At 37.5% G+C, this 144,179-nt stretch overlaps 3 long non-coding RNA genes and 1 pseudogene across 4 annotated transcripts, besides 5 other annotated features; 2 read left to right on the forward strand and 2 right to left on the reverse strand.

Moving 5' to 3' along the window:
- Window positions 1-36,852: 36,852 nt before the first annotated feature.
- Window positions 36,853-61,626, reverse strand: LINC00977 (long intergenic non-protein coding RNA 977). The gene is made up of 3 exons (NR_033916.1): window positions 61,563-61,626; window positions 43,607-43,755; window positions 36,853-37,792 (listed from the first exon to the last, which is right to left on the reverse strand). It is a non-coding gene; the product is annotated as a long intergenic non-protein coding RNA 977 (long non-coding RNA).
- LOC124902022 (uncharacterized) lies at window positions 57,871-62,855 on the forward strand. Of its 2 annotated transcripts, XR_007061110.1 has the most exons (4): window positions 57,871-57,964; window positions 61,373-61,496; window positions 61,593-61,881; window positions 62,677-62,855. It is a non-coding gene; the product is annotated as an uncharacterized LOC124902022 (long non-coding RNA). The 2 variants fall into 2 exon arrangements; XR_007061109.1 differs by having other exon boundaries at window positions 61,373-62,855.
- A 16,633-nt stretch (window positions 62,856-79,488) lies between these two features.
- Window positions 79,489-91,281, reverse strand: LOC124902024 (uncharacterized). The gene is made up of 2 exons (XR_007061112.1): window positions 88,166-91,281; window positions 79,489-86,652 (listed from the first exon to the last, which is right to left on the reverse strand). It is a non-coding gene; the product is annotated as an uncharacterized LOC124902024 (long non-coding RNA).
- Window positions 82,774-82,833: an enhancer, noted in NCBI's record as "active region_27963". NCBI's record gives its function as "activates an Ori minimal core promoter by ATAC-STARR-seq in GM12878 lymphoblastoid cells {active_cell/tissue: GM12878}" and the evidence as "EXISTENCE:reporter gene assay evidence [ECO:0000049][PMID:35858748]".
- On the forward strand, window positions 111,369-111,661 carry RN7SKP206 (RN7SK pseudogene 206; annotated as a pseudogene).
- Window positions 122,846-123,346: an enhancer, noted in NCBI's record as "H3K27ac hESC enhancer chr8:130314706-130315206 (GRCh37/hg19 assembly coordinates)". NCBI's record gives its function as "activates a minimal SCP1, AML or CMV promoter by ChIP-STARR-seq in primed H9 embryonic stem cells {active_cell/tissue: H9 hESC(primed)}" and the evidence as "EXISTENCE:reporter gene assay evidence [ECO:0000049][PMID:30033119]".
- Window positions 123,347-123,847: an enhancer, noted in NCBI's record as "H3K27ac hESC enhancer chr8:130315207-130315707 (GRCh37/hg19 assembly coordinates)". NCBI's record gives its function as "activates a minimal SCP1, AML or CMV promoter by ChIP-STARR-seq in primed H9 embryonic stem cells {active_cell/tissue: H9 hESC(primed)}" and the evidence as "EXISTENCE:reporter gene assay evidence [ECO:0000049][PMID:30033119]".
- Window positions 123,907-123,966: a silencer, noted in NCBI's record as "silent region_19538". NCBI's record gives its function as "represses an Ori minimal core promoter by ATAC-STARR-seq in GM12878 lymphoblastoid cells {active_cell/tissue: GM12878}" and the evidence as "EXISTENCE:reporter gene assay evidence [ECO:0000049][PMID:35858748]".
- Window positions 124,077-124,136: an enhancer, noted in NCBI's record as "active region_27964". NCBI's record gives its function as "activates an Ori minimal core promoter by ATAC-STARR-seq in GM12878 lymphoblastoid cells {active_cell/tissue: GM12878}" and the evidence as "EXISTENCE:reporter gene assay evidence [ECO:0000049][PMID:35858748]".

Genomic DNA, 144,179 nt, shown 5'->3' on the forward strand with positions numbered 1-144,179 from the left:
GAAACCATATTTTCCCTCTTTTCAAATGGAACCCCTCAGGTCCCCAACATTCCTAACACTGAGGGATGAGTTTGTACTTGACAAATGACTGCCTGGATGAGAGGCCCCCATTCATTACCCATAGCCTCAAGAATGGGCCCTGGTGAAAAGTGCTTAGAAACAGTTTGTGCGGAAGCAGGGCCCTTCTGATTCCATTTATCAGTGGTATCTTTTGAAGTGGCTTCCTTCAACCTTGGCAGAAGCTCAGAGTGCCACCAGCGTAGGAAGAACTGCCACCCACAGGCTCCATGAGGCTTCTCAAGGCGTGGGGTAGGTGGAGGGGGCACCTCACAGCTGGAGTGGGGCTTTGCTGAAGACGAGACTTAACCAAGGAAAAAGAGAATAGAGACCCACTGACTCATGGCTTTGGCCACTTCCAAGTTATTAGGAATTTCCTGGACCAGGGATTGCACACAGAGTTTTTCCTTCTGGGATAAGATAAGTCACTGGGGCCTTTTTCTTAAACAGGAAGGGAGAAAGAGATTCACTGCCACGATGTTTTAGGGACATTATCAATACAAGCTTTGTGTATTTACCATTAACCCCTTCAGATCCATTTTCACCCTTCTTCACCCAACTGTGCTGCCCATGAACCTGACATTTTAGAGGCCGTATCTGTGAGCCCTTGCCACTGGGCTGCCAGTTAGCTTTGGCCAGTTGGAGGCATTTAGTAAGAGATAGGAAGAGCTGGAAAAGAGTAAGGTCACAGTACTTATTCCTGCAGCCCACTTTCTGCCAGCTCACCATGGGTCTATTGAGTGCCTGTCCAGTGGTCAAGTCACTAACAAGCAGTTCTCTCCATAGGACAACCCTTTCCTCTAAGTCTAAGAGTGGCAGTCAGAGTGGCAGGATGGGCACATGGCCGATGCTAGGCCAATCAGATTTTTTTCCTCAGGAATTTGAATCTTAAACTAAGTGAGACAGAACTGAAGAAGTCAGAGCCTGTTGACACCTGTGTTGGAGCCTTGAATTAAACAATGTTCAGTGTCTCCTAATAGATTCCCAGGGCTACCTTGGTTTCCTTGGTTCTATTGGTTTTATTTTGTTTTGTTTTGAGACAAAGTTTTGCTTTTGTTGCCCAGGCTGGAGTGCAATGTCACGATCTTGGCTCACTGCAACTTCCACCTCCCAGGTTCAAGCAATTCTCCTGCCTCAGCCTCCCGAGTAGCTGGAACCACAAGCGCCCACCAACACGCCCGGCTAATTTTTTGTATGTTTAGTAGAGACGGGGTTTCACCAGATTGGCCAGGCTGGACTTGAACTCCTGACCTTGTGATCCACCCACCTCGGCCTCCCAAAGTGCTGGGTTTACAGGCCTGAGCCACCATGCCCAGCCTGTTCTATTCTTTTTCAAGTTGTGGTTCTTCGGTGATTCCTTTAACTTGAATGTGATTCATGCACATTCAAGTAAAAAGGAAGCTATAACTGAAGAAACTGAAGCTCAGAGCATTGTAGTAACTTGTCCAAGGCCACACAGCTAGTAAGTTAAAAAACGTGAGATTCAAATTCAGGTTCATTTCCAAAACACCACACTGCTTAGATGGAGGCAGGTTTTAGTAGTTTGTAACTTGTATAAAGAGAATTGAGGAAGGCAATCTAATTGTTAAAAGCTGAGTTGGGCAAGTGGATGACATATGCCTAGTACCTGGACAAAGGGAATACAGCATAGAGAGAAATTTAGAACCAATAAAATTATATTTTATACATTATGTGGCCTCCAGAAGATCAACCAGTGATCAACCTATAAAACTATGGTCGTTTGCAGCGGACTTTTTATTTTGATTGTTAATTCTCTTTCTCCTTTTTCATTGCTTGCTCTCTCTTCTGAAAGACTACAGGAAAAAAAGAAAAGCTGGTATTTATACCTTACTGACAATGGGATTTTATTGCATATGGTATCTCAATTTTTACAATTATCCTGTGCAGAGACTATTTTCATGCCATTTCTCAGGGACAGGAAATTAAGGGCTTCATTTTCCAGGGTCTTACGCCGTAATTGTGAAAAAACAAGCTCAGGACTCAGAATTTTGTCCATCAGCTCTTTCTCTATTGCACCGATATTTCTCAAAAAGGATGCTCCTGGCATCAGGGATGTGTTCATGGGACGATTCTTTACATTATAGGTTGTTCATCATCCTTTGCTCCTTCTTCCTTTATTCTAGTGGTACTATCCTCAAATCCTTGAGATAATCACAAAATTATTACCCCTGGTTGAGAACCTCAACACCACACATACCTATTAATATATTTCTTCTATCCCTTTCTCTCCTTGAATCCCTACATCCATCCTTTTGGCTTTCTAAACATATTGGGAAATATCTTTGTTGCTGTTTTTGAGAGGTAATAGATGGTGACAGCTAGCAGAGGATTGGGTATGTGGTCCTATATGAGGAAATCCTGGTACCTGAAGATGCAAAGTCTTCTAACCTCTGCTAGCTGCCTTGTGAGACGTCAGTGATAAGGAGTCATAATTCTAGAGGCCTAATTGGCACCTGGGACTTACCATAGAATGCTCTAATTTGTTTGAAATTTAAATGTATATGTTGATAGCATCATATAATTTAAGAGTTTAGTTAGTAAACAGATATTTATTGAGCATATAATATATACCTAGCATTGTCCTAGTTACTGTGAATACAGTGGTGTCTTGGTTCATTCAGGCTGCTACAACAAGAATATCATAGACTGGGTAATTTGTGAAAAACAAAAATTTATTTCTCACAGTTCTGGTGGCTGGAAAGTCCAAAATCAAGGCACCAGGAGATTCAGTGTCCTGTGAGGGGTGTGTCTGCTACATGGATGGTACCTTCTTGCTACATCCACACATGGTAGATTATTATATTATTTACAAAATAATAAACATGGTACTATGATTTAAAAATAACTGGCAGATTTTAACAAATGGTGCTGAGACAACTGGATATCCATATTCAAAAGAGTAAAGCCAGACCTCTACTTCACACCATATACAGAAATTAGCTCAAAATGATAAGACACCTAAATTTTAAAAGCTGAAACAATAAAACTCTTGGAAGAACACATAAAAGAAAATCTTTTGGACTTTGGGTTAGGAAATGGTTTCTTATATATGACATCAAAAGCACAAGCAAGCAAAAAATGATTAATTGGGCTTCATCCAAGGTAAAAGCATCTGCACCTCAAAGTAGACCATGAAGAAAGTGAAAAGAGAAGCCACAGAATGGGAAAGAATACTTGGAAAACATGTACCTGTTAACGGACTTGTATCCAGAATACATAAAGAGCTGTTACGTGTAGGTCATATTTTACTTGCTTCAATTTGTATTTCTTCCCTCTCTAAGAGTTTACAGTGCACGATCTTGGCTCACTGTAACATCCACCTCCTGGGTTCAAGTAATTCTTGTGCCTCAGCCTCCCTAGTAGCTAGGATTACAGGCACGTACCACCAGGCCAGGCTAATTTTTGTAGAGATGAGATTTCACTATGTCGTCCAGGCTGATCTCAAACTCCTGAGCTCAAGTGATCCACCTGCCTCAGCTTCCCAAAGTGCTGAGATGACAGGCGTGAGCCACCATGCCCAGGCTGAGAGCCACTTTTAAAGGCCAGGCAGTGGGTCATGCATGTAATCCCAGAACCTTGGGAGGCCAAAGTGAGTGGATTGCTTGAGCCCAGGAATACAAGACCAGCCTGGGCAACATGACAAAACATCATCTCTACAAAAAATACAAAAATTAGAGGGCATAGTGGCATGTGCCTGTAGTCCTAGCTACTTGGGAGGCTGAGGTGGGAGGGTGGCTTGAGCTTCCTTCAGGAGGCAGAGGTTGCAGTGAGCTGAAATCATGCACTGTACACCAGCCTGGGCGACAGAGCCAGACCCTGTCTCAAAAAAATAGAATAAATAAAATAAAATAATAAAATAGGCAGATAATTTAAATAAGCATTTCTCCAAAGAAGATATACAAATGACCAGTAAGTGTAACATATGAAAAGATAGTTAACAATATTATCGATTAGGAAAATACAAATCAAAACTATTATGAAATACTTCCTCACACCTAGTAAGATGATGATAATTTTGACCCAGCAATCCCATTACTGGGTATATACCCAAAGGATTATAAATCATGCTGCTATAAAGACACATGCACACATATGTTTATTGCGGCACTATTCACAATAGCAAAGACTTGGAACCAACCTAAATGTCCAACAATGATAGACTGGATTAAGAAAATGTGGCACATATACACCATGGAATACTATGCAGCCATAAAAAATGATGAGTTCATGTCCTTTGTAGAGACATGGATGAAGCTGGAAACCATCATTTTCAGCAAACTATCGCAAGGACAAAAAACCAAACACCGCACGTTCTCAATCATAGGTGGGAATTGAACAATGAGAACACATAGACACAGGAAGGGGAACACCACACACCGGGGCCTGTTGTAGGGTGGGGGGACGGGGGAGGGATGGCATTAGGAGATATACCTAATGTTAAATAACGAGTTAATGGGTACAGCACACCAACATGGCACATGTATACATATGCAACCAACCTGCATGTTGTGCACATGTACCCTAAAACTTAAAGTATAATAAAAAAAAAATAAAATAAAATAATAAAAAATGGAAAACAGGGCTGGGCATGGTGGCTCAAGCCTGTAATTCCAGCACTTTGGGAGGCAGAGGCGGGCAGATGCCTGAGCTCAGGAGTTTGAGACTACCTGGCCAACATAGCGAAACCCTGTCTCTACTAAAAATACAAAAATTAGCCTGGTGTGGTAGTGGGAGCCTGTAATCCCAGCTACATGGGAGGCTGAGGCAGGAGAATTGCTTGAACTCAGAAGGTGGAGGTTGCAGTGAGCTGAGATTGTGCCACTGTACTCCAGCCTGGGTGACAGAGCCAGACTTTGTCTCAAAAAAAAAAAAAAAAAAAACCGGTAAGTGTTGGTGAAGATGTAGAGAAATTGGACCTGTCATACAGTGCTGCAGAAATGTAAAATGGTGTAACTACCTTGAAAAAGAGTTTGGAGAGTCCTCACAAAGTTAAACATAGAATTACCCTATGACCTAGAAACTCCACTCCTAGCCATATACCCCAAAATGAAAACATATTCCCACACCAAAATTATACACAAACTCTCATAGCATCATTATTCACAATAGCCAAAAGTCCAACAAATGAACTGATGAGCAAATTACGGTATGCACATACAATGAAGTATTATTCAGCCACAGAAAATAATAGAACTGACACATGCCACAACTTTGATGAATTTTGAAAACATTATGTTAAGTGAAGGAAGCTAGTCACAAAATACAATATATCATATGATTCCATTTATATGACATACCCAGAATAGGCAACTCCATAGAGACAGAAGGTAGATTGGTGGTTGCCAGGCACTGGGGAAAGGGGAATAGTAAATGAGCTAATTGATATGGGGCTTCTGAAAATGTTCTAAACTTCAATAAGATTGATAGTTGCACAACTCTTTGAATACACTAAAAAGTACTGGAGGATACATTTTAAAGGGTAAATTTTATGGAAGATCAATTGTATCTCAGCAAATGCTGTTACAAAATAAATAGTTGGTGGGTGCATAGATTAGCCCAGTCTCTATCATCGCCGCCATGATGCTAAACGATATATGTGATTGGAGAGTTTAGTAATGAAAATCGTTTGCATTTTAAATGTGCATGTAGGGATGTGAATGTTTTTTAGAAAATCTGAAGCAAAAGCCCTAGAATACAGAATGGAATGGTTGAGGAGAAGCTCTGGAGCCAGAGAGCTTGGATTCATATCATAACATCACCACTTTCTAACTACACAATCTCAGACAATTTATTTAACCTTGTCAGATTCCAGGTTCCTTATCAGTAAACAGAGTAAGATCGCGCTTACCTTGTATGTGTGCACATGTGCGTGTGCGTGTACCTGGTACCGGAAGATGCGGTATTAAATGTGTGTATTAAATGAAACAATGCTCACATTGTTCTGTTTACGTTAGCAGCTATTATTGTTTTCATGGTCATTGTTACTTTCACAACAGCCTCTGGACTTAGCCTGAGTCATGGAGGGGTGACCAGAGGCAAAGGCCTCTCTCCCTTCCTGTTTCCATTTGACAGATTGCTGGTCTCTGCTACTTAATTTGCTCTCTGAATTCCAGTTTCTGGAACTAGCTCCTCATCCCTGCACCTCTCCTCCCAAGTCACCAGGGATCGCTTTGCTTTGGGGATGAACCTGCATAGAAAGAAGGAAGGATGAGACCAACTAAGTCTCATTTCCACCCCCATGTTCTCTTTCTCTCCTCTGTTCCCAAAGATAGGTCTCATCATAAGTATTGCAAGAATCTGCTTTATCTCCCATGTAACCTTCCAGGATATGTCAAGATATATCTTTCTGGTAAATATCTGACCTACACCAAACCATGTGATGATTCCGTTGTAACAGTTCTGTCCTACTCTGGGAAGAATGAAGCCCTGGATGAGGAGGGAAATGCAGCAGTGTGAGGATCATCCTTGAGATCCTGGAAAGATGAATGAGTACTAACTGTGTCTCAGAAATGGTCACACCACCCACCACCAGTGCTTTGTGCCCAGACCCTTGAGTCACCGGCCACCCTTGCTGCTCATCACCCCTTCCCTGTGGGAGCTGGTTACCAAGCTGCAAAAGCACCCCTCCAATGAAGGGGTTCCCTCTGGTTGGGGGGCTGGAGAGAAGGGTAAGTGGGTAGTCCCCCTCCTGTCTCTAGTCTCTGAGATCATTTCCTATAATATGAATGTGAAACTTTTGTTCATTGAGCACTTAAGAATGAGCAAATCACAGACAAACAGACAAATGTCTATATAAGGGAAGCCTGTATCTGAGACATGGGTAAAAAGGCTGCTCATGAAAATCTGGGGTGATTTCTCCAAAGAGACAGCAGCAAATCTGCTAGGACAGCCCCCTTCCCACTGCTGAGAATTAGCATTCCCATTTGGCCTCCCATATGTCAGACATTTTCGATGAATAAACTAATTTAACCTAGGCAGCCTGAACCCCACACTGTGTCAAAATTATTTCCACCTCACATACATTTTAATTAACATGGAGCTGCCCGGAAAGTATTTAAGGAAGGATGTAGGGACTTGGCAGAAATATTACTTGGCTGGGAAGAAGGAATGGGATTTACAAACTGTTTTTGAGGGTACAGCCTCTTAGTAGATCATGACTGTAAGCACACAGCCTGGCAGGTTTCATAGGCAAGGCTTACTGTTAGATGGGCAAACATTTCTTGAACACCTTCACTATGCCACATTCTAGAAACGCCTCACTGAACAGGCCCCATTTGCCTTGTTCTTGGCCCTCAATGCATCAGTCTTCAAGGCAAGGAGTCCTAAATTCATTGCTTTGTTTGCCATGCTGAGACCTCACAGAGCCCAGAATGACCCTTGCCCTATCTGTTATCACATCTCTCGTTATCCATCATACACATCTAGCAGAAAAGGAGGGGATTAGGGAACGCATGATGGTGATATGACAAAGCCACAAGAGCCTGTAAGACCCTGAAGATAATTCAGAGACTGTAATGTGATAAAGAAAAAAAATCAAACACAATTTTAGAGAGAGAGCGAGGGGGAGAGAGAGAGCGTATTAAAGAATGGCTTTAGAGAGGGTTTTTTTCATTGGGAAAACTTATAAAGAAGGATTTGGCAAGCAGGCATTGATGCTTCTTTTTCCTACATCTGTTTTCTTCCCTCGGCTTCCTGACGTTAGCCCTGCGATTGCTCCACATAATGCCTAGACCCGAGTTAGAGAGCCCAGTATGTAAAGAAAACACACCAAGCAGGATATTAGCCAAAGATGCTGGCAGGATCAGAGAGCCCAGCCTTTAGAGAGTATAGGCCCACATTCTGTAGCCAAAGAAGTTAACTTCATCACCCAGCATGTGCAAAGTCCATAGACGTATATTTTCAGAACAGGACCTCCTTGTTGAAACAGTTCCTCAATTTAAAACCAATTAGCTATTGTTTCTAAGAGCTCCCCCCTGTGAAATGGTAATCATGTATTGAGCACCTGGAATTTTGCAGGATTCTCTACATACCTTATTTAATGTAACTGTCACAGCACACCTGAAAGGGTGGTGTTAGAAAACTTCTTTACTGATGAAGCAATTAAGGTTCCAAGAAACTATGGAAACTGCCCCAAGCCAGACAGCTGAGAAGTAAAGCCATAATTCAACTCAAGTGTGTAATGTAAAAACCCTGGCTTTTTCTTAGAAAATCCACTCTTTCTCTCATGATTATTAAAACACAATTCATAATTCTACACAATAAAAGCTGAAAAAAAGCTTCTATGCTTACCCTGCACCATAAAAGGGGGATATAGTCAACAGTATTAGCTGTATGTCTTTTAGATAGATCGATTGATCTATAGGTAGATGTTTAGATAGACAGAATGAGAGATGATAGAATTTTTGCATTTTTAAGTTATTTTAAGAATTTTTCATACAAATACATAATACATTATTCATAGAAAGAATAGAAAATGTATATTTTTTAGAGAAGAGGAAATACCATAAAAAAAGAGCAAAGGAAACAACCCTATCAGCGTTGGCGAGCGCATCTTTCCCTCCCATCTCACTCATCGGTGTTTCTGTAAGTGGAATTTCTGGATGAGAGGACGTGGATGTTCTGAGCCTTTCTGATACCTATCACCAAACCGCCTTCAGAAAACATCACAGAAATATGAACTCTAATGTTGATTTTTAGCTCGGTTTTCACTTAATTTGCATTTTGATCACTAGACAGTATGAATGCTTTATCTGATTCTTGTGGTTTTTTGTATTATTTATGTATTTATTTAACTTTCTTTGGATATGTTTTTCTACTGATTTGTAAGTATACTTCATATACGCAGGATATGATTTTTCTGACCCAGCTGCTGCTATTTACCATTTGCCACAAAGTAATATGAGGAGCAAAAATGCCATTTTTAATATTTACATATTAATGCCATTTTTAATACTTAGTATCTTAAGTACGTTTACCTTTAATATTATTTAAGCCTTTATCATTTCATTATTTTTTGCTTAAACATTTGATATACCTGAAATGTATTTTGGTATATGATAGCTGTGCTCCAATATTTGCCCCAGTTGCTGGTTTTGAAATATGTTGTCACTGTGAATAGGAGATGTAGAAGAGAAAATGGGATATGTAAACCTTCTCAGGAAATTTACTAATGTTCAGGGAGATAATAAAACTATAAAATAGTGTATTTTCATAATTATAGTAATTGTGAAATATTCACAAAGGTCAAATGAATACAGCAACTTTGGGGGAGAGTGAGATTTTTCAGAGAATGAGTAGAATCTGGCAAAGGGCAGTGAAGAAAGGGCATGTCAGACAGAATCCCACAGGCAGTGGCAGGACAGAGAAGCCCACGGAGACCACATTGAGTTGTGGTGTTGAGTTGAACAGGAGTAGAAAATGAGGCTAACCAAAGGTTATGTAATCCAGGTGGTGAGCAACTAATCTAGTTTCTTTTTACAGCTGTAATCAGTTTGCAACAAAATTTGACTGTGTTTTAAAAGATAATATTAGATTAGTCCAAACATTGTTCTAAACCAGGGAAAACTAAAAGGAGAGTCAAGTCTAAACTAGGTGCCAAAAATGTGTATAATTCATTCCTATTTTCATTTGCTCATTCATTCATCAATTCCATCAGTGTTTAAGCCACTAAACATTTTTATTCTTTCATTGAACAACTATTTTCTGAGTCTGTGTGATGTGCCAGGCATTTTGCAAAGGGATATAAAGACAAACTTGATCTCTGTCCTGGGGGACACTCATAGAATAAAGAGGGAGACAAAAGCATAACACCGGTCAACTGGCTGAGTGCTCTGCTCTCCTGGAGTGTAAATCGGGTTGTGAGAGCACAAGAAGAAAACGGGAGATTTGGGCTTCTCCAGAAAGTCAGTGGCATTGAACTGATCTCTGGAGCTCGAGTAGTAGTTTATCAGTTTGAGAAGATGGATGAACAAGGTGTGGAATATAAGGACAAGATGGTCTCATGAAGCCATAGGGGGATTGGTATGTATTGGGGTGATCACCAGGGAAGCCCCCATTCTATATCCCTTTCCCCTCAAAGTTGTCCCTTTACTATAGCCATTCAGTCCACTTTTATCCCTTGTTCTTTATCAACAAATGCTTGGAGCCACTGATCAGACAGTTGGAAATCCATCAGCTGGATATCCCCCAGGCATCTATGCTATAAGGAACCTAATCATGATAGATGACATGTATTGAACACTTATTATATGCCAGACACTGTTACAACCATTTCTACTCATTATATCTACATAACACCTCCTTACTTTGCAGCTGAGGAAACTGAGGCCCAGAGCTGTTAAAGGAATTGCCCAAAACACCTGGGTACCAAACAATGAGACTACTATATAGTAATTCAAACTCATGCATCCAGGCCCCAGAGCCTCTGCTATTGAATCTTCAATCCCATCTTGCCTTCAGGTTGCTGGAATTAGGAAGAGAAATTGCAACTCTTGACTCCAGTACCTTAACATGGACAGTCATTCTCCTACAGCACCCACATTAACTTGGTAGAGAATACAGAAACATGAAAACAATCACAGAACAATTAACAGCCCAATTTTCTAGTTTTTAAAGTAAACACCATGCAGAGGTTCAGACAAAGAAGTTACCATTTTAATATTTTTCTTTCCGGTCAAATAGGCTGTGAGTTTATAGTTAGTTAAATAATATATCATCCTGTTGATTGGGTTGATTTTTCCACTGCACTTACTTCAAAATGAGTAAGCAGGATTTTATCTAAGATGCAGAATAAAATTATTTCACTTTTAGTAAAGCTTCCATAATTATTACTTAAGTAAAATTGCATAGTTTAGATGAGACCTCAGAGGTTGTTTAAGGCATCTCCTCATTATGGAGCTGGGGAAGTAGAGGGTGCCCAGCAGGTGTATCAGTGAGACAGATCCAACCTTCCCAGCGTCCTCCTCCACAGTCATTCCCACAGCACTCATAATTCAGTTAAGTGCAGTGTCTGTCTGTTGGATCATTGCTACAAAGATCCTTGCCTAGAACATGATCAGTTTGACCCCACCTAGATAAAAGTATTATAAGGGTAAGCAACGAGAAATAGAATCAGAATGGTCTGTGGTACTCCTGATTATGAGGATGGCCTAACACTGACTCTCCCATGTGGGGGTCAGTTATTTAACCTCTGCATGATTTCACGTCACCATATAGAGCTGAATTCCTAAATCAGTGGCTGGTGGACTCTAACCAGCCCTATAATGTGTTTTGCTTAGCTGTCAACATTTTGAATGAATGAATGAATGATGAATGAACAAAATAAATTCAGAGATTTCTGTACAACTTTATCTTTTTCAAATTCATGCTAAAAACTAGAAGACCTAGCAATAGTCCACATTCCTGCATGGCAAGTATTTACTGCAGCTGACTTGAAGTTACACAATTAGTTGGGACATGTTCTTTCCCCAGGAGTGTGGCCTGTTTCATTCAAGTTATCTGTCTGGCCTCAGCTGGGAGCTGGGATTTGTTTTTTGAACACTAGTTAAGAGCATTGGGAAGAAGGATACCTAATTTTCACACACTCTACAACAGTTTTTAATGGCCATATACTAAATTATAATTTAATTGAAGCTAATGATGGAACTATGCTTAATTCGTGCAGCAACTGTTGAACATCCAGCATGTATGTTTGTTTCTATTCATGATTCTGTTTTGTCTTTTATTTTCAAACATAAGTCAATACCCTTCAAAAAGGTTTCTGTATCAATCAGTGAGATTAATGCAAGCAATTGTATATGAACTATCTAGTTCCCTGAGGTGAAATTCAAATACTCCTGCAAAGGCCAAAGAATGCTCATGTTTCCTAATGTTAATAATCAGAAAAGCAACCAATAACTAACTGATTAACAATGCAACTGGAAGAGCTTCCAGATTTAAGGCAGATCCAACATAATTAAATGTTTTCCTGAGCTGGAGAAAAACAAACATATGACTTGTTAAATTAAGTTTATAGTTAGGATATTCGTATCATTTGTGTATTTTTGAAGCCAAGCTCCTTTTAATTAAACATAATAAACAGTTCAAGAAAAATTTACATGAAAATTTTATCACATGTTTTGCCACCTGGCAAAATCTTATCATTTGTCAAAGTCCACATCAAGCAGCTTCTGTGAAGTCTTTAAACAAAACTCCAGCTCTCCCTGGAGCTCCCTGTGATGATCTCAATCTTTGTCTGTTTTATTTATTTCACTAAATTATGATTCCTAGTTACATGCCAGTCTTTTGGTCGAAATTATGAGCTATTTGCTAACAGAGACTCAGTCTTTTTTTTTCTTTTTTTGATTTTACACACTCAGCATAATGTCTAATGAAAACAAATTAATACTGTTGAAAGAGTAGGTAGATGAATAAAGAAGTGAATAGATGTTCAATAATTAAGCATTAGACAGGCTTTGGGAGGCAACTCTGCTATGAAAGTAGCAATCGGTGTAGTCAGAATACTTAGAAATGAATTCTGAGTCCGCTACCTATAGCTTTAAGTTATTGAGCCAGGAATTTTACAGATGGACACCCATATTTCCCAATCTAGTTGTATAATAGGACTTCTGTGAACAACTAATGACATATTGCTTGTAACAGCAACTTGAAATTTTACAGTGCTTATCTAACATATGGATTTGTTGACATCAATACTACCATCATTTTCAGAAGCTGGTAACAATCACTTGCATTTTTTGACAGTTTTTTGGCTAAAACTTGCAAATATGGTCAATAACTTTCTTGTTTTTATATTTGCCAGTTGGGGCCATCTCAGCAGAGACATTCCTTAGTATCAATCTTATTTCTATAGGTATTATTTTGAAAAAACAAGATGGTGGTTCATGTTTCAGCTCCATATACTTGAAATTCGATTTTTGGTGGGAGTTGGGGATGGATACAAAAAATTTCCAAGGCCATAAGAAGAAATTTACGCGAGGGCTTCCAAATAAAGAATACAAAATAAATATAAGCAAATTTTCACCATTTATAACGGGAAAGGTAGAGGATAGATGTTGGGGCAAGAATGATTTGCTAAAATAATCCCTGTCTACCCAGATAAAGCAAGTGAATTTGGAGCCTCAATATTCTTATGTGTAAATTGGGAATGATGATAAATAGGTTTCAGGTATTGGGGATTAAATGAAACAACCTATCAAGAGCATCTGGCACATTCCTTTTGGAGGGAAATGTTCAGTCTTCCTGTGTATACTGAAAACAGAGTGCTAGTTTGGCAGTCCCTGTTTAGCCTAAGGGAAGATTTAATGTTGCTTTTCATATGGAACCCAGTCCCAGCAGTCTTCAAGGGAAGTTATTGCATCTGGCCCCAGAAGCAGGGCTGACATTTTCGACAGGGCCTTAAGTTAGGCCTTCCCTGGGGTGTTGTAACTGAGACAAGTTGGGGCAGGTGGCAGTAATTGGCATCTCATCCACTCAGGGATTGGATATAACACGGATTACCATGGAATTCCTTTTTTTTTTTTTTTAAGAGAGACTTCTATGAATCTTACCAGTTCAAAACCCTTTGATAATTATTTCTATCATCAATTACACAACTGAAAGTTGAAAGGAAAGTCTGTATTTTCTTAGGAATGAGCAGATTTTATCCCATTGTTCCCAAAGAGAGTAGGGTGGTATTTGTAGCTACCGCTTAGCTATCATCATTTTATTGGTCAGACTTACAAATTAGGGCTTGGATTCCTATTGTATCACTCTACTGCATTTCCTGACACACTTCTCAGAGTAATCTCTGCAACTCTGGGTTCCCTGAATACACCATGCCCCTTCACATTTCATGTCTTGTGTCTTGCAGTTACTTTAAGAAAAAAAAAAGTAAATAAAAAAGAACTCGATTCCCTTTTCTTGCTTCTATAATGTCACAAATCTTTAGGAGACAACAAAGCTTAAAGGGATGACTGTGGAGTTTAATAAAAGTCAGGATGTGGCTGGAATCCTGGGACCACCACTTACTAAGCGTGGAACCTAAAACACATTCTTTGTCCTTTTTATTCTTAGTTTGGTTATGCACAATGTGGAAGTGATATCTATTGTGCAGAGTTAAAATGAGGGTTTAAGATAATGTATATAAATGGCAATGTAGAGTGTGGCAGAAGTAACCATGATGTAATTAGTCCTTTGCAGACTAGCTCTGCTCTCTGCATTGAGACTAATGCCAGCACATTGTTGCATTAAAAAGAATGAGAGAGAGAAAGAGAGAGAGAGAAAGGAAGGATAGATTCCAAAAGCAATGATTGAAAATGTGGAATCTGCTGACGGTTTCATAGGGAGACAGAGATATGATTACCTTGTTAAGCATCATTTACCTTCAACAAAGGCTACTTTGCACTTCTGTCTATCTAAAAGCCCAATTATATTTTGAGTAGGAAAAAAAGAGGACATAACATTTATAAAGAAAAAAGATCAAAAGAATAACAGTTATTTTTAAAGGTCTGTCTCCAAAGGCTTAGGTTGAGAATTTGTGTTGAGTAATGTAAACAGCTGTGTACATACCTGTAACTCTACTTCTTGGGATGATGTCAAAACAATTTCTTCTTACTCACAGGAGCTATGAAACTGACTTCTTAGGTGGTTGACACCTGTAAACCCAGCACTTTGGGAGGCCAAGACAGGCAGATCACTTGAGGTCAGGAGTTTGAGACCAGCCTGGTCAACATGGTAAAACCCCATCTCTACTAAAAATACAAAAATTAGCCAGGTGTGGTGGTACACACCTATAGTTCCAGCTACCCGGGAGGCTGAGGCAGGAGAATCTCTTGAACCCAGGAGGTGGAGGTTGCAGTGAGCTGAGATTGCAATACTGTACTCAAGCCTAGGTGACAGAGTGAGACTCCATCTAAAAAAGAAAAAAGAAGGAAAGAAACCTACTTCTTAAACTGTTTTCCTCTTCTCACCTTATCTTATAAATCATTGATTTAAATAACTATTTAAGAAATTCCTCTGTTTCAAGTAAAAGTAATCAAAGAAGATGAGATAATGAGATAGAAGTAGTCACTCCTGTCATGTAGATTAAATTTATATACATGTGGTGAAAGAAATGCACAAAGGAAATATATATGATGCTATGGAAAATAATAGGTACATCTATTTGAGATTGGGGTGTGGGCATAGGAAAAGCCTGTGAGAATGACTGCATTTCTTGGAAATAGAGAACTGACTTTCTAGTAGGGCAAAATGAATCTTTCTTGCGTGCCTTTTTTCCTTCCTCCCTTCTTTCCTTTCTTCCTTTCTTCCTTCCTTCTTCTCTCTTTTTAGTTAAAAGGGAGAACTACTCCTTTGAAAGGAATCCTAGACAATAAGGCTTCACATACTACTGCCCATCAGTAGAGTCCAGAAATTATAAAATAATAACCCTACCAAAATTGGGTTTGTCTCAGCCATCCTCAGAGAGTAGAGAATAAATATTCAGATCTGGAAACTACAGTCGATTTTGTTGTTGTCAAGAAGATAGAGAATATATATTTATTATCAGTTCCTAAAAGATCAGTAAAAGTCCTTTTTCTAAATTATTAATTATAATAATCATAGTAACAATGATGATGATGACAGGCTATTAACCATGTGCCAGTTCCTGCTTCAGGCATATCCTTTGTCTAATGTCATTTAATGCTGATAATAGTCTGCTTTATTCACCTCAGTACCCAAAGGGCTTTGTCTAAAGAGGCATGAAAAACTGAATCGGTTCTTGTAGGTCCAACTCTCGGAGAAGCCACATGAGAAGCAGAAGCAGACAAGGAGGAGAGCATTGCAGTGTCAGGTGAGGGTATAGGAAAGAGGGTTTAAGCTGCTCCATGTACAGTCAGGCAAGATGTCAAAAAGTGATTTTAATTCCAGGACAAATATCAATGTATTTGTTTAATCTTTCCTTCAACACAACATGTTTTGACATCAAGCACATGTCAATGATGATATATCAATAAGAATAATTGCAATTCTCATTTATAGTACTATGTTATGGCTATGGATATGGGCTCTGGAACTCAGAGAGGAAGATCTAGTCTGTGGTCATCTAGTGATGCTTTCATGGACCTGAGATTGGGAAAGAGTAGCCTGTATACCAGGTACTCACCAATCTTTTGCTTTCCACATAAGAAATGTGAGGCCTTACAAGGGAGAATAATTTGCTCTAAGTCCCATGGTAAGCTACTGGCAAAGTCGCAATCCACATCAAGTTGCTGAACACCTGGGCTACTGCATTTTCAGTGTGCTAAATGACCCTATGTCAGAGATCAGATTGACATTTGGGCCACCTGCTCCTTCAAAGGTTGAAACTGGGTTCAATCTGACTGATAATAACTTGAGAAAGACACCTGGAAAACTCACTCACAATGTGACAAATACAACCAGGCAAGAGAGTGTGGATGACTCAATGTCCACACACTCCACTCTTTGAAACCATGTCAGAGCCTAGGCTCACCCCATAAAAAGAACAGTATTTTTCCTGTGTGCAACTCCCTGACAGGCCCTGGTGTGTGATGCCCCCCTCCCCACGTCCATGTGTTCTCATTGTTCGACTCCCACTTTGAGAACATGGTTTTCTGTTCTTGTGTTAGTTTGCTGAGAATGATGGTTTCCAGCTTCATCTGTGTCCCTGCAAAGGATATGAACTCATCCTTTTTTATGACTGCATAGTATTCCATGGCATATATATGCCACATTTTCTTTATCCAGTCTATCATTGATGGGCATTTGGGTTGGTTCCAAGTCTTTGCTTTTGTGAACAGTGCCACAATAAACATACACATGCATGTGTCTTTATAGTAGAATGATTTATAATCCCTTGGGTATGTAACCATGGCATGTGTATACCTATGTAACAAACCTGCACATTCTGCACATGTATCCCAGAACTTCAAGTACAATTAAAAAAAAAAAGAAACTGAGGTCAGGCTACTTCTCAAGGGTCCTTTTCTCCCTCATGTATGAACCTTCAAATTAAGCCACTTTTGCCTGCAAATGCCCACAAAGAGAATGGACGGCTATTTTGATTTATTTCTATGAAGCACAGGGTTAATGAATTGTGTACTTCCTATCATTTTTAAAGTTATTTTATGAAGGCAAAAGGATAGAAGACTCTGGGATAGTTTCTCAAAAACTACAAGCAAATAGTTGAAGTGTCACCCAGCAGAGTACAAAACAGAGAGCACTTAATCAAGCATCTACATAGCTGGGTTTTATTCCTGGCCTGAGTGTGACCTTGGGCAAGAAACTTGGACCCTAGAGGCTTCGGTTTCCCCATCTATAAAAAGATAAGCTCTGATGTCTCTTGTTTTTCTGCCTTTTCACAACTTTAAAATTAAGAATATACATAAAATAGACAAAGTTATGGTAAAGCACAGCAGCAAGCGTCATCTCTGGACTGGAGATCCAGGGCTCATAGCATGAGACTATAGAGTCAATGAATACACAGGGGTCTTTATATTCCAGTCCACTGCCAAAGGAACATTGAGGGGAAATTCCGGTCTCATTCCCAGGCTTTTTTTCCTATGAATCCTCATCCAATTTAAGCACATAATATTGCATATTCCGTATCTAACTTTTCCCACCAAAATAGAACACATTTGCACTTCCAGAAACTTTTCAGAAGAAACTGCTTAAAACCCACAAATTTATAAATTAAAAGTACAGACTGTGATTTGTATCATTTTTACAGAGAAAAAAACATGTGAGTAGTCTAAATAAAACATCGTGTCAGAAGCAGAATATATTATTTGGCAACACGAATGTTCCCAGTACTTGGTGAAACTAATGTTCAAGATGCAGTGAGCTCAAGGAATGAAAATGACTATATCTATGGAATATAGAATTTTAAAAAGAGCTCTTTTACAGGCTTCATCTCATTCTCCAGCATCTTTTAGTTTTTAAATTATCATGAAGCAAAATTAACTTTTATGCAAATACAGTTTTATGCAGTTTAAAACATTGTATAGATTCATCTAATCATCACTTTCAATTTACACAGGGAACCATGTAATCTACCTCAAAAACTCATTCAGGATATGCCTTTTAGCTACCCCGTTGCCCCACACCCCAACCTTTAGCAACCAACTGATGTGTTCTCTGTGAATATTTTTTTTCTTTGTGAGACATAGTCTCTAACATATTCATCATCTAATATGTTGTGAAACAAAAAATGGCCTCTTTCACTCACCTGTGGGATTCATTCAGGATATTCATCTATTGATATTGCATTCTTTGTTACTGGTGAGTAGTATTCCAATATGCCACAGTTTGTTTATCTATTCATCTATTGAAGAGCATTTGGGTTGTTTACAGTTTTGGCTGATCATGAATGCAGATGTAATAAGCATTCATGAATACAATTTTGTGTGGACACAGGTTTTCATGGTTCTCGGGTAAATACTTAGGTGTGGGTCATACTGTAAGTGCATGTTTAACTTTGTAATAAACTGTCAAACTGTTTTCCTGAGTCACTGTACTAGTCACAGACATCTTTGCATGAATGCATACATGAAGTTGATACATAATTTTCTTAACTAACTTCACCCTCTTCTACACCTATTGTACCTTATTACCCAGCCACATCAAGGGAATTTCACACCCCAGAGTCCACCAAGGTCTTTCTCACTTTTAGTCTAATTTTTCTTCCTGAATTGCCCAATCGTTTTGGAAAACTTAGTATTTTAAAAACATAGTTGAAAGAAAAACTCTTTAGCTCTTCCTTGACCTTCCATTCAAGCAGAATAGTTCTTGCATTGTTTCCTAATCATGCTTCTTCCACCAAATCCTGACTATTGACAAGGCAGGAGCAAAGAACTTCTTGATATTCTGCCTTCATCCATTTATTTATTTATTCACACATTTAACAAATATTTATTGAGTATCTATTATGGTTCCAGGGATTGCATCGGTTTCCAGGTTAAAGCCTAGCCTAGTTTCTGGCACAATTGAGAAGCAGTTAGGACATAGAGAGCATAACTGACATGGCCAAGGTTAAATATACTTGAAAAATAAAGACTAGATCTATCAATTGTTCCTTCGGCTGTCTCTTAATTAAACCATACCTCACCCCAGTGGCAATTACATTATTCTAAAACTGTGGAGGGAAAGGACTGTTTCATTAATTTTTGTACCACATGAGCTGACATAAGGATGCCCAGTAAATATTTGTTAGTGGAGACTGTATTTTACAGTGGTAGCTTTTCCATTTGATACAAAACTGAGTTGTTTTTAAAAATATTCCATTGGACAATAAATGTTTTGTGTTTATATTGAAAGACCTAGTCCTACAAAAATTATATCTTATAATAATAAGATATTCTTTTTTATTTTATTTTCTTTTTTACTGTAAAGTAAACCCTCTCATTTCATATTTTGTGTAGTAAGCATATTTTCTCTTTGGCTGCTCATTTTCTTTGACATCCGAGATTTGCTTAAATAATTGGCCTGCAACAGCAGTTTGTAATGCCTTTGGTAGTGCCTAGACAACAAGGCATTGTGGTAATTCAGTGGCTTTGTTGAAATAGCTGCTCAGTTTAATAAATACCTATTAAACCTGTTGTTTAACTAATGCACCATTTATTCATCAAACACCCATTGATAGCCAGTATCACACAAGGTGCTGGGACTGCGCAGATGAATAACACATTGTCCTGAACATTCCAAATAAGAAAAGGACACTGTGCAATCTAGTCCAGGAAGGATGGGGACAAATGGTTACTAAAGAATGCATTCCGTGGAGATTTGAAGATTACCACCTACTTCTATATCCTTGGCTGCTTATTCTTTTGTTTCAAGTTCAACAATGCAAATCCCTCAGGGTTTCTTATAGACTTATAATGAAGGATGTTGGATTTAGCCAACATTCCCACATTTCTCAGATACTCTCTGCATCCAAGTGTGATTAATACTCTTCTGAAGCTCTCCTAAAATGAAGTTAACATAAGCAAGAATGTATTAAAGCAGCATATATTTAAATCCTTTACATTATAAATTGGCATCATCAGAAACCTGGAATATTAGACATTCTTTTTGTTCCTTATGTTAGTTAAACCTAAGTAACTGTATATAGTAGGCCAATATACTTAACAACAACACAGTTACTATCTCCACATAAAGCTCATAGCCTAAAGTGGAAAAAAAAAAAGGACAGGAAAACATGTGGCTATACTATGAGAATATGAAAGAAGGAGGCATTAGCTTTGTTTGGACAAAGGGAGTCAGGTGACTTCTTAGAGGAAAAGACACTTAAATGAATCCTGAAGAATTAAGCACTCATCAAATAGACAAGGGACCAAAAGTATTTATAGAGGAAAGTCAAGGAGTTAGAAAGCACATGACATTTTAAGGAAACTAAGTGTTTAATAATGCCTTGATGAGCTGGTAGAATCTATTACTAGTAGAATATATAGGATCTTTATTTTTTACATTGGTGCATTTCAAGCACCTTAATGAGTTCCTGACCCATAGTAGGTGCTCAATAAATATTTGTTAAATGAGAAGCAAGAGATGTTGTTGGTAAGAAGGAGGAAAATAAGGAAGAAGCAAGGTTGGAACCAGAGATCAGCAAGGGAAACAGGTTCCAGGATAGGGTTTTGTGGTCATCACTGGGGGGGTCATTAGATCTACGAGACTAGGATTCAGGGAGACATTGAGTGCATTCATTTCCCCATCTCCTTGCACACAACTTCATATCTAGGGCCTAGTCTCAGGTCTGACACGTAGTAAGAACTCAATCATTATTTGCTGAATGCAAACATAAAGCTTTTTCTCCCAAAATATTCTGGACACTTCTGCTTCACTTAACCTGAGAATAGGGACAAAGGTGAGGGAAGGAAGCTCCAAACTGGCTAATTTGTTTATTCCATAGTTTTAATTTTTCTTTCCCCTTCTGGAGAAAGTTCAAAAAGAAGTAGAAGCAAATCTTGCTGGCCTGGGGTAAGCTAATTCTGGGGCTGCATCCCTTGGTGGTTTCAATATCTTAGAGGAAAGAATGTTGCGCACTAAACTTTGGAAATATTAGTTCCAGAATTGCTGCTTAGGTATTTTTACCCTCCTATTTTTATTAGGAGGGTAAGGGAAGTGCTTGAGCCAGCTCATATTGAAATTTTTCCAACTACAAATTTTGCTGGCCACTAGTTAAATATAGTCATCCTTGAAATCAGCCATAATGAGAGTATTTACACAAAAAGATCAGCAATTGCTACAAAGCAGCGTTGCTTGTGTTTTTGTTTTCTGAGAGCCAGTTTACATCACTGAGTGCAAAATTGACTGGAAACTGAATTGTCATAGATAACATACTGTTTTCTGTTTGAGGGTAGCTTTTCTGCATAAGACATGAAAAGAAGTGTTGACAAACATAAAAATTTCCCCTAATCATTCCTTGGTTTCACTATCTCACTTCGTTGACCAGTTGAACCACTGGAACTCAATTGGCAACTGAGTACTGTTCTTCCCACAGAAGGAGATGCCAAGGTCCTATAGTAGGTTCCTCAGATCTTCATTGTGTATGATTGAGTTGTAACACACAAGGTATGATATTATGGAGAAAAATGTCCCAGGATCAATTGATCCATGCCTGTAAACTTATGAAAATATTGCTATATCAACCAAAATTTGTATTCCTTTATGAATGAGTTATGTTTTACATTATAAATTGTGGGCCTTTACAACGTTCAGTTCTAGAGGATCCGAAGGATGGTTGTTGCATGCCTTCCCAACTCTCACAATTCTTGTCTTAATCAGATAAGCCTTTCTAGCAATTATAAAAAGCCGTTTACCTGTAGCAGAAGTTTGGGAAACTGTTCTATGCTCCCAAATCTGCCTTGTGACTTGAGCAACGACCAGACCTCCTGGATCTTTTCATGTTGCCATAACCCCCTTTCATGCTCAGCCATAGTTCCCCAAAACTTTACAGTCATCTCATGTTGCATTTTTCGGCTCATCACCAGATAAAGGAGAGAAAAGAACAGTCAGCTGCAAAGTGTGGCTTACTTGGAGGAATCTTGCAGGGGAATTTGCCTTTGACTCTGTAAAAGCAAAGGACCCATATGAATGTTTGTTACATGACCTTATATTTGGCTGTGCATTGAGACTCAAGCCACAGACTTGCCAATATGAAGTCAATTCATCTTGGATTTAGACCTGAATGGACTCTGCCATGTCTAACCTCTGAGATCTTAGCCAAGCTATTCAACGTTTCTCACTCTCAGTGCCCTCATCTGGAAAATGGAGATAAGAACAAAAGCAGCATAGGCTTACTAGTCCTTCCTCAACTAAATGGTGTATGTGGCAAAAGAGAGGAGCTTCATAAATGTTTTTTGTTTTACTTTATTATTTTTAATATCATAAAACTTTAGCTCAAGGCTACTTTATGCCACATATGGTTTGCTTTGTAGATTATAGTGTAGAATATCATAATCATTTATATAGCAATTGTTGCAATGTCTGTGTGACAGTGAAGGCGAACAATACAATTATATAAACACTAATAAAAACAAACACTTACATAAACTCAACAGGACTTGCCAAGCCCCGGGAGATGTTCTTAATGCTTCACACGTATGAACTCATTTAATGAACAAAGTAACCCTATGAAGTAGGAACTATATCATTTTCATTTTACAGATCAAAGGAAATGAGGCAAAGAGAGTTTAACTCACCCAAGGTCACCCAGCTATGAAGTACAGAGCCAAGATTTAAACCCAGGGAGTTTGTTCCCTGAAACACTAAACTATCTCATCCTTTACACTGAAGAAGGCATTTTATATGTATTACCTCACTGACTTCACAATAACCCTGAGAAATAAGCTGCTCTAGAAATTCTCTGGCATTCTTCCCTTGGGCTCCAGCCTGGTTTGCTCTCTCTGAATCTTAGCCTCAGCTATGCCCATGGCTCACAGCATTCGATCTTGCTGCCTTGAAGCTGAAGACTGCACTTCCTGGCTGATTCACTCTCTAGAGCTGTGTAACTCATGGCCATTCCAGAGACAATAGCCCCTGCTGGCATCCATGAGGCTGACAGCCTGGGATTTTAATCAAGGCTCTTTTGGTTGCAAGTAAAAGAAAAAAAAATAACTACACAAATGAGTTTAAGGAGGAAGAGTTGGAAAGGTGGAGTTTATTCAAAGAAAACACAGATATTCCCTAGAACCCAAAGGAAATACAGTCAGAAGAGGTTAAAAGCTGGAAACAGAAACCGGTAGAAGAAAAAAAAATTGAGCCCCAAACTTTCTCAGTCCCTCACTCTAGGATATCATGCTCCACCCCAAAGTTTGTTTAAATGCCTCCTTTATGCTTTTCTTTCTACACACTTGTTTTCTCTCCTTCTCTAGGTACAAAAAATGGCCATCCTCTAATTCCAAAATTCACATGCCTCTCATTTGTAACCAGCAGAATCTAACATCTTTGAATTCCAATTCGAATCCTGAATTGGAAGAATATGGTTGGCCCTTTTAGGGGGTCATGTATCCACTCTTGTTTCTATAAGCCATATGGGAGGCCACTACTGGGGGAATAGGGTCACAGTAAAATTATTGTGGCCAAGGCCCACATCATAGGAAGATAGCAGCTATCCAAAAAAAGGGCCCGGCTTATTGGATGGGCAGAAACCCCAGGAAAAATCTATTCTATGTAAGGTATCCTCTTGCATTAAGAACTTTGCCATCCCTCAGTGCCATCCTTCTCTTTGCCATTAAGTTTCTGATTACTATGTTATTCACCCGATTCCTGCAAATAGCTTTTTATCGTAGTAATGAAATATCTTCTCCAGCATAAAATTCTCTGTCAGAACATAGTTCCATGTGATTACAGCTCAATGTGGGTGGTATAACCTAATGTACACTGTAATAGATGGAGAATATTCTCAAAACTATGAAATATGTTTTTCAAGATGTCAAAATGAAGGAGTTTAAAATGCTCTCCTGTTTTAAAATTTAGGGTGTTTTTCAAGTGTACATTTACTTATCACATGGAATCTTTGTCACTCTGAAAAAACCTCTGAAAATTATAGCTTTAAATCAGAACACTTATTGTTCAGCAACATTCTCTGTTTATAGAAATACTGCTGAGAACAGGAGACGACTGTTTTTCCTGCTCAAAACTAGAGACTCTCTGCCAGGTATTTTTTTTTTTTAATATTAGCTATACTCAAAAACTGCATATTTAAACACAATATTTTTTTCTTAAGACAATATCAGGATTATTTCATGAACCCTGAATAATAGTCTAAGACTAAATGTAAAACTTGGGCTTCTATTCTGTTCATCTCTCTGATGGGCTTAACAAATCCAGGTATCAGAAAATCCAGCTCTTCTCTTCCTTACTGAGACCAAAAGCAAGTGATTTAATCTCTCTGAGCCTCACTTTCTCCCTTTTTAAATAAGAATAACTCTCCCTACCTTTTAGGATTCTCATGTAAGGCTCTTAACAGAGTCCCTGTAGTAAAGCAGATGCTCAATAAATGTTTATCCGTTTCTTTATTTATCCAACCATTTCTCTTTCTGGCATAGAGCCCATTCTATTTTACACTGGTCCATCTCATGAGAGGAGTCAGTAACACCTCACTAACCTGGTATTTACATGACAATTTTGTTAACTGGCTTTGTATTCAGATATCTGCCATGTGCCAGGTAACATTGTAGAAAAGAGGGCACAATTAAATTCTTCGTATCTTTTCTGGCCTATGAGTATTTCCAGTAGGAAACTGCTCCTATATATGTATGTGAGCAAACAAAAGACGCACATTACAGCAACAAAAGGATTTTAGGTTGTATGAGAGATCATGCGGGCAAACTGCCCATGCTTCCCCACTCAGCTTCTACACTACCCACTCACAGGCCACTGAGTCACCATCTCATAAGCCTATGTCTATGTGGCACCCAGAATACAAATAATTGATTTTTTGTGTTACTTTAAATTTCTTTGACTATTATTAAGTCTTCTCAATTTTTATAGGTTCATTTGCTCTATTTTATTTTTCTAACTACTAGGTCGTGTCTTTTACAATATGTCTATTATATTGTTGGCTGATTATTTTCCCTTAGTTAATTAGTAAGAGATCATTATATATTTATGATATTATTTGTCTGCCAAATATGTTGCAAATACCTTTCCCAGTTTGTTGTTTTATTCCTTTATTTTCCCTTTTTAACCAAATAGTAATAAAATTTTAGATATTTAAAACTATCCATAGTTAACTTTATTTTTTTTCTATTCATTTTGTTTTTAGAAAATTGTGATACCTAAACAACTATCCCAAATTTCTGTAGAGTAGCTTAAGATAGAAGAATTTATTGAATGAAATAGAAGTAAGCAAATTTGGGTCAATATGCAAGATTCAACCCAAATGAGGTCCAGAAGCAGAGAATCCGTCCCAAATTGTAAGTTTGGATTTAATAATGAACAGGACTCTGAGGCCGTTTAACACTCTGCTCTTTCCAATATGCCATACATAGCCTTTCAAGTGAACAGAACTCAGATGTGGAAAGGCAGGAACCCTTTACACGGACTGGAACAAATTGTGAAGGCTTAACTGGAGCAAGAATATATGCCAGAAGGGGTAGATTCATGGCCCCGAGCTGCCAACCTAGGACAATTTTAATATCCCTTGTCCAGAGAATGGACCAGCTTTGATTTCCTAATCCTTCTTGTGCCCATAGTAATATTACAGTAATGCGGCCAGTGAAAATCCATGTAGCCATTCCAGAATGTACCAACCATGGGGAAGGAAGTACCTCACATGTTTTGAACACCTGTTACAGGACAGGTATCGTACATGTCTTATCTTTAATTTTCACAGTAACACTTTGTGATAGGAATTGTTATTCTTATTTCACAGATGAAGAAACTGAGGCTCAGTGAAATTAACTCTTTTACTCAATGTTAAACAGCAAACAACTTATAGGGACAGAACTGGAACCCAGGCCTCTCTAATGAACATCAGCTTTTATTTATGTTAACATAAAACTTCTTGTGGCCAAGTTTCCATAAAAAGTTGAACCCTTTTTAGTCAAAACATACCTTCCTCGGTCTGGTGATGGGTATTATCTCTTTACTCTAAAATTCATGGCTTTCTTTCACTTGAAAAATCTAAGCATATTTGCAGCCAAGGCATCTATCTGTCAGATTGCTGTGGGAAGTCCCAGTGCTGGCTAAAATGGGCTACAGCCTTTTGAGCTGAGCTAAAAATAAGAGTCAAACTCCTTGAGGGACTTTATCTCCCACTCTTATTTCATTAATGGAAAACACTGTATTGCCCTTTCCCTGACCTCTTTTGCAAAAGAAGAAAGTGCTTCTCTATACCAAGACTCCCAAGCGTAAAAGAGAACTAATGAAATCATATGGTCCAAACCCCTGCATCAAGGCAATATGGTACATCCTTTTCAGAAAAGATGATTCCATCATTTGCTATGGAATTCAATTCACTTTCAGACACTTGGACATAATCCAAGAGACAAGAAGGAAACATTAAGAGGTCTTAAGCAGTAGATGGCATGGTTTTGTTTTAGATAAACCAATGTGAGATAATGTAGATGATGAAATTGAGTGTCCAAGTTTGGAAAAGTAAGGAGACATTTGTAGAAGCTCAAAAGATGATAAGAATCTAAATTGCAGCCTGCTGGTTGTAGTAGAAATAAAGAACAGGGACATACTCAGAGAATCACACGTAATTTAATTGCTAGGAATAAAGGTGAACAAACTGATAGCATCATAACAAAATAACGAAAGCCAACATTTATCATATGCCTACCATGTTCCAGACCAAAACTCACTACTCTGTTAGCATGGTAATATTTTATGCTCTCAACCAGACCTAGGTAGGTTATATTATCTTGTTTATATTATGTAATAAAAAAGCAAAGTGTATAGGAGTTAATTTTATTCCCCAAGACAGCTAAGAAACACCTAAGAAAAACTAGGATTTGACTCCACATCCATTTGGTTGAAGTGTAGGAAACTGGCTATGGATAAGGAGCATAACTAAGAACAGAAGAGGAAAAACTGGTTTTGAAGGAAAGTATCGAGTTCAGTTAACTAATTTTGGGATTGTCAGAGGAGGTGTCATCAGGTATCCAGAAATGTCTGAGAAGAATTGAGAAGCCAACATAAATGGTGATGGGGAAGCATGAGAGAGGATGATATGAATACATGAGAGATGCAGAGTGAGATGAGTGGAGGACTGAGATGGAATCCTGGAGAAAAACTGGGTTCAAAGGGTGAAATATGGAGACAATATTAAAAAAAAAGAAGGAAGAAACATCTAGAGCATAATAACAATAGCCAATATGTATTGATCACACACTAAGTATAAGCACTATTCTAAATGCATTACATGAGTAATATAATTCTCACAATTCAAGTGATAGGTACTATTATCATCAACCTTTTCCAAAGGAGAGAGTTAGAACATAAGGTTGTTACGTAACTTAGCCAAGGTCGTACAGTTAGGGAGTAAGAAGCCAGGATTTGTACCCAGAGAGTTTAGGACCAGAGCACATGTTTTATTTTTTTTTCCTAAAAACTTTTTAATTGAAGTATAACCTGTATACAAAAAGCTCACACAGGATAAACACACAACACAATTTTTCACAGAATGACACGTTTATATAACCACCATCAATTGGGTCAAGAAACAGAATACTGCCAGCGGTACAGAAGCCCCTTCCTAACCCACCCTGAATCGCTATTCCTTCCTCCCCTCCAAGTAGAACAATGATATGACATCTAACTCCATAGATCAGTTTTGATTATCTTTGAGCTTTATATAAATTAAATTTTGCAGTTTGTATCTTCTTTATCTAGCTTCATATTCCATGTTCTTTTCTAAGTTTATCCATGTTGTTGCTTTAGCTATTATGCCTACATTCCGTCACTGTGCAGTTCAATTTTGTGAACATACCAAAATGTATACATCTATCCTACTAATGATGGAAATTTGCATTTTTCCCATTTTTGACCTAATACAAATAGTTCAGCTATAAACATACTTCTATCTTTTGTTTCATATGTGCACACATTTCTATTGAGTATATAACTAGGGGTAAAATGACTAGATCATTAGATAGGTTCAACTTTACCAGATAATGTTAAATAGATTGTTTTTAATCTCATAAAGTTACACATATACACTTATAAATAATATATCTAATAAAGTATTTATATCCATAATATATAGAAAATTCTCACAACTCAAAAATAATGCAATTTTAAAAGAGTAAAATATGCAAATAGACATTTCACTAAAGATTATATACAAATGGACAATAAGCACATGAAAAGATGCTGAAGATCATTAGTCAACAGAAAATGAAAATTAAAACCACAGTAAAATAACCCTACATATCCACTAGAGTGGCTATAATCAAAAGGCTGACAATATCAAGTGTTGGCAAGAAAGTGGAGAAATTGAAGCCCTCACACATTATTAGTGGGAATGCAAAATGATATAGCCTCTTTAGATGACAATTCAGCAGTTTCTTAAAAATGATAAATTTAAAATGCATTTAATTGTATACTTTAAAAGGATGACTTTATATTATATGAATCATAGCTCAATAATCCTATTTAAAATTTACCAGATAACCCAGAAATTCTATTCATAGGTATTTACCCAATGGAAGTAAAAGCCCATATCCTTTCAAAGATTTGTACACAAACGTTTATAACAGCATTATCCATAGTAGCTCCAAACTAAAAACAATATAAATGTCTATCAACTGGTGACTGAATAAAAAAATGTAACATAACATACAATGAAAGCTTATTCAGCAATAAAAAGGAATAACTCATGTAATATGGATGTACCTCAAAAAACACCATGATAAGTAAATGAAACCAGATATACAAAACTATATACGTGTGATTCCATTTACACGAAATGCCCATGAAAGACAAATCCGTAGAGATGGAAAGTGAACAAATATGTGGTTTAGGGTCTCACTAGGGATTACCTACCTATAAGAGCACCAGGGAACTTTTTGGATAATGGAACTATTCTAAAACCCGACGTGGTCATGGTTGTATTAGTCTATAATTTTACAAAATATCATTGAATTAGACACTCACAATGGGTACATTTTATTAGTTATAAGTTATACCTCAATAAAACAAAGTAAAATAAAAAGTTATCTTCTTCACAAAGACATCTGGACCTTCAAACCCTATTGTTCCCCACAAACATGTCAAAATCAGTAGTTATCCATCAGCATTTCTATGGTTTATTAGCCCATTCCCTCAATTAGGATATAAGTATAGTAAAGTCATGAACTTCTCTTAACTATGTGTTTCATTTTAATGTCTTTTTATGAACATGCATCTTCCTACAGTCTATAAGTGCTTTCAGGATAGTACAGGCATCCCAAGTATCTAACACAATGCCTGAAAGCATACACTTGCTCACTGAATCTTTATTGAAGAATGAGTGTACTGAATTCATAAATATATTGGCACATAAGAAAAACAGAAATTTGTTATTAAATATCCATATGACCTATCATAAATTAATAATGTGTTTTCATTAACTTTTATGATTTGATTTTAGAGCAGTTCCCTGAGGTATGAGACAAGATGATAGACAGATAGATAGATAGGTAGATAGATAGATAGATAGATAGATGATAGATAGATAGATAGATAGATAGATAGATAGATAGATAGACAGATAGATATGCTTTTTACAGGTCTAAGAAAAAAATTTACAAAGCTAGGCATAAAGTTCAGAACTGCAGCTCCCGTTACTTATTCTGCCATACTGGAGTAAATTAAATCATGTCATTCAGGTGGAAAAGAAGTACGTTCCTTAAAAATGAATATATTTGGAGGAGCTTTGGACAACCATTAAGTACATTTGTTGGACACTTTGTCAATGCAGTGTACCAAATATCATGTCTAATGTTACTTCTTTCATTTGACAAGAGGAACATGTGACTCCTCTTGCTGGTCTCTCGTGTGCCTGATAGAAATCAAGATATTTAATCTCTCCTGTCCCATATCTCCCACTCCACCATCAAAACCTATACTGAGACACAACCACACATATACCCACAAATTCACAGTGCACAATCATGAATTCACATTTTTCACATATTTATACACACTTTTATGCTACCCACAACACACCCATCAATATTCATATAAGTACAAGAACACTCATTGCACAGCTCACATCATATGAAATGCAAAAGATGTCTTCTATGTTACTGCAGTACACAACCTGTGGCATCTAACTTGGCAAGCTTGCTTACTCACCCATTCAGAAATTCACAAATCTAGGAGTCTTCTTTCTCTCTAATGCTGCCTTTCCCCAAGTATAACAAAATGATTTTTTTAAAAAAAAGAGTAAAGTGAGAGGAATTTTTGAGAAGTGAGATAGTGACCTGAACACGTGAAATCAGAAAGAGATATCAATAAGATAAATTGCTCACACCTTGCTGCCTAAGACCATATTCAGATGGAGATAAATGGATATTGTCGACCTTACCAGGCAGGCAGCAATTATGACTATTTTATCCTCAGAAAATATAAAAATTGGATGAAGACAAAGCTAAGAACATGGGCATGCAAATCAAAGCCATAATTTCACAGTTTTCTAGTTGCCCCTATAGTCCTGACAATGTAAATATTTTTATTTTCATTTATGATTAAATATGAAAAGCTGTAGCAAACATTTTGAGTTATAGACTATGTTAGAATTCATTTATAAGTCATAAAGGTCATTAATCTTAACCTTTATCTGTAGCTTGACTTCTAAAAATAGTTCTGTTAGGGTGAAGTTAAGGATCCCAGAATCAGAATGCGGATTTAATAGCCATGTGATGTTAGATAAGTTCCTTAGTGTCTTTTGCCTTAGTTTTTTAAATCTATACCTGAGAATATACTATTATGTATTCATTATTTATAACACAAGAAAATATATATTACTTATGAATGCATCCGTTGGTTGAGGATTATGGTGGTAATAATGAAGGTTATAACAAGTAAATGTTTAAATGTTAGCTCCAGCCTGGGCAACATAGAGAGATCCTGTCCCTATTAAAAAAAAAAAAAATTACCTGGATATAGTGGCACATGCCTGTAGTCCCATCTAACTTGTGGGGCTGGGCTGAGGTGGAAGGATTGCTTGAGTGTAGGGGTTGAGGCTGCAGTGAGTTGTGATCACGCCACTGCACTCCAGCCTGGGTGGCAGAGTGACATCTTGTCTCCAAAAAATAAATAGATAAATGTTAGCTCTCTCTCCCTAGCCAGGCCATATTTAAAGCATTACTAAATCTCACTTTACAAAGATCCTCTGTACCTGTTACCCCATGCACACCTCACTTCTAGCCATAAACATTGTCATTGCATCAAGACTGTACTTCATGACACCAATGTTCTGTTGGCCATCCTGCCCCGAAATTTCTGCCCCCTAAATCATTCATGCAATTCCCATTCATCCAAAACCTGAACATAATCCAACCTTTCACACAGAGATACAAAAGATTACAAGAGGGAGCATTTGTGAAAATTGTTTTACACTCCCCACCTAGTTTAAACAGTTACTTTAAAAACTAATTTCAAGCTTACCTCAGTAACTCTGTTTGTGATTTACACAAGTGATTTCATGGCATACTCGTAATAGTCCTGTGACACAGGTAGTGATATCCCTATTTTACGGAAAATGGAATTGAGCCTGCAAGAGATTAACCTGCCCAAGTTTGTGCACCTGGTAAGGGCTAGCACTTGACTTTGAATCATAAATGGTTTAAATCTCAAGCTTATGCTCTTCTCTGCAGTCTGCTGCTGGCTGACAGGTGTCGAAAGGCAGCGACTGGCACAATACCTCCAAAACATTTCATGAAATAATGAATATGAACAAGTTAATAAGTTAAAGTGCACTGAACATCATCTCAGGAAGCAGATAATATCGTGGTGCTGTAGAGGTTTGCCAACCACACAACACACAATTTTTAGGGAAGGTCAGAAGTTAAATAATTTGTTGAGATTTATTAATCTAAGAACGGTTCAGTTCAAGGTGCACATATGAAGGAATTACTATTTACCAGATACCACATAGGTAACAGGGCTATAATAAGGCCCTTGAGGATCTCATCGTCTAGTTTTTCAAAGCATTTGTTATAATTTGCAAAGAGAAAACTTGCATAAGGCTTACAAAGTAAGGGCAAAACCTGATTCCCAAAAGAGGTATTACAGAATGATACATAATGCAGAATTAGACAAAGTTCCATTCTGGAGCTATTTTTGCATATATTCCTTTTGTGTAATCTTTTGGAGAGGGAAGAGAGCCGTGTTTTGAAGCTCACAAGGGCATCTGCAGGCCACTGTTCATCAATGTCCTTAGCTTCCACATGACTACCAAAAGGCAACTGATCAAGAGGAGATACCAGGAAAGGTTTTCTAGTTTCTAACTTAACATCTCCAAAATGGCAATGTTCATTTTTCACAGTGATGTCATTACTTGACACAATTTCTAAAATAGATCTAAGATTCTCTTTCCTGCTACTGACCTAGGAGAGGAATGGTGTTCCAAAAATATGTCAACCAAGAACATCTTCCTGAACTAAAGGTTTGAATTGGGAGGCACTATGGGGATTTGGGAGTAGGGAGGCTGTAGACATTTTGGGGGTCAATTATACTTTTGGATGTCATTTGTAAAATAAACACACAGAATCAGAAAAGCCAGAGGTGAAAGGATGTGTTGTGAGGATGTGTTTGTTTCGTTTTGTTTTTGTTGTCAGAGGGCTCATGATAGAGAGTTGGAAGAGGTGAAGAGAAACCCTTTCAATGATCTTCACTGATGTTTGCAAATGAGAAACTGAGACCCAGGGGGTGATGAGATTTTCCCAGCCAGCATTAGAAATCCAGAACAAGAAGCCTGGTCTCCCGTCTTTTCCTCCAGCAAGCTGTCTTGTCAATGCAGTGCTTTGGGAACTTGCTCATCTCTCACACCATCCCTCAGACCATTCTTTCTCAAAGCTTCTATGGCTTTGGGATGTGTGTGTTGGGAAGAGGGGGTGAGGGGAAGGGATCCTTCCTAAAGCTATGATGGTCATGGGAAAGTAAGCAAACTGTAGTATTTTCCTTGATTGTGTTTGCTTGCATGTAGATATGGTATGGACTTCTTGTGAAAAAAATTATAAAATTCATGAAAATATAAAGAAAAAATGAGTCACTCCCACAATTCCACTATTCTGAGATAGTTACCACTTTAATATATTTCATTCCAGCCTTTCATTGCACCTTCTACATGGTTTATTTTATATTGAATACACAATTGTTTCCTGTGCCTCTTACTTAATATTATATCATAGATAATCCCCCTTATCATCAAAAATCTTCCTATGCATAAATTTGAGTGGCAACACGATATTTCATTACAAATATATACCACAATTTATTTAAAAACTTCAATTATGTTGGACTTTGAGTTTTTTCTAATGACTAATTTGTGTAATAAAATGGCAGTGAAAATCTTGATGCCTACGTTTCAGCCTGCATTTCTAAATGCCTCCTCAGATTGATTACTAGAAGTGAGACTCTTATGTCAAATAGTAGATATGAACATTCTTAAGGTTCTTGGTAACTTTTTAGGGAGAGCTTGCAAATTTATACTCCTTTTAGAATTCTCTGTGAATAGGAATTCTAATTATTTTTCTTCATTCTCTTTCATCTTTTCCTAACCCCAACTTCTGCAATACAAGTTCCAAAGCAACTGGGTAGCCTATACAAACCAGCTTGGTGCAATTGTGTAAAATAATAATTAAACACTTCACTTAAGTAAACATTCTCTTTTTTCCTGACTATGCAATGGGAAAGAACAGTCACATGCTCTAACTCTGAGCTGTACAATGTAACAGCCACTAGCCATCCCAAACTGAGATGTGCTGTAAGTATAAAATACACACACCAATTGCATGTTCTCAGTTATTTATGAGATCTAAAAATCAAAACAATTGAGCTCATGGACATAGAGAATAGAAGGATGCTTACCAGAGGCTAAGAAGTGTTGTGGGGGGCTGGAAGTGAGATGAGGATGGTTAATGGGTTAAACAAATAGAAAGAATGAATAAGACCTACTATTTGATAGCACAACAGGGTGACGTAATCAATAATAACTTAATTGTACCTTTTAAAGTAACTTAAAGAGTATAATTGGATTGTTTGTAAATCAAAGAATAAGTGCTGGAGGGGATGGATACCCCATTCTTCATTATGTACTTAGTTCACATTGCATGCCTGTAACAAAATATTTCATGTACCCCATAAATATATACATCCACTATGTACCCACAAAAATTAAAAATAAAGTTTAAAAATTAAGTAAAATACAGACCAGAGTTTGAAGACCTAGTACCAAAAATGAGAATTAAAATATTTCATTAATATTTTTATATTTATTGGCCGGGTGCGGTGGCTCATGCCTGTAATCCCAGCACTTGGGGAGGCCAAGGTGGGAAGATCACGACGTCAGGAGATTGAGACCACCCTGGCTAACATGGTGAAACCCCGTCTCTACAAAAATATTTAAAAAAAAAAAAATTAGCTGGGGATGGTGGCACATGCCTGTAATCCCAGCTACTTGGGAGGCTGAGGCAGGAGAATCACTTGAACCTGGGAGGCAGAGGTTGCAGTGAGCTGAGATCACACCACTACACTCCAGCCTGGGTGACAGAGTGATACTCCATCTCAAAAACAAAATAAAATAACATTAAAACAAAATAAAATATTTTTATATTGGTTACATGTTGAAATGATTTTTCAATGTATTGGATTGAGTAAAATATATTAATTTTGTCTGTTTTTTTACTTTTTAAATTGTGGTTTCTAGAAAATTCATATATATATATATATACATGGCTCTCATATAACTATTGGATAAGGGCTGCTCTAGGAAATCCTCAGATTTATCCATGGATGTCTGTGGCTAATAACTTAATTCTGTTTTGCCTTAATGGCTTTTATGAATTCAGGAAACCAGCAATATGGAGCCAGTGTTTCCTACTTTCTTTTCTATTCCTTGTAGAATTAAATTTTGTCTCTGTGATCTTTCTTAGTTTCCTTCTGTTCCTCATGCCAGCCTATATGCTTTAAGCTAAACTGTTACCATGAGAATTCACCCAGTAAGTCATTTTCCTTCCCTCATTCTTTCAATCAATTAAAAAACATTGATTGTTCACTTATAATATAACCACAGTACTTTCTCAGCCTGGGAATACAAAGATTACTAACACATAATCCTTGCCATTGTGAAGCAAATAGTCTCATGAGGGAGACCAACCTCAAAATAATTAGGGAGTAGTGAAATCATTTCCAAAGTAGAGGTAGATTGAAAATGCTGTGGAAGGACAAGAGAAAGGAGAGGTCAACTCTCCCTAGGACTTGGGTAGGGGTGAAAGGAGGGATGAGAGGTGTCACCCAGATGACCTGGACCTTGAATGGAATCTTAGAAGTTGGAGTTTGCCCAAGGAGAAAGAATGCCTTGGGATAGCCAGCAATGTGTGAAGGAGACCAGTTGAGAATCCACTGCTAAAGAATAATGAGGTTGAGGGCAAGGAGTGAACTGTTGTTAACATTGAGACCATGTTACAAAATACGCCATGCTCTAATATTTGGTCTGTGTTACCTGTAGAGTATATGAGAAACTGTTCATTAGAGCATTCTTATATTCAGATATGAGATTTAGAAAGATTCCTCTTGCAGCATAAACTAGAGGGTAGAAATACAGGTCATGGGGAGAGAAGCTTAAGCAGGATATTAATCTTCTTGCCTGGAAGGTTTCAAAAATGCCTTATGATTCTTCATGATTCAGTTCAAATATCACTTCTAGGAAAACTTACCTGGCGAATCTTATCAGAGTTGGTAATCCCTTCTTTGTTCTTGACCCACATTCTATTCTCTGTAACTGTTCTTAACAGGAGGCATCACACTGTACACCTATATGCACAGTCCCCAGCAGTCTCTCGGTTCTTCAGGAAATTACCATCTGGAAGAATGCTTGCTTAATTGTCTCTTCTTCTGAGAGGGCTTCTCTGACCACCCTTTCTTTTTTTTATTTTATTTTATTTTTTGATGACTTTATTTATTTATTTATTTTTTATTTTTTTTGAGATGCAGTCTCACTCTGTCACCCAGGCTGATGTGCAGTGGCGCGATCTCAGCTCATTCCGCCTCCTGGGTTCACGCTATTCTCCTGCCTCAGCTTCCCGAGTAGTTGGGACTTCAGGCACCCACCACCACGCCCAGCTAATTTTTAGGCACCTGCCACCACACCTGGCTAATTTTTTTGTATTTTTAGTAGGGACGAGGTTTCACCGTGTTTGCCAGGATGGTCTCGATCTCCTGACCTTGTGATCCGCCCGCCTCAGCCTCCCAAAGTGCTGGGATTACAGGCGTGAGCCACCGTGCCCGGCCTAGACTTTATTTTTTTGAGCAGTTTTAGATTCACAGCAAAATTGAGAGGAAGGTCCCAAGATACCCCATCTTCCTCCTATCTTTTCATTTTTATTCTTTATTATTACACATTTTTGGTTTCCTGCAAAGCACTTATCACAACTCATAATTTTACATTTTACATAACTTACATTTGTATGTTTACATTTGTATTGTCTGTTATCTCCACTATCCTAAAAGATTCCCATAGAAGAAACATGCCTGTTACATTCACCAATAAACACACAATGTTAACACTTAATAGCACTTCAATAAACAATGTGTCAAATGAACAAATGAATGAGTAAATGGACAAAATGCGTCCTAAACCATGAGTGCTTAATAAATGTTTATTTAATGAACAAATTAGTTAATGAACAAATGAATGAATGATCTATTCCAATAAATATATGCTCCTAGACTGCTACTGACATTTTATTCCACTTAGGGTCTGCCACATTGGCTCTCCAACAGCCGGTACTATAATCCATGCTAAGTAATAATTACAAATTAGGAGTAATATATTGGTAGTGTTGGCAGAAATCCCCAAGTGATTCATTCTGCCAGATATGTTAAAATTATAGTTTAGTCATTGAATACTGAAGGTGATAAGTACAGTCATTTTTACAAGTTGTTCTGGATCCATGGACGAAGATAGGCATGTACACAAACGGCACTAAACTATGAGGCAGTGAGGTAGCACAGGGTTACGGGGGACACTGTGGAGGGACTTCTAAACTCAGTGTTTGTGATCAGGGAAGGCTGATTCCTGATCAGATTCTTAAGGAGTGAGTTATTCTGTGAGGTGACTGGTGGTGGTTGTATCAGGCAAGCAGAGGTAAAAGTGTAGACATCTGGAGGAACAGAAAAACAGAATCAACAGCTTCATGGATGAATATCCATTCAAAAGGAAACTCCAGCCTCTTGGCTTCTTCACCTTTTCTGTTTCTCCTTTCTTTAGTTTAAGAATACTTTCAAGCAAAAAGATAAAAAACATAAGAAATACCACTTTCAAATGAAAAGGCTTCTCAGTTTCATGTTAGGTGAGTTTCAGGCAATTCAAGAAAAGATTAGGAAATGGCATGCTGGCCTCTTTCTCATGGCTGTATTCCACAGAATGAAAGCAAGCCCAGTATTTCTGAGTAATTAGGTCAGCCTCACTCCCAGAGGATTAATTCAACTCCCAACAGATTATGGTAGCCACCTTTCATTTCCACAGACAGACTCCATCAGCACGGTGATTTCAATTAGAGAAGTGAAGCTCAATTGACTTATCCTAGACACAAGGAGACATAGCAGACAGATAACAAGCTGGATTACATAAGCATTAATCTTATGGTCATGGCATCAGAAAGATTTTTAAATGGATTACCTCTCTCCCATAGGAATAACAGAGAAGATTTTTTTCTCTCCTATTGCAATAAGTCTAATCTTCTCACAGGTGATGGGTTGATACATAAATTGAGAGTGAAGTCAAGACCTACTCACTTTCTGAGAGGTATTAAGCTCCTGGCTTTGGACCTGTACCTGCTAAAGACCACAGTGTTGGTCCTCACAAATTGCTAGATAAAAAGAAAACCTCAGATAAATTGTCTGGATGTCCATCCAGAAAACACCAGTGAGGCAGATAGGTTGAAAACTTGGTTATATAGACAAGGTGGAGACAACCTCATGCTAACAGTTAATAGCCAATGGCCTTAATGAATGAAGTGAAAACACGAATATTCAGAAGAGACTGCTTTCAGTCTCTTCTGTGTCTCATCTTCTCATGCCCCTTTTCCTTTCTTGTCTCTGTTTGGTGGTGTGATTTACCCTTCCTATCATGCTGTGCTTGGGTTGAATGACTTGCATGATCCACCTTTCCATGAATGATGCAGAAATCCATAAGATCCTTCATCAAGCACCTTCCTAAGACCCCACAATCCAAATCTCAGGTACAGGTTAGATCTCAATGTCTGCCCAGGCCTATAATACCATCATTCAAGTTTCAACCTCCTAGTTCCCAGGTGAAGAAGAAATAGGGAAAGAATGTCAAAGACCATGGAAAAACTAAACATCCACTGAATTTTTAAAAGCTCTAATTCCATCAAGGTGATATGGGAGTAAGGGAGAGGGTAAGTGCTGAGTAGAGACAGGTGGTGTCCCTAGCGAGGGCTCCACCCTCGGGCCTGTGCCAATGGACCTAGGTGAAGACAGTCACTCCTGTTTTCATACCCAAATGTTGCATGTTCCAAGACCACCCTGGCCCGCCACACCCTCCATTTTGTGCCTATAAAAACCTCAAGACCATAGCAGGCACAGACACACAAGTAGATGGACGTCGAAAGGAACACACCAGCAGGCAGGCCATTGACATTGAAATGATGCAGCTGCCAAGGGAAATTTGGCCTAGGGTGGTCAGAGGAGAGCCCAGCCATTGAGTGGTGTGACTCCAGGGGAAGACCATCTTCCCACTCCATTCCCCTTTTGGCTCCCCATCCATCTGCTGAAGGTTACTTCCACCATTCAGTAAAACCTTGCATTCATTCTCCAAGCCCGAGTGTGATCCGATTTTTCTGTTACACTAAGGCAAGAACCCCGGGATACAGAAAGGCCTCTGTCCTTTGAGCTGATTAACGTCTAATTGAGCTGATTAACACAAGCTGCCTATGGATGGCTAAACTGAAAGAGCACACTGTAACACATGCCCAGTGGGGCTTTGGGAGCTGTAAACACTCAAACCTAGACACTGCCGTGGTGTTGGAGCAACGACCTGCCCATCTGCATGCTCACTTAGGGGTATGAGCAGTGGGGCACTGAAGAAGCGAGCCACACCCTCATCACATGCCTTGCGAGGGGGATAAGGGAACTTTTCCTGTTTCAAGAGGACTCAGACAACAGAGTGAAAAAGCAATCTACAGAATAGGAAAAAACATTTCAAATTCTGTATATGATAGGAAGTTATTGTCCAGAATATATAAAGACCTTCTAAAACTCAACAACAACAAAAGCAAATAACCCAATTAAAAAATGAGCAAAGGATTTAAATAAATCTTTCTCCAAAAAAGATATATAGTCAACAAGCACTTGAAAAGATGTTCAACATCACTAATTACTGGGGAAATGCAAATCAAAACAACAATAAGATACCACCTGACATGCATTAGAATGAATACTATTAAAAGAAAGAGAAAGGAAGAAAGGAGGAAGAAGAAGAAAGGGAGGGAGGGAAGGAGACAGAGAAAGAAAGAAGATAACAAATGTCAGCAAGGATGGAGAGAAATTGCAACCCTTGCATACTGTTCATGGACATGTAAAATAGTGCAATCACTTCCCTATGGAGAACAGTATGGAAGTTCCTCTAAACATTGAAAACAGAATTACCATATAGTACAGCAATTCCACTTCTTGGTATAAACCCTAAATAATTGAAAGCGGGGTTTTAAAGAGATATTTACCTATTTATGTTCACAGCAGCATTATTTACAATATCCAAAAAAAGGAAGTAAATCAAGTGTTCATTAACATACGAATGAAGAAACAAATGTGGTTCTATACATATAATAGAATATTATTTAACCATAAAAAGGAAGGAAATCCTGACATAAGTTACAATATTATACTAAGTAAAGAAAAACTAGCCATGACCGGGTGTGGTGGCTCATGCCTGTAATCCCAGCACTTTGGGAGGCTGAGGCAGGCGGATCACCTGAGGTCGGGAGTTCCAGACCAGCCTGACCAACATGTAGAAACCCCGTCTCTACTAAAAATACAAAACTAGCCAGGCGTGGTGGCACATGCCTGTAATCCCAGCTACTCGGGAGGCTGAGGCAGGAGAATCGCTTGAACCCGGGAGGCAGAGGTTGTGATGAGCCGAGATTGCACCATTGCACTCCAGCCTCGGCAACAAGAGTGAAACTCCATCTCAAAAAAAATAAAAAATAAAATAAAATAAAAACTAGCCACAAAACATATATATAATATGATTTCACTTATCTGAGGTACCGAGAGTAGTTAAATTTACAGAGCTAGAAAATAGAAAGGTGGTTGCCAGGCACTGGGGCAGGAGGGAAGGGAGAGTTGTTGTATAATGGGTATAGAGTTTCGGTTTGCAAGAAGAAAAGACTTTTGGAGATTAGCTGTACAACAATGTGAATATGCTTAACAATACTGAGATGTACCCTTAAAATGTTAACATGGTAAATTCTACATTATATGCATTTTACCATAATTAATTTTTAAAAAGGTTTCAGCCCATGTGCTTTTAGTGGGGGTCCTATCACCACTAAGTGGACAAAAATTGATCTTGAGGGAAAGAGATTAAAAAAATTGTATCGTCTTCGGTGGGAAGCACAGATAAACATAAAGTTAGATAAATAAAAAGCATATCTGCAGTGTTCAAGTTCTGTGGGGGTGCAGTGATTATGGGGTAAAAAGCATCTAAAAAGCCTCTTTATGGGATCAGTCATGAAAAGCTATGGAGAACTCCTGCTCTAAATTATATCTGGGTTTTAGTTTTCAATTTTCAAACACCTGCAAGAGGTCTTTTCTGCCCATCTCAGACACAACTTGCACTTGACCAAAGTCAGAATTCTCTTCTGTCACCACCATTTGTTGAGCACCAAGCCTGTTTAAAATTGCATGCCAAGGCCAGGTGCCGTGGCTCACGTCTATAAACCCAGCACTTTGGGAGGCCAAGGTGGGCAGATCATTTGAAGTCAGGAGTTCAAGACCAGCCTGGCCAACATAATGAAACCCCATCTCTAGTAAAAATACAAAAATTAGCCTGGCATGGTGGCATGCACCTGTGGTCCCAGCTACTCGGGAGGCTGAGGCAGGAGAATCACTTGAACCCAGGAGATGGAGGTTGCAGCAAGCCAAGATCGCGCCATTACACTCCAGCCTGGATGACAGAGTGAGACTTTGTCTCAAAAAAAAGAAAAAAAAAATGCATCCCAAACACTGGATTGTGCTGTGGGAAAACAGACCTTAAATAATAAGAAAGTGGTCGTATCAATTCCCTACTAAATCAAACCTTCAATGGCTCCCTAACACAATATAAAACTATAAAACCCAACCACCATGACCTGGCAGGCAAGTCCGTAAATCATCTACCCTCATCTAATTAAACTAACTTCTCCTCAGTTGTAGTTAATCTCCCATCCACCCAGAAGCTACTGGGAACTTTGCACCCCCTATTACCTGTGATTACAAATCCCTACCTTCCCATGTCTGACTCTTTAACAGGTGACTATCATTGAAAGCTCTTATAAATCAACTCAATATTTCTAACTCCTCAGGAAAGCAAAGTCGTCATTCCTTCCTCTGTTGTCCCAAGCCACTGTATAAATACATTCATTAGATGTGGTGCATCTTTTTTAAATCACTCTGTTAATTACGTGCTTTCCTTTGAAGAATTATTTCACTATCCTTTAACTTCCATTGTTCAGCATAAAATTTTTAAGAGTCATCCATGTTTTTGTGTATATTAGTTGTTCGATATTTTTTATTTTTGAGTAATATCTCATTGTATGAATGTATCATAATTTGTTATCCATTTATCCATTTATAAACAATGGGGTTGTTTCCAGTTTTTGGCTATTCATCATAAAGCTGCACAAATCTCATAATGAAAAAAAATTATGTGCTTTCCTGTCCTATAAATCCAGGACTCCCTTAGGGCATAGAATATGTGCCTATCACAAGCATTGCATATGACATACAGATTGCTAAATGGATAAATTAATACATGAGTAAAATTAATCAAGTAGGGAGTTATTTTTTAATTAAGAGGACTTTGGGAGACTTTACGGGGGGAGTTAGTATTTGGATTTGGGTGTAAAACTGTCTCTACTTCCAAAATACCCTACTAAAATGACTTTAAAACCCCTTCTGGATTATCAAATACTTTAAAACTTAGAGTAAGAATCAGAAATTACAGACATCTTCAGCAAAACAGGGAAGAAAATCACCTCTTCTTTATACCCAGAAGAAACTGACATTAATAATTTAGACATGTTTTCTTTCAGACTTGTGCTAAGCATTTTTCTCTATATAACTGAGATAATATAATTTTATAATCTACCTTCCTCATTTAATAAGTATTTTTATTATCATTAATAAACATTACAAATATAATTGTTAATAATTACATTCTGTTTCTTCTCATGAGCATATATAATAATTTACACATTCATTTTCATAGTACTGGATTTTTAGGTGGTTTCCAGTTTCCTACTCTCATAAATAATGCACATATTTTTTCATAAATATTTATTCTCATTTGTGATTATTTCCTTTGGATGCATTCCTAGAAATAGAAATAGTGAGTCAAATGGTATTAGAATATGAAGGCTTTTGAGAAATAATGTGCAAGTACTTTATAGAAAGCTTGTAGAAATGTATACTGTCACCAGCAATGTGAAAGGTTAGCTTTACCATATGAGCCAGCAATCACACTCCTAGGTATTTATCCAACTGGCTCAAAAACTTATGTCCACAGAAAAATATACATATAAATGTTATGACGGTCTTATTTATAACATCCAAGAACTAAAAGCAGCAAAGAGGTCTTTCAATAGATGAATGGTTAAACAAACTGCAGTACATTTATATAATGAAACATTATTCAGGGGTAAAACTAAATAAGCTATTTAACCACAAAAAAAGATGTGGACAAAACTTAAATACAAATTGCTAAGTTACAAACAAAAGGCAATCTAAAAAGGCTACATTCTGCGTGGTTCAAATGTATGGATTTCTGGAAAAGGTAAAACTATAGAAACAATAAAAAGGGCAGTTGTTGCCAAGGGAGGCCCGAATAGGTAAAGCATGGAAGATTTTGTAGGGTAGTAAAACTATTTTTTATGATACAGTAATGGTGGATACATGACACCATGTATTTGGCAAAATCCACAGAACCTTATGGCACAAAGAGTAAACCTTTAGGCATGCAAATTTTAAAAATTATTTACAGGTTCCAGACACTCCAATGGAATGCAGCTGTGACAAAAGATTCTGTTTCATACATTACAAATGTAATCATTACAAATGTAACCATTTATCAGTAAAAGTGGATAGGTATCATAGCTGGCCAATCAACAGTACTTACCTTAACACAGTAGGTGAGAAAAAGGGAGCAGGCCAGGGTGGGTCCTGGATTTCTGGCTTTTCATACATTTCAAATGTATGAAACAAATCAGTTTTAAGTGGTGGGTGGAGGAAAATGCTGACCCAAATAACTTTGGAAACAAGTAGATGCTGTAGAAAGGCAAAATAAATTGTACTTAAGTACTGTGCTCTAGCTGATAAAGTTGCTTCCCACAGAGATGCAGGTTAACAATTCTGTTATTATGAAACATTGCAGATGCTCCTAGACTTACAGTGGGGTTACTCCTGGATAAACCCAGTGTCAGTTGAAAACACCGTAAGTTGAAGATACTTTTAATACACCTACTGCTAGCCCAAGAGAAGATCAAAATTCAAAATTTGAAGTATAGTTTCTACTGAATTCATTGCTTTTTCACCATGATAAAGTTGAAAAATCATAAGTTGAAGTATTGTAAGTCAGGGACTGTCTGTATACTGAAATTGAACAATTAAGTAAATAGATCTCAAAGGTAAGAGTCAGGTTTCTTGCTGTTGGACCAGGAGTTTACATATAAGCAAGGGGAGGAAGCTAGAATGAGCCAGAATGATGACAAATAAAGAATTTCATTAAGATTGAAACATAAAAGAAAAAGTTGTAATGATAAGATCATGTATACAGTTTAATACCATATTGATATATTTTAATACACAGAATATCAAATGCTATTTATAAATACATGTATGTGTAATAAATATTTTTAAAAACATAAAATAGAAGAATGTACAACAACTGCATGGCTTCTTATCTCTAATGAAGGAAGGAAGAGGGTAAAGGAAACAGATACATACTAAATGGGATTTCAACTATGTTTATGTTTTATTTTATTTTATTTTTTTTGAGATGGAGTCTCCCTCTGTCACCCAGGCTGGAGTGCAGTGGCGCAATCTCTGTCTCTGATGAAGGAAGAAAGAGGGTAAAGGAAACAGATAAATACTAAATGGAATTTCAACTATGTTTATGTTGTATTTTATTTATGTATGTATTTATGTATGTATGTATTCATTTATTTATTTATTTTGAAATGGAGGGAATCTCGCTCTGTCGCCCAGGCTGGAGTGTAGCGGTGCCATCTCAGCTCACTGCAAGCTCTGCCTCCCAAGTTCAGGCCATTCTCCCGCCTCAGCCTCCCAAGTAGCTGGGACTACAGGCGCCTGCCACCACGTCTGGCTAATTTTTTGTATTTTTAGTAGAGACGGGGCTTCATCATGTTGGCCAGGACGGTTAGCCAGGATGGTCAATCTCCTGACCTCCTGATCCACCTGCCTTGGCCTCCCAGAGTGCTGGGATTACAGGTGTGAGCCACCGCACCCGGCCTATGTTTTATTTTTAACAAAGTTTGAAGTATGTATAAAAGATGTTAAGTTTTGTTAATAATAGGGCGGGGAGTATAGCGATGTTTTTATGTTACACTATAATTTTATGTATTTTTGAAATTTTTATAATTAAAAAAGTAATTTTCATAATCAAAGTGATTAAGGTACTTACACGAGGGTAATTCAGCATTTATCAGTAAAGGACAGGTAGCATAGCTGTCCGATCAACAGTACTTACTTAACACAGCGGGTAAGAAAGAAGGATCAGTGCAGGTTGGGTCCTGAATTTCTGTCTTAGGCAGCTGTGTAGAAACAGGTACCATTCACTGAGATAGGACTGGATGAGGTAGAATGAGTTTGGGGCGAGAGAGGAACTCCTATAATACTGGGCATAATTCAAGGCTCACCACCAACACTTAGTAAATATTCTCTTTACTGATTTAAAAAGAAATCCTTGGGGAGTAAGCACAAAGACATTATATCCCCAAAACCTCATTCTCCTTCTTTTAGGTATTTGGGGTATAATGAGTCCTATATACTCATCACAGGCCAAATGAACTAGGCAAGTGAAAATAGGGGAAGCATTTCCACATCATCTAATTACAGATATTATTAGACAAAAGGTTCCAAGTGAATCCTATTCTGACTTTAAAAACATTCTGGAGGAAAGAGCTCTTACATCTCAAATGGCAGAATATGGCTCCCCTTTTTTAAAAAAAAAATCAATAGATTCTCTTGAGAAAACAGTAAATTACTTCCTTTTTAGAATTTCATCACTAGCTTTCCCTCTATACAGACACAGTCTATAAAATCAGCCAAAATGATCTTGTTGAAAAGAAAGAAACAATAACATAAACCAATAGCCTGTCTTGTACCTGAAATGCCTAGATATTTTCTGTTTATTGTTAGAAGTCCTTTCAAATCTAGCTCAGCTCCCATAGAGTCCTGGTGACCACTTGACCACTCTGTGGCCTCACCTTGTTTCTCCTCGACCAGATGCCAAACAGAAATAATCACATTTATCACAATAGCTTGTGGTTATTTGTTTTCACGCCTGCTTTTATGAATCATTAGGCTACTTGGGAACAAGAAATATTAAGAAGTTAGTCAGGCAGCCTCTTGGGATATGTAATCTATAAGGTATAGTGAAACCTAGAGCAAACCGGAAATATCGCACTCATTGGATTATATTTATTCACACTAATCTTACACAGCTAGAAAATGGAAACTGGCCCTACTGCTTTGCAAGGAGATAGCATACCCGAGTGAAAGGTTAAAACATTCCTCACCAGCCTTACTCTCTGTCTGTTAGACTTTTTTGCTGCAGGCATGTATAAATTATAGCATGCAGTCTTGGCTTCACCATTATTATGGGGTGGCCAACTGAGCACTATCTGGCATCAGCAAAATCAGCTACATCCCCAGACCAAATAGTGCATGACTTAGTTCTATTGACTATAATTTGTGTCTTTATTAACATATCTAACATTTAAACTCTTCAATATGACCACAATAAGGTAGGCTAATTTGGAAAATTATAATTTTAAAACAATTTCTAATGAGTAAAATATTTTATGGAACATGTAATGAGTCCTATCTATTACACATAGAAGCTTTATCTATAGAAAGTTTCTACCCACCCTGCTAAATAAATATTTTTTAAAATGAAGAATATTTTTTGAAGGAGATCCAAGTTCTCAATCTGGTCATATCGGTCATCATGTGTGTAATCCCAACCCTTTTCCCTAACGCTGAACACAGTGTCTGACACTTAGAAGGTGTCCAACAGGTTTTTGATGCATGAATTAGTTAATTAAACAATCCATATTCAATATCTGTTTACCCTTCAGTGTTAGAAAATCCACTAGCTCCTGTGATAACCCATTTTATTGTAGTGTAACTGTAACAGGGAAAAAATTTAACTAAATATCTAATGATCTTCTTGAATCTCCCAATCGCTGAATTTTCTTCAGTCATAGTGAGCTAACTTCATGAATAGATATCTCTATAGATAAAGGACAGAACTCAATAATGAGTCCTAACTCACAGAAAAAACAAAGACCCTTCCATTTGAATTGTGAAGACTTAGGTGATCTTTCTCATTGCCTTGACTTTCACACCACATTTTTGGTGTCAAGAGAAAGGAAAAGCAGCAGATGTTTTCCATACCTTCTATTTGATAGAGATGAAGACTTTCTTAAAAAATTGTGGAAGGAGAACACTAAATCCAAACTTCTCTTACTCCAAATAGAATGAGGAAGAGAAAGGACACTAACATTGATGGAAAACCTATTACCTGCCAACTGTTTTACCCACATCATCTCACTGGATCCTAACGCCCACTCTCTGAGCCATATGCTATTTACCGTTTTTTAAGGTAAGGCATCAAGACTCAGAGAAATTAACTAATTTGTTTAAAGCCACACAAAGCGAGAGTTGGGTACCCAGACTTTGTCTACGGGTATACCCAGTACATTGTCCATCCTATGATAATTGTCTGGGTTCAATGTAATTCACATCACTGTGTATCCTTCAAACTGACAGTCAATTTGCCCACCCATCCCTACACCCTGAGAAGAAAGAAAAGAGGGACTTTTAACATTATTTCCATAATGATATTCTAAAGTGAGAAGAATTAAAGAAAAAAAACTATCAACAGACTTCATGGAGATTATCAAACTCTAAATCTGTGCCAGGTGATAAACGGTAGTGGTGGTTTTCAATCTCGACATGTCTTTAGGATACACAGTTTCAACAATCTCTTATTTAAAGGGGCTTACTGTAGTGGTGATTATCAGGAAAAGGGAGCACCAAGGGCTTGGAGTGGGCTTAGTTTTTAAAAAAAATTTGATAGTTTAGATATGCCTCCCTAGAGAGCATACCTCTTTAGAACTTTGAGAATCATTGGAAGGAAGCTAAAAAGTTGGTCTTTTATTTTGTTTGTTTTCTCTAGAAAGAAAGATCAACCAGGCAAAGTCATGTCAGAGATGTCAAATGAATGGCTTATTTTTAAACTTATTGTGTTTCCTATATCCACAAGGCTCATTGCAAGTCACTGGTCAGAAGCATCAACACCACCTGGTAGCTTGTTAGAAATGCCGAGTCCCAGGTTCCACCCCAGTCCTATTGGTTCAGAATTTGCATTGTAGCAAGATCCGCAGGTGATTCTTATGCATCTCAGCTTTGAGGAGCACTGATTTACACCACTTCTAAACACTCTCCCCTTTTCTCCGCATTAGTCTAACTACCCCTCAAATGGCTTCCCTTAACAACTCATAAGTCCTTTATCATAGCAGTTATGGCATTGTCTTGAAATTGATTGTCTGAAGGTCTATCTTTTATGCCTGAATGTAAACTCTTCAAGACAAGGTCAGTGCCTTCCATGTTCCCCACTATATTGTTGGAACCTAACAGTTGCCTGAAACAGAGAGAGTTTTCAGCAAATATGTAGGAATCCCACAAGATTGTGATCTTTATAAGATCAAGAACTACAAGTTAGTAATAACTTAATTGTACATTTTAAAATAACTGAAAGAGTGCAATTGGATAAATGCTTGAGGGGATGGACATCCCATTCTCCATGAAGTGCTTATTTTTGTTTTTGTTTTTGTTTTTGTTTTTTTGAGATGGAGTCTCACTCTGTCGCCCAGGCTGGAGTGCAGTGGCCTCACTGCAAGCCCCGCCTCCCGGGTTCATGCCATTCTCCTGCCTTAGCCTCCCGAGTAGCTGGGAATACAGGCGCCCGCCTCCATGCCCAGCTAATCTTTTGTATTTTTAGTAGAGGCAAGGTTTCACTGTGTTAGCCAGGATGGTCTTGATCTCCTGACCTCGTGATCCGCCCATCTCGGCCTCCCAAAGTGCTGGGATTACAGGCATGAGCCACCGCACCTGGCCCATGATGTGTTTATTTCATATTGCATGCCTGTATCAAAACATCTCATGTATCCCATAAATAAAACCTACCGTGTACCTACAAAAAATAAAAATGAAAATAATTTTTAAAAGAATCACATATGGGTACTTTTGCATCTTTAAAATGTAGAAAGGCCCTGGCATAAAATAAATACTCAATTTGTGTTGAATTCCTTAATTTATGCCTGATTCATACAAGAAAATGGAAAGGACTAAAAACATAGTTATTTTGCCAAATGTCATTTTTGTCAAGACTCCTTGATATCTGCTGGTCCTAATTCTTGCATTAATTCCCTTCTGTTTTCAAATCACATTGTTTATTAATTATACGAAGTAAAAACTTGAATAGTTATTTTCAGTTTGTAAAATAACCTTATCTTCACAATATCATCAATTCTTGGATCACTAAGAAATTATCTCTTTGATAGTTAAACTATCAAGTTCAACTAAGTCTTTGAGAGCTAATGAGTCAGCTTCAAAGAGGTTATGTGATTTTCCCAACGTCACAGTGCTGATAGGTGGCAAGGTCAAGAAGTGATATCAGATCTTCTGACCCCATGTTCTTTCCCTCTATACCACACTGAGCACTGTAATCAGAGGGCATCTGAGATTTCAGGAAAGTTACTCAGAGATCTGCTGGCACTCGGTTTTAGTATTTCATTCAACTAAGTATAGTAATTATTTTTCAGACAAATTTGTCATTCTGGTTTTGTAGTGTCTTCTGTGTTGATGCATGCATTTATTTATTCATCAATTTATTCCACAACTTTTTCTTGATTTTTTTTGAACAGTGTCAGCCCACTAGTGGTCACACACTATTTGTCTAGTTGAACTGATTAGCTTTTTTTGATAAATATTGACAATTCAGGTCTCTGAGATCTACTGGTAAAATAACCACATTTCCAGATGAAAATTATAAAGTCATCGAGCATTAGAGCTGGCAGATGCCTTTAGAGATTATCTCCTCCAACCTCCATTTCTGCCAGATAAAAAGGCTGAGAGCCAACGAGGGAGAGTGATATGCCTGAGTTCACATTACAAAATGTTTATCTAGCTCTTCCTGTGAGAACCTGAATTATCTGCTGTATATGTTTGCACTGATCACAAGGCAGGTAGTTGCCAGATCCCCATTTGGCTTGGGCATAGAACCAAATAATTTAAAAATACCCCCAAAGCCCTATATAATAGTTAGATGCCTTCTAAAGCCTGCAGCTGACAATGTACTCATATTGCTGATCCTAAGAGAAATTTGTAATGACTGAGAGGGATTGATTGCCACCTGTAAATATTCAGAACACATACTCATCAAGGTCTGAACAAGAACATATGTGAATAATTAACAAGATAGTGATTTGTAGTATCATGGCAATAGATAACCTGGTTCCTAAAGAGAGGTTAACCGAAGTTGCTTTTCCTTTTACAAGGCAACCATAAAGTAGATTCTTACGTTTGTTATCTCTTTTGTGGTATAGTTTTGGAAGTTGAATCCTCAAGAAACAATTTTTCTTCCAAAGTAAACATTGATTCTTACTAGACACTGTATTTAACATGGTACATTCTAAGCTTTGAAAGAAAGAGACACAGGTATAATTATGTAGTTTCTTCACTAATCTCTGTCACTAATCTTGTTCCTTTCTTTCTTTCCCCACAGCAGATCTAAGAAAAAGTAACCCCAGATCTTTCTGTAGTTTGATTGAGTATTAAAACATCAGGGTTATTTACAGTTTAGCTCTGTGATTTCATTTGACATCTCTATTTTATTCGTCCATCTGTAGGCTGTGATCTATGTCTTTACCAAAAGGCAGCAAACAAGAAGAATCAAAAGGAAGAAAGGGTCTTAGTATCCTCCCTTGGGTTATTTTCCCTAAAAACAAAAATTCTCTCCACCTCTTCTACCTAACACAGAGAGCATCTGAGAAACATAATCACATTGTTTCATGTGAAACTTATAAAGATACGGTCCAATAGCATCTCTTGCTCTCTTTTTCTCCCTCCCCAAAGAAAACAAAATCACTTTTTCCCCTTAAATGAAAGCTGTCACTTTGAAAAACCTTTTGAAACTGTCTACTTCTAAAACTAAACATATGTCTATGCTACGACCCTGCAATTCCATTCCTCAGCATAGGTAAATGAGCGTATTTGCCTACCAAAATTTGTATTGTTCTAAGTTCTTTAGAGAAACAAACCAATATAATATTTTATCTGTAAGTGTATAAATGTATGTACATACGTATGTAATATGCATGTATGTATGTACATGATTTACTATAAGGCATTGGCTCACACAGTATGGAGGCTGAGAAGCCACAAAATCTGCAGTTGGCAAGTTGGAGACCCAGGAGAGTAAATGCTGTAGCTTCAGTCCAAGTCCAAAGCCCTAAGAATCAGGAAAGCCAGTGGTGTAAATTCCAGTTGCAGTCACAGACTTGGAAGTAAGATGGTGACAAGGAGGTCAGGGGAAGAGGCATGTAGATGGACCTCTCTGAATTGCAAGAAAATGAAGATGTTTATGTCCCATATGAGTGCTCACCAAACAGTGACCTAGGCAGAGAAAGATGTTAATAATCAAATGAACAGGATGTTCATAGTTCTGTAGATACTAGTGAGCTTCTTTCCCCAGCCACTTTGTCATTGCCTAATGGGCTCATGACAAACTGGCCATGGTGGCAGAAGTGGAGGATAAGCATGGGCTCAGCAACATGGACTTCTACTCAGTAAGGTCAGTCTCGCTATGGCCACTGCTGAGTGCTCAATCTTCCAGCAACAGAGACTAACACAGGATCCCTAATATGGCACATTTCCTTGGGGTAGGTTAATTTCATTGGAGTGCTTCCATCATAAAAGGGGCAATATTTTGTTCTTACTGGAATAGACATTTACTATGAATAGAGATTTGCTTTCCTTACACATAATGCTTCTGCCAAAACTACCATCCATGGAATGCCTTACCTACATTCATTATTACACACAGCACTACTTCTGATCAAGGAACTCACTTCATGGGCAAAGATGTTTGGCAATAGGACCACGCTAATAGGATTCACTAGTCTTATCTTGTTCCCCACCATCTTAAAGTAGGCAGTTTGATAGAAATTGAAATGTCTTTTAAAGACTCAGTTACAACACCAGTAGCAGGCCAAAAAACCTGTGTCTCAAAAGGAGAGTAATCATCTGTGAAGGATGGCAGGGATCTGTTCTGTAATCCCAAGGACTTGTGCTGCAATCCAACTATAGGGGTATGCCAAAGACTGCAAACAGCATCCCTATATAGCACTGACACTTTAAGAATCATATCTTCTAGCTCATATGGCCCAGGTGGCAGAGCAGTTTGCACAGCAGCCTGGACCTGTTGCAGAGCCTTCTTTCATTTTGAACCCCACTCAAAGTATAAGAATTTCAAAACATTTTATTTATAGTAACTAAAAACTAGAACAATCCAAATGTCTATCTATAGTAGAATGGATAAATGAGTTGCAGCAAATTCATAAAATGGAATACTATGCAACAATAAAACAGAACATTTACTACAAACAATATTACCATTGGGTTTCACAGGCAAAGCAATGAATGAGAGAAAGAAGATACCTACAAGAAAGGACACACTATTTTTGTATACTTAAATTACATAAAAGTCAAGAACTAAATTGTGGTGATAGTAGTCAGAATATTGCTTACCTGATTTCAGGGAGGTTGGAACAGGTATGGACGTAGGAAGTGAAATGAAGGCCCCCTCTTTGGTATTGAAAATATTGCAAAATCCCTTCATGATAAAAACCCTCAATGAACTAGGCATTGAGGGAACATACCTCAAAACAATAAGAGCTATTTATGACAAAACCACAGCCAACATCATACTGAATGGGGAAAAGTTGACAGCATTCCCCCTAATAGCTGGAACAAGGCAAGGATGCCCGCTCTCACCACTCCTATTCAACACAGTACTGGAAGTTCTAGTCAGAGCAATCAGTCAAGTGAAAGAAACAGAAGTCATCCAAATTGGAAAAGAAGTAAAATTGTCTTACTCACTGATGACATGACTATATACCTAGAAAACTCTAGAGATTCCTCCAAAGGATTCCTAGACCTGATAAATGACTTCGGTAGTTTCAAGATACAAAATGAATGCACAAAAATCAGTAACACTTCTATACACCAATAATGCTCAAGCTGAGAACCAAATCAGGAACTCAATCTCATTTACAATAGCCACAAAAAAAGCCATCAAATATCTAGGAATACATTTAATCAAGGAGGTTAAAGACCTCTGCAAGGAGAATTACAAAACACTGATGAAAGAAATCATAGATGAACCAAATGAAAAAACATCCCATACTCATGGATAGAAAGAATAAATATCATTAAAATAACTCTATTTCCCAAAGTAATCAATAGATTCAATGCAATTCCTATGAAATTACCAATGTCATTTTTTCACAGAATTAGGGGAAAAAAACCCTAAAATTTATATAGGGCCCAACCAAAAAAAAAAGCCTAAATAGCCAAAGCAATCCTGAGAATAAAGAACAAAGTCAGAGGCATTACATTACCTGACTTCAAACTAAGCTACAAGGTTTTAGTAACCAAAACAGCATGGTACTAGTATAAAAACAGACAGAAAGAGATCAAAGGTACAGAAAAGAGAACCCAGAAATAAAGCCACAAATCTACAATTATTTGATCTTCAACAAAGTCAACAAAAATAAACAATAGGGAAAAAGAGATTTTAATCAATAAAGGGTGCTGGAAAAACTAGCAAACTGTAGGCAGAAGAATAAAACTGGACCCCTATCTCTCACATTATTAAAAAAAAGCCCTCAAGATTGATTAATGACATAAATGTAAGGTGTAAACTTATAAAATTCCAAGAAGAAAACCTAGGAAAAACATTTATGGACATTTGCCTAGGGAAAGAATTTATGACCAGGTTCTCAAAAGCAATCACAACAAAAACAAAATAGATAAATGGGACTTAATTGATCTAAAAACCTTCCACACAGCAAAAGGAATAATCAACAGGTTAAACACAGCCTACAGAATGGGAGGAAATACTTGCAAACTATGCATCTGACAGAGGACTAATATCCAGAATCTATTAGAAATAAATAAATCAACAAGCAATAAACCAAATAACCCCATTAAAAAGTGAGCAAAGGACATGAACAAACACTTCTAAAAAGAAAACATTCAAGTGGCCAACAAACATATGAAAAAATGTACATCACCAATCATCAGAGAAATCCAAATTAAAACCACAATGTGATACCATCTCACACAAGTCAGAATGGCTATTACTAAAAAGTCAAAAAATAACAGATGTTGGCAAGGATATGGAGAAAATGGAATTCTTATAGACTGTTTGTGGGAATGTAAATTAGTTCAGCCACTGTAGAAAACGGTATGGAGATTTCTCAAAGAACTAAAACTACAACTACAATTTGACCCAGCAATCCCAGTACTGGATATATACTCAAAGGAAAATAAATTATTTTATCAGAAAGATACCTGCACTGTGAGTTTACTGCAGCACTATTCACAACAGCAAAATCATGGAATCAACCTAAGTGTCCATCAATGGTTGATTGGATTTTAAAAACTGTGGTATATATACACCATGGAATACTATGCGGCCATAAAATGAGTGAAATCATGTCCTTCATAGCAATGCAGATGGAGCTGGAGGCCATTAACCTAAGTGAAACAACTCAGAAACAGAAAATCAAATACCTCATGTTTTCACTAAGTAGAAGCCAAACAATAAGTACACATGGGCATAATAATGGAAAGAGACCCTGAGGACTCCAAAAGGGGAGAGAGTGGGAAGGAGATGAAGGTTGAAAAACTACGTATTCGGTACTATGTTTAGTATTTGGTTACAAGTTAACTAGAAATCCAATCCTCAACATGAAGGAATATACCTATGTAACAACATGCATGTATACCCACTGAATCTAAAGTTTAAAAAGAAAGAGAATATTCCATACATAAAATCTATTAATTTTTACGTTTAAGACTTGTGTATATAACTACACCTCAATAAACATTTTGTTTAAATGATAATTGACTCCTTCCTCCCCACAGCTGGGAATTGCTGGAATTATGAATATTTCTAGTCTTGTGTTCTTTCTCTGAGCAGCCATACCCTATGGGTTATCCACATTTTTTTTTTCATAAGGGAATTCCTCTTAGGAAAGCATGTATTTCAGCCACAACAAAATATTTCAAAATAAAAATTTAAACACACACACAAAACAAAACATTTTAACAAACAATCATTTTCATTATGTATGCAAATTCAGGGCAGATGTGTTCAGAGAAATAACTTAAATCCACCCACCACTAGACAAAAAGAAAAACTGAATAAGCATTTCCAAAATATTGTAATGATTTCCCCCCGCCTCCTAGTCAAGACTGGCAACAGAATTGTAGAAACACCATGAGAAAGGTCTCTCTGAATGTGTGTGACTAGAATTCTCAGATGGTGCTAGGTGATGGGAAATTTGATTTGACTTCAAATCCTCAGCTTTGAAGTCGAGCAGCGACCTTTAAGGGAAAAAGTGAAGTCCACTTTGGAATGACCCATTATATTCTTACTTATTTACATGCATTATCTCACTGAACACCTTTAAGATCAGTAACATCAGAAAATTTTACTTAGAGAACTTAAGCAACTTCTCCCCCAACATTATAGACCTGTTTGGTTGGGAACCCTGACTGGAGTCCTCATTGTCTAACCTCCAGCTTCTGTGATATGGCACTTCCAGTCTGACTGTTGGCTTTCTTAGTGTTGCTTCTAGACTGAAATATCTAGGAATGGACTTATAGATTGCTTAGATTAGTCACGGTAGGTTTTCCTCCATAAAGGACATAGTATCTTCCTGTTTTATTCTCTTGATGAAAAATTTATTATCTACTCTGTAACAAATCAAATAGAATTAAAACTAATATTTATATAATTCACATGACTGTCATATTATTTATAACACAGTTCCAATTTGTTCCTCTTTTACAGAACTTTGGTGATGAGAGAATGGGCATGATGCCCAACTTCAATGCCATGTAGTGCTCTTAGGTACTTATTCAAGGTTCACTGGGGTAACTACTACGGTAACTCACTATGGTAACTACTATGGTAGTTCACCTCTAATTTCAACCAACAGCTTATTCCTAATTCCAAACTGGCTCTGCTCCTGACCTTGAAACCTAGTAGAACTAGGTTCTGGAAATCAGTAATACCCCTTTTCCCTCTCAAGACTCCACTCATCAGCCATCATGGCCATGTTTTTTTATGCAGAGCCTCCCAAGGTGATCTATAGGTATTACAATTTGGGGAAAATATGTTGTATCGAAAGCCTGTGAGAGCAATGTCTGAATGAATTAAAAAATTGCTAACCTTGCCAGGCTTTTCTTGGTTCTCCATCAGTCTTTCTCAAGTAATTTGTGGAACACTAGTTACCCGAACATATCTGAGGCTGTCTAATCAGGTTCTCTTGTTTCATAAGCTGTTTGCAATTTGGGATGCTTCTTCAGGGAAACAGTCAGAGCAGGGCATCACAGTTCCCAAGGTTACAAAAGGCTAGCCATGATGGGCACTCAAGAGGTGCTTGTTTCCTTTATCTTTCCAAATAAAGAATCATGAAACTCTTTAGAAATCTAATTACATTAACTACAGCCCTAGTTTATATAGTAGAATAGCTATAGATAACTTGGACACATTTTATATCAATAAAACTTATCTTCTAATAAATAATGTAAGTAGTAATTGAGGGCTCAGGCTATTAAAGAGGAAAGGGAAGGGATTGGGCTCATAATAGAAACTTCTGCTTTCTCAGAAATAACAAGGACAAGCTTTGACCATTCCTCCATCTCAGATATGGTTTGGCTGTGTCCCCACCCAAATTCCATCTTGAATTGTAGTTCCCATAATCCCCACTTGTCATGGGAGGGACTTGGTGGGAGGTAATTGAATCATGGGGGTGGTTTCCTCTATGCTGTTATTGTAATAGTGAGTGAGTTCTCACAAGATCTGATGGTTTTATAAGAGGCGTTCCCCTTCTGCTTGGCATTCTCTCTCCTGCCGCCCTATAAAGAAGGGCATGTTTGTTTCCCCTTCTGCCATGATTGTAAGTTTCCTGAGGCTTCTAGCCCTGCAGACCTGCACATCAATCAAACTTCTTTCCTTTATAAATTACTCAGCCTTGGGTATTTCTTCATAGCATCATGGGAACAGACTAATACAACCTCTCACTCATGCCTCTGCTGAGGAAAGTTTTGTCTGATTAATGGATGAGGGGAACAAGTTAGTCAACCTCTGTGACTCATTACCTGGACCATGGATCATGCTTTTTTCTCTGTTCCTGCTGCACTGTGACAAGGTCAGTAGTGTAGAGATTTTCTGCTCTGTGATGGGGGGCAAAGTTTGTTTAGAAGGAAGCACTGAGAGCCCATTTGGTGTTGAGCCTAAGTCATATGTCCCAATGTACATTTGTCAGCAATAAGCCTTATTTTTTAAAATACTTTTTGTGTACAGGTATATGTCACATATATTTCAGGCATCCAACATGTTCAGATAATTCTAAAGAATACCATAAAGAAAAATTCCCCTGTCACTAGGCTTAAGAGCTAACACTAGCAATACAATTGATATTATTTGTATATATCTTTTTGTTCCCATTCTTCTCTCACACATTTCCTAGCCCAGAGAGAACCACCATTGAACTTTGTGTTTATCATTTTACTGAATGTTTTCATACTAACATGAAAGTATTGTTTAACAATATCTAGGATTTTTGCATATTTATAAACTTTAAATGTGAAGAGTATCATATTAACATTCTTATAAAAAGTTTATTGTACTCAATATTATGTTGTAAGGATTTATTCATATTGATAGATGTATTGCTAGCTCATTCACCTTATTGTAGCACTCCCACAGACTAATATGCTGCATATATATGATGATAAATATTTAAATCGTCTCTCATTTTTCACTATTACAGATAATACTGCGATGAATATTTTGTGACGTATTTCCATATCCACATATATGACAGCTTCTCTAGGTTGTGTGTCTCAGAAGAGAAATAATGTATCATAGGTAAGTGTATTTTTATTGTTAGTATATATTGCTAAAGCTGATATTTGCATCCCTAATTCTTCATTGTTTTCTCAGTTATTGCCAATCCCACAGAAAGGAAGAGATAATCAATGCTTCCTCTTTCCTCTACCTAAGGTCAGCTTTCTTTCTTCCTTTTCTATCTCATAAATGCTTAATCATTCTCTAAGACTCATCCAACTTCCTCTCTTCTGTGAAAACTCCTCCTAACCCCACAGAGGTAAAGTGACCACTCCCTCCTTTGAGCTTTCACAGATGGCTCTTCTGCATAGGACTTGTAGATTACTGAATCCTACAGAAATTACTTTGCCTATATATCTATGTACAAAATTCACAAATTTCATAATGTTCAGAAGAGAAACCAAGGAGGAGACTCCAAAAGACAACACTACAGTGACATTATATCCTTTAATCAGTTCTTAATCATCCACCAATTAGAAAGGTTACCCAATAATAGAATCCTTGGCATTGCCTTTGATCCATATTAGCCTCTCTCATCTAGGACAGTTGGGCTCTTTATAGAAGATGAGGTGAAAAACTTTATTGACTACATCTACACCTGCAAACACACAGGTGATTCATAGTCCCTACCCACATTCCTCTTGCTGTCTACTTGACCATATGAGGCACACGTGTGAAACTATTATAATGAGAAAAATCCATGTGTAGAATGACAAAATTCTGAGGCTTTTATAGCTATTAATAACAGGGGCTCATGGGTGATAGCAACAAAATTTCAATTTGATAAATAAGAAACTATCTTTTGAAGTATTGCTTCACCTCATGTTACAAAGCCAAATGGCAAAGTCAGAGTTCATGATAACTCATTTTCTTTAATTCAGCATATATTTATAGAACACTCAACTATACCACAGTTCTATGTATGTGATAATTAAGACAAACCTGAGGAGTTCAATTTAATTAAAATTATTTTCTTATACATCTCTGTGAGTATGGTCATATTAGGTATATCACAGAGTGTGCCAAAGGCATTATAATTGCTACAGTTTTCAAAAACCTTGTTTCATTTGGTAACATTAAAATGGAAAAATTGTGACATTTGAGTATATAACAGGATGTAAACTTGGAAGGTTTTATTAAAGCAGCAAGATGAAATAGATAAAAAGTTCCAAGGTGGGGTGCTATGTCACCTGCAGAAATTTCAAAGTAAGTTTGAGAGTCATATGGATCTAAAACCCACAGAGATGTTAAAAGGGTGATGAAAGAATAGAGATTAGAAAGAATGTTTTTCTGGAGAATGTTTGTTTTTAAAAAGCTGTGCTCTGATGCCATCTCTCTCTCCCCTACTCCCGCCTTATTTTACTGTAAGATTAAAGAGAGTTTCTCTGGCTGAAGAGAATGTTTTGTGCATTCTGGAGAGAATATGGGGAAATGCTGTGGCCTGATGAGTAACATATGCCTGGAGAATATTCAGGTATGGTAGAAGGTGAAATGGCCTGCTATCACAGGATGGGAATAGGGGTCTGGAAAATCACTGCACCTCCCTCAGTGTGCACTGCAGTCTTCTCATATTGAATTTCACTGGAAAGATCAGTCATTTAAATACAGATCTGCCAAATAGGGCTTCTGCCACAGGGCAAAGACATCCATTGAGCATATATTGAGTAGACTGCCAGAAATATGAGTTTACTGTGGATCAGGATTACACTGACAAAAAGTCAAGACACTTCCCACATCCATGACATCCTGCTAAAAGAAATTCAGTTGAGGAGGCTCTAAAGATCCCACAGAAATATTCATTAGAGAAAGAGTTAGCTGAACTCATTGGCCAGGCTCAAATAAGAAGCATTTCACAACTGGCCAAATCAGAATTCTCACATCTATCCAAATTCTCTTCCTGCATTCAGCCCAGGACAGGCTGTCAATTCAAGCTTAAGAAAATAGGTGAACATGCAATAAAGAAGGGAAGGAAGGTGAGTGGAAAGAAGGGACTAATCATACCCCATCCTCCCAAACATAGACTGGCCTACTTAGGTTGCCTAACTTAATAAATGGGTTAGGGGAAGATGTCTAATCTTTGAATGAAGACTAAAATATTAATTTCTAGATTACCATGTTGAATTTGACATTTACTGGACATTTCTGACTCATCTGATTTTGATATACAGAGTGATTGGATAATTTTCTATCATCTATTATCTATTATCTAAGAATGTCCAAAAATTGATGCAATCTGCCGACATTTTCAACCAGTGGCCTCGATAACTGAGTAACTAAATAACAAAGTTAAAGTTGAAGATCAAAGTGAAGCTGTGTTTTGATGCCACTTTATGATTCATGATTGTTCAACACACCAGTTACAAATTTTACCAGTGACAGGTACTTTAAATGAGCTCATTTAATGTTTAAGATGGTCCTGAAAGTTTGATATTAATATAATCACCTTTAAGAAATGATTCAGAAAAGTTGAGTAATTAACCTAATTAAATGCAATACTCCATGAGTAACTAGAACTCTTCTTCTCACGAAAAAACTAGAGCATCTGTATAGCTCTAAAAGCCATTTGCCTTCTGCTGGGTCCTGGTGTCAGATAATGATACAGCAGAATGAAATAAACTAAGTATCGCAACATTTTATAGGTGCAACCTGAATGAAATGTCTCATATGAATATCAAATCCAAAAGATAAAACATGTCCTCTCCAAAAAAAATCTTGGAAAGACATGTACATCTTAACTAAAATCACCTGAAAAGGCACCAGAAAGAAATTGCATTTGTGATGGCAAAATGTCTTAAAATTTTCTTCTCTTTTTTCTAGCTTATTATACAATCAGCTACCTTCAATCTCTCATCTTTGCTCTCAATATATCCAAAACTCTCTTCCCAAATTCAGGGAGTCTACTGAGTTTTCTCTCTAAATTCCTTCACTAGCCTATCAGGTCTGTGATTTCCACCAAGGACAAGTTCTTCACCCTGCATAATAACAATAAAGCAAACACTTTGCCCTTACCCACATCATCACAATCAAAATGCTGAGAAGGGTAAAAGGTGACAGTAAAGAGAGAAAGGCCATTAATATTATATGTTAGTACATTCTATCGCTACCACATATGAGTTCATAGAATGGGAACTTCTATTTGCACTTCAGTAATTGAACGACTTCAAGCAAGAATAGCAATTATATATCAAGACTTAAAGTAGAGGATGAGCTTGGACGTGCATTATATTAGCATATCAATATTTTGCCTACTCTCCTAGTCCAGATGCTAAAAAGTTGAAAGGATGGTGAAGCCAAATCTAAGATCCTCATTTGGAAGACATTTTCTCCTACCTTTCAAAGGTAGTTCCTGAGGAGAGCAGCCATCCCCAAGTATAAGCTCTATGAGACCTATAATCAGTTTCTCTCTAATTGAGCATTTTCTTTCCTTAGATTTTGGAAGAAGCACGAAAATGATTTACTGATTTAGGAACTGGGTGGAGTAGACCACAAAAAGACAAATCAAAAACATCTGGAATGAACTAGTTGAGAGAGAAAAAGAGAGAGCAAGAAAAAAGTAAGGCTTTCAAATGAAACAAAGTACAGATGATTTGGCCAAATTTAAGCCAAGCCAAACACTCACATTGAACATTGCACTTGGGTGTGTTTCAAGAGCAGGAGCCGGCAAGAGGGAGCCTCAGCCAACACTACATCAGAGGCACATTGTGGATGGAGGAAATGAGTTTAGTCAAGCCAGCTGTGACTTCAAAGGGGCTGCTCTCCCAGAGAACAGTGAGAAAGGGTTCCCCCTTCAGTGAAGACTGCAAAGTTCAGCCAGCGCCAACCCAAAGGGAATGGACTCCAGGAAGGGGCAAATTACATTCAACATACAAGAAAGAATATTTTCCTTCATGAAGTGGCTGTGACAGTCTGAAGAGGAAGGAAAATGACAAAAAAGAAAGGTGAGAAGAAAATATTCTGATGCCCCTTTGGGGACTGTAGTCCTGTGTGCATACTTATAAAATGGGGTATTTGTATACACATTTGTACTTGCATAAGGTTGCTTTTAATCTAAGACACCTCCAAGCATGAATCATGTTTCCAAACATGTGGGAGGAGAGAACATAGGATTCTTCCCTGCTGACTGCCATAGTTTCTTTCCCTCTTTGTGCTTCTAGAAAACTACACATTTCTTTCAAATTACTTACTTCACACAAATTTACTGAGGAACAATAGGGTGGACCCTGCATATTCGAAGACAAGATCGTCTGTGTTCCAGTTCAAAAGAAGAAGCTAGACACATAAACTGAAGATTATGGTATTGAGTGATAAGCCTTGGAGCAGGAATCCCAAAGTGTGATCACATGACCAGCAGCAGCAACATCACCTGGGAACTTGTTAGAAATGCAAATTTGCAGGCCCTAATCCAAATCTACTGAATAAGAAAGTTGAGGTTGATTTAACAAGCCCTTCAAGTGATTCAATGCTTGCTAAAACTGGAGAACCACCTTGATAGTGAAGGGACAAAAGGACTTTTGTGCAGAGAGCTAACACATCTGAACTAACCTTGAGATCCTCTGCCATCTATAAATCACTTCTCAATCTCTTCCCGATAAGATTCTAAATAGGTGGCTCTCTGGCAATTCAAGGGATGATACACGCGTGTGTGTCTTCTCTCTTTATGTAAGTTATAAGATCTGAATGACAGAGGCACATTCTTCTTTTATGTTTTCTTTCCTTTCTCCTCCTATTTTTAGGGCCAGTACGTGGAAAATGCGGAAATTGGAACTTACTATAAGTAACTAATTCAGAAATCAGGCTGGCAGAAGTGTTATACATTCACTGGAAGAAATTGGTGAATATATGGAAAACATAAATGTTATGTATCCTGGAACTTAAAATAAAAATTAATAATAAAAAATGTTATCTCTCCCAAGCACTCATTTGATGCTTGAATCCTCTCTATGACATCCTTACCAAGGATTTGTTCTTCTTATGCTTGGGTACTTCAACTGATGAGAATCTCACTAGCTCAGGATGCAGTTTGCTTTCTTTTAGATAGCTCTGTTAGAGCTGCCTTCTTCCAGGGCTGAACACTTCCATAATTTAAATTCCATTTATTAGTTTTAGTCCTGCCCCTTGGGAACTCGTAGCAAAGATACTTACATATTAATGTGACATTTTTCAGGTACTTGAGGTTAGTAATTATGTAGCATATGACATAGATTAAACTCATAGACTCTGGAAACAAACTACTTGCCTTCCCTTCAAATTCTTATTCTGCCACTTACTTACTATGTGACCTCCAGAGAGTTATTTACTATCTCTGTAACTTTATTTCTTTATCTATATAAAAAGATATAATAATAGCAGTACATCAAAGGGCTTTTATAAGGAGTCCATGAATTAATATATGTAGATGTGCCTGGAACACGGTAAGTGCTCTAAAAGTTTTCACTATTACTAATCATCATCATTATTATACAGATCTTGTCAGATATCGGACCTAGGCCATCTTTCTAAGTCTTTACTCATTCATTAAGTGAGCTCATTCACTCCCATGGCTTCAATCACCATCTATATGATTATGAAAAATCTATTTTCCTCCTGAGCCAAGAGCTAAATGTAAGTGACCAGTTATGGATACAGGAATTGCTCTGGCCACCATAATTTGGGTGGAAATGGTGCATACCACTTCCAGTTCTTGCCCCTTAAAATACCATGAGAAATCTTGCACTCCTTTCTCCTAGTTCATCAGCTAACTGAATGCAGAGAAACCAGTGGAGGACTCCAAGGAAATTCCAAAGAGTGGTTGAACCACGGGTTGGAAGAAGTCTAGATCCCTGAGTCAATGTTTGGAGAGGAGCTGCCGAGGAGAGCCACCAGAGAGGGACACATGAGCAAGAAATAAACATTTCTTCTGTTAAAACATTGAGATTTTATAGCCCATCATGACTAATCCAATGAGACCCTAGTGTAGATCTTTTGCTTAGTCTTCGCTTCTGAGATCTAGAACTATATATTTCATTTGCTAATCACCATTTCTACATGAACCCTCAAATAGGGTAATAGGTAAACTCAGAGTTTCTAAGATTAGACTGTGTTGAAATCTTAGTCCTTCCAGGTACAGCTATATGACTCAATGTGTGTGTGGGGGCGGGGGCAGGGGGGTTAAATAAACTATTCATAACTGTATCTACTTAAAAGTAATAAGAAAATGAAATGAGCATATACATATATATAAAACAGTTATCGGCACATAGTAAATGCTCAGTAATTGTCAGGTAATACAGTTATTATGACCATCCCACTCCAAATTTGCTCTTTCCCCAGGTTTTTTATGTTGATAAATGGTACCACCATCCAATAGTTGTTAAAATTAGAAATTTGCAACTTTATCTTGGATCACTTTTTTTATCCTCCCACATGGATAAAGTCAATCAATAACTGATTGATTACACTCCTTCAGTATTTTTCAAATCCATTTGCTTAACTCTCTCCTCTTCTATTCTACACTTTTCATCCTAGTTAAAGCCACCAGCCTATGTAACTTTATTATATTTGCGTCCTTACTAGTCTTTTCAAATCCATCCTTGCACCCTCCCAATTCATGCTTTATGTGGAAATGTAGGCATTTTTTAAAAAATTCAAATCAAATCTTGCTGCTCAAAATTTTAAATGCATCAACACCGATTGCTCTTTGGTGCCACCACATTCCTGACCCATTACTTCAGCACCCCCTCAAACCCACCACAGGACTTTATTTCTACAATTCAGCCACACTGGACTTTTGTCGGTGTCAGAAAAGTGCCATAGATTGTCCCATCTTTGATGTTATCATGTGTTGGTTACTTTTGCTTAGAATAAACTTTCTCCCCATCCCAGTTTACCTAATTAATTCCTGACCACTCTTTACATTTCTGCTTAAATGCTATACTCTCCAGAAAGCCCTCTTAGCAATCTCTGCCCACACTTCTTAAAGCTATGCCTACATAGCCCCCACCTTATTTCTTCATTAAACTCTTTGCACTTGCCATTATTTGTATAATTATGTTTTCCCAGCTAACCAGGAGACTTTGTGAGGGCAGAGACCTCATATGTATGGCTCACTGCCTGGTATAGACAGTATATTGGCTTATACGAAGGAGGAGTTTATTAAATACAGTAAATTTTTTTAAGTGTGAATATGAGTCTGTTAAATGACTGTGTGTATATGTACCCAATGTAAAGTTTTATTTGGTTCGGTCTAGAAAAATGTCCTACAGCCAATTCATGTACCTAATTAAATTCACTTACAAATTTAGGAAACTCAGCACCTGCCCTATTTGAGTTTAAAACTAGTTGATTTGATAGACATATAAAATAAAAACTATACTATAGTATCATCCATGCTGTCATAATAGAATTATCTCAAAACCTCCATTGATGTACTATTTGGGGTGGTCCAGAAAGTAGTATGTTTCTGGAAACAGAATTATGAATGCTCTGATATCCCACACATCAAAAATCCCTCCTTTCCATAATTTATAGCATATTGTGATGCCAGTTTAGATCAAGAAATGCAGGAGAGGTGATTAAAAGCAAATTGGAGGTGAGGCACGGTGGCTCACACCTGTAATCCCAGCACTTTGGGACGCCAAGGCGGGCAGATCACAAGGTCAGGAGATCGAGACCATCCTGGCTAACAAGGTGAAAACCCGTCTCTACTAAAAATACAAAGAAAATTAGCCGGGCATGGTGGCAGGCGCCTGTAGTCCCAGCTACTTGGGAGGCAGAGGCAGGAGAATGGTGTGAACCCGGGAGCTGAGATCACGCCACTGCACTCCAGCCTGGGTGACAGAGTGAGACTCCATCTCAAAAAAAAAAAAAGCAAATTGGAGTTCACAATTAAACTAAGGTTTGTGTTTATATGTTGGTCCAAAATTTGGCAAAGTGCATGATTGGGGAAGGAAGAGTAGGTGAATGTCCTGTGGAAAGTGCAATCTAGAGAATGTATTTTCTACAGAAGGAAACACTGCAGAGCGAACTGAGTGGATGGTGAATGAGCTTCGGTGAGCATCTAGCTCCACACCTGCTCACTCTGCTCTTTGTGCAAAGTATAGAATTTCTCTCAGTAACATTTATTTTCTCATCTGTGAAATTAAAATGATAAGCCCTAAGTAATTAGACTGCTTTTGATATAATTGCTGTCTCAAAACCCACTGGGAAGTTGAGAACTTTTCCTGGGGTAGCATCCCGATAACTGATAAAAGCTAGGTTTGTGACTCAGTCTGAATTGTATTCCATTAATTCTTAAAGGATTGTCTTCTCCTCTAAAAAAGACAATAAAAATAAGTGGATATTGCCAAGCAAATAAGTTAAGCTAAGGCTAAGTTCTACTTAGTTCCCATAAGCACCCTGAGTTAGAGATGATGTGTGTCAAATTTAAACTAACAGAAGAGGTTTGTGATCATATTTTCCCGAAAAGCTGAAAAAATAAAGCCAAAATAGTGGCCCAAATTTGACAACACAGGTACTTTCTTCTGCCTTCAGTCAAAGAGAAAGAAATTTAAAAAGAAAAAAAGCAAGAAAACAAAAAACCCTGATGCAAGCCTCTGGCTAAAGCAATAGCTTTGCATCAGTACCTGAAGTGTGTGGGTTTTCTCTAACTTCTTTGGAGTCATGACCAATAGTTCTGTCGCCTTTGCTGGTTCTAATAAAACTCTGTGATGGGTTTTGGATTACGCTCACTCCAGAAGAACTCCTCATCAGTCGTCGAGGGGCCTTTGTTGTCCACAGCCGCTTGCAATGAATTTGGGGGCAAAGGTCTCTGGTTACACCCACCAGTGAAATCAGATTCAGCTTCACAAGGAACACATTATAGGGTGGAATCCAGCATTTGTCCCCATAGGAGGAAGGCAATCGCCTTGCAGTTATTCCCTGTGTCTTCTTTTGATGATTCTATAACCCACTGCCTCTTACATCGGAGAGAGCAAGGATTTCTTAGCAACTCTTACCTGAATAGAAAATAAAAATAGCGTGCAGCAAAGGAGTCTTGGGAATGTTTTCTCCAAGAGAAGAGGTCGAACGAGTTTAAATGTAAAGGCTTATAAAACCCTCCAAGTATTTTTTTCACTTTAATAGTCCCAGCCAGCGCCTTATTATCATTCACCCCATGTTTGAATAATGGAGAGCTTAGATCACTGTATTCATCAAGGGAAGGAAATGCTGTATATTCTAAAAAGCACTTTGAATAGAGCTCTCTCCCTCTTCGAGACCATACTTCACTGAGTTTTCTTAATTGCTAAATGCTCAGCTCTGGCTTGAAATTCAAGAATTTGAAGAATTGAACACACACTGCACCAGTGAAATCAGACCATATCACATTCCAGGGTCTCCTCACCCAAGCAAACCATTCCAGTACTAGACTATTGCCAATAGTGTCAAAATTTTATATCTATATACATGCATTCCAGATTATTGCAAGTAGTGTCAATTATATACATACATACATAGATGCATGCATACATACATATGAATTAGGAGAGAGAAGGTTCTAGTCCTCAGGCTCTGCTACCCACCAATAGAGTGAATTTGGAAAAGCTCTGAGCCTCAGTTTTCTCGTCTGCTAATGGGGAAAATGAATTTCTCCTCCTCACTGGTCAGGCTTATTTTAAAGCCCTGATGAAATACTGTGGGTCCTGGGGATTAATAATACTAGAAAAGATAGGTTCGGTAACTTTTAGGAAAGGGAATTTCCTAGGTTGTGTGTACTATCTATCCCGAAATCAAAATCATTCAGGGTATTGGTTCACTGTTAAATCTGTGGTATCTCTGATACCCTCTGTGGAAGCTTGTCAGATTGCCCAATGGAGGGCTGAGAGCCCACTCCTCCCACTTCCTGTGTAGAATCATTCTGAATTTAGTCAAGTGGGACAAGTGGCCTGTTGTTTTAAAGAAGCCCACATTTCTTGAAAATCTAATGTTTTAGGTTGATTCCCTCCAGTGAGTGGTAACATTCATTCACTCCAATGCTTTATGAAAAACAAATTAGAGTTCAACATTACTTGTTCCACTTGGCTTATATAGTTGTATATGCAATAATTCTGAGCATACAATGTAAATTATTTGAAACAATCCAAATATCTAATCACTGGAGAAGCACATTCATTGAGTGGATCATCATACAGCCATGAAATAGTTATGAAACTTCTTCTTGCATATGAGGAAGTACTCATGTTATAATCTTAAATAATAAAGCAAAAGTCAAAATTGTATAACCTCTATTATATCAACTCGATGTGAGCATGTTTTGTTGGTCATAATGAACTCCAGAGTGTATAAGCAGAAGGCAACTTTCTTTTTTCAGCTGTTCCTTTAAACTTGTGCAATGGAACTCTTGAGGCAGGCCTTTAACTTTTCCAGGCCATCTCAGATTTTATATATGTATATGTATTTTATATACATATGCACACACATATATGTATTTTATATTGTCTTTAGTCACCTTCAGGCATGAAAAGCCTCATTTTAATAATTAAAATATACCATTCAATAATTTAATAATGATTTAATCAAATAATTAAAGTAGTATATACACCATCCACTAATGCAATTTAAAATTTTATATCTATACCAACTCAGGGTCCTGCTTCATGCTTAGTGTATTATTCAGGGTTTTCTAGAGGGACAGAACTAATAGGATAGACGTATATATAAAGGGGAGTTTTTTAAGTAGATTGACTCACAGGATCACAATTTGAGGACCCACAATAGTCTGTCTGCAAGCTGAGGAGCAAGGAGGCCAGTCCAAGTCCCAAAGCTGAAGAACTTGGAGTTCAATGTTTGAGAGCAGGAAGCATCCAGCATGGCAGAAAGATGTAGGTTGGGAGGCTAAGCCAGTCTAGTGTTTTCATGTTCTGCCTGCTTTTATTTGGCTGAGCTGGCAGCTGATTAGATTTTCCCCACCCAGATTGAGGGTGGGCCTATCTTTCCCAGTCCACTGACTCAAATGTTAATCTCCTTTGGCAACACCCTCACAGACACACCCAGGAACAATACTTTGCAACCTTCATTCCAATTAAGTTGACACTCAATATCAACCATCACACTTAGGAGGCTGCAATGAGGGAGAGATACATAGTCAGCTGCTTCTCTCTCCTCTGGCCTTTCTCTTCTACTCTTTCGCTCCATGAAGCTGCCTTTGGGCTCCCGCAGAGTTGAGGCGAATGAAGGGAGAGAGGTAAGAGTGACACTGGCAGGCTCAGACATAATCTGGTCTTTGTGGCCTCTGGGAAAGCAGATTCCCAATAAGGATGATCTCTCCTTGAGGAGCTTCCTATGAGTCCACAAGAAGTTTCACATGAGCCTCCATCCACAGCTCTAAATACCCAGCCCTGTCTTTCACCCTACCTTTCCCCTTCAAGCCTCAGCCTCTGAGCTTCCAATGGCCACCTCTCCACTGAGTCACTTAGCTCCTTCAAGCAGTCCTCGTGGGTGATTGATATAATTTGGATGAGTGTCCCCTCCAAATCTCATGTTGAAATGTGATCCCCAATAGTACAGGTGGGGCCTGGTGGGAGGTGTTTGGGTCAGGGGAGCAGATCCCTCCTGAATGGCTTGGCACCATCTCCTTCATGATGAGTGAGTTCTCACTCTACCAGTTCACATGGGAGCTTGTTTTTTAAAGAGCCTGGCACCTCCTCCCTTCTCTCTCTTGTTCCCTCTGTCACCATGTGACTCCCCTGCTCCCCTTCCTCCATGAATAAAAGCTTCCTGACGTCCTGACCAGAAGCCAATGCTCATGCCATGTTTCTTTTGCAGCCTGTGGGAACATGAGCCAAATAAACCTCTTTTCTTTATAAATTACGCAGCCTCACATACTTCTTTATGGCAATGCAAAGTGGACTAACACAGGTGAAGACACTTCCAAAACAGCCAGACTTACTCCTCATACCTGCAACTCCCCTGCACCTCCAAGAACAGCTCCACTGTGCCTCTGAGATGCTGAAAGCTTCAGCCCCATTAGGGTCCTCAGGTGGGCACGTACCAGACCCCTATTCCCTGTGTCTGCATTCTTAGTGCTTCTCTGGAAGCTTCTGTCATGCAACTTGGAACGAAGGACAAACACATGCCTCCCTATCCCAGCATGGGGATGAAGGGTGATGGCACACCACCCCTACCACTCTGTACAATTGAACTCTCATTCTGCCTTCTTTAACTCAATACTTTTGTATCCTTGAGTAAGACACCTTCCCTTGACTCTCTTTTTTGGTCTTCTTGTGCATTTATCTGGATTCAGATGTACCAACAAGAACATTGTGAAAATATACATAGTTAGTGTTAAAAATAACCTATGAGGTTAGGGTTGTGAGTCATTATTATTTAATTTTCTATAGCTTTTTCTTTCTTCCCCAAATGTTATACAATGAGCACTTGTTAGTTTCATAAAATTTTTTTACTTGTTTAAATAGTAGAGTTTAAATTATTCTTTTCAAATGTGTCCTAAAATTCAGCTTCATGATTCAACTAAATGCCTGAATTGTAATTCAACTTTTTGTTGTTGTTGTTTAGAAAAATAAGTGATCAGTCTTCCCCATCATTTCTTAGTTTTCTTGACAGTGTCTCAGGAGTGAAATGCTATGGCTTCTATGTCACATTGCATTCAAATCAGATCTGAAGTCTTTTAAAGAGCTACTAAATGAATCACCAAATGTATCACTTCGAGCATCCTTAGGAAAAATAGAACATGTTTATCTCAAGTGATGTTACCAAACAATGCCCACTTGTTTCTGCCTCTCTTCTTATCCCCCAGGTGAGACAATGTACCATGGGAGATTCACCAAAGACTGCTAACCAGGTGAATCAAGCGGGAATTGTTAAAAAGGAGAACTTCCCGAACACTGTTCTTTCCCTTTGCAGCCTAAGCAGGAAAGAAAACACATTGCAAAGGAACAATAGCCACTTGTGTGCTCACACACTCTGTGAAGGTGTTGTCTAAACTGAGGAGAGCAGCCTTGGCTCCCACATCCAGTGAGCCCAAGGCCCTTGAAGTCCAAGTCCAAAAAAATAGGTTTCTTCCCATGCAAACTCATTAGGGCTGATGCCATCACTGCTGCATTAGAAGGGAAACCTTATGTTCACCTCAGGGCTGCCAACTTTCCAGCTGCCATCCTATCAGCAATGGCATGGAGTGCTCTGAATTTGGACTAGAGAAAACACAGTGAGAGCCAGGCTAGTCAAATGAGCCTGATCATGATAATGCTAATAACAGCAAACCTTCACTGAACACTCATCATGAGCCAGTGCTGCTGAGAGCAGTCTGTGTGTGTTACCCCATTTAATCCTCACTACTATAATGAAGCTGGAGCTGTTGTGATGACCATTTTGCATGTCAGAATTGAGGCTCAGGGAGGTTAATTTGCCTACAATCATTCAGCTTGAAAGTGGTAGGTAACTAACTACTAGCCCACAGAATAAAAACACAGGGGAGCAATGCAGCTGTCAGAGGTGCCAGGGACATCTCTGTCTGAATGGCTGAAGCACCTTCAAAGGCTGATCTGGAATTCAAGGGAAAAGGAGGTTGCCTCTGAGCTCCATCTCTCTATGCTACTAAATATGGTGGACATTTGAGCAGCTTGACCTGTGGGCAGGGGTTCTTTTCAGAAGAGTTTTTGGGTTTACTCAAAATGATGTTATTCTCAGATGCTTGATGCATTGTTGGAAATGTGATTATTAATCATGCAAATAAACTATTTGAAAATCAAAAAAAAAAAAGAGAGAAAAGATGCTAGAGCTGGGATTGTGTTCAGGTCTGCCTAATGCTTCAGCCCAAGACCCCACCTCCCACCTTCTCTACCTCCAAAGCCCAATTTCTCAGCAGGGATTCTGGTCCTCCAGCATGTAGCTCAGAAGCCCCTGCCAAGGTGACCTCTCCCCATTACCCCCATGCCCTTTTTCTCTGGCCTTACCAGTTCAGGCCCCAACCCTGATAATATCTTGTACTTCTATGGTTCTTTGCTTTTGCTCATCACTTGTGCCTTACAGACACTTTCCCTTCTTCTCCACCAAACAAACTCCATAATCCATCAATTCTTCTTGCAAATGTCACCTCTTCTATGATTTCTCTCTCAGCTTCCTCCTCCCAACTGTTGGCCTCCTTAACTCTGCTTTCTTAGTGCTAAGTTCATATTTTAGTGCAGGGGTTGGCAAACTATAGCTTGTGGGCCAAATCTAGCCTGCTGCCTGGTTTTGCGTGGCCCAAAAACTAAACATTGTTTTCACATTTTTTAATGTTTGGAGAAAAAAGTCAAAAGAGGAAGAATGTTTTGTGCTATGTGAAAATTATATAAAGTTCAAATTTCAGTGGCCATGAATAAAGTTTCATTGGTACATAGTCATACTCATTTGTCGATGTATTGCCTAAGGTCACTTTTGCACAATCGCAGAGTTGAGTAGTTGCAACAAAGACATACAGCTCAAAGCCTAAAATATGTACTATTTAGCTCTTTATAAAAAAAAATGCTAACCCCTGCATTGGAGTACCATCACATGGTGTTTCAGAGGATTGGGCTCTCATGTTTTGGAGATTTTTATATCTCCTGCACCCAGCAAAGGGCCTTATTCTTCATAAATAATTTAGAGAGTATATGAATGAAATAAAGTGATATGTGGGAAAGATGGTGCACCAAGAACAAAGAGTCTTGGACACCAGTGCCGTCTCACTTATTGCATCTATCAGAAATACTCAAAGTAGGATAATTTGATACACACTTTTCAAAAAAGAATGGTTCAATAGCTCAGAGCTGTTAACTGCGAACTTGCTACCATCTGTAGACTGAAAGGAATCATTCAGGATCCCTAAAAAAGAAAATCATGTACTGTCAGCTGCTTTGAGGGTACCTGTAGGCTTCCGCAGAGATACACAGCCAACTGATAGGAGCCCTCAGGGAAGGAGCCAAGAAAATAAATACCCCGACCTCATCTTCTTCCTTCTTTCTTATCTTCTGTTGAGTCACCCTATTGGCAAAACCTAATAAGCACTTGAGCCATGTCAATGGCATGCATAGAAGTTGGCTCCTGGAAAAGAGGGCCAATGGAGCAAATAGGCAATCTGGGGGGGGAACGGGAAGATATCCTACACACAAACTTAGTGACAAGTCACATGTATTATTCAGCCTTCAATTTCTTCACCTATAAAGCAGGCAAGTTAGGTTAGAAGATCTTTATAATAACAATAACTAAAAGAATAATAACAATAATAAAAGTTATTTGTTGAGACCTTGTTATATCCCATCCATTCATTTTGTCAAACAGCCTTCAGCATAAATATCATCCCCATTATTCACATGAGAAAACTGAGGCACAGAGAGATATTGTAGGATACTCATTCACATAGCCAATAAATTGTCCAATTTGAAACCATACTTTCCTCCCACGTTTTTGCTTACCATTCCTCAAATCTGGTTGCAATGGCTGGGATAACACCTGCTCGATGTTGCTGCTGTCTTGCAAACTAAACTCAGTCCCAACTACTCATGTTTAGCTTACCTGGTCAGCCCTCTTAGATTTACTAAATGTGCACAGCCCTCCCTAATCTCACACCTAGTTTCTTATGGTCATCAATTTCAGTCAGTGTCTACCCAGTGGATGAATTGAGACATCCTGGAAGATCAGAATGCCAAGGAAATATGGTCCTTCATACCAAACCTCTTTCTTGTTACTATCGTGATATAAGACATGGGAAGGAGTCCCTGTAACGGAGACCTCTGATGAAAGATGTACCCGTGTTTTCCAGGAAACATGTTGGAGGCTGGGTCCTGAAACATGTTATAGGTCTGAACCCTGACATGTTTATTTATTTATTCTGAGCAATTTGCCCAACCCTAGAAGCCTTGTACATCATAACATGGATGTGCTTTCTTAATTATTCATGCCATTAATAATTGACACCATTAATAACACTGCAATACCGTTAATAATTGAGCACATAAAATGGAATTCTCTGGAATTAATTTATTATCATTAATTTTCTCTGCCAGCTTGCTCATTAGAATTGTAGTCAGGCTCTGTGCATCAAATTATTTAACTTCTTCAGGCTTAAAGGCCAAGGAATCATGGAATGCACTTCAACCACTTCCTTTTCTTGCTATTAACAGATCCCCTTTCACCTTTTCGCTCTCTAGGAAAGAGGGGAAAGCTTTTCATAAACAATTCCACAGCATTCAGCATATGCTCACTGCTGGCTTATAAAATGTGGGTTCAAGAATACAAGCAAGGAGGAAAGCTGCCTATGGAGACACACAGCCTTGCAACAAACGTGCTCTCAGGGCTAACAGTGCTCCCAAGCCAGGTCCAGAATTCAGCTCCTTTCTTGCCATAGACCCAATGAGTTGTGGTGCTCACCATCCCTATTTAAAGCTTTGCCACCTATCTGCTCTTCCAGGATCCCTCTTCCTTAAGCTGGACAAGGCAGAATATTCCTACCTCCCTCAATCTCTCCTTGATGCTATCTTTGAAGACAGGCCCACTGACCCTTTTAAGAATTTCAGAGCCAATTACAATAAAGAAACTGAAAGGAGTGAACAAGAATTATCTACGTAGATAATACACACAGGCTCAAATTTTGATGTTAGAGATCCCTAATCCTCACGCAAGGCACTGAAATTTATTGAGACTAATCTCTTTTTCTAGAAATGGGTATAATAACTATGGCAAAGGTAAAAGTGGTAGTCCTGGAGATGCACTGCCCCAGGACCACATTCTAGGGAGGGACCTGATTCCCAGGTAAAGGAAAGTGTTAGCAGACAGCTTCCAGCTGTCAGCTTCTTCAAGATCTGAGCAGGTACACAGAATAACTTATGTTAGGTCACACACTTCCCAGGTAGGATGACCAACTCATTTGGTTTACCTGGGACTTCCCTGGCACCAAGTCCTGCATCCCAGGATGGGTCTCTGTGCTGGAGCTTGACCCTATGGGTACATCTGTAAAAGCAAAGACATTTGCCCTCAACATCTGACAAGGACAATCTTTGTGAAGTTCTGGGTTTATTGTCTGGAACAACAGACAGCAGTTAAGTCTGTTCTTCTCCCCACCCCGACTCCCTGCCCACACCAGCTGAGCTGAGTACAGCTGCCCACAAAACCCACTGGGATATTCTGACAAGAAAATTAATGCATTATATTCCTCCTATGAACTCCCAAAACACACCATAACTTCCTAATGGTGCTCTCTACATTTTGTCTTTTATTATAGCTATTGCTGAACTTGTCTTCCTCTCTCTCGGGGACTGTGAGCCTCAGACCTCATGCCAGTTACTGACACATTTGTGTTTGAAGAAATGAGCAAATGATTGGCACACTGCAACCTACACTTCTCTCTCATATGCCCATTAAACTTTAAGAGAATTCCCAACATCGAGACATTAAACGTATGTGAAAACCTGTGACATTCAAACCTAGGTTCTCTGACCTCCACCTGAAATCCTAAAATCTGTTTTGCTTAACTCTTAGGTTTGTTTGTGCATAAATGAATCTGTTAAATAATAGATGCAAAATCACTTTAGAAATTATTTATGTAAAAGGTTAAAGCTAGAAATACTTCTATATCTGTGTTTAAACATAGTCTAATCCAGTCTTTAAGATAAGCCAACCTTTGTCAATTTGGAATTGCTGTTCCAAATTGTAATGAAGCTTTCTGATAAAAAGAAATAAAGAAATTGATATTATCCAGTACCAGATACTTATTGCTAATCTTCTCTTAATGTATTGCATGGTTCAGTTTGCATTTTAGGAGCTTTGAAAATCTTATCTCTGCATACTGTATTTTCCCTTATGCTTCTGCAGGTATCTATAAATACATATGATCATGTGCTCTAGAATGCAAATTGTGGCTGTTTTCCCATCTCTCTGACCTCATTTAACCTTTCTCCTGGATTTAGTCCTCCTGACTAACCTGAGGGACAAAATTCACAGTTTCACCTGGATGCTTTGATGAAGGATACTTAACCCCAGTGATAGAAATAATCTTATCTCCATTGAAACTTATCAACTATTAATTAGTTCACTCACTGACCAGGGCTCCATCTGCACCAGATGATATTAAATGCTATAAGAAAAGTAAACCTCTGGGATACAGAGGCCCTAGAATTTGAAACTGTTTACTTTCCTGCTATTAGGGTTTGAAATTGTTTACTATCCCAAATTAAGTATAAAACACAGCTTCAACAAAAAATGTTATAGTAAGTATCATCATCTGACATACTATATATTGATTCATTTATGTGTTTATTATATATATGCCTCCAATATAATTTCAATGAGGTTAAGGATTTATGTAAGGAGTACCTATCACAGTAATTTTTTTCCCTGCTAAATGAGTAAATGATGAATTTTGAATTTTCAAACTTGAAACATCTCAAATGGAAAAAACCTCCAAAGCCATCTAGTTCAACTGGCACTCTGCATCTCTGTGAGCAGTTATCATCCTGAATGTGAAACTTTCCAGGAAAAGGGCTCATTATCTCCCAGGAAAGCAGCTCAGTCATTTTGCTTCAATTGTGCCATCAAATAAGTTTACTCACAGGACACTGTTTTCCTAACATCATACTGACTTTTGCATTCATTACAAAGCTATGAGCCTTAGAGCTACCTTTGAGGTTCAAGTCAAAGTTTTTCACAGACAACATTTATAGAATTTCTATTGTGTTCTAGGTGCTTTGCTCACACTAAGGAAGTAATGTTTTGTGTACCCATTTTCTAGATGAGCCAAATGAGCTTTAGAGAGGTTCTTACTAAGGCACTCAGCTAAACAGTGGCAGAGAATTTAGTTCTGAGTTCAGGACTTCCTAACATTATTATATTCATTGTTCAAAATAATAACAATTGCAGAACATGTAGATAGCTTACAAAAGGCTCACAGATCTCTCTCACTCAAAATTTATCAGCACTTAATGAGTAAGGAAGGCATAATTCATACTGAAGCTAGAGCTTGAGAGACATGTTTAAGATGATAAATAGTAGAGCTGAGTTAAAACAAGTTAACTGGAAATAAATTTCATGTTGTTTACACTAATACCACATCACTACAAAAAAAAAAGTTTCACATTCTGTAAGTTAAATCCTTCCAAAATATTGACATTTATTATAATCACTGAATTAATAGATATATCCTTATTGTATTTCTATCAATCATAAGCCATGATTGGAACTGAAAGGGTAAGGATGAAGAAGGTATCAGCTCTACATGCTATGAATTCACAATCTTGTTGGAGACAAAAAGACATTCACAAAAAGGTTCAGGAATATTACAGAAGAGGGTAAGAGTTAGGAGTCATGCTAGCTCCGAGACATCAGCACAGGGAAGATATTTCATCCAGCTAGTCTCTGTAGTTACTTGTGAACACATTTTTCTCCTCTATTAGATTGTAAATATCTTAAGGGCAAGAATGATGTCTTGGACATTTTGATATCCTCTTAGCATGTGACAGGGAACTTTGCACAAAGTCGGTGAAAATGATGGTGATGTTGTATACCACAAACTATGATTTTACACAATGGCATAGCCATTCATCTGTTCAAATAAATCAATATCCTACATGGATTTACTCTTTTGTTGGGGAAGATGATCTATACCTGGCAATGAGAGTAAGTATGGTTGTCGAAGGAAAGAGAAGATTTTAACAATATAGAAATACCAACACCTCATTTCTATCAAAACAAGAACTGGTAGAACCAGGATTCAATGTTGCTAAGATTGAATGAAAAGGTTTCATGTCCCAGGGATAATTTTTTTTACAATAAATAAAGCTTTTTAGTGGAGGTGGCTTTTGATATGGGCCTTGCATGATAAATAGGTGATCAGCAGCCATACAGTGGAACACAAGAATAGGACTTGATATTATTTTGTATGGCTTTTCTAGTTTCTGACAGAAGACACTTGAAAGCAGAATCAACAGCTCAATTACGTAAACAGAGAATTCATTCACCCTTGTGCAAGAAAATCTAGTGTGATCGCTTAATAATATATATTTACTCTGCATGAGTCTCTGGCCCACATTAAAAGAAAATTGCACTTAGAGCTATCCCTGCTATAGCTGTCTCCTTGGCTATAGAAATGTATGCAGAAAAAAATGACTGTAACAGCATGTATAATGTTAAAAGTGTCAGAATTTGAAGGAGATAATCTAGTAGTACTTACTAAGGCTTAGTATTTTAAATTTAAAGAATAGAATCATATTCTTACCATCCATGTGTAATTCAGCTGTCTTTGCATTCTTGTTTGTAAAGAGAATATATCTTACACCCACCAATACCAAAAAGTTCTATATGCTTGCTTTGAGGCAAACTGTACTACTAGAACTATACCTGATTAGATCAATTTCAGAATCTGAAATTTTCATTTACTAAAGCCTATGAAACAACAATTCTAAAACAGCCTTTCACCTAAAATCAAGTCATCCACTTAGGTGCAGACACCAGCTGTAATACAATCTGCTACAAAATACCAAGAGAGCTGAACTCTTTGAACTTTGTGGGTATTCAATGCCAATCTTTATGTATGTTCTTTAGGGTTTTCCTGGTTCATGTATCTGTGTTGGCTGTTTAGGGGGTGATAAGTAGTCTTAGCTCTTTTTCCTCTGAGTTCAGTTCAGATTGAGGCAAGAATATTAGACTGAACCCGGGAGGCAGAGGTTCAATCTCAACAACTCAACAAGCGAGAAACAACCCCATTAAAAAGTAGGCAAAGGACACAAATAGACATTTCTCAAAAGATGATATACAAGCAGCCAACAAACATAGGAAAAAATGATCAACATCACTAATCATTAGTGAAATGAAATTAAAACCAGAATGAGGTATTACTTGCACCAACCAGAATGACTATTATTAAAAAGTCAAAAAAAAAAAAAAAACCAACCACAGATGTTAACATGGATGAAGAGAAAAGGAAATGCTTATATACTGTTGGTGGGAATATAAATTAGTACAACCTCTATGTAAAACAGTATGAAAATTTTCCAAAGAACTAAAAATAAAACTACCATCTGACCCAGCAATTCCACTACTGGTTATATGCCCAAAGGAAAAGAAATTACTTTATCAAAAGACACCTGCATTTGTGTTTATTGTAGTACTATTCACAATATCAAAGTCATGGAATCAATCTAAACGCTCATCAAGGGTCTACTGGTTGCAGATTCCCTCGGTGTTTGTTTGTATGAGAAAGTCTTTGTTTCTCTTTCATTTTTAAAAAATAATTTCACAGGCTACAAAATACCAGGTTGGTTTTTTTTTTTTCTCTGAACTCTTTAAATATTTTCTTTCACTCTTTTCTTACTTGCAGGATTTCTGAGGACAAGTCAAATATAATTCTTATCTTTGCTCCTCTATAGATAAAGTATTTTTTCCACTGGATTCCTTCAGAATTTTTTCATTAATTTTCTGTAGTTTGAGTGTGATATTGCTAGGTATAGTTTTCTGCATTTATCCTGCTTGGTATTCCCTGAAATTCATGAATCTGGTTTGGTGTCTCTTGTGCCAGGTTCTAATTAGCCTAGTTGTGCTAACTCATGACTCAGTGGCCAATAAAATGCTTACGAATTCACAGTTTATTTCAAGCCTTTCACACATTATGCAAATTATGCAAATATATTCAATATACACAATGGGAGGAGGGTACTAGGGAAGGAACCACAGAGAGTAGCTCAGCTAGGGAGACCAACATGCTGACAGGACAGCACCAATACACTGGGGGTTGGGAGCAATCCATGGGGACATGGGGGTGTTGCTGCTCTTTTCTCAGAGGAGAGCTCTAGCAACAACAGCAGAAGGAAAGGAGGCCTCAGTGTTCTCATGGGCAGAGATTCTGTAAGCACCTTGCCATGGTCAGTCTCTTTGCAGTTTTTATGCCCCTCCACAGGAGTGTCCATGGCCATTATCTTTAGCTGTATTTTGGCTTCACTTTCCTGTCAGGTCTCAAAAAGGTCTGGCCACAGCAGGTGACATCTGATTACCTCAATCCACCATACATACATTCATCATTCTGAGGGTTCAGTAATGTCACTATAAGCTGAATCACTTGTCATAAGTACTCCATTTTGAGATATTTAGTATTACAAAGCATTATCCTATATCAATGTCTGACATTAATTAAGAAATTCTCAGTCATTTTTGTTTCAAATATTTATTCTCTTCCTTTCTCTCTTTGTTCTCCTTCTGGTACTGCCATTTCATGTATTTACACTTCTTGTAGTTATCCCACAGTTCTTGAATATTCTGTTCCCTTTTTTAGTTTAGTTTTATTTTCTTTGTTTTTCAGTTTGGGAGGTTCCTGTTGATATATTCTCAAGCACAGTGATTATTTCTTCAGCCATGTCTAGTCTACTAGTGAGAGCATCAAAGGCATTCTTTATTTCTGTTACACTGTTTTTTATCTCTAGCATTTCTTTCTTAGTTCTTTCTTAGGATTTTCATCTCTCTGCTTACATTGTGCATCTGTTCTTGCAATGCTGTCTACTTTATCCATTAAAGCCCTTATCATATTAAGCATAGTTGTTTTAAATCCCTGGTCTGATAATTCCAACATCCCTACCAGGCCTCGTTCTGATATTTCTTCTGTCTTTTCAAATTGTGTTTTTTGCTTTTTAGTGTATCTTGTAATTTTTTTATTGATAGCCAGACATGAGATACTGGTAAAAGGAACTGTTACAATAAGGCCTTTAGTGGTGGTAAAATGTAGGGGGATGGGCAGTGTTTATAGTCTTAGAACCAAGTCTCAGTCTTTTAGTGAACCCCACACCTCTGGCTCATGAACTTCATAAATGCCTCTCAGGTTTGTTTTCTTTTTCTTTATTTTCTTTCTTTTTTTTACTTCAGGTGTTTCTACATGGAAAGCTGGAGCTGGCTGAAGTTGGGTATTTCCCTTCCTGCTGGTCAGTGTGGCTGAGATAAAACTCTGGCAGGCTCTAGTTAGCTAATTTCTCTGAGGACAGATTTTGTTGAGAACAGAGTGCACTGATATATTTCAAAATCGTTCCTTTTCCCCTCCCCCTGCCAGAATAAGAGAGGACTTTTCTCTCATATTTACTATGAGAGCCTGGTTGAATTCCTGAGACAAAACTCACAAAAGTGTGGGGCCCCCCTATGACTAGGTCCCTCAGGAGTTTTTAAGTCTCACACTTGTCTACTTTGAACCACCAGCAATTTGTCAACTACGGTTCTGGATTCCCAACTCCAGCACTGGTTCCCATGGGGATTTCTGCTCCTGAGTTTCTGCTCCAGTGAGTTGTGATTCTCTGTATTCATCTGCCTGTCTCTCCAGCTTTAGAGGCAGCAGTTTGCCCTGTGACCTACTTCTCTTATAGATCTAAGAAGAATTGATCCATGTTGATTTTTCAGTTGCTCAGCTTTTCCCTTATTATTAGGATGGAGTGGTGACTTTCAAGCTCTTTACATGCAGAACCAGAAACCAAAGTTCCACGGTAATTTTTAAAGCAAAAAAAATTACTAAATATTAAAAGGTATGGTTTTTGATTATAAAAGCATCAACCTTTAAGGAAAATGTACCATTGCAAAATTTGTATCCACCTAATAACATAGCTTCAAAATACTTTATAAAGCAAGTACTAACAGAACTAAGAGAAATAGACAAATTCAGTCACTTGGCAGAAGTTAATGCATATGTCTGTAAAGTTCTGATTAAGGTAAGCAGACATAAATTCAGTAAGAATTTGTGATATTTAAATATTATGAATAATAAATATGAATTACTCCACACAGAGAACTGTTGATATGGTTTGACTCTGTGTCCCCCCGCCAAATCTCATCTTGTAGCTCCCATAATTCCCACATGTTATTCCCACAGGGACCTGGTGGGAGATGTTTGAATCACGGAGGCAGGTCTTTCCCATGCTGTTCTCATGATAGTGAATAAATATCACGAGATCTGATGGTTTTAAAAAAGAGGAGTTTCCTTGCACAAGCTCTCTCTCTTTGCTTGCCACTATCCATGTAAGATGTCACTTGCTCCTCCTTGCCTTTCACCTTCCTCCATGATTATGAGGCCTCTCCAGCCATGTGGAACTGTAAGTCCAATAAACCTCTTTCTTTTGTAAACTGCCCAGTCTCAGACATGAAAACGGACTAATACAACTATGAATCTAATAACTGCAGAAAAAAATAATCCACAAGGGAATCTGAGGAATGTATAGAAAACATACTTTTATTATTGTTGATGGTGAATTAGAGGAAGTGCTTTACCCTTTGTCAAGGTAAGCCTTTCAACTGCTGCTTCTACCACCACCACCTCCATCACATTAAACTTATCTTCCTGTATTAAGTAGCTGGACAGTTGTAGACCTGCCAATGAGGAGGAAGAAGAGAAAAGAAAACCAAAGCTGTGTACTTGTAGATCTGATTTTCCAAATTCCACATTCAGATCAGGTGCTTCTTTTGTGAGGAGGGTGGCACAGAAAGTCAGAACTGTTTCTGTCCTAATTAATTTCTCTCCTGATAGTGGAAGTTTCCTCCTGGAAATATGTTAATTAGAAACTGTGCTTCCTTCAGATTTATCCATGTTATCATAAATGACAGGATTCCCCTCATTTTAAAGGCTGAAGAGTATTTCATTGTTTGTATCCACTCATCCGTTGCTGGACACCTAGGTGGTTTTCACAGTTGGCTATTGTGAATAACGCTGCAATGAACTTGGAGGTACAAATATCCCTTCGACATACTAATTTCAGTTCCTTTGGCTACATACCCAGAAGTGAGATTACTGGTCCTATGGTAGTTCCATTTTCACTTTCTTGAGGAATCTCCATGTTGCTTTCTATAATGGTTATACTAATTTACATTTCCACCAACAATGTATGAGTTATGAGTTTTGTTTTCCCCACATTCTCTCCAACACTTGTTATCTTTTATCTTTTTGAAAAAAGGCATTCTTAAAGGTGTGAGGTGACATCTCATTGTGGTTTTCATTTGCATTTTTCTCATGATTTGTGATGCTAAGCATTTTTTCATGTACCTATTGTCCATTTTTGTTTTCTTTTGAGAAATCTCATTATGCTGAGTGAGGTAAGTCCAGCACAGAAAGAAAGACAAATACCACATGAACTCACTTAACATGGGAATTCTAGTACAGTTGAACTTATAGAAGTAGAAAGATTGTTATCAGAGGGTATGCAGGGGTGGCACCAATAGGGAGTTGTTGATCAAAGGATACAAAGTTGCAGATAGAAGGAATAGGTTTTGAGATTTATGGCACACCAGGGTAACAGTCAATAATAACGTATTATATATTTCAAAATAACTATGAGAGTATATTTCTAATGTTTCATACTAATAAATGACAGGCAAGCAAGGTGATAGATATGTTAGTTAGTTCAATTTAACCATGCCACATTATATAGATATATCAAAACATCACATTGTACCCCATAAATGTATACAATGGGATTAAAAAAAGGAAATTGGGTTTCCCCCTAACAGTATCTGAAGGAGATACTGTGATTCAGAGAATGACACAAAAATGTTATTTATAATACTATTTTAGCACTGACCATATTTTTATTTGCACAGAATGTTTGTATGCCTGACACCTCATCTCCAGAAACCAGATCTTATTAACATGTGAATTCCCAACAGTTCACATAGTTCTTGGCACATCAGAGATGTTCTATAAGAATTTGTTGAATAAATTATGAGTCCCTCAAAATTTGGAACAAGGTGAGGAAAGGTACTTGGCAGAGACTAAAATCGATCTATGAATAATAAACAGACCTTTACAGAAGTAGTCCTTCCTAAATCATGACACGTAAATGTCTTCCTAAGGAAACTTGGAAATCATCCAAACTCAATCAGGGTAGCTGTGTACATCCTCACATCTAAAATGTAACACAGAACAGTCATGGTTTCATCTGTTGAATTTAAACTGGACAGTCAGAGGGAAGATATGTTAATAGATCCATGTAGTATATATGGAAATAGGGATTGGGTCAGGGTCATTAACGTAGCACAGGACAAACAGCAGCTTTCATTGGCCAATCTGAGGCTTTTGAACTAAAGATGGGGACTCAGCATTTAGAGTGCCAGGAAATCCTATTCAACCCCCCATTTCAACCCTTAAAGCAGGAATCATTAGCCCTTTGTAATGGAATGAAACACTAAGGTCCAAAGAGAATGAATATTTACTCTAATTATTGCTGTTTGAGAATCAAATCTTAATCTTTCTAATCCCCAAACCCTAGACTCTTTCAACTTTCCTATACAAGTTCCCCAAAGTTGCCTCTAAAAGATGTTTCGTGTTTACTCCCTTTTCTTGTTAAGGAAGGTACTGATATGGACTTTACTGTCTTTGGAAATTTCCTTCACAGGGGGAAAATGTGATGACACACAAGAACAGTTTCATTCCTATTATATTTATATTCTCTATCTTTCATTTATAAAATGGACCCTGGCTTAATAATCAATATCTAATGATATTGCTTAGTCATTGACTGTATTCACTTCTTTTTTTAGTAATTCCAATTTTTATTTTAGATTCAGGGGGAACATGCTCTTTTAGTTCCTCCTTCCTTACTCTCATCTATTTGTTGCCCCTCCTTTGTTGTTGACTCTTATCTTTTTACCACTGCAGAGTTTTTAATTTTAGTCAACCTTACATATCTTTCCACTCATTCTTTAACCCACATTATTATGGCTTCTATTTCTGCTTTTTTCAAAGTTCACAAGTTGACTCCTGCTTTATCTGACACTGTAGTTTAAACTCTGTCCTTTCTCAGTTTCTCTGTCTGTAATCTCTTCTTATCCTTCTAACTATGCATTCTCAGCCTTCTTTATAGCTTCTCTTTCTGTTTCCTCTGTTTGAACAAGTATTCTCCAGTGATCAGTCCTCTGCATTCTTGCTACTTTTATCTTTGTTCCATTTCCGAGTAGTTTCTAGGAGTCCAAGGATTCACCAAGGAGATGTGATGGTATGAAGGAAAATAATGAGGACAAAGGGGCAATATGGCACATCTTCTTTGAACATTTATTTTTATTAAGATTTGGAGATAGATTGTTTTATAACAAGACATAAATGGATATATTATAAAATAAAAAGACAAAATTTACATAAAATTTTAAAATGAGACATGAGGCATGAAGAAAAGTCAAAGTCATTGCATCTGATTTTAAGCCATGTCTCCAGAATCCCTGGGCATATTTTTTCATTATTGTCCATTATCACAAGTACATTTATGGAAAAACAAGTGTGCACAGAACTCATGTAAGATCTTGTTTTATGACTGATAAATTATATCAATAAACCTAATGAATTTTGAGTCCTAACTTCAAATCCCCAAATGTTTCCTAAATTTTAATGATTACTATTATTATTCTAATCATTCCTAAGCTGTTAATGCTAATTTGATAAGCACTATTGCACAGAATAGTACAGAATTGTCCTCTGGCAGGAGCAGGGCGTTAAAATAGGGGTGACTATCTTCTTGTCCAAAAACCTGCTCTAGAGAGCTGGGAAAACAAGACACTTGGATCAGGAATGCCTAGTATGTATTTATGAACCAACAGTTGTAAAATAGTGTCACAAATTATGCCATGGGACTGAGAGGTATCACCTAGGAGAGTGCACTGTTGCTCAACACAAGAACACCTCCAGCCCTCCTTTGCTATAAAGTGGGTCTTCTGGGTTGATACAATGTTAGGAATCCCACACTAGCATATCATGCTGTAAGCATTCAAATCGTGGTCGTTGCTTAAATTTCAAAGGTAATAAAGGCTAATACTAACCCAAAATATTGTGTCTGTTCCTGTGAGAATGAACCACTGGTTTATCTAGAACAGAATAGGCCTGATGTGGTCAACTCATCTTGTCAAGGATTGGTGCTATGTCAAGAGTTCATTGTTTTATTTCTTCTGCTGGATCATCCAACATCCATTGCCATGCCATTTCAGTAGCTCGTCAGCCTTGGTCAGTGGGAGTCCATGCCGTAGGACTTGTGCGTAATCTCCATCTCTGCCACCTTGGCCACATCGCTCATGTGCCTATCACACCAACACTGGGGTTGCTGATGAAAGAAGCTGGTTGATATCAACTAACTAATCATTTTGTCTCCTTGGCTGCTTAGTGCCTTTCTGATGGTAGGTACTCTCAGGTGGCTGTTCATCTGTTGTACAATGATACATTGTGCCTACTTCCAAATGCACATTCATATGCCTGTAGCCAAAACTCCTGCCTCTGGTCTTCCAATGCCTTTCTTTCCACATCACTGACCAGCCTGCCAGGCCATTTACACCTGTCCATGTGTCCATATATATTCTAACCTTGGCCAATTATCTTTTCTCACAAAATGGATATCCATAAAATGGATAACCAGGGGCAATGCTCAAAGCTCTGGGCAGGAGCTTTCTTCCTTGCTATTGCCTTTCAAGATCACTAATGCAATGCACACTAAACCAAGAGTCAGCTTGGTGGGGAGTTCTCGAGTTAGTATTACCTGTCAGAGTATCCCTCAGTGACCCCACCTGAGCGGTTTTTATGCCCTTACCTCACTTTGTTATAAGATGTAGTCTGCCCAAGGAAGAATGAGACCTCAGGTCAGGTGGTTCCTTGACGCTGAGGTAGATCCTGAAGAAGCTGATGGCTGGAGGATGTCTGCTGATTCCTGTCCCCTGTAGTCGGTAGCAAGTCCTTCCTGAAGGGTAATCTCAACAGTGCATCTCTCTGTCTACCAATCCTTTTCTTAACACAATGCCTGGAATATAGTATATTTTGAATGTGTATTTCTTTTCTAAGAAACACAAAAACATGGCCACAGTGACTTCTTCTATTTTCTTAGTATGAAAAGATCTCTAAAGTTAAGTGGTTACTTGTGTTGGTTCAATACATCAATAATATCTACAACTTTCTTGACATTATCCTCATGGTTGCAAAGTGGCAACTATCACATTCCAGGCAGGAATGAGAAAGTGATTGCTTATGTTGGTTCAGTACATCAATAGTGTCTTTAACTTTCTTGCCATTATCCTCATGGTCACAAGTTGGCAACTATCACATTCCAGACAAGAATGAGAAAGGGCATTGCAGTATGTTGTCCTTCTTTATCAGAAAATCAAAACCTTTTTAAGAAATCTGCACATATACACCATGGAATACTATGCAGCCATAAAAAATGATGAGTTCATGTCCTTTGTAGGGACATGAATGAAATTGGAAATCATCATTCTCAGTAAACTATCACAAGAACAAAAAACCAAACACCGCATATTCTCACTCATAGGTGGGAATTGAACAATGAGAACACATGGACACAGGAAGGGGAAAATCACACTCTGGGGACTGTTGTGGGCTGGGGGGAGGGGGGAGGGATAGCAATGGGAGATATACCTAATGCTAGATGACGAGTTAGTGGGTGCAGCGCACCAGCATGGCACATGTATACATATGTAACTAACCTGCACATTGTGCACATGTTCCCTAAAACTTAAAGTATAATAATAAATTTTTAAAAAGTAAAAAAAAAAAAGAAAAAGTAAAAAAAATAAAAAAAAAAGAATTCTGCAGGAAAACTTCCTTTTCTTAGGCCTCTTTGGGCAGAACTAAGATACACTAGAGCTTCCAAGAATGCTGAGAATAGGATTGTCGAGATTAACTTACACCAATAAAAATTTATTGCTTGGATGTGGATACAATGCTCCCTCTCAAAATGGAAAAAAAATAACATGAGAGGGCTGCTAGCCTGAAAAAAGGAAAGGAAGTTGAACATTAGGTAGAATACTAACAATATCTGCCCACTTCATATATGTTTATTGAATAGGGAATGATTTTTTGTTGTCATGCAAATAATTCCTCCAACAGGAACAAGTTTGACTAAATCATTCTGAGGTCATTTCAACCTCAGTCTTGAACTAAAGGAAACATTAAAGGCCATCCGTAATTAACAAAAAGAAATATCTTAATTATGGCAAACCATCAAGACAGCCAGAAAAAAATAGAGAAAAATTATTTAGCGTCATAGCCAGACTCATTTGGTATCCCCAGAGGAATCTTCAGGCAGCCATTGACTTTCTGAGCAGAGCTGCTGAGGCAAGGGTAAGCCAAAGAGGAATAATAACCACTCTGTCCTTCCAGTGGATCAGGAAAATAATGATCAGCTGTAGGGTCTATGAAAAGCCTCAATCTTACCACCTTTAACGACCCACCCCCGCCTTCCTCCCCACCCCTGACGGATTCCCCTACTCAAAATCTGACGTAAATTGTTTCCTTACCATGGCAAGCTGCCCAAGATTTCTGGGAAGTATGTTTAAACAGGAGTCCTGCCAGGGCTGAAATCAGCAGTGCTTCTGTGTAGCCTGCAATGTAAGCTGTAATTAGGGATATTGAGATCCCTGAATTTGTAGGCCAAGTAAGTGTGTATGTATAGGGTGGGTGTATAAACACACACACATTATTATGTGTGTGTTTGTATATACTTGTGTATATAAAATTGTATATATACAACAAAATTACATAATTACATAAATATGTAATTACATATATAATTTTCTATTCATTTATTAACTTAAAATATGAAAAAAAACAAAGAAAACAAAAGACTTTGTTAGTTTGATGGAGGGTGGCAATCTTCCCAAGTCTGTTTTCTTTCTCCTCTATTTTCAATCATTCATTAACTCATTTATGCATTCTTTCCATTAAAGAACTATTCTTGGGTCAAGAGAGGCTAGCAAGATAAATACGGACTGCATCCTCACAGAGCTTATAGTGAAAGGCTGACTTTAACCCAATATTTAACATCATTTTTCGATGACATCTACTCTTTTTCCTCCTTCTGCTTTTCCTATTCTTCACTATTTCAGGGTTGAAGTAAAATATTGCCTGCTGGGATGATATAGTTGAAGAAGCAGGAGCTAGGGAATAAAACGATTTTGATTGGAATTCCAGCTGAACCACTTGCAAACTATTGGACCTTCAGAAATTTACTAAACCCACATCAGTTCCTTTTTATTTTTCATCTGAGCAGGTGCCCAGTGGTCTATTCACATACTGATATACCCCTTTTTCATTCTTCATTTCCTCAGCTGTACTTTCTTAAGCCACCCCAAAACTTGTTGGTAATTTCTCATGAAGTCATCTCTCTTCTTGGCATACAGAGATATTCCTTGTGTCCTAATGACTCCGTTCTTTATTTGTTAAACTTAGTAAAATTGTATTGAGGAATAACACACATACACAAAAGTATACAAATTACATATGTGCAGTTTTATGGATTTTCATAAACTTGAACAAACCTGTATAACCAGCATCCATATCATAAAATTGAACATTATCGGCTTCCCAGAATCCCTTGTACCCTCATCTGATCTCTGCACCCGAAAAGTAACTATTATTCTAATTTCTATCACCAAGATTACTTTTAACTCTTGCTAAAATCTGTATTAACAGGATTATACTCTAGGCACTCTTTTGCTTAGGGCTTCTCTCACTAACTCAATGTTTATAAGATAAATTAATGTTGCTGACTACAGTTGCGTCTTTCATTCTCATTGCTATATAATATTTTATTATATAAACACATCACAGTTTGCCTATCTGTCCTTCTGTGGATAAATATTTATATTATTCTACTTTAAGACCATTATAGTGTTGCTGTAAATATTCTCAAAGATGATTTTCTTTTGTTGATATATGTTGACAAGTGTTCATTTAGGTACCTAGGACTGAATAACTGGGTCATAGGATATGAAAATGTCCAACTTTAGTCAACACTGCCAAACAGTTTCCCAAAGTGTTTGCAACAACATATGCTCCTGCAGGCAGTGTGTAAGAGTTTCTGTTGCTCAACATGGTCACTAACTTTAGATATGTTTGCCTTTTTCATTTGAATCATTCTGGTTAATGCATAGTGACATTGCATTGTGATTTTAACTTTCACTTCCCTGATGACTAATGGAGCTGAACAACTTTTCTTAAGTTTATCGGTGATTTAAATATACTCTTATGAAGTTTCTATTCAGGCTTTTTGCCCAAGTTTTGCTGTTGAGTTGTCTGTCTTGTACTTATTGACTAGTAGCAGTTCTTTATATATTTTGGATATAAATCCTTTGTTAGCATGTGTATTGCAATTATCTACCCTTACCCTGTGGCTTACCTTTGGTTTTGACTCATTTTGTTCATTATTGAATATTTTGCAATATCCTGATGTTGTGAAAACATCAGTAAAATCATGACTCTGCATCTTCTTTTCTGTGAAAATTCAAATGTGTTCATCATCTTCTCTAAATCTCAGCTCCCTATATACAAAATGAAAATAATGACCTCTGCATAACCTACGTGATATTGTTTTTGGGAGGAACAAGTAGATACTTCATGTGCAATAGTTTGAGAATTTATACAGTATTTAGGTTACAAATTATAACTATGGTTTAATCATCTTTATGGATTACTTTTATTACTATTAGTAGTCATTGTCTCCAGAGAAAGAAATAATCAAGTTTTGTGCTGCGTAGAAAAATAGAATAGGTAGAAATCCTGTGAGAGTGATATCCTTGTTCGTAGCTGTGGGACAAAGAACTTTTAGTTATGGCACCTATACAGGAATAGAATCTCGTAAGACTGATATAATTCTCCCAGATATGAGCCTCAGCACTTACATAATAAATATTTTTAGAACCTGATATTCTTTATTTCTCATTTCTTCTAGGTCCTCTTACTTCCAAATGAATATATCCAATTAGGCAAAAATATCTTCCCCGAGAAAGTGGTGCCATTCTCCAGGAACCTCGAATGGACCTATATCAGAATAAGGTTTTTAATCTATTTTATTCCCACAAGGCAAGTAGCAATTGACTTTTCTTGAGAACTTAGTGATTTAGGACTGTGGGCGATAAAAGAAATATTTAATTAATAAGAGGTCAGATGCTGACACTTTGGGATAATCTCATCCTGCCTCCTACTTTCATACCTGGGAAAACTGAGGCTATGAGAGAGAATTACATACGTAAAGAGGTACCTGAAGTAAGGGAAGGACAAAAGACTAGAATTATGCTTTAGATATTCTGGAGGCAGCCTCTGCATCTGGAGGCAGGGTCTGTATCTGTTTTATTCACAGCTATAGTATGTGGTGCACCAACACAATACCTGTCCATCAGCCTGCCTGCTACTTTTTAAACACAAAACTCATTCCCATCTTCAAGGAGAACCAACTTAATAAACACTTAGCTCTTAAAAATATATAACATAACAAAAACAACTAATTGTACAGGAAATTTACACAGCTGGGAAAATTTGTACAAATAATCATTTGTACTTATGAGATCCTAGTCGTGTTCCTCTGAGAATCCTTCCAAAACCACCCACACCTTAAGACAAGAGTTAACTTGTATTCTCATAGCAATGTTCTTAATTCTATCACAGTAGTGTGTATTTTACTACCTCATATTATACATAGCTATTCATGTTTTTAAATCCGCTAGACTGTGACTAATACAGACCTTGGTAAAATAATGTGCATTTTAGTAAATAGCATTTCCACTTCTTATTCTGAGCCTTTAGGGGAAAAAAAAGTCAGACTTCGGTGTGGCCTGGCTGTGGTCAAGTGAACTAGGTACCTGGTAGGTGATCCATAAACAGCTGTTACAGGAGTGATTTAATCAACCAACAAATATTTAATGGTTGATTTGTATACTACTCTAGTATCTCAATCTATATTCCCAGTGCTACTCAACCGAGGAAAAATTTGTCCCCTTCCCCCAGGAGAGATTTAGATATTTTTGGTTTCCACAATTGTGGGGGAGCGGATGGGAGTACTGAGTGTATATAGGCACCTAGTGGGTAGAGATCAGGGATGCACAGGATAGCCCCTACAGCAAGGACTTATCCGGCCCAAAATGTCAATAGTGCCAAAGCTGAAAAACCCTGCTATGTATCCATTGTGACTAAAGTGTTACCTAATGGCTTGCATAGTCCAGAAGAAAGACTACAATTGGTTTAATTAGGAGATACATCTCCTTTAAGGGGAAGAAGTATGCAATTACACAGCTCTTTTTCTTTAAACCTTGAAGTGAACGAGCCAATCAGCCTTGTTCATCTGTGGAGATTCAACAATGAGTGTTCTGATCCAATCCAGAGGTTACCTTCTAATCATTTAGGTCATTGAACAATTGCTTATTGTATGCCTAACAGTTGCCTATCACTGTACTAAACTAAAAGACAAGGCAAAATAGAAACAATTTCCATGGAATTACTGCTTTCCCCTTTTCAAAACACTTTTATTTTGTGATCTCACAACTCCACTTTAAGGAGGACATGTATTATTGGCCCAATCTGACAGGTGAAGAAACTAAGACACAGAGCTATAAATAAATAGAGCCCCTATCTGCCAAAGATTAGAATTCTCTCACTAATATAAATGTGAAACCATTGCTTGTATAAAATTGGCAACAAGCAACACAATGAAACCTATTAAAATGGCATGACCACTTTGTAGTTGCCTATTTGGAGTCAAAAAAGTGGTAAAGGAAAGCAACGCTAACTCTTCCTCAGGCACCTCTTTGGTAAAACCACCCATTGCAATCAGGATTAAGAAGCTCAGCTGAACTAACTAGTCCTACAAGATTCTCCCTATCTGGGTGGATCTGATGGTCCCATTAAGATCAGCACACCTCAGCATAATTGAACTAGTTTCTGTGAGCTATCTTGTAAGACTTTATCATTTAAAATAAGTACAAGCATATATAAAAATAATAAATGCACATTTTAGTAAATAACAGGCCTTATTTTTCTGAATTTATTGATGAAGAAACTAAGGCTCTTAGCAGTTAGATGACTTGCCCAAGGCCACATGTTTGCATGGTGGTGATTACACCACATGGCCTTTTGAAACTGACGCTTTTGTTCCTGAACTCTCTCCTCTTTTTAAATCATCATTACCACTTCTCTACCCACCACCTTAATTTTCTTTAGCCAAAAAAAAAAAAAAAAAAAAAAAAAAAAAAAAGCTGGTAGAGGGAAGCACAAACTCAGAAAAGTATGATACCTCCAGGGATTTTTTATGACTCACTAAAATAACTAAATGCATCCTCTGGGAAACAGAGTCAGAGTAAAGAATGTGGGAAGATATTCTCCTTCCTCTGAACTGACTGGATGTGACATTCTCTGATTGACATTCTTCGATTCCCACGGGGAGAACAGAACTCTGTGTTCCCTAAGTATGGAGCCCTGAGATGAGAGGCATCTTTATCTTTTCCGAGAAAAAATGGGATCACTATGACCAAAAAAATAGCCTTTCCTCTACCAAGTGGCACAGTTGAGACAAGGAAATGTTCCCTGCAAAGCAAGCCAACACCCACAGATTCCAAGCCTGGCTGTGGTCAAGTGGACCAGGCACACTGAATTCTGGTCATTGCATCTGCTAGGATAGATGGTCCTTGATTTAATTTCAAACCATGTTTATGAGCCTTAACAATAATTTGATATGTGAGACACATATAATTACACAGTAAATTTTATGTTTTTAATTGAGTTACTCCTAATATGTATTCCCTAATGGGGTTTTGAGAATACAGAGTACTAACAAGTTGAATCATGGCTATTCTTCTCAGGATCATCTCTGACACAGGAGCATTATTACACTCCTATAGCTTGGGGGATAGTGTGTGATCAGTAACGGCGTTATGTTTACGGAGCAAGGGAATTTTTCATTTTCTATAATAATATCAACAACAATTGAGAGCCTTTCATGAAACTATACTAGTACTAGAGAGAGGAGAAGAATCAGACACAATTTCACTCCCATAAGATAACTGACTATTTGATTCTATTAAAGTAATCGTTGTTATTACTTATCATGTATGGGGTTCTGTGCTACGCACAAAAGGTATAAAGAGGAATTTGAGAAGCAATTTCTATGCTCAAAGAGAGACAAATCTACTCCTAAATAACTTCATACCATGGTGATAACACCATAGTAATTGCTTGCATAAAGTGCTATGCTAGCACAAATGTAGGAGTGACCAATTCTACAAAAGTTATTAAACAAAGGTTGTGAAACAAATGTAACAAATGTTTGAGGCTGCTGGGACTGCCAGTAAGACCAATCAGTCTTAGTCCTACAAGACGGTCTTCCAAACCCTAACTCAATGACCAGTGGTTGATTCAGTGACCACACAGACACACAGACTTATTTAACTACCACCCCATCAAGGCACAAGATTTGTTTCATTGGGAAAGTTTTTTTTTTAGGGCTATTGTATTCAGTTCTCTGCTTTCATTTCATAAACTGAGGTCAGGAAGCCAGTCCAGAATATGAGTAACTCTGAAGTCTTATAAAATTTCACAAGAAGGAAAGATAATTGCATGTGTGTGCAGGGCCAGATTTCAGGGAGGCGATAGTCTTACTAGTCTCAATGGAGACAATGACTGAAACTATTACTACTCAGTCTCTGCTTCTTCCGGAACAGCTGAGCAAAAGCGTTCTGACATTGAGTCTTTTAAGCCTAGATCGGCATTATTTCGTCTAACTGATCAAGAAGTGTATAAAATGATGTGGCCTTATGTAGTAAACCTTTAGTCTCTGGCCTCTTGAGACCAGTTAAACCTTCCCAATATCCCATGATCCATCAATAAATATCACTGCCAGGCCTTAACTTATATTAAGCACTGGGGAATCAATAACAAATGAGCCATAATCCCTGTCTTCCAGCATTGTACACTTCAGGGAAGAGAAAAATACCTAAACTGGCAATTAAAAGTCTGATTCCAGGGTGCTTCATGAACTGAGGAAGGGTTCAGATTGCAGGCCCTGGAGAGCTGAGAGGTGGAAGGAAGACTTCCTAGATGAAGTAGTATCTAAGCTAAGTCCTGAAATACACGAAGGAGAATCTAAGTGAAAAAGGATTAGAGAAGGGTGCATTTCAGGCAAAGGAAGCAATAAAAACAAAGGCCCAAGAAGCAGAAAAAGGCAGGGTGCTGTCAGGACCCTAAAAAAGTTCTGAATAGATGGAACATAGCAGGGAAGACATGAATGATTGCGAGTGGAAAGAGATACTGCTAGAATTGTATGCTAGTCAGTTTCTGTAAGTTCAGATTTATTTCAAAGGCAGCAAAACTTTGAAGGTTTTTAATAGGGTAGTATACGAGTGTGGTGTGTGTGTGTATGTGTGTAAAGAGTACCCCAAAGGCTGGGGAAAAGTGGATTAGTGGGGATCAAGACTAAAGTTAGTAGACAAACTGGGAGGCTGTTTTGTGTCCCAGAAAGGAAACAATGGAACACTGAAATAAGAATGGCAGTGTATTAGAGACACATTAGTGTAATAAAGAATCTTCAAGGACTTGAAAAGGAGAATTGGCAGTTGATTGGATGTTGAAACTGAAGGAAAGGGAAGGCTCAAGGATGTTTAAGTTTGGATTTAGAAATTGGATAGATAATGGTCCTATTTACTGAGAGCAGTAATACTTCATTTTTAAATTTTTTTTTTTTTTTTTGCTTTTTTCCACTCAGAAGCAGGTTGTTACTTGAGTAATTTAGCAAATAACTAATCATCTAAATTAAATGATTGTTCTACAAAAGTGATTTATTAAATACTGGTTTTCTCTCTATTACTAATTATATTTATTATATATGAGGCTGCTCACGAGAGTGTAGTTTGATCTAAATTTTAAATTGTACACTTATGCTGTTTGGCAAAGATAAAAACATGCAGGAGAATCTATGAGTACTGAATAAACAACTGTTAATTGACATATGCAAGACTATTGGCAAGTCCTTCCACACACACATACTTAACCCACAGTATTGCAAGGTGCTGTGAAAAAATGAATTAAGTAGAAGAGCTTTGGCTGCCTATGCTTTTTGGGCCCTAAGAAATTATTGCCGAGACCAATGTCATAGAGATTTTCCCCCTTTCTAGTAGTTTTACAATTTTAGGTCTTACATTTAAGTCTTTAATTCATTTGAGTTGATTTCTGTATATGATGTTGAGATAAAGATAAAAATCTTTCGTCTTCAGATATCCAATTTTCCCATAGCAATTTATGGAGGATACTTTCCTTTCCCCATTGTGTGTTTTTGGTGCCTTTGTTAACAATCAGTTGATCATAAATATGTGAATTTACTTCTGGGCTTTCTATTGGTCTATGTGTCTGTTTTTAATGCCAATATCATGCTGTTTTGATTACTACAGCTTTGTAGTATATTTTTAATGTTTGTTTCCATATTTTCAGTACCCATCTCAAATAAGTGTCCATCTGGGGTTCCTAGAACAACAGTTCTGGAACCAAGTTATCTTTTCACCTGATGTTATGTTACCTAACTCTGGTTTCTTTGTTATATATATACAGGAAAGAAGCTAGACACAGTCACACAGTATATGATTTCATTTATATGAAATATCTAGAATAGGTAAATCCACACAAACAGAAAGCAGATTAGTGATTGCCAGCGGGTATGGGAAAGGGGGAAAGGGAATAACTGCTTAACTGTTTTGAAGTTTTCTTTTGGAGTAACAAAAATATTTTCAAGCTAGAGAGACATGGTGCTTGTACAACATTATGAATGTACTAAATGTCACATAACTGTTCACTTTAAAATGGTTAATTTTATGTTCGGTGAATGCTACCTCAATATACCTTTCTAAAAATATGCACAGGGGAAAAATAATCATGCCAAGGACAAAAGCTCCCACTTCCCAGTTCTCATCTAAACCTGAGGTATGTTTGATTTCTGGTCTTCCTCCACACTTTCAGATCATCATTTCTTTACACAAACATAATGTTAAGCCTGACAAATCAATGTGACAATTAGAGAAATAGTTGAAAGTTTCAACTATGTATAAAGTTATGTAAATAACTTTAAAATTATAAAGTAAATAGTAGGTTCCTTTTTAACCTTTATTCTTCATGCTATAAAATCTCTTTGACAAGTTAGTGATTTCATGTGGGGAGGGGCATCTATGAATATGTCGATGTTCCTGACTGTCTGGAAGTTTCGTTTTCTTTCTCTTAAAGTCATGTTTTCCATTGTCTTGCAGATCTTTTAGCCAAAGCTAGGGCATTTGTTGTGGGGATCACCTTATGGCCTCCCCTCCCATAGTAAGCTGTCCCAGTGGCTCTCCAAGGACATGCTGCATTTACTGCGTATCCATTTCAAAGATTGACTAATTGCTCCACAGGCTGCAAAAAGTGCACTCTCAAATCATAAAAGGGAAACATTCTGGCTTTTCCCAGGCCACAAAGCATGACCAAGTTGATTAGGACTCATAATTCACACTGCCGATACCTGAGCTTGATCCTCCGAGAAACAGCTGCCTTATAAAAGCAGAGATAGAGAACATATATCACACTGTTCAGGCAGCCATAGTCACAGCTTTGCATCCACAATAAATGGCTTCTGCCCTCTCTGGCCAGGGCTGCACTGGAAATGAAACAATAAGAGTGGGAAATAGCCTTTATTTATTGAGTTCACTAACCTAATCATCAAATCAAAGCCCAGCCTACACAGTTCACAGAATCCAAAGAACGAACGATGAAAAACACTTTGGTGGACAAGTGATCTGTTCCCAGGAGCTGGCACTGAACATCCTCCCCACAGGATGTTTGTCAGTGTCCAGATCTCCAATATTTGGAGTGAGGAAGCAATCAGTGCTCTGCCGTGACACACACCATTTAGGGATGATGGGCCTCGCCAAAGCCTGTTTGAGTTCTTATGGCTCAAAAAGGAGCCACTGCTTGCAATTAGAAGGTAATAAAAAGAGGCATCATGATAAACATTACAAAAAGCAACCTTTTGTGGTCATATGTGTCAAGCTGGGAGATACAGACTGAAAGAAACTGTTTCATAGCTTAGGGGATAGTCATGTTCTGTGGGAAAATCAGGTGAGTGAATGCTCTTCTGGAGAAGATACAGCCCATCTTGGAATTTATATGTTGTGATAAGTCTGTCTCTTGCTGACAAGGAGCTCTAAAGTGACGCTATGTATCAGTAGGTTTGACAAACAAGCTTTGGAATTGCCCAGATGTTGCTTTGAATCATAGCACTATACTTCATTCATTCATTCAATCATCCAACATGTATTTCCAAGTGGCTATTGTGTGCTTAAGGATCAAGCAGTGGATGAGCTAGGACCCTCCTCTCAAGCTTGTCACCCAGGGTGTATTGAACAAGAAAGCTGACATCATAATACAGCTGAGAAGTGCTTTGATGAGACTTGGCACAAGGTGGGACTATAAAGGAGAAGGAATTGACACAGGAGGGCAGGCCAGGAAATTAGTACATGGATATGTAAGATGGGAAACAAAGTGTGTATGAAAAGACCCAGAATATAACAAGTATCAGGGGTTCAGAGAAAAACAAAATGGGCCTGGACTCGGTAGCAACATGAGAAAGAGTTCTTATAGGCAGAAGGCAAAGAGACTTAAGAATTGTATGCAGAGAAGTGACATAGGAACATAAACTTTAGGAAAATGTTACTAATTGTATAACTTTTAATAAACCACTTAATCCCACTAAGCCTCAGTTTTCAATATGGATAAAACTACCTACATTTCTTTGCAAATTAAATGAGATAATGTATATAAATTGCTCACTGCCTGAATCCTAGAAACTAGTTACTCAACAATAACCATAACAAAATATGTGAATTGAAATTTGAAATAACTTTTGAACTTTGTTTTCTGTACAACTTCTACTGTTTTATAAAAAATTTTTTTGTAAATTCAGGTACAAAGTGGTTAATTTAATATTTCAGCTTTTCGAGAGTTGGAGAGATTCATTTCTTCGATCAATTATTCAATATGTTTAGTAAGCATCTTTTCTGTGCCACTCACTGAACTTGCCATTGGAGATGTAATGATGAAAATGTTGATTCCATGACGTTTCCATTAGAAGAAGAAGCAGTTGCTTAAATTAAGTATCAAGCAAATTGAGTGGGGCAGTGTGGTTTGGGGTTTATTGCAGAGGCTACTGGTTGCTGTCAAGTATCTATTCTCTTTTCTTTATGAACAGAATTCTCATTTTTGGTGTTGACACTGTTCTGTTTCATGACCTGGGTGTTGTTTACACAGATGGACTCCCTTTGAGAAAATTTGTCAATATATACACTTACCTGGGCATATTTATCTGGCTAAAAAGATTACATTTGTAAGACTCCCTTGCAGCTAGGAAGGTAATATTACTGAGTTCTAGCCAATAAAGAATAAACACAGGCCGGGCGTGGTGACTCACACCTGTAATCCCAGCACTTTGGGAGGCTGAGGCAGGCAGATCACAAGGTCAGGAGTTCGAGACCAGCCTGACCAACATGGTGAAACCCCATCTTTAAAATACAAAAATTAGCCGGGCATGGTGGCGCACATCTATAATCCCAGCTACTCAGGAGGCTGAGGCAGGAGAATCACTTGAACCCCGGAGGCAGAGGTTTCAGTGAGCCAAGATAGCACCATTGCACTCCAGCCTGGATGACAGAGTGAGACTGTCTCGAAAAAAAATAAAAAAATAAAGATAAACACAGATGCTGAGTGGTATTGCCAGTAAGTCTTTTTAAAGGAATATGGAAGTGATCTTGCCCAATTGCCTCCTCGATCCTGAGACCAGGAAACACATATGATGTATATGTAGACTATCTTGAATTATGAGGGCAAAAATAATATCCTAAGGATATTTGAGAGGTTAGCTAGAAAAAGCCTTGGCCCTGCCTGACAACTTTTCACAAATCCTATGCCTCCAGATTTAGTTTACATGAGGAAGAGTGGGAAAACGTGATCTTTTTTTTTTTTTTTTTTGAGACGGAGTCTCACTCTGTCGCCCAGGCTGGAGTGCAGTGGCATGATCTCGGCTCACTGCAACCTTCGTTCGTCTCCTGGGTTCAAACAATTCTCCTACCTCAGCCTCCCACATAGATGGGATTACAGGTGCCTGCCACCACGCCCAGCTAATTTTTGCATTTTTAGTAGAGATGGGGTTTCACCATGTCGGCCAGGCTGGTCTCTAACTCCTGACCTCAGGTGATCCGCCAGCCTGGGCCTCCCAAAGTGCTGGGATTACAGGCGTGAGCCGCCGCACCTGGCCAAAAGTGATCTTTTTAAAAGCAGTTACTTTGGGTTTTCCTGTTAATTCAGCTGAAATTAATACTAACACATAAAGGGTTCAAAGTTGAATTCTGTTCAACCCTTGCTTTCACAGCCAAGAAAACCCAGGTGACTTTTTAAAAATTACCTGAAAGAGTGCTAGAAACAGCAGAACACTCAGAGTCTTATATTAAATTCTGGCTTTTTTTTTTTTTTTTTTTTTTTTTTTTGACAGGGTCTCACTCTGTCGCCTAGGCTGGAGTTCACTGGTGGCGATCTCAGCTCACTGCAACCTCCGCCTCCCAGGTTCAAGCAGTTCTCATGCCTCAGCCACCTGAGTAGCCAGGATTACAGGTGCGTGCCACCATGCCTGGCTAATATTTTGTGTTTTTAGTAGAGACGGGGTTTTGGCACGTTGGCCAAGCTAGTCTCGAACTTCTGACTTAAAGTGATCCATCCGCCTTGGTCTCCCAAAGTGCTGAGATTACAGGCATGAGCCATGGCACCCGGCATGCCTGGCTTTTTTATTGTTTAATTGCAACTCCACATTCTCAAACATAATATGGAGATGAAAAGTCTGTGTTTTCTCCATTATTAGATCTCTTTCCTGGCAGTAGCCCAATCTGAATCTAGTTAACTTAAAAAAAAAAAAAGGAATTTATTGGAGTGCTGACAAAGATCTCACAAAATAAATTGATAGGCTAGTATCCAAGCTTAGAAACAAAGCAAAAATCAGAGTCAAAAATCAAAATAGGATCCAGGCAACAAGAGCCAGTCTATCGTCTCATTAGAGTGCCATACCTAAAATGAAGGTCTCCATTTTTCTCTGCTGTGAGTCACTTGATTCCACACACAAAGTTCTGGGAGAAAGAGTGTGATTGACTCAGCATAGATCAAAACCCCCTGGGCTTCTTTGAAGCAGTGAGAGAAAGAGTCTGGAGGGAGGAGAGTGTACTAGCCTTCAGGGACCTCTAGTTCTCTATTAGAAGGGCAGTGGACATTGATTTATAGTCCCACCGAGAATGTACAAAACAGGGGCTAGTTAGGTCCCTCAAATTAATGGATGCTAGATGGTCATAAATTAACAAATATCCACTCTTTCTACTTCACAAGGCTGTTGAGAATGGAGTAAATTAGACAAAAAACTCTGAAAACTGAAACCCACTATGCAAATATTCATTGCTGTCATTATTACTATTCTTGTTATTAATATCAGAATTTATGAAAAATAAAATATTTTTTAAATTATGGTCATTTTACATTTTGAGGAATCCCCCCCTTTATTAAAGAAATCATTTTATTAAGTATTAAGCACTAAAGTAGTGGCCTGTCTCTCAAATTAATAGTAGACAATGGGTATAAATAATGTTGACAACCAGTAAGTAAAAAACAATTCTCATTTTTACACCAGTTTGGAAGGTCATATTTCATATTATGTGGGCTTTAAAGAGGATCATAGAGAATTAGCCAGTGTAAATTTCTAGACAGAAATCATCACTTAGAAAGGAATTCTTAGCAGAGAGCTTTGAGTGAATGAATAGCTTCAGAGAGAATTACAAAATCCTGAAATTTCACATAACTATTTGGTTTGCTGCATCTAAGAGTATATATATATATTCTCACACACACACACACACACACACACACACACACACACACACACACAGTCAATACCTTTATCAGTTTCAGTTGTTGAAAGATGCATGACCCTAAAAACACCAAGAATCATTAATTTTTAATGCAAAGGGAATTCCTGCAATATCAAATCAAAAATATTTGGATTCAAATTCTGGATATCCACCATAAGTTCAAAACTGTGCTAATCAATGTAAACCATTCTACACCAATGTAAACTCATAAACCATTCTTTATTCTTCAGGAGCTTAGACTCTCACATGAAAGATAAGAATAGGTATGTCAATTAAAATACCTTGGGTTACAAATAGCCCAAATATCCAAACTGAAGTTAGCTTAAACAATATGGAAATGGTTTGTGAAGTTCCTGGGAATAGACATTGAGAGGTGAGGTGGATTTCAGAGTTGGCTGAATGCAATGGCCCTCCTTGAATTACTCTGTGGTGCTCTTGGCTCGGCCTTCCTCTCTGTTTTGGCTTCTTCTTTAGGCTAACATCTCTTGTGGTTACAAAATGGCTACAGATGTCCCAAATTGAGTGGACAAAAATAATATCCATACAACTGCATATCATTCATTGTTCAGCTTTTCCCCACTCAGAGAACCCTGTACAATTAAGTAATCAATACATATCTCTTAATAAAGAAGTGGTTGGATAAATGTATGAAGAGTTAAATAATCATCCATGGCAGGTGTGAGGAAATGAGCATTTTAGAAAAAATACGTAATAGATCAAAGAAAGAAATTATAAGTTGAGGGGACACAGAAAACTTCTAAAGAATCACATGCTTTGAATAGATAAAGGGTAGCAGACATAGCATTCCAGGCATATACAGTTGGCAGCTGGTTTAAAGTAAATAAATTCATAAATGAAAAAAAGAAGATATGCAATTTCAGGGAAACTTTCCATCCATTCCAAGTGGTTTCATATTTTGAGTTGCAACATTAAGAAGTTACTAGGACATTGGAAGTTTCCATGGAAACTTGTATCCTGCAGAATCTCAAATTACCTCATGCAATAATGATCATGACCAACTAGGGTAGTAAGATTAATACATATGATGAAATTGAAGCTTAAAATTTTTCACACAATGAAACCTCATTATATTTTTTATTCTCCACTATTTTTATAGTTCTTTTAAATATTCTTTGAGTGCTTTCCATATGTTGAGCTCTGAGTTAGGTACTTTCAAGTGATTTTTTTTTTTAAACTCACAATAAGGTTATTATCATTATTTTTTACTTTTTACAATTTAACTAACAAATAACCAACTAATAAGTATCAGAGCTGGAATTATACGAATGAATATATATGAGTTAATTTTAACTATTTATATTCTATGTAAAAGACTAAACTACTTTTAACTACACTAAAAGTAACACTTTAAACAGGAGCAAATGTTATAATGATTAAAAATAACTTTAGGCTAGTTACGCGGGAAAATCTACTAGCTATTCCCAGTACCCTTCCTCTAGGCAATTTTTGGATAACAGAAAAACACTTAAAGAATATATGGGCATACCTTGTTTTATTGTGCTTCGCTTTATTGTGCTTCACAGATGTCACGTTTTACAAATTGAAAGACTGTGGCAACCCTGTGCCAAGCAAGTCTATGGGCACCATTTTCCAACAGCATGTGTTTGCATTGTGTCTCTGTGTCACATTGTGGTAATTCTCACAATATTTCAAACTTGTATTATTATTATATCTGTTATGGTGTATTAGTTTATTATCCATTGCTATGAAGAAATACCTAAGACTGAGTAATTTATAAAGAAAAGGGGTTTAATTGGCTCACAATTTTGCAGGCTTTACAGAAAGTACGATGCTGGCATCTGCTGGGCTTCTGGGGAAAGCTCAGGAAACTTACAATCATGGCAGAGGTGAAGGAAGCATGTCTTACATGGCCAGAGCGGGGGAAGGGGGTGGTACCACACACTTTTAAACAATCAGATCTCTCAGTAACTCCCTCACTCAGTATTGCCATGACAACACCAAAGGGAATGGTGTTAAACCATGAGAAACTGCCCCACAATTGAATCACTTCCCAAAAGGCCCCACCTCCAACACTGGGGATTACAATTCGATGTGAGATTTAGGAGGGACACAGATCCAAACCATATCATATGGTGATCTATGATCAGTTATCTTTGATATTACCCTTAGAATTGTTTGGAGCACCACAAATCACTTCCATATAAGACAGTGAACTTATTGATAAGTGCTGTTTGTGTTCTGACTGCTCCACCATCTCTCTCCCTCTCCTTGGGCCTCCCTATTCCCTGAGACACAAAATATTGAAATTAGACCAATTAATAACCCTACAACGAACTCTAAGTGTTCAGGAAAAAGGAAGAGTCATGCATCTGTCACTGTAAATAAAAAACTAGAAATGATTAAGGTTAGCGAGGAAAGCTGATATAAGTCAAAAGCTAGGGCTTTTGTGTCAAACAGTCAAACTGTGAATGCATAGAAAAAGTTTTTGAAGAAAATCAAAAGTGCTACTCCAGTGAGCACATGATTGATAAAAAAGCAAAACAGCCTTATTGCTAATATGGAGAAAGTTTTAGTAGTCTGGATGGAAGATCAAACCAGCCACAACATACCCTTAAGCCAAAGCCTTATCCAGAGCAAGGGCCAAACTCTCTTCAGTTCTACAAAGAATGAGAAAGGTGAGGAAGCTGCAGAAGAAAAGTTTGAAGCTAGCAGAGTTTGGCTGATGAGGTTTAAGGAAAGAAGCTGTCTCCATAGCATAAAAATGCAAATTGAAGCCACAAGGGCTGATGAAGAAGGTACAGCAAGTGATCCAGAAGATCCAGCTAAGCTAATTGATAAAAGTGGCTACATTAACAGATTTACAATGTAGACAAAACAGCCTTCTATCAAAAGAAGATGCCATCTAGGAAGTTCATAGGTAGAGAGAAAAAATAGCGCCTGGCTTCAAAACTTCAAAGGACGGGCTGACTCTCTCATTAGCAAATAATGCAGCTGGTGACTTTAAGTTGAGGCCAATGCTCATTTACCATCCTGAAAATCCTGGCGTCCTTAAGAATTATGCTAAATTTACTCCACCTGAACTGTATAAATGGACCAATGAAGCCTAGATGACTCCACATCTGTTTCAGCATGGTTTACTGGATTTTTTAAGCCCACTGTTCAGACCTACTGTTAATTTTAAAAGATTCCTTCCAAAATATTACTTTGTAATGACAATGCATCTGGTCATCCAAGAACACTGATGTAGATGTACAAGGAGATTTCATGCCTACTAACACAATGTCCATTCTGCAGCCCATGTATCAAGGAATAATTTTGACTTTCAAATCTTATTATTGAAGAAATTCACTTCAAAAGGCTATAGCTGCCATAAATATTGATTCCTCTTATGGATCTGGGCAAAGTAAATTGAAAATCTTCTGGAAAGGATTCAGTATTCGAGATGTCATCACTTACATTGGTGATTCACGGGAAAAGGTCAAAATATCAACATTAATAGGAGTTTTGAAGAAGTAGACTCCAGCCCTCATGGATGAATTTAAGGGGTTCAAGACTTCATTGGAGAAAGTCACTGCAGATGTGATGAAAATAGCAAGAGAACTAGAATTAGAATTGGAGTCTGAAGATGTGACTGAATTGCTGCAACTTCATGATAAAAATTTAATGACTGAGGAGTTACTTCTTATGAATAAGCAAAGAAAGTGATTTTTTGAGAGGGAATCTACTCTTGATGAAAACGCTACGAGCGTGTCAAAATGACAACAGAGTTTAGGATATTACCTCAATTTAATTGATAAAGCACCATCAGAGTTTGAGAGGATTGACCAGTTTTGAGAGAAGTTCTACTATATGTAAAATGCTATTGAAAAGCATCACATGCTACAGATAAGTCTTTTGTGAAAAGAAGAATAAATTAATGCAGCAGACATCATTGTTTTGATATTTTAAGAAATTGCCACAGCCACTTCAACCTTCAGGAAGCACCATTCTGTTCAGTCATTAGCTATCAACAGTGAGGCAAGACCCTCCACCAGCAAAAAGATTATGACTTGCTGAAGGCTCAGATGATTGTTAGCATTTTTAGGAACAAAGTATTTTAAAATAAAGGTACCTACATTATTGTTAGACATAATGTTATTGCACACTTAGTAGACTACAGTGTAGTATAAATATAACTTTTGTATGCACTGGGAAATCAAAAAATTTGTGTGACTCACTTTATTACAATATTCACTTTATTGCAGTAGTTTGGAACTGAACCCTCAATATCTCCCAGGTATGCCTGTAATTATTTTCTTGGAGACTATTGACAGTTCACATTTTCCTCTCTTAATAAAAAAAAAAAAAATATGGTATACCAGGAAGGATTTTGGTTATGGTGCAAAGAGAAACACAAGTCCAATCTTAAATTTTGTAAAAATTACATAATTTATTTGAGCCACAGTTTTCATATCTGTAAAATAGAAGTTTTAATCGCCACTATAGAGGATTGTTGTGGCAATAAAAGGAGATGGGATTAAAGTGACTTTTATGCACTCATAAGTGCCTAAGAATTATTACCTCTCCTGTCTTTATTCAACTTGGCTTGTTGCCCGAATATTTCAAATTACAGAGAAGGCAAAGAAAACAAAACAATTAAGAGATGACTTTGTGTCAGGCCCATGATTATTATTTCATCTTAATGAACATCGAGCTTATGAATTTAGAATATTTCAATGTGGCATTCTGGAAATGATGAAATTAACAGTATTGTAGGGGTAGCTTATTTTATAAAACCACTGAATTAAGACATTTGTTGGCCTGTGTGTTGGGCTTCTAACTTTTCCGTTATGTTTGTCATAACTCTTTTTGTTTCAAAAGAGAAAAAAATAACTCAAGCTGACTTAAAACATACAGGAAATTTTATTTGCTTCACATAATTAAAAGTCCAGAAATAAGATTTAGGGCTATTTTTTAATACTTGGATTCTTTTTTATTTTTAAATATTTAATTGACAAGTGAAAATTTTATATATTCGAGGTATACAATGTGATGATTGATACATATGTGCATCATGTCCTGATAATGACAGTCCAATTAATCAACACATCTATCATCATTCATAGTCACCATTTTGTATATGTGTTGATGAGGACACTTAAAATACCCTCTTATCAAATTTCAAGTAAATAGCACAGTATTATTAACTATAGTCACCATGATGTACATTAAATGCTCAGAACTTAACTGAAAATTTGCACCCTTGGACAGCACCCCTTTTCCCCATTTCCGCCCATGGTCACCACCCTTCTACTCTCTGCTTCTATGAATTTCACCTTTTTAGACTCCACATATGTAAATGAGATCATACAGCAGATGTCTTTCTGGGTCTATCTTATTTTAGTTAGCATAATTTCCTCCAGTTCCAGCCATGTTGTCACAAATGAAAGGATTTCCTTCTTTTTATGACTGAATAATATTTCATTGTACACATACGCACACGCACGCACGCATACACGCACACATTTTCTTTATACATTCATAGACGATCAATGGATACTTAGGTCATCTTTATATCTTGGCTATTTTGAATAATCCTGCAAAATATATGGGGCTGCAGACCTCTCTTTGACATACTGATTTCATTTCCTTTGGATATAAACCCATAAGTAGGACTGCTCAATTGTATGGTAATTTTATTTTTAATTTTTAAAGGAATGTTTAAACTGTTTTCTGTAATGGCTCCACCGATTTACATTGCCACCAACAATGTAAAAGCGTTCTCATTTCTCCACACTCACAATTGATTCAGGGTTGGTTTGACGGAAAGACTTAACAATATCACCAAGGACGTGCATGTATGTGCATGTGTGCATGTGTGTGTGTCTATTACTCTACTCTCACCTTTGCTGTGGGTTCAGTTTCATCCAAAGGCAGATAAACCCAAGGATGAATTGCCTATAGCAATTTCAGGGTGTTCATATTCAAACACTATGTCTTCTCTTTTCTTACCTGTCTGAGAATAATAAGCAAGATTCTTACCTCAGTGCCCTTGGTAAATCCTCACCTTTCATCTAACTGGCTTAAATTGAGTCACGTATGCCCAATTGGGACCCAAATCCTGTGCATCATAATTCCAAGAGGTAGCTGCCTTTGGTCTACATTACCTGAACCAATCACTCCATAAAAGTGAAGGGATTACCCTGATTGGCTTTGACCATCAAAAGTTCCCCATGGAGCTTGGATGGGTTTAACTTCCCCAATGATAAATGGGCTAATTAAAAAATACATGGATCTCTTAATTAAGAGATATATGGATTCATAATAAAAAGTCAAAAAACAATACATGTTGTCATGGTTTGGTAAAAAGGGAATGCTTATACACTGCTGCTGGGAATGTAAATTAGTACAACCCCTACTCTACCTCTAGTCAACAGTATGGAGAGTTCTTAAAGAACTAAAAGTAGATCTACCATTTGATCCAGCAATCCCACTACTGGGTATCTACCCAAAGGAAAAGAAGTCATTATATCAAAAACACACCTGTACATGTATGTTTATCACGTCACAATTCACAATTGCAAAGCTATGGGACTGAGGCAGAAGAATAGGATCTGGGGCAGGGAATCTAAGGACTTCCTAGAACTAAATCAAACAGAAAAACCCCAACTTTCCATGACTAAGTAAATAACTCTGTAACTCTACTTCATCTATGACAGGAAATGTCCTCTTCATTTGCATAGGGTATACACCAAGTAAATAACTTTGTAACTTCACTTCAGCCTCTTCATTTACATAAGGCATATACCAAGTAACCAATGGGAAACTTCTATGGGGTATTTAAAACCCAGAAATTTCTGTAACCAAGTTCTTGAGCCACTTGCTCGGCCCACTCCCACCCTGTGGAATGTGCTTTTGTTTTCAATAAAACTCTACCTTTGTGGTTTCATTATTTCCTTGCTTTATTTATGCATTTTGTCTAATTGTTTGTTCAAAACGCCACGAACCTGGACACCCTCCATCGGTAACAGAACCAACTTAAGTGCCCATTGACCAATGAGTGGATAAAGAAAATTTGGCAAACATGCACCATGGAATACTACTCAGCCATAAAAAAGGAATGAAATAATGTCTTTTGCAGCAACTTGGGTGGAGCTGGAGGTCATTATTCTAAATGAAGTAACTCAGGAATGGAAAACCAAATACTGTATGTTCTCACTTATAAGTGGGAGTTAAGCTGTGGGTACACGAAGGCATACAGAGTGATAGAATGAACTATAAAGACTCAGAAGAGGGAGGGTGGGAGGGGCGAGAGGGATAAAACACTACATAATGAATACAATATGTTATGCACCCACTACTCTTGTTGACAGGTGCACTAAAATCTCAGACTTCACTACACAATTCTTACATGTAACCAAAACCCACTTGTACCCCAAAAGCTATTGAAATTAATAAAAAAATTTTTTTAAAAAAGGTGAAACTTAAAAAAAGAGACAGATGGATCCAAATACTATAAAAAGGGGGGAAAGGAAAATGATTCCAGATAGATAAGAAAAAATGTTCACCTCCATAGTCAAAGAGTTGATAAACTAGATAAGACAGAGATGTGGACATGGACATAAATGTGCATTTAGTCATGAACATAGATATAGATATATGAAAAACATTTTATCCAATAACAAAAATGTATGTAAGTTTAAGTATGGTCACTACAGAAAAGCATCAATAAAAATGACCCAGAATATTACCATTCAGACATAATTACTCTTAATATTTTGGTGTATATACTATACTAGTATTTTTCACATATGTAACTTATGTATAACACATGTAATTATTTTTAAAAATTAAAATCACACTATACATTTTATTTCCATTCTGCTTTTTTCACTTATCAACACATTATGAAAATGTTCATATGGCTGGCATTATAAAAACTTGGCATTTATATTCTTATTTTTATTACTCTAAAATATAAGTTTTGATAGCTACATAGTAGTACATACTATGGATGTATTATAATTTGTTTAAGCATTTATTTATCGTCATACAGCCATTCTTTGGTGTCCATGAGGTATTCCAGGACCCTTTGTGGATAGCAAACTCTGCAGATGCTCAAGTTCCTTATATAAAATGGCATGGTATTTGCATATAACCTGTGTATATTCTCCTGCATATTTTAAATCATCCCTAGATTACTTATAATGTATCTAGTACAATGTAAATACTATGTAAATAGTTGTACACTGTTTTTTATTTTTATTATTTTTTATTGTTGTATTGTTATTTTTATTGTTTTTAATAATATTTTTTAACCTTGGTTCATTGAATCTATAGATGCAAAATCCCTGGATACAAAGGGCCAGCAGCACTTTCTAAAATCACTTCCTAATTTTCTCTCTCTTATGCTATTCATCAATAAACACTAAGTTCATTAACCGAATTCTTACCCAAAGTTTGAGACCCTAAAGTCAGACAAACCTAGACTAACATTATGACTTTACCACTTATTAGCCATGTGATCAGAGGAGGTAAGTTGTTTACCTTCTCTGACCTCAGTTTCCTAGGAATAATAATAGTACTGTCCACATAGACCTGTGGTGGTAACTAAATGAAGTAATGCATGTAAAGTATCTGACACATAAAAGGAACTCAGTGGTTACCATCCTCAATCAGAATAGAGAGTTCCTATATGACAAGAAAAAATAGTTCCTTTCCTAAGCTAATCTCATTTCTGGGAGATTGCTAGTGGAACTGACTTTATATACTAAGTATGTCTTTGTTGTCTGAATCTATCTTCATGTCAATGAGCAATAGGTAACCTACTAAGTGACGTATCTGCAAAGTCAAAAACTTTTGACAATATTACTTCTTCAAGATTATCGGCCATTTAAAATATTACAAATCTAATGTGGAAAGATAATGGTGATATTGCTGAATTTTTAAATACAGTTATTGAAAGTGACATTATTTCTAAAACTAGAAATTCACTGACTTCAAGAACTAAAAGGAAGCTCGAGATTGACTAATCTTTTGCCCATCTTTCATATATGGAGGCAACAGAACACATGCCCATGGTAGGAAATAACAGGTGGCTCTGAGTCCTAAAGGTTATTTTTTAGTGTTCTCTACAAAGGATATGAAGGTAAAACGCTAAAAGGATTCAATAGCCAAAAGATCCCAAATAAGTAGAGAAGCATTTGAAATTCTTGTTCATAGCCATTGTGAAGGGTACAATCACATACCTAGGCCAGGGTTTCTTAGTTTCACCACTATTGACTTTTTGGTCTAGATGATCCTTTGTCGTGCTGTACATTGCAGAGTATTTAGCAGCATCCCTGTCCTATACGCTAGATTTATCCCTCCCTCATTTCTGACAGCCAAATTAGCTCTAGGCATACCCAAATATCCTTCGGGGAATAAAATCTACCCCGATGGAAAACTACTGAATTAGGCTGCAAAGAATATACAGTGCTGATTCTCTTCCTCATTTATCTTATATGCACAGATAATATAAAGTAGTGGGAATGTGGCAAGAAATGTTCTCCACCTTTTTCCCCTGTCCAAACTAGAATTACAGAAGGGGGCCATGTAAATCAAGTCAGAGAAAGAATGGAGACATGTGTATTATATTAATTTACTAGAAATTTTCTGACAGAAAGTCAATACTGTCAGTAACATGTCCTCTTGCCCACCTCAGAAAATACTTAGTTCTTTTTATCTCTCCCTTTGTAGGACTCATTATCTATTTCCTTCTCCTATTTAGTATAAGCTCCAGTGAATTAATACTCTAACTCTAGGATGTGAGAGTGATCTGGCTCTGACATCTGTCACTCCATTTATTACCAGCATTGATTTGGCTGATCTGACTGGCCAGGGCGTGTCTGCTTTCTCCCTCACTGCTCCATCTGTGTCCTCCCAGAAGCTGCAAGCTCAGTCAAAGAGGACAACCTTCTCCAATAGAGGAGGACTATGCCTCTGTCAAGGGTATATGAGTAGCTGTGCTCCCCTAATAGAACCTCCAAACAAGCTCTCTAAGTCTAAGGCCAGGGAGGGCAAGGGGAACTAGGAGAGAGATCAAATGGGTACAATGGACCCCACACCCATGACAGTATAAGGTGATGATAGAGAGTTCAAAGAGACGTGGTTTCTCTTCGATAGAGATGGGCAGTATTATGGGTTAAATTGTGGCATGTATAAATGTGTATGTTAAGGTTGTAAGCCCTAGTACCTCAGAATATGGTTTTATTTGATAATGGGGTCACTGTAGATATAATTAGGTGAGATGGGAAAAGGTGGGCCCTAATCCAATATGACTAGTGTCGTTATAAGAAACAGAAGTTTGGACACAAATGCACTCCCAGGGAATAGAACACCATGTAAAGATAGGAGTTTCCTGCCACAAGCCAGGGAACAACCAGAAGCTCAGAGAGAGGCCTCCAGGAGATCCTTTGTTAGCACCTTAAGAGGGAGCATGGCCCTGCCAACACCCATCACAGACTTCCAGTCTCCAAAACTATGAGACAATAAAGTTCTGTTGCCTACACCATTCAGTCTGTGGTGCTCTGTTAGGGAAGACCTCACAAATACAGGCGGTCATGACTAAAGAAAGGTAGTCACACCAGGTGAGGATTTGGTGAGGGAAGCCAAATGAAATAAAGGGGTCCATCACAGGTTCCCACTCTCTCTGACGTGATATGGGTTGAAATATATATATATTTGGGTTGAAATACATAATGAATATTTACTTTTACATCTTCTGGAATCAATGTCTGGCAGAACATAAAATGTGTTTGTTAATGGATGTTTGCTATCTTCCTTTCTACTGAGTGTTGATTTTTAGTAGTCACTATAATTTTACGGATGTAGTGCCATATCTGAATATTCTGAGTTTCTGAATTCTGTGCCTCCTTCTTCAAAGATCAAGAAACTCAAGATTAAGTTTCAAATCTGTCACCTCCAAGAGAGAAGCTCATCAGGTTTAGGAATATAATGAACCAAGAGTTGAAAAGAGATATAATTTTATTTTATTTTTCTAATCGTGGCCCACCCCTCCAATAGTACTTTCACCTCACAAACTGCAAAGTGCTTTCACCTACAAAGATTCACCTGTTTCTACCAACAACTCAAAGAAGTAAAAGAGAAGTCTGTTACCATTGCACAGATGCAGAAAATGGAAGCCTAGAAAAATTGTGACTTTCTCAAGGGGACTGACACAGCTAGTTGAAATGGTCTCGTATCCTTTTCTTTATACCAGAATGTTTTTTTTGTCATGAGAGAAATATTCCAGCACACATAGATAAAAGATTCACTCTGCCCATTCTCTTTAAGAAAAGGACACTTGATTTACTGTTATGTACTCTTAAGGATGGGGGCCAGCTTTGGGGTTTGGTCCAGACTTAAGATCTTGATTCCCAACCATGGCCTTTTGGTTTCTTGACCCTCCTATTAACTTACCAGACTTGAGTCATAATTCTGGATGATCTGGCATAGGATCTTTGACTCAGGAGAGTCTCATAAAAGCTCTTCTGGGAAACTGCACACTAATGCCAGAGTTTCACACAATTGAGGTATCTTTATAGAGTCCCAGATAAATGTTACAAAATGTTACTTCCACACCACCTCCTGCCTGAAGGCCCTAGCATAAAAAGATGCATTTCTCATCGAGATGCAGTAGTTTTCCTATCTCCATTTGTCTTTGCCAAACCAGGTCAGGAAATCAGCCCAGAATGTAAGGTTGTGGTTTGCTTTTTTAGACTCATAAAATGTTAATGCTGCAAGTAATCTAAGAGATAGTCTGTTTTAACATCATCTTGCTAAGAACACTGAGACCCTTAGGTGATAGCAAATTTGGCCAGTGACATAGAGAAGTTAATAACGAGGCTGTTATTCTAATCTAGGGTTCTTAATTCCTAATTCAGTATTCTTTGCAATATGTTATCAGGTATCTATTGACCCAAATATTTCCAAAACATCATTATTGACCTTCTACTCCCATTTCATGGATGAAAGCAGTCACCAATATGAAGTATGATTTGTCAAGCATTGTTGAAAACTTCCAACTGATCCCAGGTCCCACTCTGTTGTCTGAAGTGGTGCCCGCTTATTCAACATAAGTTACTAAATAATCTATTTATACATTCAGCAAACATTTATTTAGAAATGACTGGGTCTTACTTATCTTGGTCACCTCTGATAATATGAAGGTCAGAGTGCAGTAGGAAATGCATGTATCTATAGAATTAAGAAAATACAATTTGTAGAAATAATCACATAAGAAGTGAGATTTGGAGCATAAAGGAAGGAGTGACTCACTGTTACAGGGGTAAATTATGGGGATAGGGAGAAGCCTTTGCAACATAGGTGATATTGGAGTTGAACCTTAAAAGCTAAGAAGGAGTTTGTTAGATGGAGAAGGTAAAAGAATATGCCAGATAGAGGAAACAGAAGAATCAAATTCTAACAGTCTGAGATCACCTAAACAGAGTCATAGAGTCCGTAGAAGAGGGGGAAAAGGGACATGGATAAAAAGCTGGGGTAGGGTGGCCGGGAGCAGTGGCTCACGCCTGTAATCCCAGCACTTTGGGAGGCTGAGGTGGGCGGATCACCAGGTCAGGAGATCGAGACCATCCTGGCTAATACAGTGAAACCCCGTCTCTACTAAACATACAAAAAATTAGCCGGGCGTGGTGGTGGGCACCTGTAGTCCCAGCTACTCGGGAGGCTGAGGCAGGAGAATGGCATGAACCCAGGAGGTGGAGCTTGCAGTGAGCTGAGATGGCGCCACTACACTCCAGCCTGGGAGGACAGAGCGAGACTCCTTCTCCAAAAAAAAAAAAAAAAAAAAAAATTGTTGGGGTAGGCAGTTCAGGAGTTTTGAAATCCATGAAATAAAGCCTAATGAGGTTGAGATTTGCAGTGAAGATGCTAGGGAGCTAATTTAAGCAGAGTAATAACAGGTTAGACATGTGCTTTTAAAGGTCACTGTGATTCTACCGAAGGCTTAGATGTAGCAAGAACAGGGTCAGGAAGACCATTTCAAACATTTTAATACTCTTGGCAATAGATGATGAAAGTCTAAACTAGAAGTGAGCTTAGAAGGAAATGAAAGTTTAGAAGATTTCAGAAGATAGATTCAGTGATACATGGGACACTGATGATGAGGGAGGGAAGAGACCTAGATGTAACTGGTGATTCTAACTTAGGTGGCTGCTACATGGTCATGAAACTACTCTCCTAGAGTATATCTTTGACTCTTCAGAGTCACTGGGTCTTTTTAAAATCGGATAGAAACTCTGGGGACTCTATCCAGAAAAAGGCACATATGCACATATACAAACAATTTTTCATGCAATTTCAGATGTTTCATGAGCTCTCTGAAGCCCATGAATGAATGAGACTGCAGATTACAAAGCTCTGTTTTACTGGAAGAATTTAAAGGCAAAAACACTGGGAAACCTAGATTGTCAGTTGCTAATGTCATAGAATGAATCCATTTCCTTCTGACACTGTTAGTTGGATATTTGTATGCTAATGTGGCAACTGGGGATAAGATTGAAAGCACTTGCCAGGTGGTGACCAGGGGTGGGAGTTGGGGGAGGGAACCCCAGACCAGAAACAAAGCACAGTGGGGAATGAGAGAGATGATCATCACCATCACCTCCCAGGTTTCCTGAGTCAGAGCAGAGTCATGGTGCTGAATGAATCAATTACATCCTTCCACGTAGGAGATTTTATTTAATATTCACAATAACCTTGTGACGTTAGCAAAGGAACACTAGTAGATCCATGTCACAGGATGAAGCAATTGAAGCTCAGAGAAACTGAGTCACTTTCTTTCCCAAGGTCACACACAGTTAATGGCAGAGATTGAACCAGGTCTGTTTCCTTCCTTTTCAAGGTTGGTTCTTTTATGGACAAGCAGGTCTAAGACATCAAGATGAAAGTCTCCCTTCTAGTCTGAGTGCTAATCCAGGCTTTCTAGCTTACACTGATAATGCTGTTAAGAGCATAACATGAATATCCAGAGTACCGCTAAGGGCACAGCATCCAGGAGGCCCTGGGGATGACTTGGGTTGGAGTCATTAAAGACATCATTTTCAGTTTTAGATAGTTCAAATGCCAACCCTGCCACTTATATCCCCGTGAGCCTGGCCAAACTACATAGCCTCATTGGCCTTGAGTTTCCTTGTCTTTAAAGCAGGGATAATATATTAATCTTCATCCTTGCCAGGCTTCAATGAGACTAAGTTAAAATGCCCTCTGTAAGTGCTAGCTCCTCTTGTGAGGGCTTCAGCAGGCATAGACATTTCTCTGAGATTATGGGTTCTGTCTCCAAGCTCCTGACTCCAATCCCTTTCTCTTATTTCACTCACTGGGGACAACCAGGCTGCCAGAATGGTCTACTGACTGACCTGCCTGGAACACACAGCTCTTTTCTATTATCAATAGAATAAAAGATGCCAAGAACATCTGAGACCTTAATACTTAAAGGGACAGTCTTTACAGACTTAATGATGGTCTATTTTTAAGCACACAGGATCAGAAATAGTGAACAATATGATTGTGATACGGAAACTTTCTGATGAAGAGTGTTTTTGCAAGGTCTGTGTCATGGAACATTCCTGCTATGTTTTCTATTCTTACAGAGCTTAAACCTATTCACGTGTTTAGATGGTCACTTGTAAGATTTGAAGGCCAATCATCTATCAAGAAATAAAACTAATGCATGTGTCATTCCAATAAACAACCTAGCTAATGCAAAATTGCCAACAATGATTTTTCTTCATTTAAGTAGTTGATGATTCATTCAGCATGAGTACATCTTGCCACAATAAAGGAGAGTACTTGCCCACACCATTTATTACAGAGAGAAAAAGAGAAAATGGGTAAGCCAAAACAAAACAAAACTAAAACATAGTCTTTGATTTGTGATGCCCATCTACTTGCTAACTTTGTGACTAGACAAACTGGTTAACTTCTTTGAGCTTCCACTTCTTTATTTCTCCACTGGGGATGTAATGCAGTGTATTAGCTTGTTTTCACACGGCTATAAAGAACTACCTCAGACTGGGTAATTTATAAAGAAAAGAGGCTTAATTGACTCACAGTTCACAGGGTTGGGGAAGCCTCGGGAAATTTACAATCATGGCAGAAGGTGAAGGAAAAGCAGGCACCTTCACAAGATGGCAGGAGAGAGAGAGCAAGGGGGAAGTGCCACACTTTAAAACCATCAGATCTCACGAGAATGCACTCACTATCACGAGAACAGCAAGGGAGAAGTCTGCCCCCATTGTCAAATCACCTCCCACTCAGCCCCTCCCTCGACACATGGGAACCACAATTCGACATGAGATTTGGGTGGGGACACAGAGCCAAACCATATCATATAGGCTCAACACCCTTACAACCTCTTGTGAAGAAGACTGTAAATCCCCATATTTAATTGAGGGATTGTTATTCCCATTCTGAGCTTCTTTCTTCCATTCCATTTCTTACTATCAAAGTGCTCAAGATTCATTATATTCAAGGACACACACTATGGTTGCATTCCTGGGCAGCACTTGCTATTCTGGATTCTACTGTTATTCCTTGTTTCCATTAAATGTGAACAATGGGATCTGTGTATGACCCACTTCCACAGATGAGTAATATGGTGGCAAAACATGGGCTTTGTAATCAGCTAGGGTCTGGTTGTAATCCTAGTTTGATCAACCCTGTGTTTTATGTGGATTTACTTTCCTCATCTGTGAAATAATATGGATAATAATTTTTTAGGGTTGTAATTTAAGAGCTTTGTTGAGACATAATTTATATATCATACATCTCTCATTTAAAGTGTAAAACTAAACTATTTTTCATATATCCACAGAGCCGTGCCACCATCACTACAAACGAACTTTAAAACATTTAATCCACACTGATAAAAAACACCATTAGTAGTCACTCCCCTTACTTCTCCTGCCAACTTTATGAAAAAACTAATCTCTTTTCTGTCTTTATAGATTTGTTTATTCTTGCTATTTTATACAAATGGAAACATACAATATGTGATCATTTGTGACTAGCTTCTTTCACTTAGCATAACATTTTCAAGATTCACCAGTGTTTTAGTATCACAACTTCATTCTTTTTCATTGCTAAATAATATTCCATTGTATAAATATATCACATTGTATTTACCCGTTTATCAGATGGTGAATATTTGATGCTTTTTAACTATGATGATAAATGCTTCTATAAATATGTGTACAAGTTTTTGTGTGGACATGTTTTCATTTCGCTTGGGTTATATATCTAGAAGTAGAATTGCAGGGTCATATGCTAGCTCTGTGTTTAACTTTTTAAGGAGCTGCCAAACTGTTTCCAAAGCAACAATATATTCCACCAGCAATATATCAGTGTTCCAATTTCTCTGCTTTCTTACCAATATTTGTTATTTCAGTAGAAATGAAGTGATATCTTATTTAGATTTTCATTTGCATTTACCTAATGACTAAGCATTTTTCATATTATTATTGTCCATTTATATCCCTCTCTTTGAGAAATGTCTATACAGGTCCTTTGCTAATTAAAAAAATAGGCTATCTTTTTATTATTGAATATTAGTTTTTTGTATATTCTGGATACAAGTCTCTTAGCAGATATATGATTTGCAAATATTTTCTCTTATTACATAGGTTGTTCTTTTCACTTTTTGATGGTAGATTTTACAACACAAAATATGACACTTTTATGGTTCAATTTATAGTTTTTTCTTTGCTTGCTTTTTGGAATTGTAACTTTAAAAAATTGTATAATCTGAGTTTGCAAAAAGTTATTTGTAGGTTTTCTTTTAATAAATGAATACTTTAAGCTGTTACATTTAGACGTGACATCCATTTAGTTTTTTTGTTTAGTTGGTTGGTTGGATTTTTATTTTTTCTATTTGCTACAGAGCTAGAACCTTTATTACTTTTTAAAAATAATTTCAACTTTTATTTTAGATTCATAGGGTATATGTACAGTTTTGTTATATAAGAATATGGGCAATGCCAAGGTTTGGGGTATGATTGATCACATCAGCTGGTTACTGAGCAAGCTACCTAATAGTTAGTTTTACAACCCTTGCCCCCTTTTTTAGGAGTCCCCATTGTCTATTATTGCCAACTGTATCTCCATGAATATACACTTATAAGTGACAGCAAACATGCAGTATTTCGTTTTCTACAATATGAGGCTACAGTAACCAAAACAGCATGATTCTAGTGCAAAAACAGATACACAGACCAATGGAACCGAATAGAGAACCCAGAAATAAAGCCACACGCCTACAGGCAACTGGTCTTTGACAAAGTTGGCAAAAGTAAGCGATGAGGAAAGAACTCCCCATTCAGTAAATGATGCTGGGATACCTGGCTAGCTATATGCAGAAGAATGAAACTGGATCCCTTTCTCTCACCACGTACTAAAATTATATCAAGATGGATTAAATACAGTATAGTTTGAATTTGAGTAATGTGATGCCTCCAGATTTGTTATTTTTGCTTAGTCTTGCTTTGGCTATGCAGGCTCTTCTTTGGTTCCATATAAATTTTAGGATTGTTTTTTCCAGTTCTGTGAAAAATAATGGTGGTATTTTGATGGGAATTGTATTGAAATTGTAGATTGCTTTTAGCAGTAAGGTGATTTTCACAATATTGATTCTACCCATCCATGAGCATGAGGTGTGTTTCCATATTTTGTGTCGTCTATGATTTCTTTCAGCAGTGTTTTGTAGTTTTCCTTGTGGATGTCTTTCACCTCCTTGGTTAGGTATATTCCTAAGTATTTTATTTTTTTGCAGCTATTGTGAAAGGGGTTGAATTCCTGATTTGATTCTCAGCTTGGTCACTGTTGTAGTATAGCAGAGCTACTGATTTGTGGACATTAATTTCGTATCCTGAAACTTTGCTGAATTCATTTACCAGTTCTAGGAGCTTTTTGGATGAGTCCTTAGTGTTTTCTAGGTATACGATCATATCATCAGCAAACAGCCACAGTTTGACTCCCTCTTTACCAATTTGGATGCCCTTTATTTCTTTCTCTTGTCTGATTGCTCTCATTAGGACTTCCACTACTATGTTAAATAGAAGTGGTGAGAGTGGGCATCCTTATCTTGTTCCAGTTCTCAGGTGAATGCTTTCAACTTTTCCCCATTCAGTGTAACATTGGCTGTGGGTTTGTCCTAGATGACTTGTATTAATTAAGTTATGTCCCTTCTATGCCAATTTTGCTGATGGTTTTAATCATTAAGGGATGTTGGATTATGTCAAATGCTTCTTCTGTGTCTATTGAGATGATCATGTGATTTTTGTTTTTAATTTTGTCTATGTGGTGTATCACATTTAGTGACTTACATATGTTAAATCATCCCTGCCTCCCTGGTATAAAACCCACTTAATCATGATGGATTATCTCCTTGATATGCTGTTGGATTTTTTCGCTAGTATTTCGTTGAGGATTTTTGCATCTATGTTCATCAGGGATATTGGTCTGTAATTTTTTGTTTTATCCTTCTAGTTTTGGTATTAGGGTGATGCTGGCTTCATATAATGATTTAGGGAGGATTCCCTCTTCCTCTACTTTTTAGATTAGCATCAATAGGATTGGTGCCAATTCTTTGAATGTCTGATAAAATTCAGCTGTGGATCCATCTGGTTCTGGACCTTTTTTGCTGTTGGCAATTTTTTTTTAATTACCAGTTCAAGCTCACTGCTTGATATTGGTCTGTTCAGATATTCTATATCTTTCTGGCTTAATGTAGGAGGGCTGTATATTTCTAGGAATTTATCTATCTCCTGTAGGTTTTCTAGTTTGTGCACATAAAGGTGCTCATAGTAGCCTTAAATAACCTTTGTATTTCTGTGGTATCAGTTGTAAATCTCCCATTTCATTTCTAATTGAGCTTATTTGGATCTTCTCTCTTCTTTTCTTGGTTAGTCTCACTAATTGTCTATTAATTTTACCTTTTCAAAGAACCAGCTTTTTGTTTCATTTATCTTTTTTTGTTTGTTTGTTTCAATTTTATTTAGTTCTGCTCTCATTGTTATATCTTTTCTTCTGCTGGGTTTGCTTTGCTCTTGTTTCTTTAGTTCTTTGAGGTATGACCTTATATTGTTTATTTGTGCTCTTTCAGACTTTTGATGTAGGCATTCAATGCTGTAAACTTTCCTCTTACCACCACTTTTGTTTTATCCCAGAGGTTTTGATAGGTTGTGCCACTGTATTGTTCAGCTCACATTTTTTAATTTCCATCTTGATTTCATTGTTGACCCAGTGATCATTCAGGAGCAGGTTATTTAATTTTCATGTATATGCATGGTTTTGAGGGTTCCTTTTGTTTGATTTCCAATTTTATTCCACTGTGGTCTACGGGAGTACTTGATATAATTTCAGTTTTCTTAAATTTACTGGGACTTGTTTTGTGACCTATCATATCATGTATCTTGGAGAATGTTCCACATGCTAATGAATAAATATATACTCTGTAGTTGTTGGATAGAATGTTCTGTAAATATCTGTTAAGTCCATTAGCTGTAAGGTATAGTTTAACTCCATTGTTTCTTTGTTAACTTTCTGTCTTGATGACCTATCTAGTGCTGTCCGTGGAGTATTAAAGTCCCCCACTATTATTGTGTTGCTGTTTTTCTCATTTCATAGATCTAGTTGTAATTGTTTTATACATTTGGAAGCTTCAGTGTTAGGTGCATATATATTTAGAATTATGAGATTTTCCTGATGGTCTAGTCCTTTTATCATTATATAATGTCCCTCTTTGTCTTTTTTAACTGTTGTTGCTTTAAAGTTTGTTTTGTCAGTTATAAGAATAGCTACTCCTGCTCACTTTTAGTGTCCATTTGCATAGAATATCTTTTTCCACCCCTCTACCTTAAGTTTATGTGAATCCTCATGTGTTAGATGAGTCTCTTGAAGACAGAAGAAACTTGGTTGGTGAATTCTTATCCATTCTGCCATTCTGTATCATTTAAGTGGAGCATTTAGGCCATATAGATTCAATATTAGTATCCAGAAGTGCGGTACTATTCTATTCATCATGCTATTTGTTGCCTGAATACCTTGTGTTTTTTTCTTTGTGTTATTGTTATATAGGTCCTGTGAGATTTATGTTTTAAAAAGGTTCTATTTTGGTGTGTTTCAAGAATTTATTTCAAGATTTAGAGCTCCTTTCAGCAGTTCTTGTGGTGCTGGCTTGGTAGTGGCAAATTCTCTCAGTATTTGTTTGTCTGGAAAAGACTGTATCTTTCCTTCATTTATAAAGCTTAGTTTCACTGGGTACACAGTTCTTGGTTGATGAATGTTTTGTTTAATGAGGCTAAAAACAGAATACCAGTCCCATCTAGCTTGCAGGGTTTCTGCTGAGAAATCTGCTTTTAATCTGTTAGGTTTTCCATTACAGGTTACCTGAGGCTTTTGCCTCATAGATCTTAAGATTCTTTCCTTCATCTTGACTTTAGATAACGTGATTATTATGTGCCTACACAATGATCTTTTTGCAATAAATTTCCTAGGTGTTCTTTGAGCTTCTTGTGTTTGGATATCTAGATCTCTAGCAAGATTGGGCAAGTTTCCCTCTATTATTTCCTCAAATATGTTTTCCAGACTTTAGATGTCTCTTCTTCCTTGGGAACACCAATTATTTTTATGTTTAGACATTTGACATAGTTTCAAACTTCTTAGAGGCTTTTTTTTTTAATTCTTTGTCCTTTGTCTTTGGTTAATTTGAAAACCTTGTCTCCAATCTCTAAAGTTCTTTCTTCTGCTTGTTGGATTCTATTGCTGAGACTTTCCAGGGCATTTTGCATTTCTCTAAGTGTGTTTTTGATTTCCAGAAGTTGTGATCTTTTTTATTTGTGCTATCTATTTCACTGAAGAATTTTTCTTTCATATCCTGTGTCATGTTTTTTATTTCTTTAAGTTGTACTTCACCTTTCTCTGGAGCCTCCTTCATTAGCTTTATAATTGACCTTTGGAATTCTTTTTCTGGCAATTCAGAGATTTTGTCTTGGTTTGGATCCATTGCTGGTGAGCTGGTATGATCTTTTGGGGGTGTAAAAGAACCTTGTTTTGTCATATAACCAGAATTATTTTTCTGGTTCCTTCTCATTTGGGTAGACTATGTCAGAGGGAAGATCTGGAATTCAAGCACTGCTCTTCAGATTCTTTTGTCCCATGGAGTGCTCCCTTGATATGGTGTTCTCCTGAATGGGGCTTCCTGAGAGCTTAACTGTAGTGATTGTTTTTGCTCTTCTGGATCTAGCCACCTAGCGGAGCTACTGGGCTCTAGGCTGGTGCTAGGGAGATGCCTGCAAATTGTCCTGTGATGTGATGTCTTCAGGTCTTGCAGCCATGGAGACCAGCACCTGCTCTAGTGGTGGTAGCAGGGGAATGAAGTGGACTCTTTGAAGGTCTTTGGTTGTGTTTGTGTTTAGTGTGCTGGTTTTGTGTTGGTTGGCCTCTAGTCTGGAGGTGGCACTTTCAAGAGCACATAAACTGCAGTCCTATAGGAAAGATATACACTTGCTTGAGGGACACCTGGCTAGGAATTCAGGTTTCTAAGGTGGTGGGTAGGGCTATAGAACTCCCAGGAGATATGACCTTTGTGTTTGTTTACCAGGCGGGTAGAGAAAGACCACCGGGTGGGGGCAGGGATAGGCATGTCTGAGCTCAGCCTCTCCTTGGGCAGGGCTTGCTGCTGCTGCTGCTGTGGAAGATGGGGGGATGGTTCCCAGCCCAATGGACTTATATTCCCAGGGGGATTATGGCAGCCTCTGCTGAGTCATACAGGTCACCAGGGAAGTGGGGGAAAGCTGGCAGTCACAGGCCTCAACCTGTTCCCACATATACCACAGTCCTAAAGGCCAATCTCACTTCCACCGCACCCCACTAATGGCACCAAGTCTATTTCCAGGCAGCTGGTGACCAGAATTGAGAACTTGCCCCAGACCATGAGCCTCCCCATTGAGAAAGCAAGCCGACTCACAGTTTTTCGGCATCTCAAGGAGCCTGCAGCAGTGATCCAGGTCCTTCAAAGGGTCTTTGGATTCTCTCAGCTTTCCTGGTATGTTCCTGAGGTAGTTCTTGGAGCAAAAGTTCATGATGTGAGTCTCCACACAATGCTATGTCATCCCGAATGGGAGCTGCAAGCTAGTCCTGCTTCCTAACTGCCATCTTAATCCAATCTCTTCTCTCTATATTTTTTTCTTTCCTTTTCCCTTTCTCTGTCCCTTAGGGAATGCGGCTGTTGGGTAGGGGGTTTTGGCTGTGCTTCTATAGCCCTGTGCACTTCTGTTGGCAGTTTTTATATTGGGGTGTGCAGTTCAAACTATGAGCCAGTAGATGGCGCTTATGGTAAGAGCCAACTGTAGACAATGCGAATGGTTGTATACTTGATCTTTGCTCCCTGGGAGAAGGTCTCTGTTGCCATAGGCAATGGTCTGATGTCTGGAGTACACAGTGGTCTGAGCCCTCTGCTTAGCCTCAGGGGGTTGGGGGGGGGGGGCAAGATGGGTGAGACTGGACCAGTCAGGCCTATCTACAGGTCCCTCCATGGCAAGCACAAGCACCAGCATTGAGGGAGAATCTGGTGGGCAGCCAACAAGCCCCCAGAGGTGTACCTAGGCACAGAGCTGAAAAACCTCCTTGGCTCCAAGTTCTACGCGTGGGGAGAGAGAGTGGCCTAAACTCCTAATCCAGGACAGTGGGTGTTCCAGATGGCCTAGAGATTTGCCTGTGTGCAGAGTATAGAGGGCCCTGCTGTCTCTGCACAGGAGAGGTGGGCCAGCTCAGGCTGATGATTTAGGCAAGCAGGATCTCTGATTACCTGGAGATTTACCTGGGTCTGAAGCAGAGAGGGCTCCACTTTACCACAGTCTTTGCACAGAAAGGGTGAAATGGCTCAGGCTGCTGACCTGGGCAAGTGGTGCTCTAAATGCCTGGAAATCTGCCTGGTAATGGAGCAGAGAGGGCCTCACTTTACGATAATGTCTGTAGAGGAACAGTGGGGTGGCTCAGTCTGCTGGTCCAGACAAAGAACTCTGAATGGCATGAAATGGGATACTACTTTGGAGGCTGATAGCCAGTAAACTTGCCACCTGATGTTCATATGCAAAAGGCCTCTATTTCACTGACCTTTAAGATCTCCTCACACTCTTTAATCTTCTTTCTGCTATCCATTATGAGTTGATTTTTATGTATGGTGTGAGGAAATGATCCAACTTCATTATTTTGCATATTAATATTCAGGTGTCCCTGTCTTATTGTCCTGGTACAAATTAAATGACCATAAATGTATAAATTTATTCCTGGAAACTCCATGGTCTTCCGTTGATTTATGTGTCTTTGCTTACGTCAGAACCACACAGTCTTGATCTTGTAATCAAGTTTTGTAGTAAGTTTTTAAATCAGAAAGTATAAATTCTATTTTCTTTTTCAAGATTGTTTTGGCTATTCTGGGTCCCTGGCATTGCCATTTGGATTTTAGAACCAGTATGTCCCTTTCTGGGGAAAAAAAACAAAAAACAAAAAAACAAAAAACAAACAAACAAAAAAAACACCTAGCTATATTTTGAAGGAGGTTATATTGAATCTGTAGATCAACTTGGGGAGTATTGCCATCTTAAGCATATTTTGCTCTCTGACGCGTAACAGTAGCGATATCTATCCTTTTACTTAATTCTTTAATTACTTTAACAATGATTTTTAGTTTATAATGTACAAGTCTTGCACTATGTTGTCCCCAAGTATTTTATTCATTTTGATGTTATCATAAAATAAATTGTTTTTGAATTTCATATTCAGAATGTTCATTGCCAGTGTATAGAAATATAATCAATCTTTGTATGGTGTTCTTATGTACTGAAACCATAGAAAACTTATTTATTGGCTTTAACAGATTTTATTTGATTTTTAATGATTTTTTACATACAAGATTATACCATCTGCAAATATAGTTTTAATTCTTCATTTTTAAATTGCATGCCATTTATTTCATTTTTCTCTGACCTAATTCTCCTGACTAAAATCTCCAGTAAAATGTTGAATAGAAGTAATAAGAAAGGACATCTTGACTTTTCCTGATCTTAGGGGAAAAGCATACACAAAATTTAATTCAGTCTTTCACCATTACGTATTATGTTAGCTAAGGAGTTTTCACAGATGCATTTTATTAAGTTGAGGAAGTTGCCTTCTTTTCCTAGCTTCTTGAGTGTTTTTATTACAAAGTGTGTTGTATCATGTCCATTTTTCTCTGTATGTATTATGATGGTCATGCATTGTTTATTCTTTATTTTATTGATACTATGCATTACATAATTTAGTTCAGATATTAAGCCATCCTTACATTCCTGGGATAATTCTACTTTGTCATGGTATTCAGTCATTTTTATATGATACTGGATTCAGTTTGCTGGTATTTTATTGAGGATTTTTTGTATGTATTCATAAAATATATTGTGTTATAGCTAAGATTTATTTTTTCTAGTTTTGTCACCTGGGTAATAACTGACCTCAGAGAATAGGAAGTAGTCCTTCCTCTTCTAATTTTTGAACTGATTCCTTTTCTATTTTTCAGAGGAACTTGAAAAGAGTGGCTACTAATACATCTTAAATACGTTTTTTAGATAAGTAAAACTTACCATTGAAACTATCAACTTTAAAACTTTGTTAAGTCTGACATCTGGGCCCCTTCACAGGCAGTTTCTTTTGCTCAATCTTTTTTTTTTTTTTTTTTCTGTGCATAGATCACACATTCCTCTTTCTCTGAATGTGTCATAATTTTTTTGCTGAAAAATAGACATATTTTAGATAATACACTATAACATGTATGGAAACTGACTCCCTAACCAGAGCTTCATTTTTGTTATTTGCTTGTTTACTTAATTTTATTTTAGTGACTTGAAGGGACTGGTTTAGTAAAGTGTTCTCCCACAGTGTACAGCTCTGATGTCACTTCTAAAAGGGTGCAGCCTGGGGTATATGCAGTCTCCTTGATCACCTGGCTGATCTACGTGTATTGGCTTCACACTCAAATATTAGACTTTACTGTTACTTCATTGCTCTGTTGTTTATGGCAATGTCCTGGGGCATCAATTGCTCAAGAATTCTATCCTTTGTAGGGCATGAGACTGCCAGTTTTGGGGGATGGTTTAACTCTAATAGGATTCTTCTTAACTATTTTTCTGATTCTCTCTGTTAAAATTTTAGCTGGTAACATTTTCATTTTCACTTTGAGGATCATGAAAGTACCAGCCTTCTCTTGATTGATCATGCCAGGATCTCCATTGTGCCTTTAGGCATACACTTCCCCAGACTCTTTTACAGGTGAAGTCAGTCCATTTAGGGAGATCTCTGGAGATTCTGTCTTTAAGATCTGACTGTTCATCTGGGTCAAAACCTTGTATTATTTATTACTGTACCAGAGCTGAGGGCAGGAACAGCGACTCACTTTTCTTATAATGACATCCCTGCTGTATGAACAAGGCTCTGGGCAGGGACAGTAACCCCTGGTGTTCTCAGTTTGCCTCTCCCACAATGGAACTTCTTCCTTTATACACAAACTAGGGAAGTGACCCTCAGGGTCCAGTATTTTCAGACTGCTATACCTGGATCAGATCTTTTATCCCATAAGTAGGAGCTGATTAAGGGAAGGTAAACTCAGCCTCTGGACCGTGCTTACCCAGAATAGAGCTTATGCAACATGGAGCTACAAGAATAAGAGATAACAGTGCCACTGACTCTTGGAGTGAAACCACAGCCTTAGACTGGTAACTAGGTGGAGAGAGAGACTGAGTGCAAATGTGCAGAGGAGAGCTTCTGACACACTAAGCTGGGGGAAGGTATATTAGTGTGTCATGAACCAAATGTCACAGTTTCACTGCTCTTGCCAAGATTTAGTAAATTTTTTTGAATAGATGTTTCTCCATTTGCTGTATGCCCTTAAGAAAATATCCAGACACTTTAAATGGCTGGTTTCTTTAAAAACAATCACTTTGAGCAGTTAAATGGTTATTTAATAGGGGCAGGGTTCTGGAGATTCCTCACACAGGCATCCCATCATGGTTATTTTGAGAATTAACCTAGATAATCTATTTAAATTGTCTAACATCGTACCTAGCCTATAATAAGGACTCAATAAATAATAATTTCAATTATTTTTGTCACAGTTTTCTGCAATGACAAACCTTATGGTGATCAATTACACAACCTTGGCAAGAATTTAATATACATAGTGTTATTTTAAGTGAGGTATATTTTATATAAAGTTTATAAATCCAAACTATATGATTGGATGGGTTTTGATAAATATATACATTCATGTAACTACTACCCAAAGCAAGAGATTTAATTTAACATTTTCATCACTCCTGAAAGTTCCCACATATTCATTTCTAGTAAATACCCAACTTTAATGTAGGCAACCAGTGTTCTCATTGTATCATTACAGAACAATTTTTCTCACTGAACTTAATATAAATGAAATTATACAGTTTGTATGTCTTTGTAACTTTGTTCACTATGCTTCTGAGATTCATTCATGTTGTTGCATATATCAGTAGATTTTTCCTTTTTATTGTCGAGAAGTATTCTATTGTATGTCTATAGCAAAGTTTATTTATTCATTCACCTCTTGGCTGACAAATAGTTTATTTTTAGTGTTTGGCTATTATGAATACATCTGCTATGAAAATTCTTGTACAAATATTTTTTGTGGACATCTGTCTTCTCTCTTATGTGAATATCTAGGAATGAAATTCATCATTTTAATTCTAGCCATTTTAATGTATATGCAATGGCATTTCATCATGTTTTAAATTTACATTTTCCTGCAAATTAATAATGTTGAACTCCTTTATAAGTATTGATATATATTTTTGTCCACTCAAATCTTTTGTTCATTTTAACTGGGTTACTTATCTATCATTATTAGGTGCACAAAATGTTTAGAATTATATTATCTTGAAGAATTTACATATTTATAATTGCAAAATAATCATCTTATTTCTGGTAATACTCTGTGTTGCAAAGTATTTTTTGTGTGTATCTAATATTAATACAGCCACCCTAGCAGTCTTCTGATTGATGTTAGCATAGTATATCTTTGTCTATCTCTTTACTTTTAACATATTTTGTCTTCATTTTTAAACTGATTTTTTTCTTTAAGGGGACTATAGTTAGGTTTTGCTCATTTATCCACAATCTTTCATTTTGCAGCATTTAGACTGTAAAATGTAATGTGAATTCTAAGACGTTTAGGTTTATATCTATCGTCTTTGTTGTCTTATTAGCTGGGCCTCTTTTTTGTGTGTGGTTGCTTTGAGGTTTAAAGCATACATCTTTAACTTATCACAAACTAACTTCTAGTGATATTATACAACTTCACCTATAGTATAAAAATTGATGATAGTATAATACTTTATACTTCCAGTTCTAACACTATTTTCCCTTCTCTACCTTTGTGCTATTGTTGTCATACATTTTAACTTTAAATGTTATGTATCTTACACTGTATCATTATTATTTTTGTTTAAACAGCCAACTCCTTTTTAAAGAGACTTAAATAATACAAAAAAATGTTATGTATTCACTCATGGGGTTAAGATTTCCAGTGCTCTTCATTCCTTTGTGTAGATTGATATTGCCATTAAGTACCATTTTTCTTCTACCTGAAGGATTTTCTTAAATATTCCTTGTAGTTCAGTCCTGTAGGTGATAAATTATTTTAGCTGCTTCATGTTTAAATGAATCTTTATTTTGCCTTCATTTTGGAAAGATTTTCGCTGGGTTTAGTATTCTAACTTGACAGAGTATTGGTTTTCTGATTATTATCTTACAGCACTTTAAAGATGTTGCTATATTGTCTACACATTTGCATTGGTTTTGAAAAATCTGCTGCTTTACATCTCCTTGTTCTATATGTAATGTGTCTTCCCTCTGGCTGGTTTTAAGATGTTTTTCTTTACTTCCAGTTGTAAACAATTTAATTCTGATATTTTATGTTATAGTTTTGTTTATGTTTCTTATACTTGGGTATCATTGAGATTCCTGGATCTGAAGGTCTATACTTTTCATCAAATTTGGAATATTTTTAGCAATTATTTTTTCGACTATTTATCTGTCACCCCCTTTTTCCTCTTCTTTGGAAGCTCCACTTATTTGTAGATTACATTGCTCAAAGTCATTCTGCAACTATTGTTATTTTTATTAAAATATGTATTCTCTTTTATTTATGTTCCATACCAAATAGTTTTCATTCTTTTCCTTAAAGTTTACTGATACTTTATTTTTCCATGTCTATATTATGTTAATTCCATCCAGTATATCTTCTATTCCACATGCAGTAGTTTTTAATGTCAAGAAATTTGATTTGGGTCCTTTAGATTTTTTCCATATTTCCACTGAATGTTCTAAAAGCTAGAATTATGTTATAATAACTGTTTTAATGTCTTTGCCTGACAAATGTAACATCTGTTTTATTTCTGGTGTGGCTTCAATTGGTTGGTTTTTCTCCATATTATGGATCATATTTTTGTCTGCTTTGCATGCCTGGTATTTTTTAAAAATTGTATGATGACAGACATTGTGAATTTTACTTTGTTGGACACTAGATAGACTTGTTTCCAATAATTCTGCTTTTGCTTTGCTCTGGAATGCAGGTAAGTTACTTGGAAACAGTTTTATCCCTTGGAGTGTTGTTAAGCTTTATTAGGTGAAACCAAAGCAGATCTAAATCTAGAACTAGTTATTCCCCAATACTAAGGCAAAACCATTCTGTATATTTTATTCAGTACTCCATTAATCATTAGATTTTCTAGTCTGACAGGATAAGCACTAATTCTAGCTCAGCATGAGGGCAACATATTCATCTCTTATCCTTTTGAGTGGCTCTTTCCCAGGCTTCACACACATGAGCTCATCAGTAATCAGCTGATTACTCAAGGGGGAATCTCTGTAGGTTTCTAGAGTTCTATCTTTATGCAGCTCTTTCCTTTACAGTTACATCCTGCAAACTCCAGAAACCTATGTCTCCCAAGACAGATACATCTCTTCAACTCAAGAAGTTTGCTAGGCTCTGTCTTGGTTTTTCTTTCATGTACTTCAGCATGTAAACTTTCTCAAGGAATCAATATGAAGAAATTGTAGATCTCATCTTATATTTTTCCCTTTTTAAGAATAATTTTCCTTTATTTACTGATGTCTTGAATATCTTATTCTTATATATGTTGGGGGAGTTTTTGGCTTTTCTCAATCAAGAGAGTAAATCTAATTCTTGATATCTCATCTTGGACAGTAATATAAGTCTATCTTTTACTATTGATTTGTAGGAGCTATTTATTCTGGATATAATTTCTTTGTCACATATATTTTGTGAATATATTCTCCCAATCATGACCTACCTGTTCATATTTCTACTAGTGTCTTTTGGTAGGCAGAAGTATTTACTTAAAGTCTAATTTATCACCTTTTAATGGTTAGTGTATCTGTGTCCTGTCTAATAAATCTTAATCTACTCTATGGCTGTAATGATACTTCATTATTTTTTCTTTAAAAACATTTTATAGATTTTACTAACACATTTGGATCTATTATCCATCTCTAACTCGTTTTAGTAGGATGTAAGATAGAACTCAAGATTTATTTTGCTCCATATGAATATTCAATTATTTCAGCACTATTGTAAAGGCTTTCCTCTTCCCTATTAAATTGCATTGGCATCTTTATCTTAAGTTTATTGACTATTTATGCATGGATCTAGACTTGTGTCACCAACCAAAGTCCCAGAATTACTGTAGCTTTATAGTGAATCTCGAAATCAGATGGTGTAAGTCATCTAGCTTTATTCTTCTCCAAAGTTTTCTTGGCTATTTTAAGGCCTCTGAGTTTTATATACATTTTTTAGCCATCTTGTCAATTTCTACAACATGTGTGATAAAGTTTTGACTTCATTGCATTGAATCTAGATCAATTTTGAGTTAACTGGTAGGTTGTATATGCTTCCGACCCTTGAACTCATCTGTCTCTTACTGAGAGCCATTAGCTCACAAGGAAAAAACATGTTTTGTATCACCCTTCTGTGCCATAAGTTTACTTGAGAGGTTCCCACAGGAGGGACTCCTCCCATGGAAAGTTGTCTGCTTGTTGTCTGAAGCAAGCTGAACTACAATTTTTTCTAATAATGCTAGCTTTGTTCAACTTTGGGTTTATATTATGTATGACAATAGAATTGAAATAATGTGAAAAACTTGAATTTGATATTTTGATCATCCTTATTCATAAAAATATTTCTTATAAAAGACATCAAGAATGTTGAGGGACTAACATTTATTGAGTCATAAGTCTCACATTAATCCACATTGCAGATTGTTGGGTATTATTCCCATTAAGCAGAGAGGAAAAATAACATTTGAGAGGCTAAGTAACAAGAGTCCTGAATTAATAATGACACTCTGAAAAAGACATTTCAGCTTCTTATGTAGTGTTTATAACCCTGAAATGGTTTCACAAACAAAATTTTATATAATGCTCAGAAAAATGCCATAAAGAAGTCAGGAAATTATCTCCACTTTAGAGATGGCAGAACTGAGGCTCAGGGGGCTTAAGTGACTTGTTCATAATCACCAACCCACCACCAAAAGATAGCAATGGGTCTTGTGACTCATAGTGAGGCAATCTACTATGAGAATATACTCCTGCTTCACAGCACAGGGCTATTTCCAGGCACTGTTATTACTTTTAACATAAGGTTCCTGAGCACTGCCTTATTTTCAGAAAGCAACGGAAGCTTAGGAAGAATAGAGGTGAGTGTTTCTTTCATAGTTCAAAGGAAAGAATGAACACAGTGTTGATCTACTGCAATTAAAGTAATGAATGTTTTAGGATTGGATAGACGGAAATCTGTAACAAGTCATCTGGTTGTTTTGGTGACTGGAAAACATACTCTGAGTAAGCATTTCATTTCAATCACCATAAAGCAACTGGCTCTATCTTAACTTTCTCTCAAATTCATTGTGTGATATTTTTTCCCACCACTTATTCTATATGAATGGACTAAAGTTAAATATGGTTCTAATTATAAATCAAAGATATCAGCTTGTGATAAAATAATAAATAGATTGATCTAGTATGATTGGTTTTCTTGTCAAGTAATCCTTACTTACATAGTCTGAACACATTAAATAGCCCCAGTCACTCACAAAATAATATCATTATTCTGGATAAAATGTAATGAGATTGTGAATGAAAACAGTGTTGATAGTGGTAGAGAGAAGTGCCACAGTCCCTAATACACACCAGATGTTCAAAGAATGATTGTGGAATGAATAAATGTTCATATTTAATGAACATTCATGTAATTGAATGGTAGGGCATTATGAGAAGTGGGATGAGGAAAAAGGATGAATCAAAGATGATTTTCATGTTTCTATCTTGGTAATCACTGAGATGTGAAATTCAGGAATATGAAAAAGATTCTAGGAAAGAGCTGATAAGTTTACTTTTTAAATTAATCTATTTGAAAGGTACCTGCATACACAGATGTTGCAGATAAATGAAAGATGAATGGAGCTGGAGCGTAAGAAAGCTCTCTGGGCTGTATATTTATGCTCTAATATCATCTGTTTACATACAAATGGTAAAAGCCAAAGGGATGAATAAAAGTCATTTATTCATTCATAAAATATGTATTAAGACCTAGGCCAATTTCTGGAATAAGAGAACCAGATGTCAAAATTCTTCGGGAAAATCAATGTTTAATAGATAAAAGTAGAAGGAATTAAGTTTTAAGCATTGATAAACTTAGTCATTCTAAGTCAGAATTTCTACTGTTGAGAGATTTGGGCATCGAATATGGACTCAAGGTGTCTTTTTAATACCTTCATACCTGGGCTCTTATAAACTTACAAAGTGTTTTTCATATTTTTATCCTATTATCCAGTTACCCGGAACTATGTAAGTTAGGATTTAGATTTCTTTAAAACAACACTGCCAGTTACCTGCCCTACATCTGTTCATACTCTCTCTTGGCAGAAGCCTGACTTCGTTGAGGCTGGCAACATTCCTCACTAACTCAGCCTCAGCCCCCAAGGGTGACTTCTCATGAATCTATGAACGTGGTAGTGTCTGGAGACATTTTTGTGATTGTTAAACTGAATAGAGGAGGTGCAACTGGGATCTAGTGGGTAGAGGCCAGGGATGCTTCTAAACATCCTGTAAGGCACAAAATAGCCCACAGTAACAAAGAATTATTCAACCCAAAATGTCAATATGCAAATACTCCATATGTTCCTGTAGAAAAGCATGAACAAACCTATAATTTAAATCCGAAGGAATCTCTGGCGTCTAAAACTTCACAGGTGGAATGCAAAGTAAGGGCAGGAGACTAAGCCAACTCCAAGATGGCCGCCAATGATCCCCACTTCCTGGTGTTCATGTCTTTGTCTAATTCCTTTTCTGTGTGGGCCTGATCTATTGACTCGCTTCTAATGAATAGAATATGTTTAAAATGATGTGATGTCACTTTTGAGATTAAGTTACAGAAGACTCCATGTTGGGAGTTGTGCCTCACCCTCTTAGATCATTTTTCCCTGGGGAAAGCCAGCTGTCATGATGTGAGGTAGCTGTGTGGAGAGAACCACATGGGAAGGAGCTGAGGCCTTCCAACAACCATGTGAGTAAACTTAGAAGCAGATGTCTCTCTAGTCAGGTCTTCAGATGAGATCACAGCTTTGGTTTACAACTTGACTGCAACCTCTTGAGAGATGCTGAGCCAGAGGTGCCCAGCAAAGCCACACCCAGATTTCTGATCCATAGAACTGTAAGATGATACAGCATTGTTCTTTGAAGCCTCTGTGTATTGGGGTAATTTGTTATGAAACAGCAGATGACTTATAATGACAGGGACATCTATAAATCTTGGCACTTGCCAACTAAATTGACTGTTACAGGTCTGTCGCAGCTACCATTATTACTAATTCTGTGGCTGGGATTGTACATTCATTAGAAAATCCCAAGGTTATGCTTCATTAGACCCATACCTCATCCTGTACCGACTCCACGTGCTATAAATATTATCTTAGATATTAATCAAATGCAAAGTGTGATAGAAAGAAAGTGGCCATTAGATTTAGACAGATCTCAATTCAAATCCCAAACTCTCTGCTTACTACCATGGTCAAATTGAATAATCCCTTTGCATGTGTGTTTTATCATTAGCAAAGTGCTGATTAGTGCTGGAACAAGAAAAGTACAAGATGCAATTGGACCATGAACAAGAAGCTACTAACTTCTTTAGAGAAAGCATTCTCACAGGTAACTTCAGAGAAAGCATTCCCACAGAAATGATGTTTAAGCAAATTCAAGAAGGATGAGTAGAGGTTAACTAGGAAAAATTGGAAGGAACAGTGTTCCCAGCACAGGCAATAGCTTACACAAAGGTCCGGCACCTTTCACAGGCTGAAAAATTACATGGTTTAAGAAAAAAAGTAGCAAAGGATGAGTCTGCAGAGATTGACAGGGTTCAGCTCACATCATAGAAAAATATTAGACTTCTTTATGACAATGATTGAGTCATTGAGGACTTTAAACAAGGATAGTGAAATAATTGGATTTTTACTTTGGAAATATCACTCTAGTAAAAGACAGAGAACTAGACAGTAAGCATTTTGCATCTCACGATATATATACTCTCTGGCACAACTATTAAACTGCTTTTGCAGCAGTGCAAAAGCAAATATAAGCACTATGTAGTGGATGGGCATGGCTGAATTTAAATTTACAGAAACAGACAACAGGTAGTGTTTAGGCCTTAGTTTGCCAACCCCTGATATAAAATACACAAGGGAAAGCCAAACATAGAGAATATAAAATATTTGGAAAGACATTTAATTAATTACATAATTTACTCATTTAGCAAATCTCTAGGTCAGGGATCCCAAACCCCGGGCCATGGACCAGTACTGGTCTGTGGCCTGTTAGGAACCAGGCTGCCCAGCAGGAGGTGAGCTCAGGCAAATGAGCATTACTGCCTGAGCTCCACCTCCCTGTCTGATCAGCAGTGACATTAGATTTTCATAGGAGCGTGAACCCTATCATGAACTGCACACGTGAGGGATCTAGAATGCACACTCCTTATGAGAATCTAACTAATGCCTAGTGATCTGAGTTGGAACAGTTTCATCTGGAAACTATTCCCTCTCACCCCGGACTTTTTTTAGATACTCATGACACAGACATGATAAGATAGACACAATTCCTTTTCTGGTGGAGGTTGTGATACAGTGAATTAGAACATTAAGTGAGGATAGCCTTAACAATAAGCTCTATAAGCTGAAATTTATAGTATATATATAAATTCTAATTGTAATAATTCAATTTAATATGATTATTATGAAGCATTTTTTAAAAACTTAAGGTCAAGCACATATTTACTGACAGATTGAATAGAATGACTTAAAGAAATTGCAGAAAGTTCCGGGCAAGTAAATCTAGTATAGAATTTAAAAGACCTGCCAAGAACTATGTAAGGTATTTTCTATGTTTGCTCTCATTTGATATTTATGGTAGCTTTTCAAGGTTATTGGTCTCATTATTGGTCTCATTTTACGAACATGAAAATCTGGCCTGAAAAAGCTCGATCACTTTCTAGACCCTAGAGAGCTGGGATTTCGACTCTAAAGTTCGTTCTCTTCCCTGTTCTTCATATCGCCTGTTTGGGAAAGAACACAAGCAAAGCAGCAGAGAGTTAGAGGCTGAAATTTTATAGCAAGGAACTTAGCAAAGAGGTTGAGATGAGCCCTTCAGAGTCCCACAGAGAGCTCAGGAGAGGCCTGGGAACTGAAATCAGGAATCCCAATTGCCACTTCCTGCTTCTAATCACTTTCCCAAGAGAGTTGTCCCAGCTGTTCCTGAGTGGAAGAAAGACTGAGAGACTCTTTTAAAACCCAAGCCCTTGTAATAAATTTAGACTTCAGGAGAGGAAAAGAAGAAGAAAAAAGAAATTGTTGGCTTAGGAAAGTAATGTTTCCCTTTCATCAGATCAAGGGCAGTGGACAAGGGAAGAAAAAGTACATTCAGTCACTTTGACTGCAGGGCTCGAGGCGATGAAGTCTCAGCTTGCCCTGAAAACTCACCCACTCCACTTTGAGGGAATTCGGTCATGCCCAGAAATAACGTGGCTATACAAGGAATGCTTCTGTTTCTCCCCAATGAGTTGATTATATCCTGTCAGAAGTATCGTAAGGCCATCAAATGTCAAGTCAATTTTCTCAAACATATTATTTTCATAACAGCTGGGTTTGACTAACTCTTGAAACAGAGCAACCCATTGTTAGATTTTACTGAGAATGTCAGAGTGAAGCTCAATTAAAAAGGAAAGAAAGAAATGTTATAGGACACATGATCCTGATTCACACAAGTTTACAATTTAGTATTTAGAGGCCAATTGTATTATGATGATTTGGTCACTTAGTTCACAATTAATTCATAATGTCAGAGGAAATAAATGAAGACTGTGTCATTTGCCTACAGGAGCCAATTTCTTAGAAGGCAGGCAGGGCACCTTTTCAGTTATTGACTCAACAGCTAAAGAGCTGGAAGGATAAGCCTGGAAGTGTGAGGCGTTGAGTTCTAGTCCTTATCTTTCCAACACATGCTCCTGAATGAACCTGGTTTATCACATCCTTGAAAGACACCAGTATAACATTGAGGAGAAAGAAAGGGACTTTAGAATCTGACAACCAGAGCCTCGACTACTTATTTGCTGACTGGTCTTAAGTGAATTAATGAAATGGGCACACTCATAACTAGGTAAGAGTTATTGAAGAAATTAAATGGAGTGAGATACCTAGCATGTTGGTACAGAGTAAATCTTCAGTAAATGGTGTGATTAAAAATGATGATGACAATGGTAATAGAAATGAAAATGGAGAAAGATGAGGAATTCAGTAAAACATGTGCCTAAGGCCAAACAGAGGCTGTGAATGAGAAAGTCATCTAACCTGGAACAGAAGCTAAAAAGCAGCCCTGAATTTACATCTATTAATGTTTGTATAGGACAAGTTTCACAGCACATAATATCAAGTGTGATATTATCAGGAAGCTGGATTTCCCTTCAAAAATTAGAGCATGTCTCCTGCCACTCAAACCCAATTCTTATCACCAAATTTTGTTGTTGATATTCTAATTGGTTTTCATTTATTTTCATTTTTTATATAATTTGGTGGTGTGGTAGGTAGAATTTTACAATGACGGCCCCAGATTCCTGGCCCCTGATATATGCATACTTCCCATTTATTCAATCAAACACCAATATAGGTATTTGATTCAACTCTGAAGAGATTTCATGGATGTCAATAAGGTCCCACATCAATTGACTGTAAGATAAAGAGCATATGTGGGCCTGACATAAACACATGAGCCCTTTGCAAGCAGAAAGTCTTCTCCAGCAGCAGAAAGGAAAGTCAGAGATTGAAAACATGTGAATGGTTCAGCACACCATAGCTTGCTTGAAGATGGAAGGGATGACCATGAGGAATGCAACAGGCCACCAGAAACTGAGAGCTGACAGCCAGCAAGGAGACAGGGACCTAAGTCCTACAACCACAGGAACTGAATTCTGCCAACAAGAATGAGCTTAAAAGAGGACTTGTTTTTCCTAGATCTTGGAGAAGACAATTCAGTCTAGATGATATCTTAATTTCAGCTTTGTGGTACTCTGGACAGAGAACCCAGCCATGTTGAGCTAGACGTCTGATCTTCAGAACTGTGAGATGTTTAATGGGTATGATTTTAAGACACAAATTTTGTGGTAATTTATCATATAGCAATAGAAAACAAATACAGGTGAGCTGAGTACCTCAAATCTAAAAATTGCTCTCAGTCTTCTGAATGAGCCTAGTTTATCTATCTAGCTTAGAAAAGGAAATACCGACAATAATAGCCCTAATAACTTTTAAACATGTATATGCACACACGCACACACACACGCACACACACACGCACACACACATAGACACATTCACAGGCTTTATCTCAAAATATAGGATAATTGAGCCAAAAGTATACATTTTACTAGAAGTAATTCCACAGATGGCCCCAGTTTCCTTCCTATCAGCATGCCATTTCTTCAGTAAGTGTTTGCTGAACAACTACTGCATGCTGACCACAAGGATATAACCTGATTAATACATAGTTTTTCAAAGAGGTAGTAGACTACGGTGAGTATGTGTTGTGGTAAGGGTTAGGCTATAGAAAGGCCACAACCTAGTCTTAAAAATCAAGGAAGGCATCCCAGAGAAGTAATTTCTAAGCTGCAATGTGAAGAATTAGCCACTCAAAATGGATATAAAGGAAAGCAAATGTTTCTAGGCAGCAAGAATATCATTACAGACTACTGGAAGTGATAGAGACCAGAAGCTTCTCGAAGAACCATGCACCGTTCATCATCACTGAACCATGACTCAGGGGAGAAGCAGATGGGGGAAAAGTTGAACAAGTAAGCAGAGATTAAGTCCTCTCCAGAGTGGAATCATCTAAACAAATATTGAATTCTTCTTAAAGTGAAAGGAAATTCCAGGAGATTGATAAGGAGAAAAACAATGGTATCAGCTTTGTTTAAACAAAGATTATTTGCTGGAGCTTGGAGAACAGCTTGAGGAGTGATGCTTGTCGCTGAAGACAATAGGTCATTCCAGTAATTCAAGTGAAGTTGATATAGGTTGGTGGTCTGAAGGTAGCACCAGGTGGATGATGAGAACAAAGATTTGAGAATTGTAAATTTTATATTTTTTTCATACTTGGTTCAATTTAGAAGGTGAGGTAAAATAGAGCCAAAGTCAACTTTCAGATATCTGACTTGGGAAATGGGACAGATAGAAATGTCAATAAATGAGAAGAGTTCCCCAGGGAAACAGACCATTTGGTTGGGGGATGGAGGAAGAGGTGGGAGGTGATGGGTTTTATTTTTGTAAATTTTACACTCTAATTTTGTAGATTGTATGCACCAAAAGTATGGATTGCCTAGCAGCATCGCAAATTTCTCAAATTTTTTTCCTCAATTCTTCCTTCAGTTAATAGAAATTGGTTAAACTTTACAGAAGCACAGTTGATGAAAAACAGAATATCATTCATATTGCCATCCTAATTAGTCCTCTCTTTTCCCTTCAGATGAATGAATGAACAGCACAATTACTGGCTATTTTAAGGGAGGTGAACATGAAAGCACTGAGAGATCACTAAGTCCCAAAAGGTGTTGAACAATGTGCAGGACATGTTTCCCTGGTTTTAAACCTAATTTTTTTCCTATTTTCAAATAGTTAATAAGAGCACTTGTTACTTATACTGTGAAATTAAAATAGGAAGCTAAAATACAAGCAGGAGAACCAAGTCTGCCTTTGAAAATAGATGATGTCATTAGAGAAATGCTCATTTGTGTCTGCCCTCTTGAGTCTTGTGAAAACAAAAGCAACACATGATGCTCCCAAGGCTTTAGTAAAATAGTGAGCAGGAAGGAGCATCTTCCATTAGAAATTCTCCACTTAGGTTTCATTTTGTGAATCCATTTATTGAGCAAACATTAGTATGTGAAGTAATTAGTAAACAATGACAAGAGGAGGCATAACATCATTGGAGATAAGAGCTTGGAGGCTAGAGTGGGCATAAACCTGGATTTGCTTACAAGTTACAATATTTACTATATTTGTAACCTTGGAAAAATTATGTATGCCTTCTACATATTGGTTTTCTCACCTCTAAAATGGAAGGATTATAGAACTTATCTCATATGGTTGAGGTCAGTATTCAATGAAATCAGCATGTAAAGAATTTTTCACAGTACTAGCACATTCCCTTGACAAATATTACTTTATTATCATTTTTATAATTACTACTTTTATTAGTTCCTTATATAAAGGGCTCTGACATTGGTTATTATCTTCTCAGGCCAATATATAATTTTATAACACCAATATTAATTACATGGAGATTAAACATTTGCAACCAGAAAAATAAGACAGAAAAAAAAATAATGTGAAGCAGCATTTTTCAGCTGGTTACTATATGCCAGGTACATATTCCAACTGTTTCTCCAACATTCATCTATGCAACAAACCTAAGTATGAAATCAAATTTTAAACAGAACTGAACTTTCTGTCTCACTTCCCATTGAACAACTCCAATGTGATGAACATCCAAATGTACCAACTTGTGTGCGTATTTATTTATTTACTTGTAATTTTTCCAAGCTATTAAACTCATCAACCATGTCATCTTTGAGTCTCCAACACCTGACTTAGAGTCTGCTTCTATCATGCCCAGCACGTGTGTTACATCATTATATTAATACACGTATTTGAACCATAACAATCCTAGACATTTAATAGAGCCTCAAATCAACACATTTAATCTTAGACATTTTTTAAAATTTATATAAAACAGTGACATCAAAATAGTCTTCAAGCTCTAACCAATGACTGTTTCACTATAGAAAACATTTATGCTTTACCATGGGTTAGGCACTTTGACAAGCATTTGACAAGGCTTTAATCCTCAAAACCACTTTCTGATTTGAGCATTTTTATTATTGCTTTCATTTGCATTTTTATTATTGCTTTCATTTGCATTTTGCAATAAAACTGAGTTTTCAGGAAGCTAAATTTAAATCACACTGGTGGTAAGAAACAATGATTGAGACAGGACTCAAAAATGATTCCACCTGACTCCAAAGCTCCTGCTTTGAAAGTCACCTGGGTTTTTTTGCATTCTTCTTCCACTCTTAAATTTGTATAATTTTTATAATAACTAGTTCTGTATTAATTATTGGCTTGGGTACTACTTTAAAATTCACTAAGAAATTATTTTGATGGGTCAGATAAACAAGGGCCAAAAGAAAAAGCAAAGATGGGGAAACCAATGGGATTGTAGAAGAAGAGACTTGAGTATCCCCGAAGGATGTTTTTGCAGACATTGTCACACACCTACTCAGGGCCCAGAATACCTTTCTTTCTTCCAAACAGAAAGTGGATTTTGTTCTGAATATTAGTATGCCCACTCTTAGAAAATTAACCATTGTCTAAGCCAATCATTAACATCGAACGCTCTATTTTCCTTGCCACTAGATTAGCCATGGTTTAAGTTTTAGCCTGGGAAATATCTGAAGACATCTTCAGTTATTTAGATATTTAGCATCATGGCTCTCCTTTTCCACTCTCTGAACCCAAATACAGCAATGATGGCTGAAGCTGTAGTAATCACCCAAGCCCATTAAAGAAAAAATGAGTAAATTACAGTTGAACCCTGACATAATTGAGCGACTAAACTAGTCCTACTGAACTAGTACCTTCTTGTTATGTGAAAAAAAACCCTCATTATTAGTCATATTTCCTGTTACTTGAGTCCAGATATATTTCCATCTGATAAAATTACATAGACTATGGATAAATACAAAGAAGTATTGGTAGGATGAAACTTCATAAATTAACAACAGCAAAAGATTTATGGTTATTTTAGTTTTTAATGCATTTTATTTTGGTTATTTTCCCTGTCATATTTAAATGGCTTTTTTAGCTGTGGTGATATGTTCCTTGAGAGGTAAAAGTTAGCTCTAGAAATGATCCAATGGCATATGTACTCAGCGTCACATTTAGAAATGGAAACTATGCCATAATAAGCACATAGCTAAATACTTCATAGCACCAAATGATGGCAGAACCAACCAAGGGCTTTGTGGAAAACTGACTTTGGCTCTTCACATTGGTCCAATTCCCTGCTCCCTGTAGCCTCAGCATGTAACTAGCACAATAAAATTTCAGTGTAATAGACCTAGCTCATAAAGTTTCTATTTCTACCAGGACTTTGCCTAATGTAAAACTAGATGCCCCAGCCACACATTTGCTATCTGCAAGTGTTAAAATTGTGGTTAAAGCTGAATATTAGCAGCATTTCCCACTTGTGCTGTCATCTGGATTATATAACAATGTGTGGATTTTATAAACAGCAACTGCTCATTTTTGCGGTTGGCTTCTTATTGGATGTGCCCCAGAGCCATCTGACTAAATAAGTTGGAGACAACCAGATTGAGCACAGGGAGCAGTGACATTCCCTGGCACATGCAAAGCCAAATCCTGCAGAAACTGCAGGAACTAGGAAGGTTACTAGAAAAGTCTACATACCTCCAAGTTATGGCCCAAGTATTACAAAAATATGTGTGAGTTTTCTCGTGGATTAGCTCTGCTTCCTGACAGCATTTCACAAATATTCTACCACACCGTTTTGCTCCAAGAATACTGAGGGACCATAACACTAAAGCATTTGATAATGGTGTTGTCTAAACATAATTCATTTTTAGATGGTGCATGTCAAGCAATACAAGCACCTGTCATGTTAAAAATTATTGTTGTACATCTGATTCCCAAAAACAAAACATTTTAACTCTGGCTGATCCATGATCTATTATTTCATGGGATGATGGAATATTTTAGAGATGATCCTGCTGGGAATCAAAGTGACTATAATTGTCCAAAACTATGCCCCAGAGAAAATTTATAAAGCTTGAAACATGAAAATAATTCACCAGGGAGATGGAAAATGATGAACAAAGTCACCAAATACTGTAGATGGATAAGATCTTTTGGAAGAACTTATGGAGGTAGAGAATTATAGATGTTAAGAGTGCAAGATCCTCCACTCCACTGAAGAGATTGTTCTGATATAAATATACTCTGCATGCCTTCTTGCAAAGCAAAAGAAAAAAGATTTTAAAATATATTGATGATTCACTCAGCAACTATTCATTCAGAGAATGTGTGAAAAGAATGGTATTAAGCTGTTTTCATCACTGTTTTTAGCCTGTGGGTCTTCTCATTCAATTGGAAAGTCAAGGTGCAAACTCATTAAGAGCGACTAACAACATACAAATCAAATGGCAACAAAAGTCAATGAAAAGATATTCCACTGGAGCATGAGATGAAAAGCAAGTGCACTGATTTAATTAATGAATGCTAATCAATTTTTATTTGATTCATTTGAATAATATTTAGTTCCAGGATTACAATGAGGACTAAGACATGAGGGTCCTCAGGGGATTTATAGTAGGCAAAAGAGTTGTTTCAGTCAGAATATTTGGGTTGCAATCTTTTTATGTCTATTCCCTGTATCAGAGCTACTTGCCCTTAGTGTCAAGGTTTTGGATTCCTCATAACATTTGCTTGTCTTGCTCTCTCATAATTCTGACTTTGTACCCATACTCTGTCCTCCTACCCCAATATATCCCAAACTTGATTCTAATTCATGACTTTTTTGTATACCTTTTTTTTTTTTTTTAACTCTAGTGGCTCCTGCTATCTTATTTCCTCCATGTTACCTATTTAAAATTCCAAAGAGAAAACAACTGATTGGGCATGGCCATGTTTTCAGGACAGGATACAGCATGGGTTGTTTATATTGTATAAGTTAGCCCCCATTGGATAAGTGCCCTCTCTGGTCTCAGGGCTTTTGATGGGTCAGACATCATGATAGGCATGGTTAATATAAATGTGGGATGTAAGAGACTGCCAGGACATCCAAGGGCTATTGACTAGTTCAG

Source organism: Homo sapiens, chromosome 8, assembly GCF_000001405.40.
Source record: "Homo sapiens chromosome 8, GRCh38.p14 Primary Assembly".
NCBI lineage: Eukaryota > Metazoa > Chordata > Mammalia > Primates > Hominidae > Homo > Homo sapiens.